Source organism: Clarias gariepinus, chromosome 5, assembly GCF_024256425.1.
Source record: "Clarias gariepinus isolate MV-2021 ecotype Netherlands chromosome 5, CGAR_prim_01v2, whole genome shotgun sequence".
Lineage (NCBI taxonomy): Eukaryota > Metazoa > Chordata > Actinopteri > Siluriformes > Clariidae > Clarias > Clarias gariepinus.
Window position 1 is genome coordinate 9,683,035 of NC_071104.1, and position 144,179 is coordinate 9,827,213.

Genomic DNA, 144,179 nt, shown 5'->3' on the forward strand with positions numbered 1-144,179 from the left:
AAAACAAGCCTGTATGGTGGAACATAATACACGTTATCATTATCTCCATGTTTTTGCCCTTATACAAGACATATTTGACTTTTACCCCAGATGCCCTTCCTAAAACAACCCTTTCATTAAATCTGTCGCTTAGGACCGGCACCAAGGATGCCTTGGATCCAGTAGCTGGGTTTGGGGCATTGCCTGAGAATCAAACCTGAGCTTTATGCATGGCATGTGAGAAGCCTACAACTTAGCAAGGAATGTGGTGGATGATCATTATCTCTATGTAACATAAACAGATGCTCTCTGGGATTAAAATATTTTGTACTTTAATTTTGGTTACTACCACAAAAAGGAAAAAAAAATACAACAGAATTACAACATTTTAGCCGCTTGTGTTTTTTTTAATATTTCAATAAAAACACATTTCACTATTAGATGTATTTGTTTTTGCCAGCGGAATTTATTTTATTACAGTTTTTACAGGTTTTTTTTTCTTTGCCATTTTAAAGCAGTGTTAACTAAATACCCAGTAGGTGTACTGGTAAATAATAATAATAATAATAATAATAATATCAATAAATAAATACATTGATAGAGTGTTGTAAAAATCTATAAATTACATAATCTTATTTTAATTTAAAAATAAATAGATACTATATATATATATATATATATATATATATATATATATATATATATATACATTTTGTCTTGTGCTGTTAAAAGAAAGAGTAAATTATTATTTAAATTATTAATAGCAAACATAATTAAATTTCAGAAACAATTTCTCAGGTAATATTTTTCTTTATTTAATTGGGAACATTAAAAAAATCCCTAATACAGTTGACATGAGGTTTCATTTTATACCAGTACCTTTTAAGGAATATAGAATATAAGTAATTCCATGAATTGGGTGGCATTTGTATGCTCCTTTTCTTTGTCCAAGTTCGCTAACAAAAAAATTAGGAAATTCCAGGCTGTATTGCTGTGGAACTGGAGGAAACCCATAAAGGAAAAGAATAATAATAATAATAATAATAATAATAATAAAAGATGGCATGGTGGCTTAGTGGTTAGCAATGTCGCCATATACCTCCACTGTCTGGGTTCCACCGGGTGCTCCGGTTTCCTCCCACAGTCCAAAGCCATGCAGATTAATTTAACCGATGTTCCCAAATTGCCCGTAATGTATGCGTGTGCCCCCTGTGATGGAATGGCACCCTGTCATTATAAGTATAGGATAGGATAGACTCCAGGCCCTCTGCAACCCTGTATACACTATAAGTGGTATTGATAATGAATGAATGAATGAATGAATAATAATGATAATAATAATATCTCATCATCTTATTATTAGTATTATTATATAATGTCTGTATAAATAGTATATTTTTTAAAGCACTCAAATCAGGAAATCAGTCGTATATTGACTGACAAGATTTGGTTCGATGTAATTTTTTCATGCGTGAATTTTTAGTTTTAATATGATAATCAGGAGAAAGAGAAGGAAAACGTGCTCGCTCACACTTCCTTCCTTTCGGACGTCTCTTGCCTGACGTCATCACGCACGCAACCGGCCACACGCACGCAAGCACGCACGTGCGCCAGTGGACGACGGGACATAGAGGAAGAGGTAAATATGAATTTAGAGCGTTGTCGTTAGCACGACTTTACCTTGTCGTTTTCTCATATTAGACACTGTATTGTAGAGAGTCGTCTCCGACTCCGTCTGTGAGCAGTTCTTTTGTAAATATTACTTCAGAAATGTGTGTGTGCGTAGTGTAGTGAACGGTAACTAGCCTTACGAGCTAATTTTAACGGTTTAACGTCAAACCTGTGGCTGAGTGACAGTGTGCGTGCGTGCGTGCGCGCGCTTGTTTAGAAATGCACTACAGTAAAGAACCTGCAGTAGCTCATACATGTTAAGGTGTGTGTGTATTGTATGTATGTATGTATGTATGTATGTGTGTGTGTATGTATGTATGTATGTATGTATGTGTGTGTGATATTTGCAGACATTCAGACTTGCTAAACAGGCAACTTTATATAACAAACAAACAATAAGGTCACCGTTTGCAAATATGCACACTGACGTCACCAGTTTTTTTATTTATTGTATATGTCAGTGGTGTGTAAACTTTTTCTCAAATGGGGAAAAAACCCGAGGGTGTAATATTTTATATTACAAGCAGCGTGTATAATTTCTATTTAAATTATATCATATTTTCTGAACTTTTGTAAATATTGCACATTTCCAGCACATTTCTTTTAATTATAGAAATAAAAAAAATCCTAATTTTTACATTTTTACAATAAAAGTTAAAACACTGTTAAAATGTAAATAAAATAAATATAATTTACAATGTTTACAGCCTAAATTGTAATTTCCATCCTATTTAAAAAATAATTTTTATAATTAATAAAAGTAGACAATATATAAAATAGAACAATTATAACAAGATAATGTAACAATATTTACAGGCTCATTAAAAATTTTTTTTTTTGAAAATCAGAAATTTGAAAAATGATATAAAATGTTTCTAACAATTATATTTATAACAATATAATATAAGAATTATAACTGCATTTTCCGCTTAAATAATTGTAAAAAAAAAATTATTCAAATTATATTATAATATTTACAGGATAAAAAAAATCATAATCCTAAAAATATTTTTTTTTAAAAAATTTTTAATTATAAAAATATTATTTTAAGATGTAAACACTATAAATTTCCAGCCAAATTTTTAAAACTTTTTTAAACTTTTTTTTAAAAACATTTTATTCTTATTTTAATTTTATTAAAAAATTATACTTTAATCCCACTTAAATTTTTTATTTGAATTGTACTCTCCAGTAAAATGTATTTAATTCTTTTATGTCACTCGCAGTCATATAAGCATTTTTAACTGCATATAATATTTTGTATGTTTGTGTATGTTACAAATAAAATTTAAATGTGATTTATAATTTTTATCAATACTTATAATATTTATGTTAGTAATGTTATATTTATAATAGACAAGCGTAGCCAGGTCCATAAATTTGTCTAGTAAAGTACAATCACTGAAAAGTATAGTACTCTAGTAAAGTATTATACTTTCCAAGAGTATAAAGATTATTTATTATTATTTATATTTATATAATATTTATTATATTATTTATTATTATGTATAATCACTGGAGGTGAATCAAAACGTGCTTTCGTTTAAAAGTATTTACACCCAAATCTGTTGAATGGTGTAAGAACACTTACACAGCACTTTGTACAGCACTTTGCACTTTTTTATATGTGGCCTGCCTGATTTTAAGGTCACATCCGATTCCTCCATTTGGGAATGTAGATTATAAAGATACTGAAACCAATAGAAAAGCCTGTGCTTGGCTAAAAGAGCAAAAATGTTCCATTCCTTAACTACAGTAGCATCAAGGAGCTCTCACACATGCTGAAACTCACTGTTCCTGTCCTGCAGTACTCACTCCTTACAACATGCAGCACATTTAACAAGGCCGCGTCTATGAATGACAAATCAAAACTCTGCACCAAGCATTTTTATATATAAACACACACACCAGTCACTTTGTATTTGGTGAACCAATCATGGCTAATTATTTGTAAGCAGTGAGGCTTAGTGTCTCTTTATAAATATAAGAATTTCTGCATTAAGAGACAGTTTATTCCTCCTATCATTAAGAACGTGTGCAGTCATGTTGAATAGTCCTCGCCATCAGCCAGCACGCAGGGAGCGGTAAGGTAAACCCAGGCTGCCTCGGCCACTATTATCTTTCTGCATTATAATGTTTGTGATTTTAGGGTTTTTACTGTCTGCAGAGTAAGGCTCAAGCTTTTCGAGGGCTTTTGCTATAAGTGGTTAAGTGAGGGTCGATTTACAAGGTTTAGCTGATGTCTTTGTGGATAACTTTTTATACTCAAATTATTCACGCTGCATTTGTTCTTAACCCACAAATAAACTTTTGGCAGATACCTCCCCCAACCACATTGATGTGGCTGTTGACTCATGCATTTTGCGTCACCACAATATTAGCCAAAAATAGTCAGTCGAGAAACAACTGATCTGTAAAAGTGACGATCGTTCGATTCCGATCGGTGGCCAATTGATCTGAGAACCTCTTGCTAAAATCAACTTGAACTTCTACGTAAAGTTTTTTTTTTTTTTTTTTAAATACACTGACACTGATCTGAGATAATGAATAAATAAACTTGGTAAGCTCTGTTCAAAAGAGCACTAAAAAGGCAGTTTTAATTTACTTTCATGCTTTGGATTGGCTCACATTTGATGTCAGTAAAGATTTATCCAATCAGAATAATTGTAACCAGTTGTAGTGCAGAGTGGATCTCTCTGTCATGATCATGAGAATTGGTTTGAATGAAGCTGTAAAGAGCGTATGACTGAAAGCTGGAAAATACCTGAAAAAGGCTTATGATTTGTTTTAAGTAATGCCTTATGATATTAAATTCTTTAATAAGTGCATCATTTTGTGTTTCTTATGGCTCAAAAAATATTTTTGTTTGGAAATAAGATTCTTCTGTTACATTTTTTTTTGTAGACATGAGTAAATATCATCTCTGTTCTCAAAGTAAAGTAGGCCTCTCCAAACCAGTACCAGCTACCAACTCTAATTCTCTCATATAATCCCGTCATAACTAAAAGGCTTTTACAATAAATTCTAGGAGTCAATCTAAATCGTCAAGGCACAATTCGGAAGTAGTCTTGGATGCTCTCTCTTGTCGTACACTCGAAAATTAACACTGTATTCTGCATTATGTAAATTGAAAGTGGGCACGGACCTGTGTACGTTTCTCACTGTTACTCATACTGTGATAAACAATGTGACCTGAAGGCTGGGGTGCATCAAAGGAAGCAACAGTCATCCAGACTGGCTCTTAAAAAAAAAAATGTGTTTGATCCGCAAGTTATTAAGCGTCATATTTCAGGTGCGTGGATTGTGCGCGCCTGGCTTGTAAAGTCTTTAAAAAACATTTGCACCATTCAAACGTTTTACTGTGGTTAAGAGTCTCATTACAATACTGTGTTTGAAGTCCGTAAATGTCAATCGGGTTTTACGCCTTCATTCATGAGAAGTTTCATCACTGTCCCTGGTTTGACTTGAAGGCACTTTAGGTGCATTAAAATATTTACGATCTGGATCTATGGAAGCATTTTTTTTTTTTTCTTTTTTGGACACCATTTTAAAAAAGGGGGAACACAAAAAAGTGCCTACAATATCAGTCAGCAATTAATAATAATTTTTGTTTTCCTAAATGGCTCGAATGTGTGTGAATGAGTGGATTAGGACAGTGCCCAAAATGTACCCTGCTCATTTCCCCAAGTCAGCTGGGATCGGCTCCAGGCTTCTAGTGACCTTGTACAGTCCTGCCTGTGTAGAGAGTGAATGATCATTGCATTGTCCTAACATATCAGGTACCCAAGTTGCAAGTTGTATACATAAATGACAGTACATTTTATGAGAACTTAATGACTAAACATTTACTCATGGCATGAACCACGTGCATGATTATGTGTTTGGCTATAGGGCAGCGTGAAAGAGTGATATCAAGAACCCATTCAGTGAAAGTCTGTTCAATGACGGAAACATAAGTAAATTCAGAGTAATTGAAGTTGATTCCAAGCACGAAAATCTAAAATTTGATTTGCGTACTGTAAGTACATGGCAAGTTTCATAAATTTAGCACAGAAAGATTTTATTTAGTGAATTAATCAGTGGATATTTACTGTATTTTGAGATATATTTGTCTGGTCAGAATTGAGCAATAAGGTTTAATATTGCAGGAAATTCCTTTGCAGATCGAGGATAAAACGTGCAGAATGTCGTCACTTCGTGTTAGTTCGAGTATCCGGTTCAGCATGAGCTGTAGTTTTTTTTTTTTTAACATAAAAAAACAAACAATGGATAACTTGATCGCAGTAGGGCTGAAACGATTCCTTAAGTATTTTGATTATAAAAAATGACCGAGGCATAATTAATTGCCTCAAGGCTTCTTTTAATTGTGGAAAGCCCCTTTAAATTAAATTAAATTAATTAAATTTAAAAGCTTGCATTATGTTTTTGCGCAATTATTTATTTTTCGTGACACAGCGCACTTCTGGATGCAAGCCGCCAGTCAACACAGACGAAGAAGAAGCGCTTGCGTCACTCAAAAAAGCGAAAGGGGACGCAAACAGTTAGCTATTTATTAATTTAAGGGAACGTTCTGTTGCAGGCTGCAAAATGGAAAGGGAGCGATAAAAATATCAGCGAGCCAAGAGAAGAAGAAAGCAGCAAGAGAAACTGACAGAACTTGTCAGTTAAGGCTTATGTTATGCCTGAGTTGTAAATTTAGAAACTTTTCGTTCTGAGGGTTAAATTTCACAGCAAAAACGATTTTTGTATAATGATTCATTTATTGTGCACCTTAGTTTTTTTATACTTAAAGTCATTTGAAATTCCTTTATTTTTTTTTAAGTTTTTGCATCTGAGAAAAGGCTTTAAAATAAGAATGTATGGCTCTGTAATCTCAGTCACGTTTAAGCTATTCCTTGTATTGTGAATATTGAAAATGTTTATTTTTGATAAAATGCTGTATGCATTTAAAAAATAAAAGTTGATATTTTTCTAAAAAGAAAACCAATTAATCTTTGTTTCTCTTATATATTTTACATTGCTGTTTAATTAAGCAAAACTAAATTTCATCCGATCACTCGATTAGTTGATGAAATTTTTGATCAATTAATCGAGTAGTAGAATTTAGTAGAATACGCGCTCAATTACTAAAATATTTGATAGCTACAGCTCTAGATACTAGTTACTCGTTAAATTTAATTAAGCATAGTTAAAAAAGAGGTGGTGTTGGTTTATGCTGCAAAAAATTTAATAATGTTAAAATATTTTTGTTTGGTATTTGATTGCGTAATTAAATTTTTTTTATCAACTGGTTAGCAAAATAATCTTTAAGTTGTACAATATGTTTGTAAACTTTCCAACAGTTACTGTAAAGCTTATGCTGTTTTTTTTGTTTTTAACAGTACTGTAAAATTCTTGAGCCACCCGTCATTTCTTCATATAAAATGTTTTTTTGCGACAAGCTGCAACATGTCTAAAGTTATATAAACAAACCAGTTTTTTAAATTGTATCAACCTCAGCAGCAACCTCATTTCCCCTCTTGGAAACCCACTTAAGCATGAAGTCATAATCTGCACCAGTGTTTTCCTGGTTCATGTCTTAAGTTAGATATTTTTTCTTTTTAATCTTTTTTAATGATTAAAATTTCTCTGGGTGGCTTAAGAAACAAAAAAACATTCATCTGAAACTGCTCAGAAAATAAAGAAAGCCTGGAGAACTATTCCTCAAGACTGCATTAAAAATACAAGAAAGTCTGGCTGTTTAGAAAGCAAAATATAAAGCAATGACTTTTGCTCGATACAGCATTAGCGCACTATGTAGGTTGTGAAGACGAGTCAGTGTATTAATACATGTACTGGAAGAAATGAACAAGACCGATAAATATCAGTAGCAAAACATTACTGTGGGATGGCTACACTTAACGTGTCATTAAATGGTGTTAAAAAATACTTTTCCTATTAAACATTTGAATTTCACAGATTAACTTGGTTTCAGATTATGTGGTCTACCTCCTTACCTTCCCTTTCTTGATAGAATGTTATTTTGAATGTAATATTATTATATTATTGTGCCTCAGTGCACAAAGTGTCCAAAGAGTTATGAACCAGTGGGTTGAGTAAAATCAGTGATAATGTGTCTTGGTGAAACTGTAGAAAAGGAAGTATGTGGTAAATACCAAATACAGTGGAACCTCGGATTACGAGCATAATTTGTTCCAGAAGCGGGCTTGTATTCCAAAACACTCGTAAACCAAATTTAATTTTCCCATAAGAAATAATGAAAACTCATTATTCGTTCCACAGCCTCTAAAAAATAAATACATAAAAATAATAAACACAAAATATAAAGTAAAAATAAAACAAATTAACCTGCACTTTACCTTTAAAAAAAGTTAAAATAAATCCCAACAGATATGTGTTTTCGTTTGTGTGCGCAGGCACTGTGTATGTGTGCGTGTGAAGCTAAAGTAAGGAGCCCCTCCCCTTTTCCCCCTTTCTCCACTCTTCTCACACACACAACGCACATGCGCACACACACAACGAAAACACTGGTTTAGCGGAAAAATAAACAAGAAATATCTCTAATGACACTTGATTGAGCGACACACTAACGGAATTACTGCTGTAAAGTAAAAATAAAACAAATTAACATGCACTTTACCTTTAAAAAGAATTGCGACAGAGCAGTGTTTCTGTGTAAAGCAAAGAGAGTGTGTGTTTGTGTTTGTGAAGGCGAAAGTACCACACCAGTTCCAACATGACTGCGCATCAGTACACAAAGCAAAGTCCAAAGACATTGATGAGCGACTTTGGTGTGGAAGAACTTGACTGGCCTGCACAGAGTCCTGACCTCAACCCAATAGAACATCTTTGGGATGAATTAGAGCGGAGAGCCAGGCCTTCTCGTCCAATATCAGTGTCTGACCTCACAAATGCGCTTTCGTAAGAACGGTCAAAAATTCCCAAAAAAACACTCCTAAACCCTGTGAAAAGCCGTCTCTGAAGAGTTGAAGCTATTATAGCTGAAACATCATATTAAACCCTATGGCTTAAGAATTGGATGTTACTCAAGTTTATTTGCATGTGCAGGCAGAAGAGTGAATACTTTTGGTAATATAGTGTTTGTTTGGCTTCGTAAGCCACCTTGACGAAAAGATACTGATCATAATACTTAAAGGGCATTTTGATGATGAATGTGGTTAAACAGAAAACAAAAAGCGGTCCTGTGTTTTTAATAATAAATATACAGAAATTAAATGATTTAATCTAAATCAGTGAACAAATAGGTAGAAACAGCAATTTGAACAATCAAAATACAGTTTTTAAGCTTCTTTAAAAATTAAGTGTAGCACATTAAGTTAATAAATTACTAACTAAATATAATATTATTTCTGTTTATGAATATATTAATATTTGTTTTTTCTAAATATATTAATAGTTCTGTTTTTATTTCCATATTTTTAAGATTTTACAAATTCAGCCCTTTTATAGAGATTAACTGGTTGTGTGTTTATTGTAGCACTGCTCTACAATTCACAGTTTTTCAACCTTCTTGTAGTTAACCACTACAATTAATATTAATTATGTAAGTTATCTCATCATGTTGTTTTGAGCAGTTAAATTTTGAAGAATCGCTGACACACCAGTTGTAGTGCTACGTGTCATTATTTCAGCAGGCTGTTGTTAAGGTCATGGGCATGCTCACTTTTTTGTTTCCTGTGACATTTACACTAAACAGCAAATGAACAACATGGCAACAATGCTGCACTGCAGACTCATGCATGCTGTTCATCTTGCGTTATTCCACTCATGGCGGTGCTTATGCTCAGTTGTTAGTGGTGCCTCGTTAATGCACAGCATTAATGCCTTTTTGGAGCTTGTGGAGTTTATAGAGTAATTGATTCCGGTTTGATAACATCGATCATAATACTTGCCATGCACAACATTACTGGTTGCTGTTTTAGATGATTTTTATGATTTAGCATGATTGCAAGATATGATAAAAAAAAAAAAAAAAAAAAAAAAAAAAAAATATATATATATATATATATATATATATATATGCAGTGTATATTATAAATTCTATAAATTTTGAGATAATCACTAAAGTTAGAGCTGATTGCTATGATGATGTATATGAAATTGTAACTGTTGTTAAATTTGGAATACAAGCTAATGACTTTCTATTTAAAATACAATTCAAGTCCAATACGTATATTTACTTTTAAAAATATGTTTATAATAACTAGACGTGCCTGTCCACTTAGTTTTCATGGAATTTAATCGCACACTCAAAAGTGCGTTAAACAAAATGTACAGCGGCATCTGTCGAATTTTGGAACGAACTAAACATTTTTGTGTTACCGTAAAGTGTTGCGGAATAAAGATGTGAGATCGCGTTTATTAAGCAGATTTTAACTGCACACTCATAAGCATGTATTAAAAAAGTACAGTACCATCTGTTGAATTTTGAGATGAACTAATGATTTTTTTCAAGGCTGATTTATTTTATTTATTTATTTTTATATATAAGAGGTTTTTCATTTAAAATATAAATGAGCATTTCTTCTCTTCCCGTGGGACGATTGCGATGAAACAAAGCCTATATGTTACCTTAAGCTCAGGCCAAATACACCTGTGAAAAAAAATTCCAAAAACCATCTTGACATCCACGTGAGTTTGCAGGTTCCCAGGATTGGTTAGGGTTGCTTTGATCGATGTGAGGGTGCTCGATTGGTATGAAACCGGCCTATATGTGAGGCGACTCGAATAGTCTGATGATTCTGGTCACCACTGATTGCTTGGTGCATCCTTAATTGATATTAATTGTTTAATTTTTCAACGTTTTTCATTTCACTGAAGCAGTTCTTGTAGTAGAGTTGGTGTTCATCATCAACAGATAGTGTAGGTCTTATGTTTCTCAGGAATTTTGTTTTTACTTCAAGTTAAAACCGAAGATAAAAGAAAAGAAAAACACTTCACTTTTGCAGAGAGCACTATTTTACTTAAGCTAGCTAGCTAGCTAGTTAGCCTGCTATCCAACATGCTTCATAGTAGAGATGGAGGAAAATTTATTCATCTGGATGTGTCTTGATTCTTAAGGACAATTCATGTATTCACACTGCATCCAAAATGATTTTTTTTAAAGTAATTATTGAATTTATATAGGTATGCATTTGAGGTGGTGAAATGATGCTGTTCCTCTACATGTTGTCAGGCATCACTACGTCCCATGAGGTTTGTAATTAATTGTAATGTTTGTTTAGATTTGTAGTGAAGTCTGGGAAGAAATGTGTAGAATCAGGATACATATACAGTTGTGATACTTACGGAATCGCAATACACATTGAATCCGTACCTACTGTAGGTATCGTGTGCCTGCATTACCCAAACAAAAAGTCTCCTTTTTGCAGGACTCTGCAGCAACCTTTGTTTCTGCAAATCCAGATTGAGAATGTGCGTAAACGATGTAAACACTGTCTACAGCACGGCGCCACACACACACTTCGAACACTTACATCACAAATCAAAGTAAATCAACACTATAATAGTGTGTGTTAGTTTCTTTTAGGTGAAATCAACTCACAGATGACAACCAGATGGTAATGTTCATCTTTTCATTTTAGTTCTGTATATTTTTTGCGTATAATGTAATATATAAAGCAGTAGCCGATATTATAATCATAACACGGTCCATGAAATGTCCTCTAGTAGGATAGGATATGATTATTTTATGATGTCACTGACCCTTTTGAGACCATGGCAACAGTAGCACCAATATTTAGGTGTTCATTTATTTAATTATTAGTGGTGTGTGTGTTTTTTTTTTCCCCTCCACATCAGTACAAGCGGCTTTTAGCTTAGAGGTTGTTTTGTGATTTGCCAATCGTAGTTATGACGCTTAGATATTTTAATGTGATCAAAAACAGATCGTTAGTGTTAGATTATTAGACATATTTGTGTTTTATGACCTTTTATATATATATATATATATATATATAGAGAGAGAGAGAGAGAGAGAGCAGCATTTTTCTCAGCCCATACTTTAGTGTGGTTTGATCAAATCAGATTGGATTTCCTGAATTTACCCGTCACTGCCGAACACGCCTGGCTTTCCCGCGAGTGTGTAGTGATTAGCACGTCCGCGTTAGTCTGTAATTACAGCTCCTCTCTCCTTCAATAGCTCCTCACTGATGATTAGCGTTCACACAAAGCCTCTGATGTAGCGAACTCGCGTCTTCTATTTAATGGACGAAAAGTCACTTTTCTCGGCACTCCGCTCCGTTCAAGAGCTTAATCCGTGGAAAATGTGAGCTTTTCCGTGCTCTTATAATGCGAGATCAAAAGAGTTTGGAAACGCACCGTGCGCCCTTCCTACAGCGTATTGAACCCGACAGAAATGTCAGCGTCAGTCTGAATGTGAGGGGTTTCAGGAACAAATTACTCAATGCTTTTTTTTCTTTCTTTTTTTCTTTTAAACCGGGTTTACAGTACTGTTTTAGCTGATTGAGATGCCACTCAACAGAGCTTGTGGTTGAAGGCATGACGTCTCAGCAGCATTCATTAAACCAGTGCATGTAACCTCACGTCACTGTCGTAGAAAAAGTTTTCATGACCTATTTATATCATCCTCTCAGAAGCATCGCGCATTCGCATATCGAGGATGAGGTGATGCCGAACAGTTTGACAGGAAGAGAGAAATGACTTTTGGTGAATGTAAATTATAAACCAAGGATTCGGAAAGATCACACGAAACCTTGTGAATGCTCTCGTTCTTCCACCAGGTTTGAGTAAAAAAAAAATTACCTAGACTCGTGTTTCCCCTTTCCATGCTTTTCTTTTCAGGGTCAAAAGTGTGCATAGCGTGATTCACTTGTGCACGTTACTACATAAAGAACGACAAAGTAAGACCTGAAACTGCGATGTCATGATGTCATGGATCGCAGTTTCAAGCCATGATACAAAACTTAGTGCAATGATTTGGAAAAATAACACCCTGAGAAAGCTTAATACTCAAAACAGGATTCGCAGATTTGTAAAGCAGCGCTTCTTCGCACATATACACGCATTTAGTCAGAAGTTAATCAGGTTCAACATTACACATAAAATAAATCGTTGAATGTTTGCACAGATTAGCCATAACTTTAGGACCACTTGCCTCAATTTGTGGAGGTTCTAGTTTTGTTGCTTAAACAGACCTGGAACATCAAGGCCTGGACACCACTAGATTTCTGAAGGTACGCTGTGATACCCGGGAAAAGGCAGACCCATTAAGTTGTGCAAGTTGAGGGGTAAGACCTTAATGGATCAGACTCAAGGTCTTGATTGCAGTGTAGCACAGAGCATTATCCTGCCAGCAGGGTATACTGTTTTAAATTAAGGGGTGTCCTTGGACAACAACAATGTTTAGGTAGGTGGTTCGTGTCAAATCAACACACCCTTCTTAAACAGTTTCTCTTTTAACAAAATGTTTAGCTTTTCATCATTTCCAGCAGCACAGAATAATTAGGGTAGCTCAGTGGTTAATGCGTTGGATTATGGCTCGGAAGACCCCAGGTTTAAATACCACAGCCACATAGTTGTCCCTGTTTGGCCCTGAGCAAGGCCCTTAACCCTCAACTGCTCAAGGCCCTTATTCACAAAGCCTCACAGAATTCTCTCAGAGAGCTCCTATCTTATCTTAAACAGTCCTAGCTGGGAGTCCTAGACTAAAAGGGATTTAGGAAACTTCTCACAGCAACCCTGTGGGAGGAAATTACAAAAACCTTTATCTTAGTGAGGAGGTGTGGCTGACCCTGTTGCTAGGGATGATGCAGCAATTCAAGGAATGTGATTGGTTGATAAAAAAAAAAAATCTTAAAATGCGCCCTTTGTGAAAATAGAATATATATGGTAATAGAATAGTCAATTAAATCATAATGTTTGTATATAAAAAAATCTATATTTCTGTTATAGGATAAATATCTTAGTTTATTTACCATACTGATTTTATTACTTTTAATCCATTTCAGCTTGATGGGTGCAAAATGGCTCAGCTTCTGCCAATTCACATGATTTCAGGACAGTCAATTATAGTTGCACTTTTGGATAGTTTGTAGCCAACAATTCAAGAGAGATGAAAAGAAGTAAAACAACAAGAAAACCAAATTGGACAGAAGAGCAGTGTTTATGTTAAGTGTTTGGAGAAAATTTTTTATGTTGTCCTCTGCTATAAAAACTCTTTAAAGCCTCTTAAACATCCTCTCTACTCTTAACAATTTTTACCTTAGGAGCTGTTTTTAGATCTAAAATGTTTTATGAACCATTTAAATTTTTCCCAAGATTTATTCCTAAATTTAAGGGGAAATTCTAAGAAAATGTCATAATTCTAAAAATTGTTTTAGAATATTATTCTTAGGGGCAACTTTTAGGCTTAAGAAAATTAAGACCCTGATGTGGTAAAAAAAGAGATTAAAAAAAGTCGCTCTGGATAAGGATCTGCCAAATGCTGAAATATAAATATAATTATGTGGGTTTCCAGAGTTGTAATCTAAAGTGTAAAGAGGGCTAGGCTTGACACTTTAACTGACAGGGTCACTGTCCACTAAGCTAGCTGACAAACTAATTCAACTGGTCTTCATCTTCAATCCCTATGAACTGGTGAATGACGTCACCGCCGCGCATGGCTATCACTGTGGAAATAGCAGTACTCAAGGTTTTCTAGAATGTTGCCCAGAGCACCACATTGCCATTGTCCCCTTCATAGTGCAACCTGCTGCCAATTCTTTTATAGGTAAGTGGCTCATATGCACCAGAATCCATATGAGTCAAAAGAAAATGTGATTCATCAGACCATGCCACCTTCTTTAGTTGCTTCCTGCTCCAGTTCTGATGCTCACGACTCCATTGTAGGCACTACGGGGAGTGGAAACGGGCCTGGATATCTGAATCCGTCTGCGGCTACACGACCACATATGTAACTTTAATACACCGTCTGCTCTGAACCCTTACTGTCTGACTTTTTCAACAATATGAAATACCAGTTGTGCCCATTACTTCGTTCTTATGGAATTGCTCACACAAAAATGTACAGTGCCATAAGTTGGATGTTGGAATTAACAAAAATTTGTACGTTACCGTGAAGTACCACGAAATGAAGGTGTGAGATCGCATTTATTAAGTAGATTTCAATCGCACACTCATAAGTGCATATTAAAAAAAATTGCAGCTCCATCTATTTAATATTTTTTTTGTTTTCCATGATAAAAGGGCATTTTCCATTTAAGTTTAAAATTTATTTATATTATCAAAGTATCTTTGTGAAATCCGTTCAGTAGTATTTACATGACGCGTAAACAAACAAACAAACAGATAGAGGAAAATACCAAAAACCATTCTGATGTTTTCTATTACTCATCTTATGCCCCCTCCCCAAGTATAGACACGGCAACTTTACAGTTTCATTATATGTGTATATATGTGTAGCAGAGAACATTTTTCATGTGCGTCCTGAATTATTTCACGCATAGATTTGTGAAAAAATAAACTTTGTTTTAATTCAGGACGTATTCCCACAAGAACTAAAGTACAGCTGGCAGTAACACAACTTCACCAGCTCTCTTATCTTCTTGAGCTTATTGTATTGACTTAAAACCTCAATAGTAACGGTATTTTTGATTGGTCAGTCTTGCAGTCTCCAGCCAATGAAATCGTTCCGTGCAAAGGATTATTTTTTGTTTACTTCCTCAGTTACCATCATGCCACCAAAAAAGAAATTGAAACCTAACACAAATCACCGAACAGTCACTGGTGCACTGATGCGCAGTCATGTTGAAACAGGAAGGGGCCATCCCCAAACTGTTCCCACAGTTTTTGCACAAAGAGATGAAAATAATAATTATTTGGATAATCTTCCCTGATGAAGGACATCTTTATGGACACTTGCTTTGTGCACTGGTAACTGTTCCTACAAAGTTGGGAGCATGAAATTGTCCAAAATGGTATGCTAAAGCATTAGGAGTTCCTTTCACCATTCCTATCATACTGTAGCTCTTGTATCAGGAAGCCTTGGCTGCCCATGGACCACTGTTGGTAGGTCCTGCCCACGGACCACTGTTAGTAGGTCCTGCCCGCAGCAGAGCGAGTGTTTTGAAATTGCTATGATTTAGTCATCTAGCCTTCACAATTTGGTCCGTTTCAAAGTCACTGTAATCTGTAAACTTGACCATGTTTTCTTTTTATCAGATTAACTTCACAGGTAGGTAAATATAATTAAATAATTAAAATAAATAATAATTACAAATATACTGCCTGGCCAAAATAAGCAAAATCACCTTTAGCTTTAATTACAGCACACAGTGTGATGGCCAGTTCATGTGTAAAAATTCCTCACACTCTCAGAGCCGCTGTTTCACAATTTGAGTCCTGGAATATACCTGTGCCATCAGAGAAGAAAAACTGTAAATGTATTCTCATATTGTTGCTATGTCTAGACCTGAGCTACTGAAGCAAATCCAGATCATAACACTGCCTTCAGTGGCCTGTACAGTGGCCACTATGTGTGATAGCTATGCACTCATAGAGTGCTTCCCCACTGGAATAGGGTCAATCTGGACTCATCAGACCCCAAGACCGTTTTCCATCGCTCCAAAGTCCAATTTTTATTCAAATCTTGATGCTCCCTAGCAAATTTAAGCATTTTTACTAATCAGTCTCACTAACAAGTGATTTTTCTCATGGCCGCACAGCTTTTTAGTCACAATCCTGTGAATTCTCTTCACATTGCGTGTGTAAGAAAAGGCTTTTACTTTTACTATTAAACATAGCTATGGTTTTTACTGTTGTTTTTTTTTTTTTTTTTTTTTGCATGCAACTTTACCAAGCGATCGCCATTCATTTTTTTCATTCGAGTTTTTTTTTTCTTCTTTTTTTTTTTCTTTCCCCCCGACGTCAATACTTTCAGAAAAGTTCTGTCCTGGTTTTGATAACTTGTGGAAGGGTTCTTAACCCAGTTTCAGTCATTTCAAAATCTCCTTAGTTGTTTTCTTTGCTTGGTACAGACCAATAATTTGACGCTTCTGAAATGGCAATTTTTTTTTGTTGTCCAGACAGTGTACATTTATTATTTAAAGAAAAAAAAGTGATGACTTGTATTTTATAAAATATATATATATTTTTTTACTGCTAGGTCGCACATATAACCATTATAGCAAATGTTTTACCTTTTATTAGAAAATAAATTAAACATGACAGTGTTGTTCTGTCCAAGAAAAATAATTATCAAGCTGAGAGTCGATTGTTTTCCTTAAATAAAACAGCCCAAAGTGTATTATTCCTCAAATATCGCAACAATTTAGCATCCAGAAAGTTTTTATATGTCGGAAATTTAAAAACTGGCGACATACACCCCTACAAAGTTGAATAGCATAAAATCATTCTCTCTGTATAAAAGCTCCAAACTTGTATCGATTTGTCACTCAAGTATTAGTAAATAGCATTCCTCCTGTTTAAAAGAGAATTTTCACTTTTTTTTGGTTGACCAGGCAACAACTTTAGGTCTTTTAGTCTTTCTCCACTCATTGTCTGAGCTTTCTAGCACTTGCGTCTGCAGTTACTGTCTCACCTACACTTTTATTAGAATGAGCATGTGAGAGCTGCTGTGATGGAAAATAAATCTCCCGATAACCAATCAGGAATTTAACAGTGCTGTGAAATAAAACCATTGACAATGAACTCATTATGTGAACGTGCCATACTGATATGCTCTAAACGGTTTTGGTTGTGTTTCTTGTTTTTGGTATGACCCTGATCTTTTCTTGGTTTAGCGTCACTAGTATTCAGTGTGATTTAACACATTATGTCAGAAATCTTATTATCCAGCACACAGAGGGCTTAAGAGATGTGTGTGTGTATGTGTGTGTGTATGTATGTGTGTGTGTGTATGTATGTGTGTGTGTGTGTGTGTGTGTGTGTGTGTTGTGTGTGTGCGCGCGCGCTGCTTCTCCTTATTCTTCAAGTGTAATTTTACATCTCTTCACGCAGTCTCCCTCTCCAATGCGGGGGCGTGTTTAATCAGGTCTATCGTTCAAGCTGGATTAACCCTCAAGAAAGACCATATCACTTCAGGCCTCCTCAAGCCTTATCACACTAAATTGTGGATGATGAGACACACACACAAAGAGTCCAGAAACATCTACGGATGGCTGGAGGCTGTTAAAGCGAGGTGTCAAGCGCTAGCTGGCATGCTCCAGTGCGGCATGTTTGTTATTTGACGCTCATCCCTGGTCGCCGTAATGCACACATGCTCCCGCCGAAAGGTTTAATCAGGAATGATCGGTGCAGATCATGTGATGTTCCAGGGTGTCTGTCTGCCCTGTACATTTGTGTCACCCGTGCTCTTTGTCTTGTGTTCTGGGAGTGAGATAAATTCTCTCGTTTCATTAGTGGATTAATGAGTCCTTCGTCTCCTGTCCTTCGTCTCCTTAACAAATGAAAATATGAAGAGAAGTTCTTTAGGTAGTCCTATATTCCCTCAGACCAGTTGCTCATATTTGATTTGTTTTAAAAAGATGATTGTCTAATAGTATGATAAAATAGCTCATTATCTGCTTATCACAGTCCAAGCAATTTCATCTATCCAGTCCATGTAGACATATGGCACATTTTTACAGGCGATTGTTCCTGTTTAAGGCTGTGTGACATGTTGGTGTGATGTTAATATCAGGATAAATAATGTCACAATGCATCTTTAAATTTTGACATATTCTAGATCAACTTTTTAATAGAACCGAATGAGGGTCAGGCACGTTTGCCCAAGGAGCAGTTTTTTTCCACCCCGAAACCCTTACACTACAGTATATCCTAAACCCAAACCCCCATGCTTCTATGTTTGTATTTTCTCAAATGCAGTTTTAAAAAAATTATCAAAGGTACTATTTATTAATTAAAACTGCTAATGCTGAGGCTGAACTGAAGAATGTGAGCATTATATGGTAAAAATTACAAGCTCTCCATTCATGTTTTAACTTTAAAGTAAAAATAAAAGGACGATGTGTGTTGGCATACCGATAGACTGTGAAGTGCTTTTAAATCAAGATTACTTGATCTAAAGGAAAGTACTCACCAGATCTAACACTGGAGACTTCTTCTAAAATTGTTAGACACTGTTAAACACTTTTAATAATCAAGTAATTACACAAACTGTTTGTGCTGTTTAAATGTTTAGGTTTTCACACTTTACAATGTACAGTTTGTTTGACTCATAAGAGTTTGATGTCTGATTATACTTCTTTGGGGCAACCAGAAATAACAAAAATGATCAGATCGTAATGGTTTTGGACTTTCCTACAATGTATAAATGGGTCAGAAATTCTGAGACCATGTTGAAATACTGGATACATTTTTTTTTTTGTATTTAAAATTGGAAATTAAAAAAATGATTTATAAATAAAAGCCTATAATTTTAATTATTTAATATTTATGTGATTAAGCATGTGTTCAGATGACAATCCAATGGATTTGATTATCAAGTTGTGCAAAAATCTCGAGACAATGCTTCAGGCTTGTGTGCACATTAAGGCAAAAAGTAGTCGACCCAACTACTGAGAACGTCTGAAATTTTACATTTCACTGATGTTGTGGTAGATAATTAATGATGAGAATTTTGTATTCAAAAAAGAAAAAAACATTAAAAATAAAAGCATTTTTAATAGCTCTTTCACACTTCTTGAGCTTACTGTTAATCAACAGCAAAACGGTAGTATTGTATATATAATTTTTTTATTATTAGTTTTTGGGAAAATTAAAATATGTGAAATTTATGGTTGCATGATTTGTAAAAAACTTAACTAACTAGTTAACTGATAGTTAACTATCAAATTTACAATTTTTTTTATTTAAATGTATTTATCTAGGCTAACGGCAAATACGGTACAGTTGATCTCGTTTAAGAGGATGTTAGCCAATATTAATCCCTCACTTTAAACTATGTGTATGTGAACTGTGAAAAAATATTGCTGCATTTACAGTAGCAATTTAATAATTGCATAAGTGCAACGGAAATTTCAATTTTTATGCAATTAATTGTGCAGTGTTAGGAGGAATCTGTATATACGGTAACACTTTACAAATTTAATGGAAACAGTAGAAGTTTATAAATTCTTCTTCCTGAGTTTGTAGTTATTATTAAAAACCAACAATCAAGCAAAACATAGGCTAAAACGTTAATAAGATAATATTATATAAATTGTTATAACATCTCAGGCCAGCAGGTAATAATAGAAAAGTATCATGATATCATTAATAATTTAACATATCATGTACATTAAAATTTTTATTTATATGTAACTAATTTAGTATTTTATAATTAATATGTAAGTGACATTACAAGAATTTATGGAAAGCTTATTGTTCATTAGAGAAGGGTGAAAAGGGAGTTCTAGGCAAATCACCTTTCTAGCCTATTGAATTATTTCAATTTAATACTATTTAAAAATAATTAAAACAAGTAAAACTTAAAAAATACTCGCTTTATGGTTGTTTCGTTAATTTATTTCATTGGTTTATAAATTGAATTGTTAGTCCAAATCGTTGCTTTGCCTAGTGTGTTAGCTGTTCCCATAAAATGTATGTAAACCCGCGGTTTGTTTTAGGCTGCTGATGTTGCAGATGATTAATACAGAACAAATCAACACTGTCTGCCCAGTCAGAGTCAACGGTTTTGTCCTGCTCTGATTTGTTGACCTTGTTTTTCATGTAATGTACTAACATTTTAATTATCGATTATTTCTGACGTATTGAAAGCTTCATTGGTGTGGGGGAAACTGTTCCTTGTAGTGCCAAATGTAAATATTGTGATATGTGAGAACTTTGGTCTATTGTTAAAGTACCTGTGGTATTTTTGCTTTTGTTATATTGCTCATCTTTCTTGGCCATTCAGCCCTTACGCTCTGTGTGAGGTTGAGTCAAATGAAAACCTTAAAATTACTGAAATTTGCAAATAAGAGTTCTAAAAGAGAAATGTTAAGCGCTGATACACAATTATGTAGAAAAATGATTCATGTTTGTGACACCTACACCGGTTTGCATTAAACAATGCTGGATTTAAAAAAAATAAAACAATTTAAGCTCATCTGACTCATTCTGCCATACAATATTCCATACACAGATACAGTGGCTCATTTCAAATGAATGTAAAATGCTATAGAGATGAGTCTCACAAGCGTGTTTAAATATTTAGTCTTTCTCTCCCCCTTGTGCTGTTAGACTTCGATCGAGAGTGCTTGTGTGTTAGGCAATCGTTAAAGAGAAGTTCAGAAATGATTCAGCAGCCATGGTGAGGCATGATGGTGCTGCTTTAGATCGCTTGAGTTCTGGTACCACGGGGTTTCCCTCTCGCATCACCGCGCGTGTGGGTAAGAGCTCTGACGTTAACCCCTCACTTTCCTCTCTCCATTTTGAGGTCTTAATGCTCGTTCTGTCCTACCTGTATAAGATGGAGGGCTCGAGTTTAAGGTAACTGTGTGGTTTAAGTGGGGAAAAGCCCACTAACTGCCTATCGAAATTTGGAAAACCCCGACGAATTTAGACAAAATTAAGATTTTATAATTATCCTTTTTTTTTCTGGTGTAAAGTTTTTGCTGTAGCAGACAACTCCATGAACGTTAAGTGCTGTTTATTTATAATTCTAGCTCTTTTTCTTTTCCCTAGGCTCATAGTTGTGCTTGTGTTTTTTCGGCAGACGAGAAGCATATACTTTTCTCTAAGAAAACTTTTTTTTGTTGCTTGTTTTAGGTTTAACAAGGCAAGGAAAAGTTTAAAAAAAATATTGTAGTATTTTTTTAAAATAATGTTATGTCTAGAAAATGGTATAATCATGACAATAAATTTTATATTATTTTAATTGTTTAAAAGAGAACTTTCCAGTTTTTAGTACATTTCTTAATAATCAAAATATTTACTTCTATTCCTAATAGTAATAAAACAACAACAGCAATAATAATAATAATAAAAATAATGATGGGTGAATGAGGTTCCACAGACATGAAGTCCTGGTCATACTGTTTCATTGCGCGACTGTGTATCGTCTTAATGGGCATAAATGTCACTTTTCCATGATTCATAGACTACATGTCTGTTTGTCTGATAAATATCACTGTGTCAGCATTTCATTTGCAGCTGTTGATATCATGTTTTTGACTATACACCTCATTCTGCTTTCCAGTTATGACTTAACCCTTCATTTTATATGAGCAGTAACAAGCTTCAGAAACGACTGGGAAAGTACTGCATGTAGGCGAATTCTTTTTTTTTTTCTTTTTTTTTTCTCAAATACAGAACTAAATGACATCCCACTTATTATTCCCTCATCACATTGCCTCATTACTCATTATGGTATTTCCATTAATATCAAATAAGAAGAATAATTCATTTTCCCATAATTGTTTTCCTTTTTAAATAAAAATATATATATATTGCTGATGTTCTGCTGTACTGATGCTACATCAACACGTTAGATATTAGTTTTATGATGTTTTTAATCCCCTGTCTCTGTCATCACAGGTTGAATTGGCCCCTCCGTCGCGCTGTAGATTTTAGGCATGAGCGTGCTGCTGGTCGACGCCTTTTATGGTGGCTCTCATAAGCAGCTGACGGACCTTCTTCAGGCCGGTGTAGCTGACTGTGCGGTTTATACGCTACCTGCTAAAAAGTGGCACTGGAGGGCCAGGACGGCAGCGCTGCATTTCATGCAGGCGATCCCAAGCAGCCCGCTGTACAGGTACGTAACAGGTAACAGTGAGGAAGAGTGAGGTTTCTTATTCTTTTTTTTTTTTTTTTCCTTTTTCTCATTTTATTTCTGCTCGTATTACTAAATCATGGCCATGGTTAATCATAACAGGCAAGGGGGAAAAAATTGTTGTGAATGCTTTATAGAGAGTGTAAGTAGCAGACTCGTCTCAATATCAGCTGTTAAAAGGAGATTATTGCATACAGTGAAACCTCGGAAACCTCTGAATTAGTAAATTTTGACTTAGAAAATGAACAAGTCTTGGTTTACGAGTACCGATTATCATGTATCATGGTTTTTCTCTCTCTTGTGCTGCGGAATTGTGGGTAATCTTCACCCCTGCTGGGTCTTAGTGCGCGTCTCTTACTGGTATAATCAACATCCGTGCACGCATGTACTGTTTACTATAACACTGTGACCACACAGACCCCTCCTACTTTCGCCTTCACAGACAGACAGACACACACACACACACACACACACACACACACACAGTCTTTCTTTTTGCTTTACACAGAAACACTGCTATTTTGCGATTCTTTTCAAAGGTAAAGTGCAAGATAATTTGTCTTACTGTATTTTTTCTTTACAGCAGTGATTTTGTCAGTGTCGCTTAATCAGTTGTCATTAGAAAGATTTCTTGTTTATTTTTTCGATAAAACAGTGTTTTCCTTGTGTGTGCATGTGTGTGAAAAGAGGGGAGGAAGGGTAACTGTGTAAGACGAGAAAGGGGAGAGGGGAGCTTACTTTAAATTCACACACACACATAAACAGCACCTGCGTGCACAAACAGAAACAGAAAACACTTATTTGTCAGCATTTTTTTTAAAGGTAATGTGCAGGGTAATTTGTTTTATTTTTAATGATAATATTAATAGTGATTTTTATTTATATATATCGCCTTTCCAGAGCTCAAGGACACTTTACAATGAGTAAAAAAACAGTCAACAAACTGTGACACGAAAAAAAAAAAACATGCAGAGGACAGGTGGATTCAAGTGTAACATTCGGAAAACAAGTGAGTTTAGAGTAAAGATTTAAATATGGAGATGTTGTTAACAGAACAGAGAGAGTGTGGTAGAGAGTTCCAAATTTGTGGAGTAATAACACTGAATGATCTGCCGCCCATTGAAGAGAGGCGGTACCGAGGACCAACACAGCAAAAAAAAAAAACAGAATCGGAGGAACGTAGTGAACGAGTCTTTTACTTAATATTTTGTGTTAATTATTTTTATGTATTTATTTTTTGGGCTGTGGAACAAAAAATTTGAGTTTCCATTATCTCTAATGGGAAAATTTGATTTTAAAATACAAGCCTGCTTCCAGAACGAATTATGCTCTTAATCCAAGATTCCACTGTATTTTGATGTCAGCATTGTTTTACAAAATTAAGAAAGAAAGAATAATGAGGAAAGCCTATGGAATTAGAAGGTGTGTCCAAACTTTTGACTGGCACAATTTTAGACATTTTAGCAAAATTTTGACATTTTACAAAATTTTCAGTAGTGAAAAAAAATTTAAAGAATATTTTTATATTCAATCATTATATTTGATTATGACATACATCATACATAATATTAATTATATAAATATTGCAAATTGTTAAGGACAGTAGTTTAGCTGAGGTAGAGGGAAACTTTGATCAGGACTAACGTGTGTGTGGGTGCACCCCACCTGTGGTATCATGGTCATGTTCTCAGTATTGGTCATGTTTCTGAGTTGATGCTTATTTAGTGTTGCAGCTGTGATTCACATCTTATCATGCGAGAACCTGGTGGAAACGTGTCCGGAAACTAGCAGTGCGTGCTGAGAAAGCAAACCGACAGAAAGTTACTATTGGAAACCTCGCTTTTTTACCTGGGTGAGATTATTGAAGGAAAGCAGTTCTGTAGAACTGGGTGAATTTCACGTCATTTGTGCTTCGTCTGCCCACTTGTGACACACATGTTTTTTTCTGATAATCTGTCTTTTTTTTAAATATTTTTTTAAGGAGGTGGGGCACAATCATGCTTGAAATTATGTTAAGACCCTTTCTAGGTGAAAGAAGGGTGACAGTATGAGTCATGGCCTCCGCCTAATGGTGTTGTGCACTTTGGTTGATTTCCTGTAACAGGTAAACCTTCCTGAACCTTCAATAACAATCAGTCATGCAGATATAGGACAGAATTTTGCTTTAATTGGCGATTAAAGACAATGTCACGTCACATGGTGCTGATCTTCAACTGTACAGTTTTGGTAAACCTTTGCCTTCGAGTTCTTAAATGACATGACTGGGGCCTGATGTGCTCTTCTGCCGATCTCCCAGAACGTTTACAGTACCTGTGGTTCAAGTTAGCCTGTTAATTTTGAGACGCTTTTCTGCTCAACACGGATGTGAAAAATGGTTCTTTAAGCTACATTGGATTTCCTGTTATCATTCTCCCCTAATCTCTCTCTCTCTCTCTCTCTCTCTCTCTCTCTCTCTCATGACCAAGGTGTTGAGGGATCAGCAATTTATGAAATACTCATACCAACATGTACAGTGCACCTGAAAAGCATTTACAACACTTCACTTTTTATGTTATGTTATAGCCTTATTCCAAAATAGATTGAATTCGTTATTTTCTCCCAAATTCAACACACAATACCCCATAATGACAACGTGAAAGAAGTTTGTTTAAAATATTTGCAAATTTATAATAAAAAAAAATGCTTTTGCCATGACACTTAAAATCGAGCTCAGGTGCTTCCTGTTTTCACTGATCATCCTTGAGATGTTTGTAAAACTCAATTGGAGTCCACCTGTGGTAAATTCAGTGGATTGGACATGATTTCAAAAGGCACACACATATCTATATAATGTTCCACAGTTTACAAGTCAGAGCACAAACCAAGCCATGAAGTCCAAGGAATTGTCTGTCTCTCTAAGACAGGCTTGTATCAATTCAGTTTAATTTAATTAAATTTTATTTGTGTAGCGCTTTTAACAGTTGTCTTTGTCACAAAGCAGCTTTACACAATTATAAGAAACTATGAAAGTTTGTATGATATGTGAATGTGTATGAATCAAAATAATAAGACTGTCCCTGATGAACAAGCCAAGGGCGATGGCAACGGAGGCAAGGAAAAACTCCCTGAGATGAAGAAACCTTGAGAGGAACCAGACTCAACAGGGAACCCATCCTCATTTGGGTGATAACGGAGAGCAGTGATTGATCTGCACTGTGTGTTAGTTGGCTGTAGGTTCGATATAACTGTTGATGTCTTAAAGTTAAAATGAAGTCCAGGTCATTATTGGAGCCTCAGGTAGAACTGTAGGAAATTCTTGCCCTGAACTATCAAGCGACCGTCCTCAGAGAACTTCTGTCTGCATCAGCAGAGGCCAGGACTGTCTTCATGTTAAAGTGGAACCGTCTCTAGTCACCACATGCATACCAGACAGGGCAGGGAAGAGGGAATAGAAAATTTTTTGCAGCGTTGATGGTCCAGATGAGCACAGTGGCTTCCATCATCTGTAAATGGAAGAAGTTTGGAACGACAAAGACTCTCTGTGAAGACAGGAGAACCTTCCAAAAGAACAGCTATCTTGTAGCATCATTCCACCATTACTGTCACAGAGACCTTGTTTTTCCCTCTTTCTCATGGTTTATAATTATCTGAGCTCCTTAGCCACAGTTCACAAAAAATGTAAAAAAAAAAATATGAGGATATTACTTTTAAAGAAAATACTTTCAAATATATCTTGGTATTGGCTAATACTCAAGGTTTTGGAATGGTTCATCCAAACCAGGGGAAAACAAACTTTTACCACCAGGGTCACTGCTTTTCCGGTTCTGTTATTATTTTACAGCTCAATATTAGAATTAAAATCAGTTTCATGTCAGGATCATAATATTGTTGGCTATAGAATATATACAGACCACAGATCATACTCAGATCATAAAAATTATTCACATTAAAACCAACTAGGTTTTAGTTTCCCCTTGTACCGCGTGGGCAGCTATGACCCCTCGGGTGTGGCTCCACAGGACCTCTGGCAGGGTGTTGGCAGCAGATCTTTTGGATGCTGCGAGGCCTCCGTGGGTGGGACTTGTTTGTCTTATGCTCCCATGGATGCTCGATCGGTTTGAGATCTGGGGAGTGTGGAGGCCGGATCAACAGCCTTGAACTCTTTGCCAGCTAAGCCCCATGTGTGGCAGGCCGTGAGGCAGTGGGTGTTCTGATACCTTTCTGTCATGGCCAGGGCTTACTTTTTCCCAAAAGGCATGGATGGGCCCTGGGTGCCCATGAGCTAATCAGTGTTATCCAGTTCACCTGGCTGTGGTGTTGGTGTTATGGATGATGGGTCACACTACTATATGATGAAAAATATATGAACATGTGATTAATCACACCCGCATAAACTTGAAACAAACGTGGCACACCATGTCTCATGGGGCTCACTTTGTGCACAGGGGCATTGTCATGTTAGAACAGGTTTGGGGATTTTAGGTCTAGCAAAGTTACTGTATGTACACAGCGGCTCAAAAGTTTGAAGGCCTCCAAAAGATGCAATAATGTCCTTTAAACAGTTGATATTGAGATGTATCTGCTTCTTATGCTCTGCAAAGCCTTCATAGCGACTCTAATCTGAGGTGCTGTTTGATAACTGGTGATCTGAAGCTGGTAACTCTAAATAAACTTCCCCTCTCCAGCAGAGGTAAGTTTTGGTTTTGCTTTCCTGGGAAGGTCTTTATGTGAGCCTCATGTGAGACAGAACAATGCTGTTCTTGCAAGTACTGTTCCAGGACAGCTGACCTTTGTGTATTAAAGTAACACCTGACTGTTGTTCCATACGTGTTATTTCATAGTTTTGAAATCCCCAGTATTGTTGTATAATGTAGAAAATAAATCAGTAAACAAAATACAAAGAAACTGGCTGGTGATCCCAATCTTATGACCGGTAGTGTAACTGTGTGCTCTCAAGGTGTGGCAACTCTTTAGGCAAGAACCAAACGTAGGTGAGACGATCAGGTTTCCATAAACATTTGTTGGCCATATATTATATTTATTTATTCATTAATTAGATTAGCTAAGGCTGCTGTTATCATCATCGTCATGCCTATATTGAGGATGTCATACCATACTGATTACTGCCATCAACGTGTATGTGGATATCAGTGGAAAGAATCTGAAAGAAAAGCTCTCTGTACAACACAATTACTATGATTGTATTTTCCATTTGATAAAAACAAAAACATACCAGTGATAATCAGTGGGAGAGTAGAGTACCTTTCAGATCTGTGGGAAATGTGGGTTTACATCAGTGCAGGGATAAGGTCACCGACTTCGTCTCAATGACTGATGTGTATATATATATATATATATATATATATATATATATATATATATATATATATATATATATTTTTTTTTTGTACACCATTGCTTGATCTTATCAGAATTTACAGTAATATCATTCTCGAGAAGGTTTATGTGGAGAGGTAAGTGCTCATGATGATTGTGTACACTTCGATTCTCTGCTTTTTGTCTTTTTGGAAAGTAGAGGGTAGATTCTTTCAAAGCATGACCGTTCCTGATAACAAATCAGGATGTTGTTTATGGCATCAGCGATTAGTTCTGGAAACAGGCAAATCTCACCTCTGTTTCCAGCAATTCCAACACTTTCACTTTTTTGTTTGTTTGATTTTTAGCATAAAGTATAAGGAAGATTATTAAATTTTTCCACAGATAAGTTTAAGGTCTGCTTAAGGTCTTTCATCGGTTCCGTTACATCAGTTAGAAAGTTGAGGTTTGCTTCCAATTCTGGACATGCATTAGACTTTTACCTTTTGTCTAAAGAAAAATATCGATCATGGGAAGCACCTTGTGGAAGACATTTCGGAATTCCACATTGACTTATTCACTTGACTCCCATGTGGTTCAGAACATCACAAGTCTAACTGGGAGACAATCTCAAAGTATTGAATCAAATATCAAATCTTCATCAAAATCTCATATATTTGTCAAATCTTTGACAAATATATTGTTTCTTTGTTGTACCTTAAACGCTTTGAGAAAACAACAACTGCACACCGCCTGTTCATAAAAAAACATTCATAAAAACTCCAAAGATGTGATTTCCTGGTCATTTAGTACATTCAGGTCGTCAGCTGACTTTATTTTCTTGCCACATAACGTTGCTAAAACTAGACCTGACCAACTGAAGCAACCTCAGATCATAACACTGCCTCCAGAGGCTTGTACAGTGAGCACTATGTGTCATGGGTGAATCTCTCCGATTTGGACTCATCAGACCACATGATGTGTTTTTCCATTGTCCAATCTCTCTAACAAGTTCAAGCCTATTTTTTTCTGATGAGTCTCACCAATATGTGTTTTTTTTTTTTTTTTTTTATGGCCGCACAGCTGTTTTGTCATAATCCTTTTCATCATACTGTGTGAGTATGGAAATGCTCTTACTTTCACTATTAAACATAGCGCTCTGGTTCTTACTGTTAATTTTTTGTTTTAACCATGCATCTTTAACAAGTGTTTAAGTGACCACATTTCTTTCACAAAGATGACAGCGCAGCATGATCCTTCCAGGTTTTGATAAAAGTGTTGAAGAGTTCTTAACCCAGTTCCAGTAAATTTCAAATCTCCTCAGTTGTTTTTTTTGCCTGATGCCAGCCAATAATTAGATCTTTCTGAAATGGTCATTTTTTCTTCGGCCAGGCAGTGTGTACAGTACGTGTGGGAACCTATCACATGTTTTTACTTCTGTCAAGTGTTGGCAAAAAAACAACAAACAAAAAAACAGGGCTTAAGTGTTTAACATTTGTTTAGTAGCTAGACCCAAAGGATTCTTTCCATTTCTTCAGCCCTTCTCGTGATTGTACTTGTGGACGGACCCACTGACAGCATCTTTCTTGTCAGCACAGACTTCTGCAAAGACCGCCAGCGATTTTATTTCTCCCCATCTGAGAGAGGTTTTCTGCTCCATGCTCTTACTTTGGCAACCTGAAACCTGGCCTGGATGCATGACTGGTTCAGTGGCGTTTGGCTTAAATGAATTCTGCTGTGTTTCCAGTCATTTATTTATTTATTTATTTTTTAGTTTCAGTATTTTGTCTGCTCACACAGGTTGTTGCATGCAGTCAAATTTTTCTTGATTCAAAATGACAGCTGACATCATATTCTTTGATGACGGACATTCCCTCCCAGCAGACCTTGCACCGAACAAAGAAGTAACCATTTGTGCGCCGCTTATTAAATATCCTTAATGCTAAATGGATTGTAATTTCACCATGTGTTGTTCGCCAACACTTTTTGGTGGTAACAATTGTGAAACATCTGTTGTCTAGCTATAATAAATTTTTGACTCAATGTTTGAGTCTGCCATGGCTCATTGAAAACAAGCATGTACTACCTTTAATGTAATTTATTCTAAGTTTGCAGGTCATTATTTTGAGGTTATTGTGTGTTTACTGTTGGTTTGTTATGTTTAAGTTTTTTTTAAGTAATTGGTCACTTTAAGGTAATTGTGCAACACAATAGGTGTGTTTACTCTGACTTTAATATTTCACTAATAAAGGGAATAATAGCCCAATCAGAAAAAAATAATAACTTATGTAAACAAAAGCATATTCTAATATAATGCATGTTTGCCCCACATACAGTAGGGTAACCCTAGGTGATGTAAGGAGTTTTTGGAAAGGACATTTTGCCTCAATACGCAGTGTCCAACGTTACTTTTTCTCCGCCTCAATTATGACGTTTAAAGACCCTTTCACATTTTCCACATTTTATGTTTTACACTAATCATAAAATGGATTTCGAAGTAAATGGAAGTAAAAAATGGGTGTATGGAGTGTTTTGCTAATTTATTAAGACCGACATATCTTATTTACATAAATATTCAGACTCTTTGTCATAACACATTAAATAGATTTTTGGTGCATCCTACGTCCATCAGCGGTCCAATTCGGCTGGAGTCCTAATTTTTTGCCTAATTAAATTTATTGCACATAATTAATAAAGGTACACAGTAAACGGTGTATGGCAGAGTGAAAACAAAGCCATGAGGTCATGAGAATTATCTGTACACCTACAAGACAGGATAGTGTCAAGGAAGTACACAAGAAAAATTCTGCAGCGTGTAAAGTTCCCAAATGGAAGAGATTTGGAAAAAACGAGTCTTCCAAGATCTGATTGATTGATTGAGGATGAACCTGCTTGGTCAGAGATTTAACAAAGAACCCAAGAGTCACTATAAATGAGATCCTGAGTTTCCTTGTAGAGACGAAAGGCTTTCAGAAGGAAAACCATCACTGCAGCAATCTAGTAGGCCTATAAGGAAGATCGGCCAGGCAAAAGCCATTCCTCATTAAAAAAGCACATGGCAGCCTGCTGGGATTTTAGCAACAAGGCATTTAAAGCCCTTTTAAACCATACATTTATACAAAAAAAGATAAACAAAGTATTTGAGTTGCAGTTGAGACAGGGAATTTTGAGAAAACAGTTTTTAAGTTTTGCCTTGTTTCTTTAATTATTATTATTATTATTATTATTATTATTAATATTATTATTATTATTATTATTGCTGATCCTGTGGGAATTCAAGCTTATTGTGCAGTATTTTCATCCTTTCTAAAAAACCCACTAACAACAAATTTACCTGCCTTTGGGGTGTACCTGTATTCATATTTGTTTAGGATGCATTATTTGAATATAGTTATAACTATTACACCTCTATACTCTAAACATATCTGAATGTATCTGGCACTTAGCGAACCTTAAAGGGCAGAGTGTATAAAAAAGACTGATAATAGGCTCATGTAAACAATTATTATTTTATCAGATGACATTATTTTATTATGTTAAAATATTTTATTGTATTTTGTTTGTAGTAGTTAGAATAAAAGACTCTCCTTAATAGTGGTAGTTACTGAAGTTTTGACAAAACGTCAGGCTGTGAAATTTTTATTAATTATTTTTTCAAACTACTAAAATAAGAGAAAATTAAATCACTAGAAGCAGCATAGCGCTGTTGAGGATGTGCTCGATGTGCAGCCTCAAGGGTATTAAAAATAGTCTGAAATATTTATGGTCGTGTTGGATCTAGACAGGAGTTTTGAAATATGCTAAAGATTTTGGGGATGACTATGAGGATCATGTTTTGTCAAAGGGGAAATCCACCGTCTATTTTGGTTAAGTCAAATTGGAAAGCAAAGCACATGACCTCTGGTGGTTTCAGAGCATCATCATCATCATCATCATCAGGGTTGTCCCAGCCCCCGTAATTGACAACCGTGATACCCTGTGTGTATAATTACGAAGCAGAGCAAATGGCATATCAACCACATTTTCCAGGGAAGAAGGACTGCATGTAATGCGATACAACACAGTATAACACACACACACTGGAACTGCGTGTCTCATCTGTTTACCCCTTGCAGGAAAGTGAAAGCTCTTGACTGTGGCTTGACATTTTATTTTATTTTTTTATTTTGCTTGATGATTAAAAAGGATCGATGCCTTTAGGCTGTGGAGCTTAAGTGGATCGTAGGTCAAAATTTAAGTAAATACTTAATAAAATTGCACATCATCAGCCCTGAGCTTCTTGAAAAGCTTGCACTAAACGTTGAGGAAGTAAGCTAACAAATGCAGACAGGGACTGACACACACTTACTCAGTCATTAGTAAAAAAGTAGATTCTCCTCTGTTGTTAGACATTTTGGTTTAGTGCGGCACTTTTAATAGCTACCGTTATTGTTATTATTATTGTTAAAACTCTACACAGACACGTACATATGTACACACACACACACACACACACAAGAAGACTTTCTCTTCCTTTCCTCTCAAACAGTAGGCGGGTGAAAACCCGGGGCAAACCCTGAAATGTCACTTCTTTTCTAATACGTGTTTAGAAGAAAAATCTAAAAATAATGTCGTCTTCCCCATAACCCCCCCCCCTAATTTTTTTTTAAATAAATATTGAAACAAAGATTAATTTGCCTTGATTTAATAATTTTAATACAAACATCTATACAACCTATACAAAATTTCTGCTCCCGGACACGGTTAATAAATAGCGCCAGGCCACAAATGAATAATTCATTATCTCGCTCTCGCAACCCCGTGTTAATTATAGGTGGGGAAATTCCTGCAGCCGTATTATGCCAGGAGCGGAGTCGGTCTTTCCAAAACGGCACCTTTCACTCAAAACACCCTTCAGCAGTTAGGAGGAGTATGACTAAGCAAACACGGCGAAATAAGCCACCCACCATGTCTGCTGTCCTACAGGTTACCTTATGGATCTAAAACATCTGCCTCGGTTTCGGTTAGCAGTCGGCAAGCGGTGGAAACAAGCGGTGGGCGACAGTTATGGGCCCGTGACGAGGAAAAAGAAAATCCCGCGTCCGCCAATAACAAAACAGCTTTCAAAGGATGGCATTTCGAGGGCTTTTAGAGTCGCGGCTGGTGAAATGCTTCCCAGCAAGTTGTGAACTGAAAAACCACACTTGTGTGATGTACTGTACTGTATAAGAGAATGAATGTGTTTTGAGTGGGCGTGAAAGGAAATACAGGGTTATGGGTCAGGAGTGTTGTTCGTGTTTAAAGCACACCCATATTGCGTTACAGCTCTGACGTGCTAGTTGTGATGCTTCCACGTTTGAGCAAAGGGCCAACATGTTAATTTAGGACCCGCCTTTATTCTACCGTTAAGTGACGATCGATTTAATGGAACCAAAGGGAAATTTTTGTGGTGGTGAAACAATACTTTCCAATAAATAACCGGTTTGAGTTCAGTATGGTGGGTGTAAGCAGCGTTCGCAGGTTGCCAAGCAACATGACGAGGCTATTGATGGACAAGAAATCCAAATAATTTCTCTTTGGAATATGACGATATTTAGGGATCAGAATTTAGCCCAGACTGTATACACACGGCTTGCCACAGCATGTCCTAGCAACCCCGCCGCGGCCCGACACTCCTCTGGCATGCGCCTTTAATAAGTCACCAACCAACATCCGTCCACCAAGACTATGCGAGCAGGCGTAGTCATCGTACCGGACGCCTCGGATTCCAGAGAGCTGACTCGGTAGTGGAATTTGACGACGGGAAGCATGTTTCACGTCGCTCGTTTTCTGCCTCTCATGGGATTTCAGCATTTTTTTTCTGCAGTCCGAATTCCTCAGGAGCAGTCATCTCTTTCTCTCTGAGCTTATGGGTGGAGTGGTATGAAAAATTCACGGAATGATAACCGCCCAACCTAATTTCAGTATGTCACGGTGTCTGCTTACCACACCATCTTTTTAAGAGGACCGCTTTTAAGTGGTACATAACAGTACATATGTAAATTTAATGTTTTAATGCACACTATTTAGCACAACATCCTGCAAAACTGCTGCATTATTGCACCATTACTATGGAGTTATAGTGTAGATGTAAAACTGTAAAAAACTTGTGGATGTAAAGATGTTTTCCTTTTTATCTGTTCCTCCGAGTCTTAGAATACCTGTGGACTTTTGGTGCATACAAAAGAATTAAAAACTTATAACACACGGATCCATCTTGTCTTAACCAACGGACAGCGTACATTTTTTTCATGAATTTCCCTTACTTTTATTTTTGCATTTTTTAGGCACAAATGCACGTATATGTGATTTAAACCAAACTAAAACATGCAAATGCAAAAGCTGCATCAAATTTCACTTATCCCTTTGAGTTCAAAGGCAGCAAAGATGCATGTCCCTGTTTTTTTTTTATTTAGTTTTATTAATTTTTTTTATTAGCACCATAACCGGGTGTGTTGCCTGGATATTTTCCAGCAGAAAAATGAACCAAAAATAGAGATCCCTCATCTGCTTCCGTTCTGCGTCTTGGTTTCTCTGGGCAGACTCCGTGCTGTGGACCGATGAATGCACGATAACAAAAACTTTTTTTTTTTCCCAGCAGTTTCAGAACACCCTCATGACTTGTGTGATATAATGATCGAGGTTAGGATTTGCGTAAGAGAAACCGTCCCCAGATCAGTGCGAGAATGCGAGTTTAACCCAGAGCGTGTCGTGGTCTCGAGGCCGCAGGCTCGCCACATCAAAGAAGCTGAGCTCGAAGCACAGCGAATAGGGGGTTGGGTTCATTTAGGGAGATGAATGACACAGCTTCAAAGCTTTTGCTCTCTCTCTCTCTCTCTCTCTCTCTCTGTCCCAAAGCTCTTAATGCAGACAGGGACACAGCCTCGAGTAGCACCCTTCACTTCACTTCACTTCACTTCATTTCACTTCACTTCACTTCACTGTGTGTCCCAGCACACTGATTATTGCCCCTCAGTAATGCACCTAAAACAGCAAATAGACACAAGCCCATTATTTCTTTCTTTTTTTCTTTATTTAGCTATATATAAATGTTCAAAAAGTTTTGAAACGAAGCAAAGATATATTGCTATTCTAGTTGTATTAATAGTAATAACCCTGTTTTTCTTCCAGGGTTTTATTTACGAGCTCTGTGCTTAACCTGGCCGAATTGGTGGCTCTGCGGCCGGACCTCGCGGGTCTAAAGAAGATTCTCTACTTTCACGAGAACCAGTTGATTTATCCGGTCCGCAAATGCCAAGAGAGGGACTTCCAGTACGGCTACAACCAGATCCTTTCATGGTAATTCATCGACAGTAAAATGCACTTCAGATGAATCCTGGTTTAATATTGTTGTATTTTTTTTTCTTTTTCCTTTTTTTTTTTTTTTTGAAGTAGTGCATTTCCTGTAAACCACAACCTCAGATGCATGCATAACAGTAAAGTAGAAGTTCCAGTGAAGGATATAATAGCAAAGCAGTCAGATGGACTGTGACTCTGCAGACATACTTTATCGTTAAAAGCCTTTGCTTAATTATGGCATCTTGTAATGCAGCTCTTGCTATGAATCCTGAATCACTGAATATCTTCATTAATCCCAGTGCAGCAATTACAACGGTCTTTTTTTAATTATTATTATTATTTGGGAAAGGCTGCTGTATAATTGTAATGCTTTATGCTTATAGTCTGGCCACTTTGCTTGCTCAGTGAACTTGTGTTTGTTTATAATTACGACAGTGTGCTGATATTTAAAAGGTTCGCCGCTCACGCTCTGCTAATTTGAATGCTAATTGAGTGCCGTGGCACAAGTCATTCCTTAATGGCTGTTAATTTGCAGAACAATTAAAAACAACTCGTCGCTGTTCGAGTTTTATGTTTTATTAGACAGAATTAAATCAACATTACTAGTCCGTGTGAATATCTAATCCACGCTTCTGAGCTTTAAATGATTGTGTTTGCTTTATTTTGATTGCCGCTATTTCTTTCATCTCATTGTAACGTCTTCCTCCAGCCTGGTGGCAGACGTGGTCCTTTTTAACTCGGCCTTCAACATGAACTCGTTCCTGTCCTCCATCTCCAGTTTCATGAAGACGATGCCCGATCACCGGCCCAAAGGCCTGGAGCAACTCATCCGGCCCAAGTGCCATGTCCTTTATTTCCCCGTCAGCTTTCCCGATGTCAAAAGGTCGGTTCTCTCACCCCAATCTTTAAATTCAAGGGATCACTGCTGCACTGGTTAAAAATTATATCTTTTTTCTTCCCTTTTTTTTTCTTTAAATCCACAGCTGATGAACTACACTAGTGTGCTTACTTGCAAATGGACAAGGTTATGTAAGAAGGTGATTAGTCAGGTTTAATATCCTGCACTTGACTGTTGAAACGCGACACGCACACAGACACACAACGTTGCAGCTCACCCTCTCACACTCTAGTTTGTCAACGTTATATGGGTCTAAATACTTATGCTTCATCAACATGCCTTATCTGTATTTAAATGTACGAGCGGCATTCAAGTTCAAGACTAGGACTTTTGATTGTGCAGAATAAACAACACAGTTGTTTATATAATCCCCTGCTACACTAATGCACTCACCCCAGAGTTTCACTAGTGCTTGGATACCCGCAAGGTAAAACGTTTTCTCAGAACTCCAGAGCCATGATCGGGCTGCCTGCTTCACATCTGAAGCGCTGGCCTCCCAGGAACTCCTTTATTTCAGTTTTAACCCAAACATGTGAAAATGCCTTGGAGTAAGGGTCAGGGCTGGATGGGGGGGATGAGCAGTGTTTTGATGTAACGGATAATCTAACGTGTTAGGTCCACCTTTTAGGTACTCAGTTGTTTAGTTGTTTTTTTTTTTATGTAATTAGTTTTTCAGACAATTTATGTAATCCGTGAGCCAGACAGCAGTGATTCCCAATCCGTTAGTGTGTAAAAGACATCCTACAAGCCCCGCCCAATAACCCCTGTTATTCCTGCTGTTATACCCTTATCTCAACTACGGAAAGCTGGAAACCTAATCACAGCACCAAAACTCGCGATGAATCATGATGAACCGTATTTACGGCTACTGCGCGAAACCGCGTAGGTAAGATATGGGTATTGGTAGTTAACAGATTGTGGGCCAAACTTAGCTGAGTGATGATGGTAGAATAATTACAGGATAAAGGTCTTGACTAAAACAACATGCATGAGGAATTACAAAGGACTTTTTATTTTCCGCAATGTAAAAGTACTTAAACTAGTTACTTTTGTCAGAAAGTAATGCTGTAATGTAATTTGTTCTTCTTCTTTGTCTTTCGGCTAATCCCTTTGAGGGGTCGCCACAGCGAATCATCTGCCTCCACCTAACCCTATTCTCTGCTTCCTCTTCTCTAACCCCAACCAACTTCATGTCCCCTCTCACTGCCTCCTTTCCTCTTCTCTTTCTGCCTACGAACACACCTTCCTCCTCTCCTTTTTCGACCAACAGTAGCCCAAGTTCCACCAGCACCCTGTACAGTAGATCAACAGCACTGGTGGCGTTGTTGTTAACGCGGACCATGACTTTTCCGGTATGGTAGTCCTCTTAGTGATTCGCATCATTTGATTTGGCAAATGTTTTACGTCGGATGCCCTTCCTGCCACAACCCTCTGCATTTATCCAGACTTGGGACTGGTACAAGACGACACTAGATTGTGCCCCCCTGTGGTTGCATTGCTGTAATGTAACTGATTACTTTTTAAAGACAGTAATTTTACATTGTAATTAGTTACTTTAAAAAGTAACGTCCCTCAACACTGGGGATAAGGCACCGAGTTCCTGCAAGTGGTTATGGTGAATCATTGCGTGTATAGTTCACACAGACAGATACGTCTCTTCTGCAAGTTGCCGACAAGTTATCCATTGATTTCTTTAATTTTTTTTTTTTTTCTAAGGACAGCCTTCTTTAAAACATTTGCACCATTTAAATGTTTAAGTGCGGATAAGAGTCTCTGAGCTCTTGATGTCTTTTTTTCATTGCTGACACTTGCTCCATTCTCTATTTTGGCCCAAAAACCCCACAAAGCTTTAGGGTGAAATGTACACTCTGCTTTGAGAGGTTGTTCTCATTCTTGAGCTATGAGTATTTCGTAGTCTGTTTGATGGCAGGAATTTTAAAACCTTTTTTTTCTTCCCCTTAAATGTAGATGTTAGATTTTCAGAGCCATTTTCTTTATGGCTGCGCTGATCTGACTCTCGGTATTGTTATTGACATGGGTGCTAAAATTTTTCATTCGTTCTGTGATATAAAGAGCATGCACGTAATGATCTTAAAACATGTCACCTCTAATGTTTTCATAGTACTTTGACGAGTTTTTCAGTATAGTCAGCTTACATACGGTAATATATTAATCATATACATAGTATGGCCATAAATATGTGGACACCCGACTTTCACACTCGTATGTTCTTTTCCCAAACTGTTTCCACATAGCTGAAAGTGCACATTTATACAGTACACTTTCCCTTTACTGGAACAACGAGACCCAAACCTGTTTCAGTGCACGCAACTCGAGCCCCATGAAGACGTGGTTTAGCCAAGGTTGGAGTGATGAAATTTGCCTGCGATGTAATTAATTAGCTGAGGATGTTGTGCAATGGTTTAAACAAAAATAACAAACATTAGAATTTGCCTCCTAAACACCAGGTATTTTAACAGCTATTATTTCTATTATCCGCTTTCCTGTTGTTCTAAACCAAAAACGATGCTGAAACGAAATGTGTGGACCGATCCAAGTCCATTTGAATGCGTTCCATCGGAACAAACAGAAATTCAATCTAATAATAAAAGATAAACTGTAGAAATATGTGCTGTTGTAACTGGTTCATTAAAATATCTTTTAACCATATACACTGATTAGCCAGAACACTAAAACATGACTCGCAGGTGAAATGAATAATAGTCAGTCATCTCGTTGCAGTGGCACCTTCCAAAGGGTGGGATATATTTGGCAGCAAATGAGCAAACTAATCATTTGTCGAAGTTGATGTGTTGGAAGAAGGAGAAATGAGCAAGCGGTAAGATCTGGGTCCATTGAAAAGGGCCAAATTGTGAGAGCAAAACAATTGAAACAAGACCAAGTACGGACAACCAGTAATCCAGTGACAGGGTCATGGCCATCCAGGGCACACTGATGTGCGTGGGGAGGGAAGGCTAGCTTGGCTAATAGCTTTAAGCGGGTTCTGATTATAAAACCTAAAAAAAGTGTCAGAACGCAAATTTGCAGTCTATGTAGTGCAGCCGTGTAACTGCAGACCAGTCAGTAGAGTTCCTATGCTGACCAGTGTCCACCAGCGAAAGTGCCTACACAGGGCACATGAGCATCAAATGTGCACCATGAAGTAATAGAATAAGGTGGCCTAGTTTGTTGAAGCATGGTTTCTTTTGCGCTATGCAGGCACAAGAGGATCAAAAGCAGGTGTTTTTTAACCTTATAGCTGGTCAGTGCATGTCTCAAATCTTCTCTTTAATAAATGTTCTTTTTCCTGAAAGTAACACCCAATTTTTATTAAAATTTATTAGTTTATAACCAAACAAACAAACCCAGAGTGCTCTTACATTACAGTAACTGATTTCGCTGATATACAGGTAATTGATGGAGATGAATAAACACATGGAGGTGAATGAACGTATACCATGCAAATGTTCTTCTCATATCACTACTTTAATGATGATACAGGATGTATGCTTAAATTGCTTAAATGTAGCTTTGTATGTACAAGTATGTGTGTGTGTGTGTGTGTGTGTCACAGCTAAGAGGCACTGTAAGTGAACTGACAGTAATGACGCAGGGATCTCGCCTACAGTGTTTCTCAGCTCATTTTCAGATGCTAATTTGGCCCATCCTCAGGAAAATCACAGAGTGTAAGAAAGTGATTATGTGCATGACCGGTCATCTGTCAGCATGCCCAAGGAATTCCAACCAACATTTGGTTAAGGATTTAGAAATTATATATAGGAAAATGCACCAACAGGGCAAGAGACAAACGCACGTTGAATTGAAACTTGCCTTTTAATTGGAATGTTTCTTCTGTTAAGACCTTTTGCAATAATGTAATAGCTAAGTATCCAATCGCTTAATGATGTCGAAAGTAATTAAGCTTTAAGGATGCTGTTTTTATAAAGTCTATTTCAAATTTAAGCCTCTGCAACAAAATAGTCCAAGACGTAAGGTTGTTTTTATAGTTAAAAACAAGAAATCTTGGTTTCCACATTTCCACGTACCGTATGAACAGATAGATCTATACCGCTGGACCATTATGGTCAATTTCCAATCATTTTCCAATCATTTTTCATTTCATTACATTTCCTCCTTCAGCTTTAAATGCCATTTTCATTTAAGTGGCATTAAATGTTTCCTGGAATGACCGTACCATTTGTCATTGAGGCACAAAATAGACAGTTAGTACCGTATTGATCTAAAAGACCATGATTTAACAATGACGCGGCCTCCCGTGTGACCGAAATCCCAGTACAATTAGCCTCCTCAAGAGAAAACACTACCTCACTGATCTCCTACCAGGATTCCATTGTCTGGAAAGACAGGTTTTCATTAGCTCATTTAACTCGATGCAGATAACTGAAGCTACGTTTTTTTTTTTTTTTTTTTTTTTTTAAGTTGTGGAGGGGAAAAGAGGGCTCTTTGGCTGGTTTTAAAAAGCCCTTCAAAGCCATTGATGTGACTCTCAGAGGAGTGGCCTGCCTCCAACGACTGACTCGTGGAATGATTGTGTTGCCGAAGCAGATGGCAGGATATCCTGCTGCAGAGATTCCTTCAACGAGATTCAAAAGGAAACGACTCCATATCAAAGTTTCACAATGGCAAAGTTGGAAAGTCAGATCAAAGCCACTGAGATGTGGAGTAAGTCTCATTCTGGGCCATGTAATTTCGCTGTTGAAAAAGCTTTCCTGGTTTAAGACTAGCGAAGACTGATCTCTAGATGGAAATCAGTGGCGCACAACTGGGAGGTTCGCATCGGGAGTGATGATCTGTATCTTTTCACAAATATAATGTACAGAAAATTCAGTGCCAGACATCAGTTCCAGGCAAGTGTGTTTCCTGTCTCACTGTGAATGTTTTTTTCACTGTGCTTTGAGGTGTAGTGATTGATGTATGTTAATTTAACACTGCCACAAAGATGGATTGGATTTTAAGACGATGTTGAATGCAGATATTTCTCAACTTTGTGGAGATATATTTAATTAAAGAAAAAAAAAAAACTAAAAATATCAAGCTCTGCCATGATTTTGCCAACGACACAACGGTCATCCTGACTTTTTCCATAAACAGATTATTCAGCACACTATTCAGCACTATTCTTTCTTAAGCTCAGACCTGGTGCTTGGCCCGATGGAGGTCAGAAATACTTATCAACATGCCACTAAAACTCAGAATCCTCATATGCCACATCACTCATCCCCACAAGAGTTTTCTTCCCCCCTCAATCTCTCTGAAGCCGTAATGCTGTCGGAACGAGGAGATGAAGAATCCGGGGCTTTCTTAATCAAACCGTCAAGCGTTTAATCTTGTCGGTGGAACATCTGGCAGGCACCTTTTTTCATTTGTTTCATTGAAGTTACATTGTACCTCGCTGTTCTTGTAGGATTGGTCTTTTTTTTTTTTTAAATGAAAAGGAAGAAAAGAAAGAAATAAATGATCTCCAGGCTCGGAGTCACGATGACTCCACAGCATGTCCCCTGTGAAAATAATCCAACGGTAAAACCCAAAGGTACAGCATGCTTCTGATGTGCGGATTGCATGTGCCAGGACTGAGCCACAATCGAGTCCATATGGTGCTTTGATGTGCTCGGAGCAAACCATGATAAATAGGGACGAAACACGGACGAGGACGGAAATAATATAACTTGAGATATTTGTCCTAAGTAATTGGGTTTAAAAATGGGTTAAAAAATTTGGAATCATACTAAATCTAATATAAAAAATTTAAAGTTTGATTTTTGTTTATATCTTTGGTTTAATGATGTGAAATACTGAACGACAATGTATTTGGTTTTCCCCATATACGAGAACTGAATGAGCTTAATGTGAATAAGATTCTACTTCTAAGGCTAGCAAACAAACGAACAAACAAAAAAACACTAGTACAATGTCATCTTGTAGCACTTTTCCTCTTTTCCAATTAATATTTGAACAGCTTAAACAGTCCTGCGCTTGTTTATGTTCTGCATTCCTTGGACACTGGAAACCCCCTAAGAAGCATCTGAACAATCTGTCAATAATGCAGAATATAATTTTGTTGCTCTGTTAAAGACCACTACTTTGTTGAGTTTTTTGTATTATTATTGATATATAAAAATAAAATTTAGGTCCATTGTATACAGGTCATTCTATAATTTGGGGTACATTTCACATAAGCACAAATGTACTTTTCCTTCACTTTAACATACTGTATCTTCTAGTTGCAAAGCGTAAATATTAATATTTGTTTATGACTGATTATGTACTTGACCCATAATTTCAGTGGTAGGACTTTCATGGCTGAGCACATCTCATTTTCATAAACAGTTTGACCTTAGATTTGAACAAATAATATAATTACAATAATAAACAATCTGGAAACCATAACCGAATGTAACATAGTGTCAGTGTGTTATCTTGTTTATGTATGTTTTATGTCTGTATTAGTACTTACACAAGCAGTAAATATTTACAAACATAATAAAGAAACATATTACATGACAGACCAGATCTCATATGGAAACAAAAAAAACCTACTGCATGAAAAAAGCAAGAACTACAGCATGTTCTCTCGGTAAAACATCCCGGCTGTTTTTTTTTTTTTTGAAACCGCACAAATCTTTATCTAATTATTATTATGAACAATTTCTTTCACTATTTCCAACATAACTTTAGTATAAAGTAAGATAAAGTGTAAGATTTAGTACATCATAATGCAGACATGGTAAACATATATAGCAAAATTTGTACCAAACATAATATGATACCAGAGACTTTTTGCACAATACTGTGGTTCAGTTAATTCAAATATTGACTGACAATGAGCTATTCCAGAATTAAAAACTAGAGAACATTTACCATAGTGTGTTTAACCCTTACATCTCAAGTAGCACAGATCTGTGCCAGCAACATACTTTAGCATAGGTCATCGACAATAAAAAAAAATCTGTATGTGCTTACTGTATGTGGGTGCCTTGTTGGCGTGTGTTAACGGGGAGGCTTCAGACATTGCATCAAACTGTGCATTTGGGTTTTCTGATAGTCAGGTAGAACGAAAGTTATTACTTTTATAACGTGTGAATTTACCAATACCGGAATATGAAAATAACGTTGCAAAATTGTACAACTCTAAAAATTAGCAATTTTTTTTATTATAGGAACCACCAAAACAACGATAAAAACACAAGATCATGTGCGTCTGTGGTAATTTATCTACAGTATTTCTTTGCTCAGTCATGCTTGTATGCCCTTTGTATGTTTATTTAAAAAAAACAGCAAAACAAAAAATAGCTAAAATGCTCTGGGATTTAAGAGGTAAAGTCTATGCCACAACGAAGAATGACATCATGTGATGCAGGCACTGGGATGATGATCTTGAAATTATTTTCAATTTGCATCTTTTTTTATCCCAAACCTGGATTTTGATTGGGTGATTGTGGAGGCAGGTCATCTGATGCAGCACCACATCACTGTCCTTCTCGGACAAATAGTTCTTACATAACCTAGAGATGTCTTGTTGGAAATAAAATGGTCAAATCAGATGGGACGGCACGCTCCTGCAAAAAGCTGTGGTAGCCATGCTGGTTAAGTGTGCCCTCAATTTTGACCAAAACACCAACAGTGTCACCAGCAAAGCGCCCCCACACCTTCACATCTCCCCACTACGAGCCTCACAGTGGAAACCACACATTCAGGTCCCATCCGTTCACCCCCTCTCTACGTCTTAGAAAAATACGACGGTTAGAACAAAAAAAATTGCTAATTTGTACTCATCTGACCAAAGGACTGTTTGAATGTCCATTCTCTGTGTTTATTTTTCCCAAGCAAGTCTTTTCTGCTTGTTGTTCTTCCAAAGTAATGGTTTCTTTATTGCAATTCAACCATGAAGGCCAGACTCAAGCAGTCTCCACTAAACAATGGATGTTTAAATATGTCTGCTGCTTGAACTCTGAGAAGCTTTTTTGTGAGCACTAATCTTGAGGTGCTGTGAATCTGTGGTTTCTGAGGCTGGTCATTCTAATAAACTTATCCTCTGCAGTAGAGGTAGCTCTTGGCCTTCCGTTTCTGAGAGATAGTTTTATCCTAGCAATTCATGGTTTTGGCAACTGCACTTGGGGATCAATTTAAAGTTCTTGAGATTTTTCATATTGACTGACCTTCTTTTTCTTAAAGTAATGATGAACTGTCTTTTCTGAGTGGTTTTTGGCATAATATGGATTTGTACAGTAGATGTAGTTTTAGTAGTAGGGCTGTTGACTCATTGACCCACCCTTCCTCTGCAAAAGACAACTGATGGTCTAAGGCACAAATTGACTCTTGACAAGACATACCTGTGAATTGAAAACCATTCTAGCTGTTTAACACTTTTTTTATTTACTGCCTAATTCCAGGTGTGTTCTTTCATAGTTTGTATGTCTTTAAGTATTAACGTACAATGTTGAAAATAATAAAAATAAAGAAAAAACACAACAGTAAGGGTTGTGTTCAAAATTTTGATAGGGTTTATGCTAACTTTTTAGTAATTATTTTTAAAACCAAGAGAAAATCCATGACAAAGTGAACAGAACAAAAAGGCTCAGTTTGGCCAGATTATGAAGTAGCATAGGATGCTACAGTACAACAATGTTTCTGTTACATTTAAACATGCTTTCCTTTAATTGGTAAAATATGAAATTTTTAAATAAAATATTTAGAATAAATATACATATCAGTGGACCTCAAATTATAGAATGACTCTTGTAGTACTTTGTAGAACTTTTTTTATCGATTCTTTTCTATAGAAGCTTGCACTACATTTCCAGTTCTTCCTTGCTTGCTCTCTTTGTACGTGGTAATACTTACTTATTCCTGGATTGCTGCTTTAACAATTGCATTTCATGTGGTTTCCTTTGTTTTGGTGTTTTTGCGAAGCTTGCATTTGACTCATCTTCAGTACCGCAAGCTTCACCATAAAAGTATCAGGGTCATTGAAAAGCACATCTGCTGGACCAGGAGAGAAAATGCATAAAAGCATCAGGCATTTTTATTTTCCCATAATGTTAGGACTTGCTCAAAAACAGCACTTTAATCATATTAAGCTACCAAAGGTGTTCAAGGTGGCCGTTGCTTTTTTTAGCAATGTTAACAGCCGGTTAAGTAATTAGTGGTGTCTATGTTCTCGCTTATTGAAGAGTTGATAAACATGTTTAGTTTGTAATACATCGCTGGCAAGTTTTGAACGAGGCAGCACATGCAGCCCCATGAGTCAGTTGCCCTGTTCATTCACTCCATACATTTCAGTGTGTTTAGTAAATGGAAATGTAATCATTAGTACATTATGTACTTTTCTTTGTGTGGGTGAGTGGGTCATTTCAAGATTTTTGACATTGTTTCTCCCCTCGTTTCTTGAGGTGCACGAATGCAAAGGCAAAAAGGCAAATAAAATGGGATAGTGGTAAACAAATGATAATCTTCATTTGAGCTGCATTACAAATTATTTTTGCAGCTATAATTGAGGGTCACAGTGTCCATATTGTATAAGTGAAGTCTTCTTATTGTTATTTCATAAGTTCAAGCAGGCTTGCGCAGACATGGTTACTGATCCACTCAAAGGCTTTATTTCCATTTCCCCTCAGTGACCTGCGCTTCTCTCGTATCAAGTCTTCGTCAGTGACTTCGCAGCGAAGCCCCTTTCTTTTCAGACTTTAGAGGTAGAGTTTTGTACTCCCGTCACATTTTAACAAGCCACAGTAAAGGCTATAAGCCAGATCCGTGGTGGGAGTCCTGCCGCCCCTGTGAGGTCAGTCCGAAGTGATGAATGTAGATATTAATGTGCAATAATGACCTTCTCGGACCACATTTCCGAAGCTCACTTCAGGTCTCCTGTGCCCGTAATGTTCAACCTCTGTCAGGCCACCGTGCAGGACGCCCGTAATGATGAGATTAATGATGCCTGTGGTACAGTCCCAGCTCTGCCCTTGCTCATGTTCAACCTCTGTGCGATCAGTCTATTTTGTTTAATGCACAGAGAGTGTTAAGTCATCCGGAGAGTTTTACTTTAGCCCTGTTGTGCAGCACTGCCCAAAATGTAGAGACCGAGTCTCATTTGCTTCTAGCTCTTTCAGTTTCTGAGCTATTGCATCGGCCAACCTCAAGATCAATGGCATTTTTCATTACCCCGGGAAAGCGGAACCGCTTGTGATTATTGCCAATAAAGGAAATTAGATCAAATGATTTTTGACTTTGATTTTTTCCCCCCACTCTCTCTTTTGCCCTGCCATCCTTTCACATTTAATCAAACGTGAGGTAAAGTCATCACTGAAATTGCCGTTGATTTATAAATAAGCTAATTGGCGGCATTCTCTTTAAGTACCTCTCCCTACGGTGGACATGGCCCTGTTTTTATTGCCTAGTCAAAACCTGCTTCATGTAATTTTCAAAATGGCTCTTGAAATGAAATTTTCCTCTGAGCTCGCAAAGCACCTCCATCGCTCACAGCTCACTCCGAGTACTTCTTTCCCTCTATTTGGTGCAGTGTTTCACAGGCCAGCTCTCTGTCCTTATTTGTTTGCAAAATCATCCATTCAGAACTTAAGCTTTGGCGCCAAGTTGTTCGAGGAAAGGCTGTTGAGTGGCCTCTGTTGATGTTTAGTCTTTTGAGGTTCGGTAGAGAATACAAGGTTTATCATTCACTTATGAGTACTGTACTAATTTGGAGACTGGCACAGTCTAAGAATGTTCTGTCTAAAATTAGCAAAAAAAAAATCTATACTTTTATAAGACATCGCTGCCAGTTTTTGTGCGTTTGGATCGGAGCATTTGCTTCTCCAGGTTATTTTTGTCAGGATAATTTCTCAGAACTTGAAGCTTAATCTTGTGTATGAATCTCGTGTGTGTGGTGTCTACCACCAAGAAGTTGGCAGTGGATCCTTTTGGGTACTGTGGGTTGCAGGGTGGTGCCTCCATGAATCAGACTTGTTTGTCCTTTGCATCCCATGGGTGCTTGATAGGTTGATTTGTATATGGGGAGTTTGGAGGCAGGTTTGCAACCTTGAACTGTTTGTCTGCTGGACCCTGTGTCGTGGCAGTCTGTGGTGCACTGGGTATTCTGTTGCCTTTCTTTCGTGGTCAGCATTGGCAATTTGTGCTGTATTGCTTTTTCGAATAGACAAGCTGGCCTTCCGTCCCCGCGGGCATGGGTGAGCATTGGGTGCCTGTGATCCTGTCAGCAATTTGCTGGTGTATAGCTGGTAATGACTGTTGTTCACTTCACTAGGCAGAGGTGTTAATGTCAAGTCAAGTAGGCTTTTATTGTCATTTCAACCATATACAGTTCAGTACACAGTGAAACGAAACGACATTCCTCCTGGACCAAAATGCTACGTACTGACTAAATTAACAGAAGCTAACTAGCTAGCTAGGACAACTAGTTAGCTGACTATCTAAGACAAACCAAATTTACATCATAAATGATCTACTACTGTGTACAAAAGACAACATAAAGTGCATGTGCAAATGTGCAAACATCAGCAGCAACATAACATAATGCAATATACTGTATATATTAATATAATATAATAGTGGGTTGGGGTAGTGCAAGTTAATGGCATGATGGATAAAAAAAAAAAAAACAGTAAAGAAATGTTATGGCGGATCGGGGGTATTACTACCCAATAAAAGAGGAGACAGACAGTCCACATCTGATTCTGGAATGAAAAGCCTAGGGTACTTTGAACTCGTAGATAGGAACAGAGACAACCTGGAGCCACACCCCTTTTTGAGTTTTTCAGCCAAATGAGAAAAGCTGATGGACATCCATCCATCCATCCGCCCTTCTATCCGTCCGTCCATCCAACCATCTATCCATCCATTGTCATAGGACCAGGGTACACCCTGGATGGGTTGCCAACACTTTACACAGGACCACACACACACACACACACACACACACACTTGTTTAAACACTGCGGGCAACTTGGAAAAAGACCAATTAGTTTACAACTCATGTCTTTGGACTTTGCGAAGAAAACCGGAGTGCCTAAAGGAATTTCACAAAGCACAGGAAGAATGTGCAAATTCCATGCACACGGACATAGTGATTTAAACACCCAGCCCTGGAGAAGTGAGGCAACCGTGCTAACCATTAAACCACCGCTGCCTTGGACCTTTGGACTTGTCAAATCTAAAACTTTACAAATAGTTTTAATGATAATTATAGAAAGTGGTAAACTACTTTGGAGGTTTTGTTGTTTTGACACATTCAACCCCTTTAAATTGGACATTAGACACACAATTACACTTTGAATGGGTTTTGCTATTACTGTATTTTTTAAAAGTATCATGTACAGTACTGTATATAAAAATTATCATGCTTCTGCTTTTTCTTCTTTAGAATCAATTAAATTTTATTTGTATAGCGCTTTTAACAATTGTCAATATCGCAAAGCTGCTTTACACAATCAAAAGTATGGAAATTTGTATGAAATGTGAAAAATGTGTATGAATCAAAAAGGTCAGATTGGCTCTGATGAGCAAGGTAAAAGTGACAGTGGCAGTGGGAAGAAACCTTGAGAGAGGAACCAGACTAAACAGGGAACCCATCCTCATTTGGGTGTTTTGGTGACAGAAGCTTCCAGACACATCAAAAACACACATAACACAAAACAAAGCAAAAAAAATAAATAAATACAATTCACAAGAAATGGAATAGGATGTGGGGCATTATTAAATAAATATCAGTGGTAGTGCACCTATTGCACATATTAATATTACATTTTAGTTTTTTTTTTTTGTGTGCCAAGCTGCAGAAATATTGAAAAATCCATCATTAATCTGCCAGCCAGCCGTTCCTGAGTGTATAGCTGTTATCATTACAACCTCCCGTACTCTCCTGAAATGGAAGAAATAGTTTTTTGGGGTTTTTCTAAAGTCACAAACTTGGTGCCATCCGTGCTTTATTTACCTGAATCCATTACATCCATATTAACCTACACCAGTAGGGGGTTGTTATTGTATTTAACATATTATTATTATTTGCATAACAGTAAAAATGTTTATGAAATTCTGTTCCAGAACACTAGAACAAGTCATGCCTGCCAGGCTGCGTTAGGCTAAGTCTTTCCGTGCTTGATATGAATTCCTCCGCCTTACTCCTGCCTCTCTGATGGTGATGCCCGAACACTGCAGGACACCAGATTATCACATAGAAAGTAAACAGTTTTGGACTGTGGCTTTGTGACTCCGCTTACGAGGAACGCATAAAGCGAAAAAGTGTTTCCACACCACAAAAGTCAAGTCGTTTGCGTGTACCTCAAAGAGAAGCTGTTTTTTTTACACTTCTGACTTTATAGCTCACTCCGGTTTTGAAGTAGATGAGATCTCCAGCAATTGGAACGTTCCTCCATGTATTGCAAACATATTGCGGGCCACTGTGCTAAATCGGTTAGTAGTTAGTCATCCCGCGCTGTCGCCCTCCACCACAAAGTTTTTGGCGCAGCAAAGGCACTACTTAGAGGATCCATTTCAGTCGGGCCAAAATAATGAACTTTCTTCCTTTGGGAAATGACTGCTGAAGGCATGGCACAGTCTACTAGAGATTATCTGAGAAACTAGGACTGTGTTTTGCTTGCCATGGTCCAAGGTTTCTGTGGTATTCATTTGTAGCTAGTGGGCAAGAGAGGAATTAAAGGCTCTGAAAGTAAAAAGTTGCGCCAGGGGCTCATCTGCATGAATCGAAGCATGCAAGCCAATGAAAAAAAAATAATAATAATAATAAAAAAGGCAACAAAAAAGAGCCTATGTGTACCGCCATTGTTTATTATGATTTATTTTGTGTGATGAGGATGCTGCTGTCGATGCCTTTCATTGTGCTCACTTCAAGCCATTGATGGCTTATTCTTCAACGATGAGTCTCAGACGTATTTCTGCTCCCTCGGTTCTGCTCCGCTGCAAAAAATAATAACGCGTCAGTACGCGACGGGAGGGAATCTTTGCTCTCGAATAGCTAATTGGCTGAAGTCCATTGCACAACCTGCAATTAGGCCTCCCAGTGCAACGAAGCAGCGCAGAAGGCAGTCTGAGGGAAGTCGGGAATGTCTCTACTGTGTTTTATAGATGTCTGTTGGCAGACAATAACACAAAATCCAGACTTGTCTTTTAACTACCTTGTAATAATCACGTACAGTGCACGTCACTCAAACTCCTACCTGGTTTTATTTCGGTTTGTGGAAAAAAAAAAGAAAAGGCAGTGCGACAGATTTCCTGGTGTAAGGGCAAAGGGAAAAAAAGGTGTGTTGATTTGTACTTAACATTGTTGTGTTCTCTCACTGGTGTGTTGCAGATTAATTACTTGTTCCTCAGCGAGAACAAAAGAATGCACACAAGGATTTTTAAGGGCCTTATGACTCAGAGACGTTTTGCATGTTACGGAAAAGTTAAATGTAGACTTCTTCATGCGTGGTTTTCAGCAAATGTTTATGCCATGTCCTTTTTTTTTTTTTTTTACTTTTCTAGTTTTCTGCCTGAACACAAGCTCCTGCTTAGGCAAAGCCAGTCTCAGAGTGATATCAGCTCACAAGATTCCCACAAGCAGCCTGAAACAGCAGCAGTCGGGTAAATGACACACTACTAACATATATGTATTATAAAATGTGACTGTATGAATGTTATACACTGCCTGGCCAAGAAAAAAAATCTGAGTCACGCACTCTAAGGTTTCATATTTTGATTAGCTTTGATTACAGCACACAGTTGTACAGGTGCCCAGTTCATGTGTGGAAGTGATTCCTCATGCTCCCAGAGCCGCTCTTTCACAATCTGAGTCCTGGAATATGCTCATGCCATCAAGGAAGAAAAACTCCATAGATGTGATAACCTGGTTCACTCGGTACATCCAGGTCGTCAGCTGACTTAATTTCATTTCCACATAACGTTGCTGAACCTAGACCTGAGCAACTGAAGCAACCCCAGATCATAAGACTGTCTCCAGACGCTTGTACAGTGGACGATGTGCATGATGGGTGCATGAATAGGGTCAATCTGGACTCATCTGACCATGTGACCTTTGCCCATTTCTCCAAAGTCATCCAATCCACTTGCTCTCTAGCAAACTGAAGCCTGTTTTCTCACACTGCTGTTTAACCCCAATCCTGAGAATCTTCATTACATTGTGTGTATGGAAATGCTGTTACTTTCGCTATTAAACATCGCTCTGCTTTTTAATGTTTTTTTTTTTTTTTTTTTAAACATGGAACTTCACCAAGTGCTTAAATGATCTAAGAATTTTTTTGACCGTCTTTCTTTCACATTTGAAGGTTCAGCATTGTCCTTTCAAATTATGATAATGTGTTGAAGCTTTCTTAACAAACTTCTTGTAATTTAAAATCTCCTTAGTTGTTTTCTTTGCTTGATGCAGCCCAATAAATTAGCCGTTACTCAAATGATGATGTTTTGGTTTGAAGAAGTTTTTTTTCTGAATCACATTAGCTCCACAACATCCCAAAATGTGAAGGAACAAAGACACAAGTATGATATAGAAGAGCTGGAGCGTCAAGCAGCATCCAAACCGTCTTCTAATCCAGAAGGAGCAACGCCTCGGCCCCTGCACATCATCTGGCCCCATCGATGGTAGGTATTTTGAAATTCCTGTCCAGCTCAACACATGCGGTTCGGTTCACTTCACAGTTGGCCGTACCTGCAAAACATAAATTCCTTTTTTTTTTTTTTTGCTTTTTTTTTTATTTATTTTAAATAAATCCTGTATGTCAATTGTCTTTCCAACTGTAACAAAGTTTTGTATATTATGGTGAATCATTATTTTACACTGGACCTTGCTTAACCTCCAAGGGAAATGTGGTACAAAGTGCAAATGGCAAATGTTTCTCATGGTAGATTTGAACGAAAGGCCGAATCCAAATGTTTGGCATCTCGAAATGTTCCCCTGTTTCTCCAAACAGAAATCGCTCAGGCAGTTGGATCAGTGTGTTATGTTTGACAGCGAGGCGGGGGCATGGAACACGGACAACCCACATGTTTTCCCTACAACATGAAGAAATCATTTTGGTGCAACAAAGAAGGACCATTGAGTCCATTCTAGGCATATAATCTTAAATCCGTTCTGCTCGGATCTTCTGTTGCCCCAGCAGTTTTATTTCCTCTTTTACTTCAGAGAGGAGATGCAGAGACAGAGAGCGAGAGAGAAAATAAAATAAACTCCACTGACAAGTGTGTGCAGTGACCAAATGTTTTTTTCTTTTTTTACATTTCTTCTATGGGAGTAATGAGGGCCGAAGCCCACCGTGATGCCACGTCCTCCCTACGACAATGTGGAAGCGCGCTGCCACCGAGCTGTGTTCGCAGAAAGAGCAGGGGAGGGATGAGAAAATATTTCACTGCCCACAGGACCGCTCTGTGGCTTTTGCTGAAACTTAAATGTCTTCCACTCCCCATATTTTAGAGCTTCTCTTGGCATTAATGGAAACCAAGCAGCGTTGTATCTCAGCCTCATCTACTCAGCCTACAGAGTGGGGAGAGAAAAAGGGTTCTGAGCTACATTTTTCTCCCATGACTCTGCTCTCATCTCTTGGCGGGGACAGTGTGTTTCCTGACTATAGCAAAAAAAAATGCTCGTAAATCAGGTTAGTGGACAAAAAAAAAAAAAAAAAAAAAGAGGACCACCGGTGCAGAAGTTTCTACACTGGCACTGGGATTCAGCCGTGTTTGTTTGTGTTGGGTCTCTGCATCTCACCTACTCTTGTATCAGTAATGAAAGCGGGCCGTTTTGTAATCTCCTGAAAAACCGAGCAAAACACAGATGGATTAAGGACTTGCAACATGCGCGTTTCATAAACGCTGGAGCCCAGCCCGAGTTAAATTAGGGTTTACATAGGGCCAGAGCAACCGGTTCGGGGGAAAAAAAAAGGGGAGGCTTGGATTATCTGTATGATTTAAGCCGTGACACAGTATGTGTGCAGTTTCACTCCTCTCTTTTTCACTAAGCTTCGTTTTTTCCCCCACTCTCTCTCCCTCTCTCTCTATCTCTCTCTCTTTATCTCGAGCTCTAGCTCTCTTCCCTTCTCATTACTTGCTTACAGATTGTTAATCTGTTTGTGGCCTGGTTAGGCGTTTATCCTGGGCCGGATTACAGCGCTGTCTAATTGCACGCGTTGCCTGGCTCCAATCAGGCCAGAGATCTGTGTGTGCAGGTGTTGATGACACGACTATTGAAATGAATCAAGGGCTGGGAAGGGATGAGCGATCATGATGTCAGGATTAACCTTCGAATTCTGTTTGTGGTAACAGAGACATTCTTAATACTCGATTGCGTGAAAGCGGCTTAGAAATCATTTTGACTTTCACAAGTTCACCATTAAAGAGTCAATGACATGTTATATAAGTTTCAAAACATATACTTTATTAAACATGTCATCTTGTATGACCCATGTCGTCAGTAGAAAGGTTGGCAAATTCGCCAAAACCAGCCTGATGTACAGTAATGTCCAGTCCATAAAATTACCTACCAGTAGCAAAGCCCAAGACAACATGTATATTTAGTCACCGGACAGCATTACCTAAATCTCCAAGTATTCAAATTCACTGATATGCATGTCCGGGTTTCACTCAGCAAATCGAACTTCACGTGTTCAAGCTTTACACTAATAAATAGCAGTTCTTAGCTGAAAGAGAGGGAAGTAAAAACCAAAGTAAAGCATGAGTTGCAGTTCTTAGTGCGTAGCAGGAGAGCGGATGTGTGCTGTCCAAGTTCGAAGATTAAAAGCAAAACAGTGCCTCTCGCACACACAGAAATGTGGCACAAAATGGAATAGAAACCGTAGCAAGCTTGACTGAAGTACTGAAACCTGTTTATGAACTTGTACACGTTTTGTGTTTGTAAATAGATAGAGGTTTACTTTATTGATCCTAAAGGAAATTCCAGAACGATGCCCGTATTTGTACGATCAAATGTATGCACCAGATTTATTAGCTATTTTTCAGATTGTTTTTTTTTCCTTTTAGATTGGAATATACCAATAATTAATTATGTTTAGAAATAAAAAGTCCATAGTGTGAACTGTCCTATAGACAGAAACAATGTATTAGTAGTTGAACCTTACTCTGCATACATTTTAGTATTAAACTATTTACTTCTTGCATTTTATGTACTAAAGCTACTCCGCATGCGTTCACAAATGTCCGTGTATTGTAGCCGTCCATGGGGCGTGTTTCTAAAACAAGTTTCAAGCTCATGCCTGGGTGTTTATTTGTTGCAGGCTCTGCTTTCGGACCATCTGTATTCAGTGTTTTCTCTCAGCAAAACTATTCAGTGGTGTAATAAAATTTCCTGAATACAAATTGCCAAATTTAATAAATTCGCCTGTACCAAATTGTATGCGTTGTATCCAAACAGACTTAAAGTAAATAGGGAATATATATATTCCCTTTTTATGTGTTTAATTTATATATATATATATATATATATAAATTAAACACATAACGTATTACAAGTATAAACAATTAAAGAGCAATTATTTTTCCTACTTGTGAACATGTTTCTCAGGCCTGTCCACGATGCTATATAAATAGTGTATGATAATTAATTATTTTAGATTTTAAGCGGGAAAAGAAAAACCTCCCAGACCTAGAGAACAGACTGGGAGGGAATATATATTATACTGTGTATATATATATATATATATATATATATATATATATATATACAGTATAATATATATATTATACTATATTATTTCTATATTATACTGTATATATATATATATATATATATATATATATATATAAATATATATATACAGTATAATAAATATTCCCTCCCAGTTTGTTCTCTAGGCGCTAATCAGCAAGTGTAAGAGACGCGGGCACTGACGCATCAGCGCACCACATTGGCGCTGCCCCTGAACGCTCCTCTGGCACCCCCCTTTCCCCCGAGCTCGCAGCCAAAACTCTGCCATTTCGGAGTGACTGTGCATTGAAGAGCATGACGCACGCCAGACTAGCTGCTTCAACAGCACATTCCCAAACCCAAATTAGAAAACATTTGCCATACCGCGTCCTGAAATATGCAACATATTAGAGAACGGGTTTCGGTCCAGCGTTCAAGGGATTAGAAAATAGTTGACATTCGGCGCCCAATTGGAAACATTTATTAGGATCACGTAGCCAAAATGAAAACCCTTTTTAAAACAATCTGTTGTTTACATTGTTATTTTATTAATTGAATATGTTTTACATCGAAGGCTTATAACGCATTGAGACAAATTCTCACTTTGAGGAACATTCTCTCCTCCTTTTTTTTTATTCCCTGCTATCATGTTCCTGAGATTTCAAACATCCTATTAATTTACCGCTTTTCACTTTCTCCTGATTTGAATCCTTTTAAATAAAGTCAGAGACCCTTTTTTTTCCCCTTCAAAATGCACCTCTTGGGTGCGACATAAAGGGGAATATTTAATCATAGCGCTCTGAACGAGAGGATGATAGTCTTTTAAGTGTTAAAGGACGCTTGCTAATGAGGGTCCCCACTGAACAAGCTTTTCTTGATTTCATTTTTATTTGCGCTCTGTCTTGTTAGCTGGTTTAATCACGTTGCCACGTTGAGGGGAACTGTTTACCGGAGTGGTCGAAAGGGGAATGCGTGTTTGGCTGAGTAAATAAGAAACAGAAACAATGGTGTGCAGAAATCACTTCCTTACATAATAATAATGATAATAATAATAAGAAGAAATCGATTTGCACTGCAATAGATATTTTCTTCTGCTTTCGGATTGAACGTTGCAAATTAAACTTGGTAAATAAACCCTGATCTGCAGGACCGACTGAGACATTCTGCCGACTCCCAGAGCGCGAGCAACACATCTTTGAGCCTCCTGCAATCCCAAAGCAGCATAGCTGACATATTAATTAACCCCAGGCTTCGGTGTCAGTAGGGAATAAGGCGTCATGCTGTGTACAGATTACGTTTTTATTTACTCCGCTGACAGGACGGGTAATAGGCGCCATGTCACCTCACCACGGGTCAGCCACGCTTAGACCGGAGGAGGGTTACATTCACATGTTCAATTCAAAGAAGATGTGAAATTAATGAGGGAATCAGCGCCGAGCCACAGGGGGACGTGGCGGCATAAAAGAAGCGGAAATGAGGATAAATAAGCTTTGTGCTAATACCTCGTCTAAAGAGCTTCGGCCCAGGCGGGGTGGCATCTTTTGTCAAGCGCTTCAGTAATCTTCCTTCGACCTTCAACAAACGTCACTTTTGGAGAGGAAGGCCCGTTTCTGTTTAAAGGCGCTCAAAGAAGGAAATGAGCTGCAAAATGAAAAGGCTTTGGCAGCACTCTCCAAGTGCCGAGCGAAGCCCGTGTGCCGAGCCTTTGGCTCACTTCTGGACTGTGTTACAGGCAGAGATGGAAGGACCATTTGATATTTATTTCCAGCTTATGCGTTTCGATTGAAATTTTTGGGCGTGTGGCCTTAGCAGGAGATGGTTTGAATTATTACTTTAAAGGACAGAGAGAGAGAAAGAGAGAGAGTGATGCACTGATCCATTAACAGAGCGCACTGTGTGTTGGTTGCTACAGTATTATTATTCATGACTTTCTAAAATCTACACCAAAAGCAGATTTTATTTAGGTTCTTTTTTGTTATAGATATTTCTAACTTTTGTATTAATTTTTGTACTTTAATATTGTAGAGATAATAAACCATATTCCTATTCTTATATCTTTCTTTGAAGGGAACATGACAAAGATCCTGAGCTGTTTTTCCAGACCTTGCTAAAGCTGACTGAGCGAGACCTGAGCTTTGAAGTTTCCGTCCTCGGGGAAACGTTTACCGACGTACCAGGTACGCTGAGAGCCATAAAGATCTGTATGGAAGAGCAAGGATAAAGGACATCAGAAGGAACGGGCGATGTTGATTCTTAACGTTATAGTGAGAACATGGCTAAAAAAAAGTGAAGGGAGAGAAAAGTGGAGTTGTTTTAGGTCACACCATGAAGAAAAGTACATTTTATGCATGTTGTTTATGTGCCTGTGTGCCTCGCCCTTCAGGCTTCTTCTGCACTGTCGTTAAGCACAGACTAATTTGTTAAATCCACTATTTATTAAGTTCAGAGATCATCCATTAGTCCTGTATGACTTGTACTCATATCATTTTCATTGGCGAAACATGCTTCCATTAGCAGATGATTATGCTTTAATGTCTTTTGAACAGACTCGGATATTTATAGTGCTTCCTTAAGTTAATTTCTACAAACACATCAGCTTTCAGGAATGTTGTGATTTTAAACTTTTATACTAGCATAAACAGTTTATGGCGGGTGGAAAAGGCACCGTAAAATGCTACTCATATTTCCAAACGTTGTTTACGGTTGCTCGCAAGGCAATCATGCTAAGAACTTTTCTAATCCATTTTGATTTCACTAATAGAATCACCATCGATTATTTTTGCCCTCTCTCGTTTTTTATAGGCGTCCGAACGTTACGCGTGTTTCTCATTCGCGAATAAAAACTAGCAGCCAAAGCAGAAACTTTTTGCCTTTCTCTGTTAATTGCCCTTGTGTTTAACCATGAGGTCTCGGACTTTCGCAGAGATCTTCTCCGAGGCTAAGGAACGGCTGGCTCGCCACATCCGCCACTGGGGTTTCATGCCCAGTAAGGAGGACTACCTCAGAACGCTGTGCCAAGCAGATGTTGTCGTTTCCACGGCCAAGCACGAGTTCTTCGGCGTAGCCATGTAAGTGTGTTAATAAAGGGCGTTTTCTCTTTTTCGTACGAACGAAGTTGCGAAGGGTGTTTAATTTGTTTTCTAAGATTTAAAAACAGGATTTCCTTAATGTGAATTTATACAGTTGATTAGGTCAGAAGATGCATCAGAATCAGCTTGGATATTTGGTCTGAATAGAAGACGATAAGGTGGAGCGCTGGGGTGGGTGTATACACAATGTTTGGAATGGGACGTGCTTTTGGCATAAGGTATTTTAAATCACTCTGGGGGGCAAGGTGTTTCACCGCTCCAAAAGTCATTAGTTCGAGTTCTTCTTGTGGATTTCTTCCAAGTTTCCAATTTTTCTTCCTACCTTCCTAATCACGCCATGATTTTGGAGGGGCTATTCTAACTTGGCCCTAGTCGCCCTGTAATGTACTGGCATCCACAGGATACTCTCCAAAATCCAACGTTACCAAGCCCCTGATAAAACCCCCACCGAATATGGATGAATGCATACACATTCAGACTGAGTTACAGTCCAGACTTCATGTAGAATGGTTATGACTTTCGTTACTCGTCTCTTCATGTTTTTCTCAGCCTTAAGCGGTGGTTAGAGAACTCTATATTTTATGAAAGTAGATCTGCAACATGATCATAGTCTAGTGTGTAAGAGTAAAGAAATGCATTGATCATTTTCAAAGGGACTAGAAAAAAAAAGTGTGTGCGTGCTTGTGATCAAACATGGTCAAAATATAGAAAAGGGAATAAACAAGCAGGCCCTTGAGCGTGTGTGCGTGTAAGTGTTTGGAAGCGTGTGGCTGTGTGTGCACTAAAAGGTCCTGCAATTAAGCACCTGCAGATTTTACCCACTTGAGCCCTCTTGTGATTTCGTATTTTTTACTATGTAGATCTGTACATTATGGTCATAAAGTTTATAAAAACCCTATATACAGTATGGTTTTTTTTTTTTTTTTTTATAGTGGATCCAGTATGTTATTAGGTGGATATACATTTGCCTATATTTCCTGGCAGCCCCGATTGGTTTCCGTGTAACTTTCCTGTGTGCCACACCACATGATGAAAAGCAGCAACGCCCACGCGAAGGGACTTTCTCTACCTCGCTCTGTCCTCGTTATTGTGGAAATTAGCCTAATCTAATTAATTGTCAGCAGACACCCATCCATGCCCGGCAGAAAAACAGCAAGGCCGCCAAGCAGAGTGATCGGCTAATTATATTTGAGATGAAAAGCCTGATAAGCATTTGTGCGCTCGCACATTAACTGCATTGACATGGAGCTGATCTTAATCAGTTTCATGAGACTGGAGCCAAGCGCCTACGAGTTTCCACACGACGGTAGATCAGCGAGGGAAACATTGTTGGTTTGCATTTGGTGGTTATATTTAGGGTAAAGTTCTGATTACTGTATAGCGTCTGATGGAAACGAGATCAGACACATTTTTTTTTTAAACAAAGACCTAAGTGCGTAGGTCGAAACACTTCCAAAAAGAGAACCGGTATTTTTTTTCCTTTTCATTTTTTGCGCGAAGACATGAGTCGCTTTAGCTTTTTTATCCTCTGTCAAGAGTCTGAGTGGCACGCTAAAACTCTTCATTATGATTGACATAAAAAAAAATATATAAAAATTCCCAGAAGGCTTGTCCCGTCGCTCAGTCAAATCTACCAAAATTCTGAGTTGGATGTCAGCGAACTAATCGGATATTAAAATATGCATGGCTTTAGCATGGGGAATGAGACGGCGATCTGATGGCGGGGGAGTGATGCATGGACTCGTGAAATATTAACGTTCATTCTACAAAATATTTAAACAGCCGGTCATTTTCCGCTGGCAGCTAATAGGCCGTGTTCGGGCGAGGCCAGTCATTTGGGAGCCAAGTTCGCCCCAGATTTAACTGTTCACTGAGGTTTTTTTTAGTTTTTAATATGAATTCTATCCATATCATCGGTTCGCCGAAACTTTGACCAAACAAAAAAAGTTTTTTCTCACCACAGTCACCAGCATCTTGTTCTTTATTGAATTCTGTAAAGGTGCCTTGTATCATAGTGTGGGAAAAAGTGGTGTCTACAAATGTTCTTTGTCATAATGTGAGTGGATTGCAGTAAATATTTTAATCAAGAATCTGGACATACCTTATTCAATTTTCATTTTATTTTATTTATTTATTTATTTTTTTACATTCAAAATTAACACTAAAGGCATTGAAATTATGACAGAACAAATTCTAAGTTATGGTGTGAACAAAACATGTTAAATAACACAGACTTTGATTTATATCCTTCAAAGTAGCAACCTTTTCCTTTGACGACAGTTTTACACACTCTTGGCGCTCCTTCAGTCAGCCTCATGGTTTTCCAACAATCTTGAAGGCTCTTCTAAAGGTGTTGAGTGCTTTTTGGCTGCTTTTCATTCATCCGCCTGTCCAACTCATCCCAAACCTGGATTTAGGGTGCCGGTCATCTGATGTAGCACTCCATCACTCTCTTTCTTGGAGAAATAGCTTTTACATAATGTTGAGATGTGTTGGGGGTCATTTTCCTGTTAGACATCAAATGATGGTCCCACAAAGTGCAAACCAGATAGGATGGTATGGTGTTGCAAGATACACGTCCTCCATGCTTCACAGTGATAACCACACATTCAGGAAAAGTCTGTTTTCTTTCTTTCTCTCTCTCTCTCTCTCTTTCTCTATCTACAGTACATCTAACAGAGACATATTGTGGTTAGAAAAATCCAAAAATTTGGACTCATCAGACCAAAGGATAGTGTTTTCCACTGATCTAATGTAAATTCCTTGTGTTTTTTGGCCCAGGCAAGTCTCTTCTGCTTGTTGTTCTTCCCTAATGTTTTCTTTGCCACAACTCAACCATGACGGCCTGACTCACGGAGTCTCCTCTGAACTGTAGATGTTGAAATATGTCTTCCGCTTAAACTCCGAGAAGCATTTATGCAAGCTCTAATCTGACCTGCTGTAAATCTGTGGTTTCTGAGGCTGGTCATTCTAATGAACCTATCCTCTGCAGCAGAGGTAGTTCTTGGCTCTCCTTTTCCAGGACAAAGACTGTTTGATGGTTATGGAGTTTTTGAGTTTTTTTTTTTTGGATTGACTGACCTATATGAATTTGTAGTAGCACTAATCGGTCTCAAACTGATGGTTACAAATTTACTCCTTACAAGGCACACCTTTAAACTGAAAACCATTTCAAGAGACCATCTCGTGAATCTGATGAGAAAAGCTACATGTAGCTAGTTACTTTGGACAATCTAAAATCTAAAACAAATTCTCACCTTAGTTTTATTTATAAAGCGCTTTTAACTATGGTCAGTGTCGCAAAGCAGCTTTACAGAATCAAAAGGATATGAGAGAAACTTGCCATGTAGATGATTTACTACTGGCTTGATTAAGAATTTTTTGTTCACTACATAATTCCATATATGATCTTTCACAGTGTGTATGTCTTCAGTATTAATGTACAAAAAAACAACAACAGGAAAAACACTGACTGGTAGTCCAAACTTTTGCTTGGTAGTATATACAGTATATCCAGTACTACTACTGTATATACACTACTTTATGTGTATGTGTGTGTGTATAAAATCCGACAGGTTGGAAGCAGTGCATTGTGGTTGCTACCCTCTATGCCCAAAGGCTCTCGTCTACCCAGAAATATTTCCTGGTAGGATTTTTTTCTTTCTTTCTTTCTTTCTTTCTTTCTTTCTTTCTTTCTTTCTTTTTATTTTTTACTTATTGAAGTATGTGACATTAAAGATAACACTGTGACAACACTATGCAGCCTTTCATGCACACAATACTAATTGTCATAGACGTGTCAAACTAATAAGTAATTCATCTTAAAGCTTAAAGCATTGGGCATAACTCAGTTCAGTGTTCTTTATATAAATAAAGAAAACCAAAGCCCAGCTGAATAATGTAAAACACAAAGCAGCATGGAGTCGGGTGCATTTTTAATGCTGGAAGTAGTTGGCCTGTGCTCTTGTGCTTTGATATTTTTTTTGTGTGTGAGCGTGTAATTAAAATTTTATTCCTTCCTCCCTTTTTTTTAACATAGGTTTATATCTGTACTCGACACCTGAGCAACTTTTTAAAAGACTTCAAGGTTTCTGTAAGCATCCGCATTTAGCAAGACAGCACCTTATTCAGGTACAGGTATAATCATTACTGTATGATGTATCATAATCTGCTCGATTCTAATCGTTACATGTCTTAATCATGATTTGATTGTTTCTTACCCTGGTTGTGTCCAATATAATATTTATAATAATATAAATATTATTATAATATATAATATTTCTGCTTTAGGTGGACACAAGGAGGATTTCCTGGGACGCTCTGGGACCGGAGTACATATCACTGTTAACTCACGTTTCCAGCAACAAATCATGACACTGTCAGTTAGGATTTAGAGACGTAATGTAAAAGGACAATTTTAGCAGCACTTTATAAACCAATTAACATGCTACTGTTTTCTAGCATATTTATAAAAATAAAAAAAACACTCAAAGCTCCACCAATTTTCAAAGCTCCACCGATTTTACTTTATTCTTTTATTAGAAATCGTAATTTTGAACTCGTATCTTTTTTTCACCCAGTCCTTATGAGCAACACTTAGCAGGTACTGTAAGTACCACAGGAAATGCTAAAGTACAAAAGCAGTACAAGAATAACCAGTCAAAATCCCCCAAACATGTCCTACAGGCAGCTAAAATAAAGCGTTACTCATGACTCTCATAACAGACACAGCCACAAACCTGCCTTGGCCTCACCACCTCTCTACTAAAACAACATCCACAGCACAAGGACTTCGACGCTGAGCGCCTTTTTTTTTTTTTTTTTTTTTTTAAACATGCATAGTTTTAAAAAAAAACAAGAAGTAAAAAATAAACAACCTAGAAACCTGCGACCGCCGTCCGTGTTTTCCGCTTAGGCGGTGCCACCTCACATTTCGGTTCAGGTCCATTTTTATCCTTTTTGTGCCGGAGCAGAGCTGCACAGCTGGAATCTTCGCTTCCCACTCGGGCTGAGTGGCAGCCAACGTTGTGGCTTGAAGCTCTTGTGGGCTCCACCTGGGGGTTGCCAGGTTGTGACAAAGTCTCCCTGGAGGCTCAGAAAAGGTTAATAGGAGGCCTTCGCTGTGCTGTGGTTGTGTCTAAATATGTCCGTAGTGTTTGAGTTCGGAAATGAACCGCCGTGTAATTAAGGGGGCCCAAGAACTAGGTATTTATAAGTAGTCAAGAAATGTAAAGGGGAAGATAAAATAACATACTTCTTTTCAAGAGTGTTTGCATGTCCGCTGTACTTGAGTGCTTGGACCCTTTGATTGCTTTCCTCCGTTTTAATCTGCGATTTTCAAATCGTTCAAGTCGGTCAGTGTAAAAAATGTTTGCAAGAATATTGTTTTAAACAACTTCCTCGTCTTTGTGACATGCGCTTGATGATGTATTGCTAATTCAGGTGCAGCAGATGTGAGATTGGACTTAAAGGCAGAAATGAAATCAGGTTTGTTATAACCTCTTATTCCCTGAGAGCAAAATGAGGCCCATCGTTCTTGCTTTTGGCCTAGGACCTATCCCACCTCTAGATGAAAAATGGTTCTCAATATCTTTTATCAGCATTCCTCATGCACAACAATGATTTGCCTTCCTCCCGAAGATGCAAAGATGACAGAAGCTTGATGTATGTGTTATTTCAGGAACATTCCCATTCACGGATTCATGTACAATAGTCTCGGTTTCATAATGGAGCCTGACCGGGATACTAGTACAGGGAGATAATGTAATTTCTCATGTTGCAGCTTGGCGAAAACTAACACCGCGTCTTGCCGAGGTTCGTTTGGTCTAAAGACAGAGTGTTTTGACCCCTCGGTGCTGTGACAGATTTGCTGTCGTTTGAGGATCCTCTCCTGTAGCGTCAGACGAGTCTGACCGACCTGAGGTCAGGACCTAATGACGCCGTAAAGCTTAAACCACTGCTGTTTCGGCACTTACAAAATGTCACCCCACATATAAAAAACTTAATAGCAAGCTCTGTAAAACATAGTAGGCATTAAGCCTCTTTTTCGCTGCCCTTTTTGATTCGTGCTCCTGCTTCTCCCTGACTGTATCAGAGGAACCGACGTGACGGAAGCAGACCAAATCTCAAAACCTGGTTGTGTGAAATGAACGTCTTTTTTTCTAAGAATAATTTATGGAATTTTTTTAAATAACTAGATCTAGATAATAGGACAACATAGGAAAATCAGTCTTTCATCAAAACAAAAAAAAATCCTGATAGGGCAAAAATCAAGGTCTTACAGAGGTGAGGGAAACAAAGACTCATAAAATGCTGTGATGTCTTCGTGCCAGACCCCCGCCCCCCCCCCGCCCCAAACCACACACACACACACACACACACACTTCACTGCATGTCTGTCAGTTTAATCCTACACCCACTTCACAGATTGTCCGTCTTAACAGAAGATTTGCAGCTGATGGTTAAAACTCTGTTTTATGCTCTGACATGCCATTCGACTTTTTCGCAAGACCCTGAATAAATAGTTTAATTTTAACATTTCTACAGCTCTGCATTCTGTAGTCTCTAATAAACTTGACTCCACAAAAAAAAAAAAAGCTGCCCCAAGTTGTACATAAAGGTGTTGATTATGGGTGGGAGGAGGTTTGGAGGTGTTTTTAAAGTGGATTATCAACAAGAAACAGTGGCATTAATTTCACGCCCCAGCAGTGATCCTGCTTCTGTTTGGCTGTTGTTCTAAACCTGAAAGGCAAAAATTAAATTCTTTAGTATGAAATTCTTTAAGCAATGAATACCTTTACTGTGTGTGTCTGGTAAGAAAAAAACATTAATGTTGCTTCAAGATAAAAAAAAAAAAAGAGTATCAAGGCCAGATTGTGCATAAAATAGGAATTAGCTGCAATTTTGTTTTTCAAAAGCCGTCTCTGACTTTGTTGCTCATTAGTTCTTGGGCAAATCAGTTAGTGTTTGTGTTACTAGACGTACCAGCAACATTATTAGGAGAATCTCGCTTATACTAGTTACAGTAGGACCTTCTTGGCTATCAGAGCAAACTCGGGTCATAACATGACATGGATTCCACTGGGTGTTAATATTTCTTTGAGATTCGGTTCTAAGTTGTGTTAATTGGTGGAGAGTCATGCCATGATAGTCATTTGCATTTATGGCATTTAACAGATGCTTTTATTCAGTGTGACATACATTTTTATCTCATTACACATAAAAGCCATAATGGATTAAAGGTCGTGATCAAGGGCTCAACAATGGCAGCAAGGTGGGCCTTACGTATGAACCCAGGACCTTCACAGATTACAACTCCAACACCTTAATCCCTATACACACTCTTCTTTTGTAAACATTCCCAAAGTGTGCAAAAGAATTAAAATTAAGTGCCCAGATTGTTGAAGTATCATGAAGTCGTTGTTATAGAAACGGACCATGTCTGAGTTGACTTGTGCTTTGTGACCTGGTCGATTAACATCCTGAAAGTAGCCTCTATAAGATGGTAGGATTGGTGCTAAGGCACCCACGAGATGGACCATGTCTGTTTATTCATATTGTTAAGAACAGATTACTGCATGTCTGCATGTTGCAAAAGAAGTAGACATTCATCAAACCAGGCTATATTTTTTTTCAAGCTCTAACTGTCTAGTCTTACGATCCGCCACGCCTACTTCGATCAAAGGATGCAGGCTGCTTGTCAGTACCGCGTATTATGAAAAATACAGCTGGGGGCAGAGCTTTTTCTTACAAAGCCCCAAAGTTATGGAATAGTCTTCCAAATAGTGTTCGGGACTCAGACACAGTCTCAGTGTTTAAGTCCAGGCTAAAAACCTATTTATTTAGCCGAGCATTTTTATAAATAGATTTGCCATAGGTAAAGGAGCAGATCTGGGGGACTCATGGACGTAGAGTATTATGGTAAACTGGTATGTTTGGATGCTGTCTTCCTCACTCTCATTGATCACTCAGGTTTGCTGACGGTGAGGTGATTGTTTGCTTTACATGTCAGGAAGCCCTCATGTTTGTGTTTCCTTCTGGCTCCTCCCTTTTAGTTATGCTGTCATAGTTAGTCCTGCCGGAGTCTCTGCTTGCACGCTACAGTTAATATACATTCACATTATACATTGTGTGACTGTGACCATACCTAACTGCCATCTCTCCTCTTCTTCTCTTTCCCCCCCTCTTTCTTTTTCCTCTCTCCTCCTGTCTCCCCCTTTCACTCTTTCTCTCTCTCTCTGTCGAGCTACACATGTCGTTCCTGAGCTGCCAGTGATCCAGACTCCCTCTGCCCTCCGGACCTGTCTGACCCATCCTGGTGCCCCGCTTCTGGCTGAAGATCTCGTCACATGGATGCCCCGTGTGTCTCTCTGGGATGCGTCTGGTGTCTGGGAATGATTCTCTCTACCTAGAAAATGGTTCTGGCCTTGACTGGTGTTGGCAACTGTTTCTCTGGGGACTTGACAGTTCGATAGTTCATGACTGGAACTTCTTACAAGTCTACCTGGGTCTTCAATAACTACCTGGACTCCATATTAACATCAATTAACATCAGCTATTATAGCTGAACTGCCTCCCACCCTACACACTGTATAAATGCAGATCATTTACTGCTTTTTGTTTCACCCAAATGAGGATGGGTTCCCTGTTGAGTCTGGTTCCTCTCAAGGTTTCTTCCTCTTACCATCTCAGGGAGTTTTTCCTTGCCACTGTCGCCCTCGGCTTGCTCACCAGGGACAAACTGACCATTTTGATTCATACAAATTCACATTTCATACAAACCTAAATAATTCTTTTGACTATGTAAAGCTGCTTTGCGGCAATGAAAATTGCTAAAAGCGCTATACAAATAAAATTGAATTGAAAATTGAATTGAATAGTGATAGTGACATATGTCATCTCAAGCCTCTGGCTCCTGTTTTTGGGATTTCATTTATTTATTAATCCAGATATCACAATAAAGCATTTAAAATAAATGCAACTCTGAAAATAAATGCAACTCTGAATGATGGGAAAACATATGTTCCAATGAACTTGTGCAGTTTCTCATGACTTGCTTTCTCAAGAAAGCAAGTCCAAAATTGACTTCTGCTGCAGAGGAGTTCATTTAGAGTTACCAGCCTTAGAAATCAATTAACAGCAACTCATATTTAAGCCTTTAAGAAGGCTTTACAAAGCATAAGTAGCAGACACAGCTCAATGTGTAACCTTGGATTGCAAGTAACTTGGTCTGCAAGCATTTTGCAAGATGAGCAAAATGTATTAATAAATTATAACTTGATAAACAAGCGAGCACTTGACATATGAGTAGTACGCATGTGCTCTCCATGATTTTCTTCCTACACTGTAAAAACAATGCTGCAGGCGGTCAAATTATTATAACAGCTCTAATCTGAGGTGCTGTTAATTGGTGATTATATATACTGTATGGGTGCTGTATACGTATGGTTCCTCAAACCTATAGCATTCAAACCCGTATTAGTACAGATTCGCTGGTTAAAAATTGAGACATAGAATAATGACAAACTCACACAGGTGGCATGAACAAAGACTTGTCATGTTCAGGAACAACTGCCTTTCCACCCACCTCACTACTCCCACTTGTTTTTTTTTTTAAATGTTGTTGTTTTTTTTTCCCATACAAAGTCTGTAAACTTGCAAGACTGTTGTGTGTGAAAATCATGGGTGATCAGCAGTTTCATAAATACTCGAAGCAGCCCATCTGGCACCAACAGCCATGCCGTGGTCAAAGTCATAGACGCAACATTTTCGTGATGCTTTATTCGAACATGAACTAAAGCTCTGCAGGACTCTTTGCATTTTATGCTGCTGTACCCCATCCAAATTGGGTGGATGCAAAACAAATTGGGGAGGGGGGGATCGGGGCGGGGGGGGAGGGGGGGTTTAGGTGTTCCTAATAAACTGACCAGTCGATATATGTAGTCAGACTTTTTTTATTATAATTATTATAAATATATTATTATAATTTGTTCATTCTACAAATCCTATAATGCATACTCGGTGTAAAGGCTTACGAGTAGTTAAGAACTAATGCTAACCGTGCCAGTGTTCCTAATGTAAAAGCAAGGCTGAGGCAGAGCGCTGTCCTTGTGTGACACAGTCATATGCTATCAATATGCTGCCATGTTCTCTTGGAACATGTTCCCCCTTTTAATGGGGCCTGGTGGTTAGAACATGGCAGGCAGTTCACAAGGACGCAGCATTGTTATGCTTTCATTTACTTTTTTCAGTTTTTTTTTTAAGCATTCAGTTCTTTTTTTTCATCCTCACAAAGACACCCATTTCCATGAAGCTCTGCCAAGAGGGATGGGGAAAACAAAAGTGTGTGTTGAGTGTGAGGTGGAGGGGCGGGTGTCCTCGAGAGCTCAGTGGTCTCCGGTTAGAACATGAAATCTTTAGACGTGAAGCGTCTTGGCTCGTCTAGGGAAAACACGAAGCCCACAGTCTCCATCTCGTCCTGAAGTCTGCATGGCGTCGACTGGTCTTTTACACGGCCCTGACGTTAACAGGACGCCATGATGAGATCGGTTTTCTTATTGCTTTTGGGTGTGCAAAAATTTATGTGCTGTTTTTTTTTTTTTTTTTTTGTGATGCGTGTACGTTTCGTGATTTGTAGTTTCAGGTCAGTATTTCTTTTGGACAGAAATGCGCCATGTCCAGCCAGGAAAATGTATAGAAGGTGTTTAAACAGGGTGTATAAATATTCTTTTTACGGGTTTCTTTTAACATCCTAGGAAAAAAAAGTACAGTATATTTTAATAGAAAGATTTGCATATTTATTAAAGCTCATTTTGAGGTCTATTCTCCACTTCTGAAGCTACAGTACTATAGTGGAACTGATCATATGTTGTATTTTTCCAACTCCACACGTGAGAGACATTATGCTTTTATTATGTTTAGATAGAATCAATGTTCTTCGACTGAAACCCGCAGTGCGTCACCAAATCTAAGCTACTCTACACACAGCAGCAGCTAACCTTGCTTTTGTTTTCCTTGTGGTGAGTGAGCAACATGCAGCAGTGGATGTCCCAGTGGCCTGACCATGCCGTTCCAGATCTAGAGATAACTGGCACTGCCAGGAAGCTCGCTCCCAGCATCTAGATCATTTCTCCTTCTTATGTTCACAATGGATTTTGAGAAACTTGCAAGCTAGCATATCTGGCTCGTGTCTCCCATCCCCCTTTTCTCTCCAGTCTCCCTTCATCATTACTCGACTCTGTGCCAAAAAAATGAAGAGTCTGATTTAGAGCACTGGCTCTCCGCGTAATTACAGACTCCGTCTTATCTCTGGGATGGAATAAAAAACACATTCATGCAGCGCGTCTCAGCATTGGCTTGCGGAGAGCGAATAAAAAGGCACCGCTGCTGGGGGAATTGGAGAGGACTTTTGGCAGTTTGATTAGAAACCGATGTGATTGTGGCCGTCGCGTTTTCGCTGTGGCAGTTCTGAAGAACACTGGATCTATTTTCACGACAGCATGCCGACTCAGAGGATGCATATAACTGGCTGAATAGCTAGTGGTGCTTTAACTCGGTTGACCAATATATGATTTCCAAACTCCAGCAAAAACATGTAATACGAATAGTTTAAAAAAAAAAGGGGGGGGGGGGGAGAGAAGTGTATCTATACACTTATATCATCAGTATATAAAATGTTTCTAAAATTGTTTAGCTTGACCCTACAGAAATATACAATATAGCTGGGATTGAATGTAAACGTAATTCAAATGACAAGCCAAAGAAATTATTATTTACATGAATACACAAGTCTTTATGACACAATGGTTAAAAAAACAAAGAGGAAACCATGTAACCATTTACACATCAAAAAGACTAAACTGCTTAGGAATCACCAGGGCTCAAAATGCTTTAAATGGATTAACCGTACCGTAAGTGACCTAAATGTTTATTTATCAGTCTAGAAAGTTATTTATTGCTATTACTGTACATTTTAATGTGACTATTATCAACTTATAGCCACTAAATTGTTTTATATTGTACAATCTTTGTGTGCGAAGACAAACCCAAGACAAAAGCTGCACAAAATCTACTTGGTTTAAAACTTCACTAAGAAATGCATTTGCTTCGAGGGCTAAAAAGTCCTGCAAGTGCCCTTTTTCTTTACATTGTTGTCTGATTTTCACATAAAAAACAAATGTACAAGTAGTCCTATCATAAAATGGCTCCTTTTACACCGATCAGCCATAACATTATAATGAAAAACATGATGGCCATTATTGTGTATATTCCCCTTGTGCCACTGGACAGCGCACGGCTCCACAACACCTCACCTTTTCTGTGGAGATCAGACCGGATGGGCTGACTTTTGTTTCCTGCGGGCATGGGTGAGCCTTGGGTGCCCATGATCATGTCACCAGTTCACTGGTTATAATTGATAATCAGTGTTAACGTGTTAATGTTTTGTTGTGTTAATGTTATGACTGATCGGTGTATATTTCAGCACTTGTTACTTGGATTCTGGTCCAAAGATCTCCACGCATTCAATGAGCATGAATTCCACTATCTGGTTCTGGTACAGCATGTTGACTGCCATGTTCCCTGCGTCAAGCTCAGGCCACATAAGAGTCGGTCCAAAAACAATGCTGACGCCTTGGCTTGACATGAGGTTTTGCCTTGACTTTGTCAAAACTCTGTGAAAAGAAATGTGAATGGGGAATGTTAAAGAATGCAACAGAATATTCCATCAATATATGAGCTTGTACCTTTAATAAAGGATTACTTGGTAGTACTGTACCAAACTGTTATTGGTCTTTTGCTAATGTGCTGTGCAGACAATTGAAAAATCTGCCTAGGGGCATCTAAGATGTGGCTGGAGGGCAAAGTTGATCTGAGGACTCGAGCTTAGTCTTTTGGAGGTATGTAAAGAGACTTAATGTATTATCCCTGAGAGCTGAGGTTTGGCTGGATCACTCAAACAATTGCTACTGGGGTACCAGAGGGCTCTTAGGATAAATCAAGACAGAGCCTACAACCTCTGTAATGGGATGAGGCCTGGAAAAGGAGGGTGGGACTGTGGCTGAAGGCTATACTCCAAGTTGTCAATGGGATCATGACTAAGAGCTCTGAGGTGGACTGTGGGTAGGCTTTAACGTCCTGTAAGAAAAGGGTCTTGTGGCTTTTCAGTGGCAAAAATGTTTTGTACTCTCTCTGGTTGCATATCGTTATTGTGATACTTTGGACGTTCAGGAGTACGAAAAAGGCCTGTCCCTAGAAGTGATAGGTGTTTCCACAGATACACCCATCAATCATCAATTAATGTTCCGCAAATAATGAGCCTAATGAGAGAGAGGACTAATGATGTGGCTGTTCATGACCTGTTTTGGTGTGTGTTCCTGCCCTATAGAGACCCATTTAATCGGAGCAACGTAACCTAAAAGGGCAGCCCAAGCACTTCCAATAATCCCCTTTTTAATGCGTATAATTAACCTCGGCCATTTCGTTTCCCTTGTACATCATAGCCAGACACTCGTCCTGCCACCAGCATTTTAACCTAATTAGCACAGTGTGATGTAAGGATCTTGGCTGCCATTGCTAATGGTGCGCTAATGATCTTAAAGAGGGAAAGACTTCATTTCCGAAGTGATTTTTTAAAAGGTTTAATATGAAGCTTTTTCCCCATCTTCCTAATCCTGTAGTATTTTTTTCTGTAATTATTTCATTAGGTTATCCCTGTACCTTCATTGTCCCCTACACAATTTACATTCATTGTAGCTGGACTGAATTAATAATAATGGTGACCGAGCTTTAATTAGTTCATTACTTTTAGATGAGCACTATAATAATTTACTGTACATGATGAAACACAAAACCACACAAGCAAGTACGAGTTGCTTGATCAAATAAAATATAGGCCACTGCAATATTCTATTGAAATTGTATACTTCTGCTAATTTTTCATTAAAATTAGCCATTTATGTGGGGTGTTCAAGTCAAACCGGGACTTGTGATGAAATTTCTCCTGAATTGAAGATGTAAAACTTGGCACTGTATGGTGATTAGAGTCCTAGTGACAATAAGACATTTGAATTGTGCAAGCATTTTAGAGAAGGTCGTACATCCATGAATGACGAACCTGGCTGAGGCCCACTGAACGAGTAGAACGCCTGAATGCTTGAAAATCGACAGAAAACTCGTCACTAACTTGTTTAAGACCTTGCTCCAAGCCATTTGCACATGAAGTATTTGGACCGTTAAAGGAGGTCCTTGGAGGCCAGTGTTTTAGACATGAAACAGAAAATCAGGATCTCGATCATGTCTTTGGCATACTGTGAAAACTTTCTACCTTGATGGTATCCACTAGTTAAATACTGGGATTAGTGCTGTAGTGTAGCACGGTATTATATAGAGAAATTAATTTTTAAAGTAGTTTTTTTACTTTAATAACCCTGTTGTGTTATTCTGCAGATTCAAAAATCAGTTTGACTTGAACGCTGCTCTTATATGATGGCTTAAAGACGATTGCCCTCATTAGACTGTTTCACTTGACTGAAGCATGGATACTGAGGACCAGCTTGACCGCGGGTGACTGTGCTGCGCTCGATCGAATCAGACAAATCATAGATACCCCGCATGAAAGGCAACAAGCGCTACTTAAGATGCCAATGGTTATTACTTAGCATCTTGTTTGTGAACAGTACTTGACATGAAATGGAGGACAGCATACAATTGCCCCTGTCCTTCCTCCCCCTCTCTAGGAAGCTCTTGCTAATTGGGTCAGCCTCGTTCAGTCCTTAAGGACGAGATGAATAATAAATTAGGGTTGGGATGGGGCACTGGAGAGGAGGCATTTCTCCAAGCTTTAAATTATGTCATTAGTAGAATATGGCCTTAACTTAAAAGAGAGAAGACAGACAGTACCACTGAGTAGACCTGTCTAGCTTATTTTAGATTTTATTGTTTAATGGTAAATTTGCTTCTTTTGTTCTCTGGATGCTATACTGTATGTACTACAGAATCATCTAATGAATGGTAAGATCTGAACTGCTTGGTTACTTCATTACAAACTCCATACTAATGTTGGGTAGGGTTCTTCTTTGTTGTACGTCTTGGAGAGATTTATTTCAGATTCTATTCCGTGTTGGGATGATTGCATGATATTATTCCTGGAGATTTGTCAGCAGCAAGTTCATATTGTGAATATCTCATTCTACCCCATCTCAGAGGTTCTGTACTGAAATCTGGTAACTGGAGAGGACCACTGACCTCATTGTTAGATTTGTGGTTAGAGACCAATTTTGTTTTGTGATGACATAAGGCTTTATCATGCCTGAAGTACAGTAGGCATTATTTGATTGAAAACCTGTGATCATAAAAGGATTCACATGGTCAGTAGTAATATGCGCATAGGCATTCAAAAGCGGCTCGATTGGTATAAAGCGGTCTAATGTGTGCCAAAAGAACATTCCACACACCATTACACCACCACCACAAGCCTGACCTTTTGACACAGGGCAGGTTGTCTCAACATTTATCCTTTCTGCCCCTACCTTCTGTGTGCCTCAGCAGAAATTAAGATTCATCATACCAGGTGGTGTTTTTCCATCCTCAGCTGTCCAGTCTTGTGTACCCTCTACATCCTGGTTAAGCCTGACAGGAAGGAGTTTGGTGTGGGTTGACATACTGTGCAGTCTGAGAAGCTTTTCAGCACACCACGGATATAAAGAGTGATTAAGAATAATTTGAACATACAGGAAGGTTGTAGAAATTTAAATAATTATGTCCTCTCAACCCTGTTATGCAATCGGAAAACGGATGTTCCCTGTACGTTTCCTTTGTCTTTCTTACCATTCTGTGTCAACTTAACAGGCTATTGTGCATGAAAATTCTAGGGGATCAGCACTTTCTGAAATCCTCCAACTAGCCCATCTGGCAGCAACAAGCATGCCACGATCAAAGTAACCAAGATCACATTTTTTCCTCTTTCTAATGTTTGATGTGCATATTAACTGAAGGTTTTGCCCTGTGTCTGCATGATGTACAGGTGCTCCTAATAAGGTGGTCAGTGAGTGTAGATCCATTTCTTTTCCTTCTATACACACGATGGATTGAATTTCATCTAAACGTCTTTGGTAAACATAGGTGATCCTTAAAAGACTTTGCCTCAGATCGAAGGAAAACGTAAATCTTGTGATGTGAACATGATTGAAGAAGAAAATTCAGGAATATACAAATCAACAAAGTGATTGAGAAACTGACTAAACCAACTTGTATCATTTGAGCTCTCGGATTGGGGACCTGACATATGCAACCCAGCAAACTATATCACTAAAGGCGAAAGGGCACGTTGCATTGGGAGAGACTTGAGGTAGGGGGAGGCTCATCAATCTGAGATGAGTCCTCCAGCCCTCCTGTGCAGGGTGGTAAATATGCAAAAGGGTAAAGTGGAATGAAACATTCCTTCTGGGAGATGGAGACTAACCATATGGCCTAGTGATTTTTATGTAATTTGCTTTCTGACTTTCTTTAATATTGTTTCAGCGTCTGCACTCGTGTCTAGTTAAAAATGCTGTGTAATATGTTTAGCATCCAGTGTGATTTTAAAATGTGTATCTTTCTCCATAAGATTGCGCTGCTTTTGGAGAAGTTGTAAAGTCTGTTAGTTGCAAACAAGGACATATGATCGCATGTATCCTCTGACAAATGTTGTTATTTTTCTGGACTATTCATTTGCTAACAACATTCCTTCTACTTTTGAGACATCAAAGCCAGATGAGAGACATCCTTTTTTTTTAAGGATCCTGATCAGCTTATTCTGGCCACAAAGGTCGATCCAGGTTTCTCCGGCACAAAAAGGAACCTTGAATTACCAACAAAAATGCCGAAACCTACCATCTTTTAAATCACTTGCGGCAAATGGGAAATATGAGTGGCGGTGACAAAAACACCCACAAGAAGAGACGTAAATAGCATGGCTGAGCGAATGCAAGCTCGAGAGAGCCGGTTGCCTTGACCACATCATCACAATGCGAATACACAACTGCTTTATTGAACACAGGCCCCAATGGGCCAGAGGAAAACGGGAACATTGGTTCCACACGGGCATACCACGCGCCCACAACAAAGGGCTCTCGACTTCATAAGGCTCTCCGCCACTCCTCGAACAAGCCGAGCCAAGGAGAAAATGTAGCCCACAACACAGGCATAGCTGCAAGGGATTCTGGGTCAAACTTAGATGCTGCATACCTGTTTCACTAAAGAAACACTTACTCAAAAACCTGTCCAACATGATGGACAAAGAAGAAAAAAGAGATAATTGGAAGAAGGTTGGTTAAGATCTGAGTTTTTCCTGTTGGCTTTAACTGGGCATGACAGGTTTTTGGTCAGAGCAGATTTGAAACTAGGCTCAAATTGCTATAACTTAGAGTGGCGTTTCCAGATTTATAGATTGAGGAGGCTGTTTTTGTTTGTGTGTTTGCAAATGCAGCCAAACCATGTAGCATTTAAGGCTTTACAAATGAAGGGAAATTTTGCATCGTTATTGACAGTTAGCCTTGGAATCGTGACATGCCAAGCAAATATCTACAATGAAAACATGCATTCAGGCTTCATTTGCTACCAAAAGTTTCCAAATAAGATTCAAAAGTTACTTATTTACGGAAATCATTCAATTAGCACTTATATTTCCCCAGAGCTTTGTTTGAAAGAACACCCATTATTCAGATTTATTGGTGGAGGGGGTGTTCAAGTCAAACCGGGATTTGTGATGAACTTTCTGGAGAATGAAGACATAAAACCAATTGAGATCTACAGAAGACTTCAAGCACGGTATAGTGATGAGACTTTCAGCCGCAGTAGAACATCTGAACAGTAGGAATGTTTTTTAGGAGGCTCAGGACTCAGGGTGGCTCTGAGCTCACTGCAGTCGTATCCATGAAAATCCAGTGAGTGGACGCCTAATTAGTGAAAATCAAGGGCCAACTTGCAGAAGAGATGCATCTGTCTGGTATTGTACACACAATCATTCACCAACACCGCTTGCACATTACAGTAACTAAACTGAAATATTGCCACATCCTCTGTATAGTCTTGACCTCTGCCCAAGCCCTTTCCACATTTTTGGACCATTTTCGACCATCGACATACTGAGAAGACTTTCTACCTTGATGGTATCCAAGCATTAGTGAAACGCTGGGATAAGTGCATTAGTGTAGCAGGGGATTATATAGAGAAATAAAGGAAGTCTTTAATCCTACTATATAACTGTGTTCTGTTATTCTGCACAATCAAAAGTTCTGCCTTGACTTGAACACTTCTCAATGTTATTGTGTGCTTATTGGCCATTGGATTATCTGTTCTGGAATAACAAAAGAAAAAATTCAGGCGAAAATGTCACTTAATGTAATTTAACCACACATTCTTTGGACTTTAGTGCATGAAGAGAGCTCTTCTCAGAGCGAGAGGTGGGGGAAAAGACAAGCAGTGAGAAAAATAAAAAGTCCAAAGTGAGAGTTATGTATGAACCACATCAGTCGCTCTGGGTGTAGCCCCACAATGCAGAGAAGCCTGAAGTTCCCCACGTACGCTAATGCTTCGCGAGACGTCTGGTAGTATACAGCTAAGGGGAAAGGACAGACTTGGTGGCACTGCAGGGATTTTCAGCACCGCCACAAGTTCCACTATAACAGCGAGTCAGTCAGCAAAATAAAAGTTCAACAGATTAAAGTCTCCTTTGAAAGAATTAATGGCTTTATGTGTGTGCCTGCATTAGCTTGGAACGTATATTGTATTGTCGACTTGTTAACTGTAGTCTTCTTGGTTCATTAACAAGTGAAATTTGGCTGCCGATACGGCGACTAACTGGACACGTGCTCTTGTGCCACAATCGTGAAGATTATGGGACAAATCTATTTTCATATTACACCGTCTCATCCGTCTGTTGTGTTATTCCGAGGCTCAATATGCTCATTAATATGCATAAAACGACAATAATAGTAGGCGAATATAATTAAGAAGTTGAGGAAAGCCAGTTATGAGAGGGTAAAAATTTACTCCTTATGTCACCTGCTCAACCTGATGTATACAACTCAAACTTTAGAGCAAAAAAAAAGAAGGTTTTTTTGTGAGGTTGGTGCGGGGGTTGTGGGGGGACTCATCACTTCGAGCCGAGTCCTCTAGCCCTCCTGTGCAGGGTGGTAAATGTGCAGAAGGGTAAAGTGGGATGGAACACCCCTTCTGGGAGATGGAGACTAGCCATATGGCCTAGTCAGTGTGCCAGCTATGTTAGCATGGACAGAGACTTGAGTGCTCCAGTTTGCACCCCCCCTGCGCATGGTGCTTCTTCTTTCCTGGTGTATATAACTACATACCAAAATGGATAGTTTCTATAGTCAGTCTCAAATGTAGTAGGAATGGATTGGGATTAGATTGCAAGCCTTCACTATTGTCCAGGATTTGAGTGAATTTAAAGTGTTTTGTTGTCTAACAAACCTCTGCAGGTGATAAAATAGCAACTTCATGGTGTTGTGGTTGGGTTTGGGGAGTTGATTGACAAGCTTCTTTAGCGCCTGGACCTTCTGCTTCTGCTCCTTTGATTCTGTTGAGAAAAAAAAGAGAAATGATGGAGTAGTCATATATTATTGATATGATAATAAATAGTTTTTTCTTTGTCTTTTTTTTTTTCATTGCTCCAAATGAAAGAAGTTTCTAAAAACGCTCAAATTTCTTCAACCCTGACCTCATGCTTAATTTCCCAGAGCACTTTATATTCAAAACCATATCTGAATATTGTATAACTTTTAAATATATTACAATATTTTTAATTAAATACATTAACTTTGGATCGACTTGTAAAAAATCTTTAATCTCTTTATTAATCAGCATGAAATAGTGATTATTATTATAGTCGTTCACCCGGAGATCGTTTCGTTGACTCTAACGGTTTTTAGGACCTGTGGTCCTTTTAAAAGCCTTCGCAATGTAATGTAACACTAGCATTAAATGATCACCTTTTGAACCTTCTACTCCCCCAGCATGTCAGATGGCTGTTCGCCTCATGAAACACTCCTGAGAAGCCAACCTGCATGTTGTCCAAAGTGCACAACAACCCTGTTGACCTTTAGAGGTCTTTTTCTCCCCCCTCCATCTGTCTCATGTCTGGCTGCTCTCCTGCACCTTGGGAGTGGTTATTGAATCTTTGGAAATCATTTAAAAAGGTGGACGTAAGTTAGTCAGCAGTTAATCAGGAGATACGTTTAACGCTAGGATCGATAACTGTATGTGCGTGTAATAATATCTGCTATTACTCCAGCATCCGTTTCGAGAACAGGCCATCTGATCCCTAAGCAGATGTTTGGGAACAGATTTTGCTTGCTGAGGAGCACCACCTGTGTACGTGTTTGTATATATGTGTGTGTGTGTGTGTGTGTGTGTGTGTGTGGTGTACACGGACATGCTGAGCCACTTATGGGCAGGTCAGATGCCTGCACCGCATTAGCTGTTTTCCAGCTTAGGTCAAGTCCTTTTCCGCAACAAGTGTTTATACACACGCACTGACACGAACTACAGATCAGAAAGTGCGTGTGAAGACATGGGTATTCACCAACATTTTTTGAATATAATTTTGGTGACTGTAGTGCTGGCTGTAATTTGATTTACAGGTTTATATTTAATGCACTCGCTCTAATACATTGTTGTTGCTATAGTAACAGATCATTCCTAGTGACTTTTATAGCATCCAGTCCACTTAAGTATAATGTAGTTTGTGTTATTGTTGGTATGGTAAAGCTTTCCGTAGAAAGATTTTTTTTATTCATTCATCTTTTGAGTCTTCTGTGTCCGTGCTTTTAAAATACCGTGACCTCAGGTTTGCACATTTGGAAATTATTATAATATTTTAAACTATATATACAGATATCCTTAAAACTGCTTTGCCATTTTATGAAGCCTTGTATAAGTAAATGTTTTTCTTCACATCACATGACAAACTGCATTTTATTTACTTTAAAAGAGAGACTAGTGAGGAAATGCCTGTTTATATCTGCTGTAACAGAACTAATAACAAGAACTTTCTACAAAGTTAAATAAGCGAATTAAAGATATCATTTTTTTTTTTAAATATGTTAAAAGTAAATTATGTCAAAGTGTTGTGCAGTGCCAGATTAAAACACTTCAAGATGTCCTGTTATTAGTAAAAGAGAAAAAAAAAATCAATGTAAGGGTGGTAACAGTAACACTGCTTTATGTCAGGCCACACTGTATCACACCACTGTGCCACTGATGTTTTTCAGCACACCTCATTGTGTTTCATGCTGTTATTATCAATAATAGTTTTAATAGCTGTGATAATTTTATTTTTTTTCCCCCCGATTGTGAGATGGAAAAGAGTTGGCAGTAATCACGCCCCTGGTCTACTGTACTGCCCGGGATGCCCCCTGGGCACTAATGGAGCAGATGTCTCCATGTATTCACCGTGCTGGCACGGCCCTGGCTAACAGATGCCCTTGTCAGATGCCAGGTTTTCCAATTAAGCACAGACAGGGAACAAGTTCTAGGCATGACAGAGAGGCTATGACCCACTGCTAGAAGTGCCAGTGTTTAGGTACAGATATAATGATGCGGCACACAAGCAGATGATTAAGAGGAAAAAAACAACTTTTGATTACTAAACTGTGGAGAAAGATGGGAGGGCCAGTTTATCATCATAATCCCTGTTAGATTTGTTCTGATTTTTTAATAACGTAAAAAAAAAAAAAAAAAAAGGTTTTAGACAAATGTTCTGCTTTTACCCAATCTGTGAAAGCCTCAACACTTATTTGGCTTTGACAACTCTGTGGCAGTCGGCCTGTGAAATATTTAATCTAGTCATTATTGCTGGCATTATTGCTGTCATTAATTACTTTGCCTTTGGTGGTGAGCATATTGGAGATGGTCCCTCGTTCTGCATTGTGGACAGATGGTGTGGACAGTGTCATTAATATATAACAGAGTAAAAATGCCTGTATCTAAACCAGGCTGCACTTATACATCATGTGATTCGTTAGTCCTTTCCCACAATCCTTTCTGGCTGACATTACAGGTGTACACCGAGCTATAGTTACTTTTTTCGTCTCATATTATAGCATTGTCTCATCATACGACATGAAAACTTTAGCATGCATGGACTAAATGTGTTTATGAAGCAATAATACGCTATATGATTTATAATATATATGTAAAATAGCATCCTTGGTTTGTTTTTCAGGATGCGGTAAACAGACCAAGTTCTAAACAACTGTACAAAGTAATCCAGTCACAAACACAGAGACCTACTTTGTTCAAATAAAGCTTGCTTCGGAGTTTAAGCTCATCTTGGGGCTTTTGTCTCTTGACTTCTGTAAGCCCTGTCAAAGCAAATATTAGCGCTCTGCAAATAGTCCTGCAGGTTATGATTAAGATTTTAAACATATCCCAATTGAATGCTTTGCTTTATGAATAACAAAGTCTTAGCGGATCAGCCGCTGTAATTTATTAAACATGAAAAACTCCTTGATGAAATATAGAGACTGGGAAGCATTTTATGCGCTTGAAAGTCTTTCTGCACGCCAACTTTGCATGCCAATGAGCTCACACCAGAGAAATTAGACAACCTTCATAGAAGGCATAGTTTTTTAAGACCGGCATGGTGAGTGAAAATCGGAATAATTCTACGACGTACCGCAGCCCCTACACAGAGGTGTAGGTTATACAGGAATGAGAAACGTATTAGCGCATTTGGCATCGAATACCATGAACCCCGTCACGTGAGCCGTCGGTAAGAATTTGTCATACTACAGGATTTCTGTAGTGTCTCCATGCTAACGTGAAACAAAGAAAACTCGGGAGTTGAAACACACTTTCAGTCAGATTCTCCGCGTGTCAACTCGAAGACAAAACCTCAATTTGTCAGCGAGCACGCATTCACTGGGAACAACAAGGCGCGCTTGTGTGGGAGACAGGTGGTGAGACAATGTCGCTAAGACACCAGGCAAGATGAATAATAGATTTGAGTCCATCATGAGCCAAGAACTGCTCGCTTGCCAACCTTTGCACTCCATGCACAGAATGAGGGAATGGAATATTAGGCCAAGTGGTCTACCTGAGGAAAGGAAAGTCTAAATCGTGGACCAGGCGTAGCAAATGAATAATTACATAAACGCGTGTGCAGTGGGGAGGGGGGGTGGTTGGGGGGGCGACGGGTGATGATGTTGATTGGAGGCGGGGGCGTATTCCCATCATAAGTGTGATGATACGTTGGTAAATAACTAAGTGAAATTGCGTTTAGGTCATTGTACAGGGGCGTTCCATGACTATACTAAGAAAGCTTTGCCGTGTAATGAGTAGGTCTATTATAGAGAACGTTGTAATAGTGCAAGAGCGCAACCACAGCCTGTTCCGATCACAGTGTGCTTTCGGGCATCGCTCCTAATTGAACAGACTATGATCCAAAGCGCTCTTCCAAAGACCTTTAGCTAATGCCACTCATTTAAAGGGCAGTCATGAGTAGGAGTGAGCTTTTTTTTAATGATGCACTTTGGCCAGTGTCACTATGAGAACCATAGCTTATGATGATCAGCTGCCAGGTGAAAAAATGTAATATCTATAAAAGATGCATCTGGAACAGAGAATGTTATGTGAGTGAGCTGAAGCCTGATCCAAACTTACTTGAAATGATAGTCTTATACAAACATTCTCTCGAATTAATTTTTGTTGTCTTTCTTCACAACTACCGCCTTCCCTGTTTCTTCCCCAAAAGCATTCGATAGTAAACCTCTTATTTATAACGAAGTGTATTGCAGGTTGAGCTGATTATCCTCCCAGCTGTAATAAGCTTTATACCATATTAATTAGTTGACTAAACATTATCTGTATGTGATTGGGCGTCTCTACTCATTAAGCCAGGGGAAGCGGTTTGCAGTATGCAGGGCTGCATGCAGCGTAAGTAAATATTTATGACCAAACAATCACGTCACCTCGGGCTTGTTCTCCGGCCAAAGGGGAATACAAAGATCAAGAGGAATTCTGTAACAGCGTATTTGGGTCAGAATAGAATTAGTTTTTTATTTATTTATTTATTCTTTATTTTGATTGATCAGGTCTGCTTACTGAATGTTTAATCTAATCTACTTTAGAAGAAGGAGATAATTGTTCAGGATTTGGGGTAAAGTTCCTTCTTCAAGAAAATGGGTGGACGGTGAATTAAACTCTGGACATATGTAAGAGACCAAAGGTTGTTTTTTTTTTTATCATAGAATTTGACTCAACTCCAGTTTTTAGGTCCAGGTCCAGCCGGTCTTTCTGTTAGGACACTTTTCCGTCAAGGAGGCAACAACCAACCAAGGGAGGGCGAAGACTAATACATGCATTCCCAAAGACATACGATGCTATTTGACTGCGTCTTTATGAACTGCTGCTCATGCAAACAATATTTGGTATGGTGTGACATAATTAAAGGAAGTCCTTATCCGTCTCTTTCACTTACAGTATGTGAGCTTGTAGATTGACTAGTGTCACCATAATTGAGGTGAGAACCTGGGCATGCCACTCCCCATCTGCTCTCTAGACTCCCAGCTGTGGTTGGCTGTAATATCATCGTGTTTATATTAATTTTTAGGAAAGTTGTGTGTGTTTAAAATGCATATTTGGTTACAGTCCATTTTCTGGAGATGCCTTTCAGATTACAAGTAGGTGTTTTGAATTGAGGGTTTTTTAGCAGCGGCTAGCTTTAGGGGTAGTTCAGTGGTTAAGGCATTGGACAACGGTTCGGAAGGTCCCAGGTTCAAACCAAACGGCCATCAACCTAACACTCAACTCAAATGTGTAATGAGTTAAAAAATGTAATGTAAGTGTCTCTGGATAAGAGCGTCTTCCAAATGCCTAAAATGTAAATGTAGAAAGAGCACACGACCAAAAGCACTTATACTTATATATATATATATATATATATATATATATATATATATATATATATACTCAACAAAAAAAGAAACGTCCTCTGACTTTCAACTGTTTTTAGTAAAATTAATGTGTAAATATTTGTATGAACACTAAAAGAGTCAACACCATAAGACATAAACTAAAAGTTTACATTTACATTTACATTTACATTTAGACATTTGGCAGACACTCTTATCCAGAGCGACTTACATTTTTATCTCATTACACATTTGAGCAGTTAAGGGTTAAGGGCCTTGCTGTTTTTGAGTCCAAAAATGTTTCCCAATGTGTCCCTGAATGAAGGGAGGCTCAAAATCAAAAGTACCAGTCAGTATCTGGTGTGTTCACCAGCTGCTTGAAGTACTGCAGTGCATCTCCTCCTCATGGACTGCCTATTGCGGACAGTCTGAGCACTGATGGAGGGATTGTGTGTTCCTGGTGTGACTCGGCCAGTTGTTGTGGCCATCCTGTACCTGTCACGCAGGTGTGATATTCGGATGTACCGATCCTGTGCGGGTGTTGTTACACGTGGTCTTCCACTGTGAGGATGATCAGCTGTCCTTCCTGTCTCCCTGTAGCGCCGTCTTAGGCGTCTCACAGTGCGGACATGACGATGTATCGCCCTAGCCACATCAGCAGTCCTCATGCCTCCCTGCAGCATGCCTAATGCACGTTCACGCAGATGAGCAGGGACCCTGGGCATCTTTCTTTGGGTGTTTTTCACAGTCGGTAGACAAGTCTCTTTAGTGTCCTGCGTTTTTAGAATTGTGAACTTAAATGCCTACTTTCTGTAAGCTGTTAAGGTCTTAACAAACATTCCACAGGTGCATGTTAAATAATTGATTATGGTTAATTGAACATGCATGGAAAACATTGTTTAAACCCTTTACAATGAAGATCTGTAAAGTTATTTGGATTTTTACAACATTATTGGTGAAATACACAGTCCTGAAAAAGGCGTGTTTTTTTTTTGCTGAGTATATATATATATATATATATATATATATATATATATATATATATATATATGTGTGTGTGAACCCATCCCTGCAAATCTGGGTTCATTAAACAGTGTGGCTTCAACAACTTGGTATTCAACAGCTTGTAAAGTAGCACTAGATCCAGTACATCATATAATTATGAAAGGTGAGGACAATTTTATAAAGCCACATGATACAAAACAGACATAATGATTTAATATTATGTGTGCGGCATATCATGCTTTTCACTAAGATCATTTAAGTCATCGAGATAAGCAGTGTGTATGATTAGATACTGTATATTACAAGACTTAATACTGTTTGATTCAAATTTCATCCATCATACGTGTTTTACTAATCCGTAACTGCATCTGAGGCCGGATTTTTATTAAATATTTGCGTACCTACAGACTACCATCATTATCAACGGATGCCTTTACACACTTTTAAGAATACTGCCAAGGAAATATTTTTAGGCAAACATGAATGGAAACTAGCTGCCACCAGTTATGTCATATAGTAAGTCATGGCTATATGATTTCATTTACTGTTAACACCATTGGCACTTTTAACTGGACTGTTTCTTTAAAGTGGAAAAAAAAATTCTATTATAAACGCTTAGAAGTCAGTAAGGCACGCTGACATAAGAACATGCCATCCTATGAGGTAGAGTGCCCCAGAGAACCAGCCTGGCGTCAGTTGGCCTGCTAATATGAGGCCCAGAGTTTGGGCTGCATTGGTGTTGGGGGGTTCCACGTGATATTAAAGCTGATCTGGTGACAGTTTCAGTCTGCACTGCAGGCTTTGGCTATGCCCTCTGGCCTAAGGAATTCCCCGCTCCCCAAACAAGGGAACAGCATGGTTTGGGAAAAACCAACCCCCCTGTCAAAGAGTGCCCCCTTTTGGCTGGCAGGTGTGTCAGGACAGCCATGAAGTTTATGAAGTACGGTCAGCTTAAAATATCCTATTTTTACATGGCTTTAAGCCAAAGCATTTAAGTGAAATGTTTCCAGAATCAGGCACTATTAGAAATGACAAAACGGTTCTCAGGTTACAGGAATTCACAGAACACTGGTCATTGTCTTAAGGTTTACTGTTGAACGTTTATTTTTAATGGCTACATGCATGGAATAAGGCGCCACAAGGAATTCATCCTAAATGTTTCAATATGTGTTTGTAGTTTCAGCAAGAGGATTGAAATATATGTTTTATAGGGAAAGCTTCCAGGGAAGTAATTATGCTCTTTTGAAAAAACTTCCAGAATGGTGACCAGATTTCCCCAAAATTGTTATTTAACAGAGCAGCACTGGTTTCCAGTGATGGAATAGAAATGTGATAGAATGCAGTGTCACTTACTTATGGCCTCCACGAACATTTCGAAAAAACGAAAGGGAAACAGAGGCTCTGGCAGTTCGCGGAAAAACATCTTTAGCGCACCGGTGATGACATGAATGTCCTCCCATTGGCTGTCGCCCAAATTCAGCTCCTCCTCTGTTGAGGGAAAGAACCAAACAGAAGGAGGAGGCATGGAACAATTACAACATCAGTCTTTTGATGAGCAAATTAGAGAATGCTAATCATGATGTCAGTGTTCTTTTGTTCCTGCAACGGGACATGAACCTGTTAATTTGCCCCTTGAGAAATAAGACATTGTTCTTCATGTCTTTCATATCCACTGAAAATATCTTTGAGTATATCACTGAGTGTGAAATACAATGAAAAATGAACCTTTGGCAGGAAGAACACTGTTTCAAATAGAAAAGATTTTGTATGTACTGTGAATTATGCTTAAGGACACTTAAAAAAAAAAAAAGGAACATTTTCTTTTATATTTTGAAAGTAAAAGTTACCTTGGTCAACTAGGAAGCGTAGTTTCTGAATAGTGGACAGGTTGCCACTCACCCTGTATATGCCATCAGCCTCAAGCCCTGTGAGAAAAATTATATTTTTATTATGGTGAGGTATTAATAATTGCGTCACTATAATGATTGACTTTTCTCCAAAATACATACATACCTCGTTTTTCCACTTCCTTGACACACAGCTGGACAAATTTGGGAACCGTGGTCCCTTCACGCTGACACAAAGTCAACATGTGACATCCAAAGACGCAATCTGCGAGAAGACTTTCCATTTTAATAATTTTGATTCAACTTGGCAAAAAAAAAAAAAAGTCAAACATTTAAAATAAAAAAACAGAAATTCATGGAATGTTGCTTAGTTTGAGTGCTTTTCTGAAGCCGCCATCGGACGGACGTATCCCTCAGTCCTGTGACACAGTTCTATCAAACTGCGACTGTCAATATGGAGTTACTCACAGTCTATTAACTTTCTCATCATTCTGCGTTTGAACTAATACTCGGCCAGCCAAGCGCTCCCTGAGGCTTATGGAACATCAAAGATGGCCTGCTCTCGTTTGAGCACTCAGCGAAGGATGGGGTGGGGGGAGTGTGGTGGTGGTGGTGGTGGTGGCGGCGGCGGGGAGGCTGAGGGGAGGCAGCGCTAAATGCATAAATGACTGCAAGCAAGCCACCTTTGCATATAAATTTCGATTCACACCGCTTACTGAAGAAATATATGGCAGTAGGATCTTTTTATTAAATAAATTACCCTTTAATGGTGTGCTTGTGATATGAAGGGGACAGAAGAGTAATATGGTAAGAAATATCCTCTTAACTAGCCTGCCTTGGAGCTTTGCCCAGGACCACCTGTGATGTATAGTTTATTTTATTTTTCACTACTTTTAATTATTTCTTTTGCACTGTACTTTTGGATCGTTGAAAAGGGCCATAAAGGGAATTACACAAATCATTAACTTCAGGTAAAAATGTTAATGACACTTATAATGCCTCCTGATGCTGAGCTTTAAAAATGTGTCTCTGCTGCCTTGATGAGTAAGTGTGCTGGTAAAAACGAATCCCAGGGAAAATCAATTAATTAATAACCAGGAAATAAATAAATAAAAATTATATACCACAAGCGTGCTATTGTGCTGGTAGAAAAATCCCAAGGAAAATCAAATAATTAATAACCAGGTAATAAAATATATATATATATTTCTATAGAGGCATTATAAGCATCATCAAAATTATATATATATATATATATATATATATATATACATACAGAGACTCCTTTCATAAATGTTAAATATCTTCAGATATAATTTTTAATCAGTTTATTACGCTATACAGTCAAAAGTATGTGGACACGCGCCCCATAAACAGTATGACTGTTAAACATTTTCTTCCATAACCCTGGAAATGAATATGAAGTCTTTCCTGCTTGCCTTTGGAGATTTGAGCATTAATGAGGTCAGGCACTGATTTTATTCAAGGAGACACTCCAGTTCATCCCAAAGTTGGTGGGTTGAGGTCAGGGCTCAGGGCAGGACACTCAAGTTCCATCCTTGGCGAATAATGTCTTCATGGAGCTGGCTTTGTGCACAGGGACACTGCCATGCTGGAAAAGGTCTGAGGTGCTTTCTCCCAGTGAATGGAAATCTTAATGCTTTAGCATACAAAGACATCCTGTACAGCTGTATGATTTCAGCTTCAGGAAAGAACAGATACGGATATGATAGTCAGGTGTCCATGTACTTTGCAGCCATATATTCTACGAGTCTAAGATTTATATAGACTGTGTGCCGCACATGTCCCTGTAAGTCATTACTATGCAAATGATAATGTGTTAAAATAATCATATTAAAATAAATCTGTGACTTGAATTGCAGCCGAAACTCTCGTCAGATTGAGCTGCTGTCATGGAATATTAATCAGCAGCCAGACCAATTATCGCTTCTGTATGAATAATGTTAGATGCGTTTGTGCTTCACCTTTAATGAGGCCTTTCTCCTGGAGCGTTTTCATGGAGGGCCGTCTGGAGATGAACTTCTTGAGGCGATTTTTGACCCCGTTCTTATCCGCGCTGTCTGAGGCACTGTAGTTCAGCTTGAATACTGTCCATTAAAGGAAAGCATAGATTTATTATTTGTGCCAGAATCTATGAAAGTTGTTTTTTTGTTATATTTTCAGTTTCTCATTGAGCATTAAAGCATTAAAAAATCAAAGTTTTAAGTTTTTTATCGTCATTAGAAAATGCAAATTATCTTTAATGAATATACTGAATATATAATGAATAATAAACATAATGAATATACTTTTTTAATATAAGGAATTTATTTAAGAAAACAAATTGGAACTGATTGGATGCATCAGATGCGACAAGTGCCTCATTGCTTTTCTTTTTGTTTTCAGGTAGACATTTTATCTGGTTCACTGGGTCATGTGTAGTTCAGTGGTTAAGGCATGGACTACGGTTTGGAAGGTCCCAGATTCAAACCCCACAACCACCAAGTTGCCCTTAAGCAAGGCCCTTAACCCACTGCTCAGATGTATATCGAGATATAAATGTAAGTCGCTAATGTATAAGTGCATCTGCCAAATGCTGTAAATGTATAATGAAGGGGCTTGTAAACAATAATGCTGACTAGTTTTTAAAGAAGTTTTTGAATTTTACACGGTTCTGTCATTGACACACATTACTCACTGAGAGAGCGTCTGTTCTCTGATTTCGGCTCTTTGGCTTTGGATTTTGTTGAGTCATTGGCTCGTCTGGGCAGACACTCTGTGCTGCTAGACCTTTGCAATGTGGCCTTTCCTCCGCCGGACCCTGCATCTGCACCGGGCTGTTAAAAGAAGGCAAGCAGTATCAATCAGATATGAATCAGCACTCTCCCAAAACGTCACGCTGTTGTATTGTTGGATTCTTCACTCATTTTAGTTTCTTAGATGGTTTAAGACATGGTTCAAGTCAGCTTGATTGCATCACTAATCCATATCAGGTTTTTTTTGTTTGTGCTAGATATAGTGCATCTGGAAACTATTCACATTTTGCTATGTCACAGCCTTATTCTAAAATGGATTAAATTCATTTTTTTCTCATTATTCTACACATTCTACACCTGAAAAAAAGTTTACTTGAGATTTTTGCAAATTTATTAAAAAAAAAAAATTTTAGTAAGCACATGTACCACCAATCAGACCTATATGGTAGAGTGGCCAGAAGGAAGCCACTCCTTAGTAAAAGACACATGGCAGCCCGCCTGGAGTTTGCCAAAAGGCCTTTGAAGGACACTCAGACCATGAGAAACAAAATTCTCCGGTCTGATGAGACTTTCTGGCCACTCTACCATATAGGCCTGATTGGTGGATTGCTGCAGAGATGGTTGTCCTCCTGGAAGGTTCTCCGCTCTTCACAGAGGAGCTCTGGAGCTCTGACAGAGTGACCATCGGGTTCTTGGTCACCTCCCTGACTAAGGCCCTTCTCCCCCGATCGCTCAGTTTAGATGGCCCGCCAGCTCTAGGAAGAGTCCTGGTGGTTTCGAACTTCTTCCACTTACGTATTATGGAGGCCACTGTGCTCATTGGGACCTTCAACGCAGAAGATTTTTTTCTGTAACCTTCCGCAGATTTGTGCCTTGAGACAATCCTGTCTCTGAGGTCTACAGACAATTCCTTTGACTTCGTGCTTGGTTTGTCCTCTGACATTGTCAACTGTGGGACCTTATATAGACAGGTGTGTGCCTTTCCAAATCATGTCCAATCAACTGAATTTACCACAAGTGGACTCCACTTAAGCTGCAGAAACATCTCAAGGATGATCAGGGCAAACAGGATGCGCCTGAGCTCAATTCTGCAAAGACTGTGAATACTTATGTACATGTGCTTTCTCAATTTTTTTTAATAAATTCGCAAAAATCTTAAGTAAACTTTTATCATGTTGTCATTATGGAGTGTTGTGTGTAGAATTATAAGAATTTTTTTTTTATCCATTTTAGAATAAGGCTGTGACATAAAATGTGGAAAAAGTGATGCGCTGTATATACTAAGTGGCCTCTTTAATAGAAACACATGTGCCCCTGGCGATCAGCCAATCATCTGGCAGCAGTACAATACGTAACATCATCCAGGTACAGCTTAAAAACCTCCAGTTATTGTTCACAGTAAGAAATGGGGGGAGAAAAAGATTTCAGTGACGTTGACCACGGCACGGTGGTTGGTGTCAGATGGGCTGGTTTAAATCTTTCAGAAGCTGTTTACCTCCTTGGATTTTCTCACACAACATTCCCCAGAGTTTACACATAATGGTGGGAATAATATCCAGCAAGAGGCATTTTTCTGGGAAGACTTGTTAATGAGAGAGAAAAATGGCCAGCTGACACAAAGTCTCTACATATATGGTGATCAGAAATGCATTTCAGAATACACAACCAGGGTGAACCTTAAGGCGGCCGTGCTACAACATCAGAACATGACATCGGATTTGTCTCCAGTCAGCCCAGGAATCTGAGACTATAACGGGCAAAACTGGGAGGATTAAAAATATATAGCTGCCTTAAGGTTCTTTTCTTTTTTTTACCCTGGTTGTAGGGAGATTATATCCTGTAAGCTGGTGCCAGATTGGCTTTTCTCCTCTGACCTCTTGTCGTTTACATCTTTAGAACTGCCACATCCTGGATGTTTTTTTGGACCATTCTTAAATCTCAGATCAGCAGTTTCTGAAATATCTCAAGTCAGAATTTTAAAGAGGGATCTCTAGGAGAGTAAGCTCTACATGCATCTGTCAACAAGTTCATGGATGTGTACACGTCTTAATCACATACTTGCATTGACTTAGAGCTTGCTAAACGAATCGAGGAATTTTTTGTAACCGGTTGTATTAAGTCAGGAATTACGTCACACAGGTTAGTTTCGTGCTATGGTCAGTAGATTTCAATTTAAAAATTTTTTTTTTTGCTATAAAGCTATGCTCCTGGTGGTTATTTTTAGTGTTAGCAGAGAAGTCCTGGTGGCAAAATGAAATGGGCATTCCCTCTTTTCTAGCTACTTGACAGAATGCTCATTTAAATAATCCATTAATTTTTTTTTTTTAATAATAATGTAGGTACAGTTTCCTGCACTAAAATCGAGTACTGACATCAGCTTGAATTTTCTGAGCTGCGCTGTAATAAAATGACTTACCGATCTGTCCGCTGTTCTTTTGATGGCATCATGCCATTTACTTATTGTTGGGTAATCGTCTGCCTGCAGGAGCAGCTCCTCACCAGACCTTGTTGTTATCTGTGGATAATAAGATCAAATATTTGATATATCAAATATTAGGCATGATTATCTAGCACTAGAACATCAAAAAGGAATGAGTCTGTTTTCAGGTTATGGTTGACTGTTGTTATTGTGTTGAGGTGTGAATTGGCATCCCAGCGCCAGGGTAAAGGTGTTAAGTAGCTGATAATTCAGGTCACAGGCTCTGAGGCTTCAGTACAGTTGAGGTTTTTAGTTTATGGAAAAGTGGCGAGGCTGAACCCCAGGAATCAGTTCTGTTAGGTTGGGTTGTGTGTTTACAGAAAATTTGCACAAGCTAGTATACATGATGGTACACTTTTGCACTTGCCATGAATTTTCTCCCTAATTTAGTCATATCCAATTCTCACTCATCTCTAGGGGTCTTCCACATTACGGTTACTCCATCACCCGGGAATTGAACGAGCGATCCCGCCTGGATGATAGGGCGAGCACTTTAACACTCCACCACTAGGGGGCCCAATGAAAGACAGCTTTCAGATTTTGAATTGTGTCTGTGTGTTCATTCAGCCAGTTTATCTTATTTATGTTAAAGGGAAATAATTTTTTTAGCAAAAGTTTTTTTTTTTTTTTGCCCAGGATGATCAGGTGTCTACAAACTCTTGGCCATAAACTCTAGAGTTAACTGACTTAGAAAACTGCTTTTTTCTGTTTTTAGTTAGAATTACAGGAGCCTTTATGTAAAGTGGACTATTAAGGAATGCTTGACTGCACTGGTTGTTGATTTCAAAGTGCATCTGCTCTGTGCCGACACGGTAAAGGCTGAATGGGATGTGAAAAACAAGTATCCTCCCTGGGGCTCATCGCTGTTCGCATGATACCTTGCTAAATGCTGCCCTTGTTTTCTCTGAGAGCTGTAACTGCACATGGCACCGTCACACAGCATAACCGCCTTTCACGGAAAATCCTTCCAAACACCCCTGCTAAGGTCAGCGTTGTCACATACCCTTGGAATTTCCTGATGCTCGCTGTTTGACACTGCATTCGTACAAAAGCGAGAATTGTTTTAACATCGCTAGCATCTAAAAATACCAGATGGTATCACAGGGCATCTTGTTCTCTCCTAGTCACTCTACATCGCCATCCAAAGTTTGTGCCTTTTGGAAGAGAGTCTTTTCTGACTTTGAGAGAGAATGGCAGATGGGATCGGAGCGGTCTCTTTGGGGAGAGTGGGCATGTACGGGGACTGATTTGGGGCAGAATGTCAGAATGGGTTTGCTAGAGCTCCATTTTTAGATGCAGAACATGTGAGTGAGAGGGTTTGTTTTAAATCTCAGTCTGCCTATGGACATGAACATTATAGCTTGTGCAACTGAGGACTATGAAGGGTTGGAATCAAATACTTGCACTAGAGAAGCGTGTACAAAAAAACACTTTTTTTTCTCCTTTTTTTTAGGAAAATAAGACTAATTAATAAGACTTATATTAAATAATACTTAGTTATTATGAATTCAATATGAATTCAATAAAATTTTATTTATATAACGCTTTTAAAAATGGTCATTCTCTCAAAGCAGCTTCACAAAAGAAGTGTTTATGTGTGACAAAAATGTGTCTAGATAATAATGAGATTGTCCCTGATGAGCAAGCCAAAGGTAACGGCAAATCCAAAAAACCTGTTACTAGTAAAAGCATAAGAAAGCACTGTATAAAATGACAATTAAGCATGTAAACCATGCCGACATGAGCTTTTATTTATTGTTAGCATTTTGTTTAAACGATTCCATTAACAAATTTAAAGCTTACTTTCATTTAACTTTCTTAAATAACCAGTCAGCACCCTGGCAATAAACTTCCCCCCCCGAGGTTTAAAGGAAAAGGAGAAATTTTTTTTAAAAACATAAAAGCGTCTCATTTTAGTATCCTGACCTCAGGCAGATTATTAGAGAAACAGAAATATAAAGCAGTCATTTCTCACAGAAAGGTCCGCACGTTTTCCAGTCTGATTTTAATCTTCCAACTATTCAGATACATGCTCATATCTTATCCTTCGGCTACCATCATAATCCTGTTCCCTAATGCTTTTAGAAATGTCTGTTTGCAATTTGTCTCTGGTTTGGCCCGTGTTAACACAAACCATAATACGACCGAGACGACAACTCTAGTTTGAGCCGTAGCTGGACGTTCAGACCAAAAGAGGTGAACAGAACAGATTATCACAGTTTGAAACATTTTGGGACAAATCGCCACATTTTATTTATGCTCCAACAGAACATCATAACCTCTGCATACTGAGCCAGAGGAAGAGGAATATTTAGCTGTAGATTTCCTACATCTGCCTCATAAACGGAATGTTCAGTACAAAAATGAGTATACTGTACTTGCTGGGTTTACAATGTATACCAGTCATCAACTTAGCTTGAAAAAAAAATTGTGACTAGATAATGTTAACATTAAATATTATAAGATTTTAGCTAACCACACGAATGTGCACGGTAAAGCTTTTAAGGTGTGTTCATATGGTTGCACAGAAAGATGTTGTTAAATGTACTATAGAATTTCAGGATGTTTAATAGGAACAACTTGTACTCTAAAGTAGAAGATCCTAAATCATAATGTATTTATCATTACATTTAGTCATTGTGTAGGCATGATTGATTTCTGAGAAACTGAACAGTACTTTAACGGATTATATGGAATTTTTAAAATAGTATAATTTATAATTAAATCATACAACTTTTAAGTTTGTATGATTTAATTATAAAGTCGAGTTATAAATTCAGATTACAGAACAATACAGTAGGATTTCATTAGCTAGGAGTTTGATATAAGACTAAGTACCCAGAAAGCTTTTTTTTTTTTTTTGTATACAGGGTGGCCCAAAAGTCTGCATCCATAGGCATTTTTCATTATATATAATATTTTTTTGTCTATTTCATACCCACAATGGCTTTGGAACTAACACAGACCTAACAACGCATGACTTTTTATTTTAGTAATCAGTATCAAAATTGACCCGATCATATCTATCACAGTCACAATTGTATCTGCATGTAATGTAACAATATAAATTCTATTACATTAGGAAATGTTTACTGTTCTTGTGGTCAAGGTACACACAAATGCCGAAGGCGTCAGAGGCTGTCAAGATTCATTTACATTTAAATCTATTCAAGGAATTGTTTTTTGAAACTGGTCCCACATGTTACTAGATGTGCCCGCGACCTCCTTCACGTGGAATTTAATTGCACACTCATAAGCACTTTTTTAAAAATGTATTATGGAATAAATTGACATTTGTACATATTACCGTGAAGTGCGTGGAATGAAGGTGTGAGATCGTGTTTATTAAGTAGATTTCAAATGCACACTCATGAGCCTGTATTAAAAAATGTACAGCGCTATCTGTTGAATTTTGAGGTGAACTAATGATTTTTTAAGGGATTCATTTTTTTGTTGTTGTTGTTTATCATATAACGAGGTTTTCCATTTAAATTTCAAATTATCTTCTAATTTTCTTCCTGTGGGCTGATTGCGATGAAAAACAAAGCCTTGTCTCAAGCTCAGCCATTAAAATGGGTTCAATAGTTTTTACTTGACGCGTGCACAAACAGACAAAAATTCCAAAAAAAACATCTGGATGTGTTCTATTACTCATCTTGCATCCCAAATAATCTTTATTATATGCATAGAAGATAAGAGTTAAGGTAAGTACAAATATAATTATTAGTTGCAAGTAGAAAAGAAGAAAATCTCTTTCCTTAAGTGGTTGCAAAACTCTCCTGAAGTTCTGAGTTTTGTGAGGAAATAAAAAGCAGCATGACATGAATGTAATGCCTTTTAATGTCTAAGTTTAATGAGGAGTAATTTTAATATCCAAAGCTCACACTTGGACCGTTGATTAATGTTTAATAAGGCAAAGCAGTACAAAGAGCAGAATGCCATTTGCAACTTCATGTTTTTGTTTTTCTATTAAATTACCCATTCGTTTGAGTGCTTCATAAAGACTCAACTTTGAAGCACTTTAGACTGTGGGATTAATTATCTCCAGTTTTACACTGAACTTGGAATAAGCCAGATGTAGAAGACCATCAACTTTAATTAAGCCAGAAAACAAAATGATAAGCAGGGGTAAGGTGTTTCCCCCTCACTGGATGATTGAATAATACTTCACACGTAAATATCACACTTTAAAAAAAAATAAAAAATTGGGTTATATTCATTCACTTCAAACATGGGGATTCCCGAACAGCACGACTAGCTTAGGTTTCATCTCAGTGGCTAGAGATTGGATACAGTTACAGTTTATACAAGATGGATTGGATACAGGAGTTTAAAAAGTGTAACTACTCGCTGGGTGGTAAGAAAAGACTTTGTGGTTCGACTGTGTATCTGAGCAATAGTCCACCTCTAAAGATCAAAGATCGCTTGAGTGACAGTTTAAAAAGATGCAACAGCTTCACATGTCAGAGGAAGTTACTGTTGTTCATGGTTAATAACTATTTTAAGACACAGGATACATAGCTTGTGTTAGGACTTTCTCATGGTAGAAATTATGACAAAGAAAGACAAACTGAGTCGATCGATCCTTTGAATCTCCCGTCTACAGCAGTATCTACACATAACAACCTGCTAACATTTTTACACTGATAATTCTTCAAACACAGAATGGGTATCAGTGTTTAATGGTGTCCGTATCAGTATTAGAGATGTTTGTCAATGATCCGTTCTTAAGTGTTGTTGAGAGGTTTAATGCACAAGGGTACTTCATACTTGTAATTGTTTTGCACTGAAATCTCTCGACTGAGGCTGAAATGCATGTGTGCATAAGACCAGATCGACCACATGTAATAATCTTTTTTTATACAGAGTAAATCTGTAGGAATTGTATTTAAACTCAATTTCAAGAATGTTTAAGAACAGCTATTCCCTCTTTCTATGTTCTTTAAGACTTAAATGTCCCTTTAAAATTACAATTGTCAATAATTATTATTAAATTATATGTTTCAAGTTGATGATTTTTATATGCTAGTGAGTTTTTTACGGGTTTAGTTGAAAACCATATTTTTTCATATTCCATATGTATGATCTGTGTTGATGGATTGAATAATCAAATATTTTTTTTCTTATTTTTTCATTTCAAGATAATTATCCTGATATTATTTCCGTAAGTAAGTGTATTGTCTTGACAGTCATCAATATGATTTCTATAATAGATGACAGCCTGAAAAGCATTTCATAATTACTTAAGACACAGATCACAGCACTAGCACATATTGATAAATAATTCTCTCCACTTTGGACTAGTTTGCTAACCCATCAGGCAGAGTAGCTTGGGCTTCCATCCAGTCTCTCTGTGCACGCCTGGAAGTGTGAGAATGAAACGGTTTAAGTCGACACTTAGGTTGTTAATAGCCTCCAAGGTGCCATATGAGGAATTACTGCATGCTGTACATCACTGATGGTCATCTTTGTGGCCGATCTGGGATAATAATGAGTCTGATTTCAGTTCTAAAGTGATAGATTTTGACTCATTTTGGATGTTTTTACTTTTTTTAATGGAAAATTATTCTTCTGTACTTTTACAGTGTAGAGTTCTTGAATAAAATACGTCTTACACAGTAAAATGCATCCAACACGATTATCATGGTTTTATACATTTTAAATCAGCGAGTCATCTTTACAGAACTAATGTATACAACCGAAACCTAAATAATACATTTGTTTGCCTTGTCACATTACGAAGACAGGTACAGTAAAAAAAAGTAGTGCCTTGCTTTATCATGGTGGAACTAACTAGCATCGTTTTAAGAGACGTCGTGCACGTTCATGAAATTTGGCACGTGATCCTGCCCAGCTGACGTCTTTTAGTATCAGGAGTAAAGAAAACATTCTGATTGTCCATTTTCTCTTCACACTGTCATGCCCCGTTTAGACAATTCGGAACGCTTCGGCTTGGTGCAACACAAGCCGACGTCGCCAGACAGTTTGGAGTTGCCAGGAGTTTCTAAGCTGTGGAACAGATCCTGAACAACTGGTTCCACTGTTTATCGCCCTAGAAGTCTGGAAGTCCATGAGCGACGATGCCAAGACAAGACAGACTAATATGATGGCGTCATTTGTTAAATACTACAGCAAACGCTGCCAATACTGCTGCTGGTATTCCAGAGTTACATACGATAAGTCATCAAACTATTCGATGACGGTTGGCTGCAGCTGGACCTCCTGGCGAATGCTGATTCTGCGTCATTGTCAGCGCCTTCTTGGTTTTTTTTTTCTGGTACTGATGGATGTATTTTGGATTTTTATACAAAATCTAACTATTTATTTGACAGAAATACTTTTATTAAGAAATTTATATCTGAACCATGTTTATAGACCACATTGCTTTGACATTGTGAATTAGAAAAAATTATTCTTGCCTGTCAGGGTAAATTAAACCACTCCCAAATTAGAGCTTTGTTCAGTATTGAATTTGGGATATTATACCTGAGCATGTGCACTAGTAAAAGAGGTCTAATGACACCTATGGTATTTAAAAATTATTAGAACACCTGCGAAGTGGAAGGATGCATAGTGGCAAATGTGCCAGTGCTGTTGTACTTCTATATCAGCTTCTTGTCCTACCACATTTCTGTTGTTTAAAACACTTTGAAATGCTTCAGTGATGTTTCTCGATAAGTCGATTATTTTATAATAATAGAGACAGAAACAGCACATTTTATCTTTAAGCATGATTTTATCCGTGTTTCCTGATCAGAACTGTTCAAAAACTACATTTGCGAGAAAACGTATTAAAACTTTGGTACAGTACAGTATCTGATGCTGCGAGACAAAAACAATCTCCTTTCTCCTGAATTCCGCTCAAATTTCTGCGCTGTCTCATTTCCGCGTAAACTGATACCGCTGTCAGGATGCACATTTCTCAGTGAAAAGTGCTTAATGACAACTGAACAAACTTGGAAGGCGAGAAAGGCGCTCAGGGGTTTAACTCCGCATCGAACAACTCCCATCACTTCTATGTTTACTGTATGATACTGTATGATGAGTGTGATTCACTCATTCCGAGCGCCATCATCAGATTTTCGCCGTCAGATAGTCAAAGCGTTGTGTTATGAAACGATGAGTCAAATGATCCGCGTAAAGGCAGGCGTTAACCTTAATACCAGCTGCTGTGTTGTTTCAGTGGTAGGACAAGCCTTCCTGTAGGAAAAGTGTGCTGTTGCTTCAACTTCTAATGTTACTTACGGCCATGTGGGAAAACAGGTTGGGATTTTGACAAGGCTTTGAAAGTGATACCTGAATGCGGTTCCCTGCGCCACGACCTCGGGTTTATCCATTAAGCCTGTATGGGTTGGACGGCTAAGAGCAATTGTGGTGAAAGTCTTCCTCAGCTGAACACACGGGGGGCTGCTGACTTTAACACTGAGGTTCATATTTCATTTCACTTCCCAGTCGCGAGAACGGGCTAGGATTCAATATCCCGACTATGTCATAAGTATAACTCATGGCAAGTTTTTTGATGCTTTCTAATTTCTTTTTTTTTTTTTTTTTTTTGATGTGTCATTTGCAAAGTGACAAAATGATCAAGCCTTATATTACAGCTTAACGAGGAACGCTATTAGGGTAATCCTTGAAAAAGCAAGGGAGTACAAATTCAATCCAGACCGTGAAACGAGAATATCGAAAACAGTGAAAGGAACTAAAACGCAGCTCTGAAATGCATAAAAAGTGATCATGACTTATTTTTATTTTTAACTTATCCTAAATCTGATAATACAATATTTCATCTGACAGAAATCGTAATTGTCCTCTAAGCTGACCAGAAGTTTCCACACTCCTTTCTAGTTGATTGACGGTGTTTTTTCGGACCACAAATTATTGGTACAAGCGCTCGTTTTTTACGGTATATATCAAGTTTAGGATTACTTAAGCTTCCAGTTTAATGCCTTTCTAATCTCCCGTGGAGAAAAAGATGTCTGGCTAGCGACGAAGCTCTCGGCTTTGATAAGATGAGATGAGATGAGATCGGGAATCTGTGCTTCGTTTTTTTTCCCTTTTGCTTCTTTATGTATTTCATCGTATCTGTCCGTGTATTGATAAACATTCAAGTTTCTTCAGGCACTTGTACAAAGATAAGCTCTCTCTTTAGATGGTGCTTAAACGCCGTGTCAGTGCACACTTAACACCCCGAGTATTACTTGGTTGTGTGCGAAGTCTAAATCTCCGGTTGAACAAATCGTTGATTAATTGCTTCACCAGGCATGATTCGGAAAAATACCTGCCTTAAACCACAGCACAGCACTGTTACATTCTCAACTCTCATTGATCAGAAAGTGTTGGTTTAATTATCTTTTTTTTCCTACAAACATGCAACTGCAAGGTGTATATATTCATTCACTTGAACTAATACGTTATTATTTATTTATGTGTGTGAAGGCAGTGCTATGGTTTATGAACAGCCTGGCGACCGGGTGCGAGGGATGAGCACATACTGTACCTCTGGGTGATATTCTGTATTTCCTTAAGCAGTGGTGAGTAGATAAAAGCAGGAAGTGCCATGGAACCCAGAGAGCTAGGGTATGTTAATGTTTGTGGTTGTGTATTTCTCTCCGTGTGCAGAAAGTGCTGACAAATATCCAGAAAATCAAGAGTTGTTTAAGTTGTCCTGAGTTGTACTGATTTTTAATTTCCTATTTTAGTCACACATGTAATTACTGAAGCTTTCTGTGATGATGTGTTTGTCTACCCTTTTTTTTTTTCAAAAGAAGGAGTCTCCAGTGTCAGTGGCTTTGTATCAGTCAGAGATGTAAGAAGAAGCTGGGACATTTGATGGAGGGATTTACACTTTGTGGTTTCTTTGTAAAGACAAATAATTATACCAAAAGTAATAGAGCTGGACCGTCTGATCGGTCTGCGTAGAACCATAAGCCATAAACACCACAACTGACAGAAGATTTACCGCTAGCTTATCATTACGATTACATGAAGGTTGTTCGAGTCAAACCAAGACTTTTGATTGCGCAGAATAACAGAACACAGTTATGAGAGTAAAAACGTTGACCCTTTATTTCTCTATATCATCCCCTGCTACACTAATGCAATCATCCCTGTGTTTCACTAGTGCTTGGATACCATCAAGGTAGAAAGTGTTCTCAGTAAGTAAAGAAAGTAAGAAAGTATTTGGGCTGCTTTAGAAGGTGCTGACCTGAATGACGTTCTTCCGACTTGACTTTTCTGTCGTCCAGTCCACGATGGCGCCGCAGAGGTCTACTCCTTCTGGTTTTGTTCCTGGTTTCTGTGGATAACAGATTCCTTAAACGTGAAATACCTGAACAACAAATAACAAATGCTTCATGTTTACTTGTTTATTCAGGCCAGATCAGATCAAATATCAAGTGGAGGCTGGTGATAAAAGAAGCAAAGAACCGGGGGAACATGAGATGGTTGTCTCTGAATTAAGGAATGTGTAACTAACCACCTTAAACATCTGTTTTATTAACCTTTATTCATTCCTTCCTTTCTATCTTTTTGTTGTTGGTTCGCTGTTTCTATTCATGTACAACATTAGTGTTATATGGAAGTATACATTGATGACTATTTACCCCCCCCCCCCCCCAATAGCTGAGACAGAATAAGGTAAAAATAAGCGATTTGTCAGTACCAGAGCCAGTAAGGTAATGTGAACAGAACAGTGAGTGTGGGTGAGAGATTCCATGTGGGTGAACAGAGTGGGTTCTGTTTTAAATCACCCATTTTATCCAACATTCACAGTAACTTTTAGATCTATATGAAGAGACAAGCTTTCTGGCAAGACTTACGGCTCTACTCTGAGCGCCGAAACACAAAACACACACGAGAACATGTGCATAAAAACTAAATTATTCAGCTCTACTTCATCACTTCAGTTTCTGTTGTATTTACTAAGGGGAGCAGCGGTGCCATGTGTGTAGGTGTGGAGACATTTGCTGTGCATATGTCAGGATGCAGATACCTTACCAAACTGGCCACTGCTTCGTGCTTGCTCTCCTTGTAAAAATGCAGCTCATTCGATGAAAGTACAACCCAGGTTAATGTCCAGCTTTTCCTGTAGAGGAAATTAGTAAGAATGAGTGCTCATTATTGAACAAAAGTTTTAAACGAGGGTGTATGAAATTAAAAAAAAGTTTGACAAGTCACAAGAGAAAATTAGTGTCGTAACACCGGGTTATATTCCATGCACATTTACAATTAAAACATTAAAGAACACCTATGATGATTTTTTTTTTTGTCATCTTGATGTGTATCCAATGTGCATCTACTAACAAAAATGGTGAGGGGGGGGACATCATTTTCCCATTTTTCAAGGAAGGGTTTAAACAAGCCGATTATATTTTCCCATAATGTGTGACATCATATAAGAGAATACCCTCCCCGCTGGCTTGTTGCTCAGCTCTGTTATTCTCTGATATATATTTGGCTCAGCAGTAGCTCATTAAGGCCTTGTTCACACGGGCGTTAAATTTTTGGATAAACTAATGTGCTCTGAACGTCCTAGACGTTTACGTTGTGTTTTGTAGTGGCGCTTGATTGACTTCTACACCGGCGTTCGTTTGTCTCTGTCTAACGTCAGCCTGCAGCCCAAATTGTAGTTTGTGTGTTAACCTGTATCTGTAACCTGGATATGAAAGCCCGCCGCTACCGGGTTCACTCTCTGACTGCACATCGTCAAATTAAAGGTCGTTTTTTTTGTGGTTTATGAAGAAATGCGAAAATTACTGTGTTGAAAAGTTTTGCAACAATAAATTCTTTTTATTTTGCCCTTTTCCGCATTTTCCTATGTATAGCATGTATGATCATGGGATATATCCGGTCCTCCAAAGCGTAAAATGAACGCGAAGAAAACGCACTAGAAGCGGTTTAGTTGCGTTCGTTGCCAAGAAAAAGCTGCATGCAACGTTTTTTTAATGCCGTATAAACGCGCAGCCGGACAACCACACGTCACGTCGTCGCCGCTTGATCCGCGCTCACCGGACGCTACAAACGCAAGAAAAACGCTCGATTTTAGCGCCTGTGTAAACAAGGCCTTACCCTGAAATGGCACATTCAGAAAAGTGGATTAAAATATGGAGTTTGAGGTATATAAAATGCTGGAGCATTAATTGAATTTAATTAAATTTTATTTATATAGCGCTTTAACAATTGTCACTGTCGCAAAGCAGCTTTACACAATCAAAAGAATGAAATGTAAATGTGTATTAATTAAAATAATAAGATTGCATTGACACAATTTGGGGGAGGTCTGAGTCCTGTGTTAACCTGTTTAAGAAATGGTAAAATATGGAGCCTTTAAGTTTGGTCCTATATGATAGAATGTGCTGAACCATGTGCTATGTTATATGAGTCATTCTGTAATTTGGGGAACATTCCATGTCTGTTAATGATAAGTGTAATTGCTCTAAATGTTTTCTTTAAAAATAGAATATTTTCCATATCTAAAAAAAAAAGCATGTTACACCACACAAACATTATTTGCATCTTATGCTTCACTTTGCTTGAAAACGTTCCTTACGTTGACCATCTGTGCCCTGTATACTTTTCCAAGGTTTCTTGGTTTCAAAATAATAAATAAAGATCATTAGAATGAGCAACAGCTATTTTTAAAAATATATATATTTTAAAAGCCTAGATACAAAAAATAATAGTTTAAATATATTTTTCAATTTAAATCATTTAAATATATAAATGTCAGCAAAAGTTTTGTCATCCAGGTGACCAACAGAACTCCATTCTGTAATTCAAAAATGATTCGTCCTCTCTGTGGCATACATCAAAAAGATAAAAACAAGATAAAGGGGATGGATCATTGGGATGTTGATCCTGCAAGGGTGGGAGTATATTTAGAGAATATAAGAGAAGCACAGCACAAGTATGATCAAAACGTATGCCACAGAACAAACCCATAACAATAAAAAGTTCTGTTAGTGACATAGTTCACAATATGAGTAGTAAAACCATGCTTTACAATACATAAAGTGTTAATGTTTAAGCTTTGGAACTATATGACAAAGAAAAGGATTTTGGCTCCAAAGCTTTGTAATCATGGAAGGATATTGTTTAATTCAACCCGAATTTGAAGTGATAATTAAAACTAGGACATTGTATACTTACAGTAACTACATGGTAAATGAAAAATTTATTTTATCCTAGTTCATGCTATACATCAAGTGATATTAAATTATACTTATATATTATTTATATATAATATATTATATTATTATTTTGAGGACGCATTTTCTTCCCTTGACCGTTTTTAGGCCAAACGGTAAGTTTGTATGTTTAAAATTTCCTTCTCAATTATGCTTCCATTCAAGAAGGATATAGTAACCACAGAGGTGTCACCTAAACAGGCCGTTTTATTAATCTGAATATTCTGCTTAGAATATCAACTTCTCAGAATATCAGTTTTAGTCATTTTTTCAATATTGACTAAAATCTCCAACCCATAGAGTGTATATATATAATTGCATGCGAGTTTTCATAACATTAGAATGAATAAGCGTGAAGAATTAAATATTTACATACTTGAGTTTCTTTCCTCCTTCAGAGATCTTGGCTTTGTTCAGATAAACCCCGTGTAACTGAGGCTGGAGCTGTGATAAGATGCAGGTAACAATAAATCAGTAGGTATTACAAAAACGGTACCGTAATAATTATTTACTGTATATATTAAAATTCTGCTTTGATTCAGTCCATGTTGAGTTCACTGCTTAGCATTTTTTGAAAGCTAGTTAGGAGACACACCTGCTGTAGTCCATGACTGGTGTTGTGTTGGGACTGATTCCTGCGATGGCGGTTAAGCTGCAGAAAAAAAAAGAGAAATTGGGGAATTTCAAATACAAATGGTTTAATACTTTTAATAAAAACAAAATAAATACGTTAGAGAAATTCACCACACATGGGATGGGCTTTGTTTAAAAACAAGATTGCTGTAATGCTGCTGTAATTCCTTAACTCACCAAAGATGCCAATTTGACCAAAGTTCATTAAATAGTTTTAACAAAAATGTCTAATATAATACAATGAACATTTTGTGGAAATATGAGGATCTAAGGTCAAGTCTGTGTAGTTTCATTTTGTCATTTGGTTGAGCTTGGTTTACATTTTCATACTAGCAAAGCCGTCTCTTGGCAGGCAGTAAATGATATTAATGTCTTGTGAAAGCGGTAGTCAGTGCAGGTTTTGTAAACCAGTGCACGTCTGCCCTCTACTGTCTATTCTCGATGTGTTTATCACATTGCTTAGAGTCAGAACATATTCATGAATTTCCTGTACATTTTTACGAATGGAACCAGACGGTCTGTATTAACCAACCCAAATATCTCTACTTGTCTGGAACTCCAGATTTGATTAGAAGTATACACTGACCAGGAATCTAGAAATATCTACTTTACATATGATGTAATTTCCAAGATGGTTTCAAAAGTCCACCTGTACAGCCTATTGTGTTGTATATCAAATCATCCTCCTGTTTTACCATCATTTCATGCAACAGAAGGATGGTGGTGTGTGTACGGTTACCACACAGGGAATTTGCGTAACAATCCACACAGCAGATGGGCAAGAAAGCTGCCTCGGTGTAGTCTATTACTAGAAGTAATTTTTGGGTTGGAACATTTTCAAAAATGTATTTATGCAAATATCTAATTACTCATGCACAGACTCACATGAGGTTAGAATGAAAATATTTATTTAGCTTTAAAGCTCTTTATACTGTATTATACGTATAACCTGATTATGTCAAGTGAGCAGAGCTTTAACCTTCTTGAGTTAGATTTTTCAGTTTAACTAGAGAAAAACATCATTGCTTTTTTTTAAAACATATATATTTATAACAGTTTAGTATTACACCTTGAGAAGAATTCTCATAGATAAAATGCATTCAATTTTATTTTTACTGGTTGCTGTGACAAGATACCATTTCTAATTGTAGCATCCTGCTTCAATTTCCTCTATTTGATAAGCAGAGGGACACAGAAGACCTTTTTTAATACCACAACTGCCCACCTCTGAGGTAATGTGCCCCGAGGTTATTTTTAATTGCACTTTAAAGCTGAGTAAAATTAAAGTAAGGTAAGAGGGCTGTTCAAGTCAAACCGGGACTGGGTGATGAAATTTCTCATTTAGACTTCAAGCAGGTTACTTGTGATGGAATGATAATCAATTACAGGATCATCGATAACTGTGCATTTCAAGTGTATAGTTAAAAAAAAAAGGGCTACCAATATTAGTTGGCAAAGTGGAAAAGAAACTACTTAATTTTAGACTAAATGCTCCATAATTTTAAAATCTACTAACTCGATTTTGCCCAGTGAAACTGCAAAAGCTTCATTCAAGTCTCAGATGAACTTTGGAATGCAATTATTATTATTATTATTATTATTATTATTATTATTATTATTAATTGCACAGAATGACAGTTGAGGAATTGATGAACTTCCTGGTTGGTGTGCAGCACAGGAAACTAACGATGATCAAGATATGTGATAATGTACCTACAGTATATTATTATCTCAATTTAGATTTCAGAAGAATTGTACTGTAAGGTCAAACTGATTATTAATCGTTGATCAATTTAAACCATCAAGGCTCAAAGCTCACTGCATTCGTTCCAGTGAACATTTAAAGAGTGTATACCTGATTCTTAAAAATTGACAGATAACCTGTCACCAACCTGCAGAAGAGACGCATCTGTCTGTGGGAACTGTACACACAACCATTCACCAGTACCACTTGCAGATTACAGAAAATCGGCCCGGCGTTACTACCACATCCCCCATACAGTCCTGACCTCGCTCCAAGCCATTTGTCTGGGCCATTATAGGAGTTCCTGGGAGGCCAGCGTTTCAGACGTGAATCGGGCAGTCTAATCATTGCTCCGGTGTACTGAGAAAACTTTCACCTTAGTGGAACGCTGGGATAAGTGCATTAGTGTAGCAGGGGATTATATCCTTAGAGAAATAATGGAAGTTTTTAATTCTCATAAATGTTCTGTACAATCAAAAGTCCTGGTTTGACTTGAATCCCCTTGTAATTCTACATGCTGACCAAAGACCATCCCCCCCCCCCCCCATACAGAAAAATTCACCATTTCTATGATTTTTCTTTATTGCTTTTTTATTTCCCATGCAAAGAACAAAGACTTTAATATACTTACAATTTTAAATTACAGCGCTTATGTCAGAGCTGATATTTAACAATATTCAGAGATAAATATGTGAAGGTTAAGGTGAAGTTGCAGTTAGAAGGTATTTAAGGTATTCTTGTGTGTGTGCGTGTGTGTGTGTGTGTGTATAAGAAGGAGAATATCTTACCGGTTTCTGTGCCGTGTCGAGGTCAGGTATGACCATGGATTTGGTTTGACTCAGACGTTCGCCGGTGCCAGTCGAGCTTTTGATCCTCATGGCTACGGCTCCTGGAGGCAGCACCAGTGGAGGAGGCGGCTTCGATACATTCTGCATGGCTCTAGTGCTGTGAGAGTGGACAAGCACAGGTAAGGTCAGACGTTTAAGACATAGTAGAATGGTAAAGTTAGCATGTCAGCATGTGTTCCTGGATCTTTTTTATGCACACTTCCGTTATTAAATATAGCTCTGAAGACTTCATTGTCAAAAGTCGAGACAGTCTTATTTTAGAGTGTATTCTAAAACGATGTGTAGTGAGACAATGTGTTTATACTGTACGTGTCTTAAAACACAAACATCTCACAATAGCTACATATTTGGATTTAGATCTAATCATGTGAGCTTGACGTATGAATGAGCTTTATGTAGTTTCTAAACCCACTCTCTTCCCTCACAGCATGATCGGCAAGGCTATAGGGAAAACAACATACTGTACAGTACTGTGAAAAAGTCTTCCGCCATCCCTTATTTCTTCATATTCTTCATATAATTAAATTATATAGAGGAAATTAAAGTACTTGGAACAGATGTTTTACTGTGACAGGCTGCCTAAATGTACAATTGAAAAGAAATTACAAAGAAATAAAAGAATACAAGAAAGTTTGAAGCTCTTTATGGGTAAATTATATGAAGATGAGGAGAGTACTTTTGCACAGTACCGTATACTCATTGTATGATATATAAATGCATAATTTAAACACTAAATCATAAAAAATTAAAATGACAGTACCTTCAGTCACTATCCATAAACAAAAGACCTAATCTAAAACCTTCAGCTGTACAGTCTGTTTCATTGAGCTTGTCACTGTGAACACACTATAGTGTGTGTGTGTGTGTGTGTCATATTTATGAAATATTATAGCAACATAGTGTCAGTCTTTTATTACAGTATAAAGTGATTTTGTATGTATGTGTGTTTTTTTTATTGCCTTCACTTGATTTAATCTCTCAAAACAGGACGGTGTTTCTATGTGTCACAATGTTAGTTTGTAAATGAAGCCTCCAGTTAGTCGAAAACATGCTGTCGCAAAGTTGTGTCGTGGTGGGATTGTGGATATCTGTCAAGAGGGCAGTTGTTAAGATCGCTTCCCTGTTTGGTTCGTTCCTGTTACACCCACAGTTTACCCCCCACCCCCCAAACAAAAAAATAATGTATATCAGCGGTGAGCTACTGTAGAATAACACGATGCTTCAGTGATGCTGGATGCTTAATGGCTAAAATATATGTATACAGTTAATATCATTACTTAAAGAAATGAAGAATTTGACCGCGTGAAGTGTCTTGCAAGAAAAAAACATGCCAGCTGCTTTACAAGTGTCTCCACCCTGATAGTGATTACAGGAAGTGGCCCAATTTTATTAGTGAATGTGCAGCCAATAAAACTATACAGCATTCTCATGGGGCTAATCCAAAAATATCAGTCATTCTAAGTTTCCGGCTCATTTTCATAAAGGGTGCCAGTATTTCTGGAGTTGACTCTTTACAGCGTAGTACATTGATTCTAGAGAAACAGAGTGTTTCAGGCTGTGTCAGCAATGTGCTACTCTTTGTGTCGTTTTTTTTTCGACATGGTGAAAATGTAGATTAGTAGGTCTTGACTCACTTCCCAGTGTCGTGTTTACGGTGTCAAGCGAGCTTCCTGAAATGAAGGCTTGCATCATTGCGACATCAGGCCATGAAGTAAAAGTTCATGAAAACGTTCTTAGTAATCTAAGCTAGCCTTTAGTTGACACAAAGTGTTTGTCACCAGCCTGGACACTTTAATATAATAGGGATTGGCAAAAATATCAGTACTGAGAATGCACCTTATTTGTAGCATTAGTTTAATTTTTTTTTTTTTTTGCATTTATACACCATAAAAACAAACATTTACAAAATAATCAGCATTTTAAACTAATGCATTATGATGCATCCTGTTGCATTATATGTCCTCACTTTAGGAAGTTGCAGTTACCACTCTTCCAAACTACAGCAATAACCTTTCTCCTACCGGCAAAACTAGAGTATAATAAAGCGCTTTCCTTAGTCAAACTGCAGAAAGACAATGGTGACATGTTCTCATGCAGCTAATGTGTTGCACAAAGTAATATGCACATGCTTTGTTAAGTGTTTGCTATAATAGATTTTGATTATGCAGTTTGCTTTGGTATAATTTTACATATTTACGTACAGTAAGCATACAAATGTTGAGGTCACTCATCTAGGAAAAGCACCTTGCTGAAAATAGTTGATTAGCTAGCTAGAATTTAACTCTATAATAATAACAACAACTTAAGCGGATAGGAAATGGCCACTGATGTTGATTTCCTCCACCCCCTCCCTTAAGGTTTTACATGTCAGAATTTTTCTTTCCACTTTAAATCTAGAAGCTATAAAACTAGAAAAAGAAGCTTTTATTTTCCACTTAGCAAAGTAAGCCCTGATACAGCACCCCTGAAGCATCGACGGTTAAGGACCTAATAGTGGCTGCTTGAACCATCAAAGTCCTGATCGGTAAAGCCTGATTTATGCGTCTACATCAAGTCTACACTGCAGTAAGCACGTAACCCACCTGAAGGGCACCTTTCCAAAAATGTAACTACACCTTGCATTGATGCAGACCGCACCAAATCTGATTGATCCACCTAGTAAAAGTATTTGAAAGTTGAAGGAACATGGGGCACATCAAGGCCACCCCAAGTTTGTAAAGAAATACATTTGTAGGATTCGCCTTTGCCACATTACAAAGACTGCAGGATGACACTGTTGTTTATAGTACACCAAAAAAAAAACTCACTGGAGAGAATATAAATGCCTGCAATACCGTGTGCCACTTGCATTGCCTGCAGGTATAGGCTCTGCATAGGCATGGCACAGCAGCATAAACCAGGCTTTACCTTTACCTCTTTTTTTCAGAGCTGTAACCACTGAGCTATCGCTGCCACCAAACTTGCATCTGCAATAAAATAAAGGTGTCTAGGTGCATGAATAAGGAGCTTAAGATCCACATATATATACATTATATAATATATATCTAAAAAGTTTTTTTGCTGTCTGAATTGCTTGTTTGTGATTGGATGGGCCACTTGCCAGCCCTTATATAGTCAATCCTCAAAATCCTTTCATGCCACCTTCATCTCAGTCCTTTCAGAAAGAATGCTTCACTTATTTATAGGATTAAACTTCGGCTTTCATGCCGAATGAAAGTGAAGCCAAAGCTCTTTTTGCTAACAGTACATCCAGTAAGCATGCTAACTCTACAATGAAAATAAGGCTCACTGAGTTTACTTCATTCAGACGTCCATGGAATTAAACTGGGGTGCACTAACACCATTTTGTCTGGATTTCCAACATGAATAGATTGTGTATTTCCAAACCATGAGCGAAATCACAACGTCACATGAGTTGAGGTTTAAAGCTGGGTATCTAGGTATTGTGCCAGAGCAACTTTTCTCACTTGGCAGTGAACATTTACACCTTGCAAGCGTGTGTGTTTTCCTGTTAGTTTTACAGCAGTGACTGTGTAATTCATATTAGCCGATTAATAATATGCTTAAGATGAGTAACATGCCATAGCTTTAAAGGGTTAAAGTATTGATTACTTATATACTGTATTAATGATAAAGGTAATTGCTTTTCACTAAGGACATTTCATAAAGACAATATAAATATCAGTTAGCAGTGGTTGATTAGGAACAATTGATCAGTAGATTTGACTGCAAATAAGCAAAATCTGTCAGTTTCTTTCAGATGGTCACATTGGTCTAAATGCAGCATAAGGCATGTTTACTGCTAACTCTAGTGACGGAAAGTGCTGTTTAAAATGTGAGGAAACCCTGACACTTACACCCACCAAGCACACACACATGAATCCAGCCCTGTCGCTACATAGCAACTGTTTGAAACAACAGGAAATAAATAAATCACTTTAAAAAATGGGGTAACGGAAATCAAGTGCCAACTGATCACAGAGTCATGTTTCTACTTAAGTGAAAGTTTCCAGGACAGAAGATGCTTTGCAACGTTTTTTACTTTTAATATATTTGTGTCACATTTTAAGATGAAATACAGTGACAAATCCTAGCAAGATGTAATTAGGTTATAAGTCTTTACAATTTTTATTGTTTGCTTATTGCACTTGCCTCAGTGTTATATTAAATTGAATAGATATTTTAGTATATTTTAGTAAAACTAAATAATATACAGTACAGGTGTATTTTTAACCCTAAGCATTCAAAAGGGTCAGCTGAAAAAAACAATAAAATCAAATTCAAACTCAAACCGCAACTCGTCCGCCCTCTCTATCACGAGAGATTTCTCCATTTTTCATGTTTTTCGTGCTAATGAGGGCCATTAAAATAAAATGCGTCCTTACCTGCTCATCTGATGGTACGGTTGCGGTGCTGTCTTTAGCTGATCCCACGGTTAGAGATGGTGGGACAGTCAAAGAGAAGAATGTATATGAGAGAGAAGGAAAGAAAGAGAGGGTAACATTTAGAGGAAGTGCGATTAGCTCACGTGGTAGATGCAGACTTTACACTGCTTGTACGTCTCAGTGCAGACATGATGCTTCACCACTTCCTGAGGCCTGCAACAGCTTTTTTATCTTCTCTCAAGATGGCTGCATGCAGAGATCCAGCAACAGAGTTGTTTTATTATTAAGAGAGTTTTTTTTTTTTTTTTACCTTGTTTGTTTTTGGTGATATTGATTCAACTTAGGTTTGATGAATTAATTATGAATGGAAAGTATTTAAAGAAGGGAATAGTTTTTTCTAGAACATTACTTTAACTAAGAGTGAGTATTGGACTAAGATATAGTAATACACAGATATATTATACTAAATATAGTTAATTTCTTATTTCAGTTTCACTATGCTAGGGACTTCCTGGTTCCTGGTTCCCTTTCAAAAGCTACACTCGATGCTGCGTGAAAACGCTATGGGAACATCACATTGTTCTACCGGTTGTAAGGCATGTGTGTATCAAACACGGCGAATTTTGGCCAGTATAACCTCGGTCAGGTGACGTCATCTGAGAAGGTGCACCTGCAGGTTATAAATAGGAGTGAACCGGAAACATCCTCAGATCTTTTTATCTTCAGGACTGTGCAATGTGGTTGCGTGTGTGTGTGTGCAAGCGAGTTTGTAAGTATTTACTCACCGATATGGCGGAGTTTGATAGGAGATGCATGCCTCCGTGTAATAGATCTCTTTCGGAGGGCGATCTCCACACTTTTTCTTTCGAGTGTTTGGGGGAAGAGCACGCTCTCCTCGGTCTCCTCGGTCTTCAGGGAGAGTGTGAGCACTGTGATCTCCTCTCTATTAAGGTGCTTTGGCACATTCCTGGCTTTCACGTGCAGATCTGGAAGATGCGCACGAGACGGAATTTCCCTTTTCTGTCGCGCTCTTCCCGGCTGCATCAAATTTTAGATCTTCGCGGGGTGAACCGCTACCTCAGAAAATACAGGTTCAAAATGTTGAGTGTCAAAATGATTGTTTCTCAAATCCAACCAGAGGATTGGTTTGTCACAATCGACCTGAAGGACACATATTTTCATATAGAAATCGCTTTCGGGGATGAAGCTTACCAGTATCGGGTTTCCATTTGGCCTAGCTCTGTCACCCCACACATATACAAAATGCATGGATTCAGTCCTGACTCCAGGGCATCCGTATTTTGAATTACATAGACTACTGGCTGATTCTAGCTCAGTCTCAAGAGCTAGCGCTTTGACATCGGGATGTCGTCCTAGCTCATCTCGATTCCTTAGGATAGAGACTTAACGCCACGAAAAGCGGTCTCTTTCCTGCTCAGAACAAAACATATTTGGGTGTTACATGGGACTCGATCACAATGCGGGCACAGCTGTCTCCCGCGCGTGTTGAATCCATTCTCAACACCCTGAAGGAAATCAAGCTAGGCCAGAAAGTGACTGTTCATCATCGAAACAGCACAATGTCCCCTTTACTACTCTCTGATTCCTCCAGCCCCCCTGGGTTTGGATGCGATGGCCCATACATGGCCCAGATTACGTCTTTATGCATTTTCCTGATAGCTCTGCTCCCGGGGGTCCTGGCGAGGGTCTCTTGGCCGACCAGAGTGTGGTTCTCGGACCTAATATCTCTCCTCGGCAGCTCACCTTGGGTGATCTCAGTGAGGAGGTATCTTCTGTCTCAGGAGCAGGGGATAATATTTCATCCCCTGCCCGTACTCTGGAACCTTCACTCGGAATCAGAGCTCATTTGATTAGGGGGACTGCCTCGTCAATTCCGCTGGCAAGAGGTGTCCCCTTGCAGCAAGTGTGTGATGTGGCAGGTTGGTCCTCCCCGCATACATTTGTCAGATTTTATAGTTCGGATGTCCATGCTACTCCAGGCTCATGTGTCCTCGAGTCAGCATCCCAAAGTTATGTCTGAGACCTCCTTGGCTATAGTGCGCACACGCAACACAACCTGGGGGTCCAGACACTTGCAGTGCGGCGGCGTTGGTATTCTCGTTTCCATAGCGTTTTCACGCAGCATCGAATGTAGCTTTTGAAAGGGAACATCTTTGGTTACTTTGCTGTAACCCTGTTCCCTAAAAAAGCGGGAACGAGATGCTGTGCTCCAATGCCGCACTGCTTGTGTGACTGGATGTCCTTTCAGACAAAATTGACCTGAGGATGTTCCCAGTTCACTATAATTTATAACCTGCAGGTGCACCTTATTAGATGACGTCACCTGACCGAGGTTATACTGGCCAAAATTTGGCGTGTTTGATACACACATGCTTTACAACCGGTAGAACAAAGAGATGTTCCCATAGCATTTTCACGCAGTTCCTGCTTTTTCAGGGAACAGGGTGACAGTAAAGTAACCCGAGACGTCCTTATGCATACAGTACTTTATCAATCAGGAGATAGGTAACTAACACTTTGCTTGAAAGTTAAACATTACCATGAGCTGCTCTGACATAAAGGTAAATTTTATAAACATTTGAGCTGTCATACTTTTTAAAATAAAAATATATTCTAATAATAAAAACAATGACAAACAGGATTAACGAAATGTTAAAGTTGACAGCCTGTCATGATCATAAATTTATTTTTTAACCTGTAAATAGCAAACTAGGCTGTAGTAATTTAGAAACACATTAAAAAGGCCATGCTGTTATAAAAAAAAAATAGTCTAAAATGAAGTGGTGCAATGCTGCTCAGAAATGTTCTAGTTTATTCAACAGCAATTTCCCACTAATTTTATTTAGTAATGCATTTTGTTCATTTAAATAAAAAAGCCAATAATAATAAAAAATGTGTATATAATATAAAAATATATATTAAAATATATCATGAGTGAATGTGATCCAAGGAGCAACCTCCAGTTCTGATAAATAAGTCTGACGTGGAAATGCAAAAACATGCAGTTCTTCAAATGACCACTAAGAGCTGAGCAAAAGTAATTTAGTTTCTTACAGACACTCACGTTAATATATCCAAGTTTTAGCTAGATTTTACATTCACGGTGTGAATTTTCCTGGGAAATATGCAAAAGTTATGCCGAGTCCAGATCAGGGTAAGAACTGATGTGCAGGAAGCAGTGCACCCATCATACAAAGTGCCTAATGACAGGCCTCAGAATACATATTCTTTGGTTCTGGGAGCATGAGGAATCATTTTCACACATGATTTGCAGTAATTTAAGCTAAAGGTGGTCAGTCATCAGTCATATATATATACAGTGAGGTCAATAAGTATTTGATTTTACAAGTTTTTTTACTTAGAAATCATGGAGGGGTCTACAATTTTCAGCATAGGTGTAATTCACATTCCACTGTGAGAGACAGAATCTAAAATCTCATTGTATGATTTTTTTAACAATTTATTTGTGAATTACTGTGTCAAATAAGTATTTGATCACTTGCTTATCAGCCAGATTTCTGACCCTCAAAGACCTGTTATTTTGCTTTTAAATAGTCCAGCTACACTCTGCTCATGATTCTAAATTAGTAGCACCTGTTTGAGGTCATTAGCTGTCATAAAGACACCTGTGCACCCCACAATCACCCCACAAAGTCTAAGTAGATACATGGGGAATCAATGATGCTAAGAATGGTGAAGAATCAGCCCAGAACTACACAGGAGGAGCTGGTCAATGCTGTGAAGAGAGCTGGGACCATCGTTTTTAAGGCTACTATTAGTAATACACTAAGACATCATGGTTTAAAATCCTGCATCACACGGAAGGTTCCCCTGCTTAAGTCAGCCCATGTCCAGGCCCGTCTGAAGTTTGCCAGGGAAGTTTGAATCTGGATGATCCAGAGGTCAAAGTCCTGTGGTCAGATGAGACCAAAGTAGAATTTTTTGGTCTTAACTCCATTTGCCGTGTTTGGAGAAAGAAGAATGATGAGTATCATCCCAATAATACCATATCTACAGTGAAGCATGGGGCTGGAAGCATCATCTGGGTTGTTTTTCTGCACAGGGGACAGGACGACTGCACTGTATTAAGGAGAGGATGAACCGGGCCATGTATTGTAACATGTTGGGCAAAAACCTCCTTTCCTTAGTGAGAGCATTAAAGATGGTTCGTGGCTGGGTCTTTTCAACATGACAATGACCCAAAGCACACAGCCAGGAAAACTAAGGAGTGGCTCCGTTAGAAGCATACGGACTACTTAAAAGCAAAATAACAGGTCTTAAATGGTCAGAAATCTGGCTGATAAGCAAGTGATCAAATACTTATTTGACACAGTAATTCACAAATAAATTGTTAAAAATTGTTTGTTAAAATTGTATCATTTGGAGAACTTAAAGAAACAGCTTTATTCCCGGCTGTTGCAGAAGCACTAAAAATGCCTTTTTAAAAATGCCTGTCCGGTTAATTACTGGTAATGCTAACATGACATAGGTTTACATAACGTGCTCAATGCTATTTTTATGACACATTTCAAGGTTCAAGTAAAGTCTAAGTCCGACCTAATACCATATTCCACTGATATTCATTTACATTGTTGGTTTAAATTTTATTTTTTCATATTTTCTGTCTAGGATTATTGGAATTGTTATTCGAACCAAGACATATAGCATATAGCACCTAGGAAATCTTTTAAAGTTTCTAGCTTGATTTTACGTTTGAAACTCAGCAACCTGTGGTGTGCAGGAAGGGTAGAAAGTCATATTTTCATTATTAAACATTGTTAAAAATATTGAAGCGTGAAACTTCTATCTTCTATTGACAGAGGAAACAGTGGTCGAGTTGCCTTGATTAGAAATTACTTCATTTTCACCTTGCGGGGGAAGCTCACGCTCTTTTAGTAACCACTTGATGTAGAAGTCTAGCTATAGCTTATTGGAAGTGTTTTGCATTATGTAAAGTTTAACATAGTATTTGCATACCCTTGTTTAAAATAGGCAAAAACTTTGTTTCAGTTCTTCCTTCTATTTTAATTTTTTAAATATTTTTCCCAAACCAACTTTTTCATTATCCCTCCTCCTTACTTTTCATTTATTTTTATTTATAAAGACACGGTGGATATAAATGAACACATAAAAAAATAATGTATGCTCTTTTTACAATATGATAAATGATAAAAACATACAATGACCTGGTTGTCTGAGGGCCGTTCAGGTTAAAACAGGGCATTTCATAAGATTTTTTATAAAATAAGGCATAAAACAAATTGACATTTACAGATGACTTCATGGACAGTCCAGTGATTTGAATTATGCAATTGCTTTAAAGAAAGCCGTAAATAACGATCCCACAAGAGGTGGTTCTGAGTCCACTGCAATCATTCCTGTGAACATTCAGCTAGTGGAAGAACTGATGCTTGAAAATTGACTGATAACTTGTCACCAACTTGTGGAAGAGACAAATCTGTCTGTGGGAACTGTTACCACAATCATTCACCAACACCACTTGCACATTACAAGAACTAGACTGGGAGTTATTGCCACATCCCTCATGTGGTCCTGACCTTTCCACGTGTTTGGGCTATTAAGGAAGTTCCTGGGAAGCCAGTATTTCAGACGTGAAGCAGGCAGTCCTATCATGGCTTCGGCATACTGAGAAAACTTTTTTTTACTTTGATGGTATCAAAGCACTAGTAAGACGCTGGGATATATATATATATATATATATATATATATATATATTTTTTTTTTTTTTACTTATAATTGTACTTTGTTTTTTCTGTACAGTCAAAAATCCCAATTTGACTTGAATGTCCCTTGTATGAATGTGTAAATCTTTATTTAACGGGACATGTGCCTGGCTCAAAATGAACATATCATATTCTAACTCTTTATTAGATCATATTATAACTCAGTTATTTCTGTGATTTTCTTAACATCATCTTCGTTTCATTACACTGATAAAGCCACGATCCACAAAGAGGTTACAAAGCATGTGAATGTGATTCAACTGTTGAAAGCTACTGATCAGGTGAGGGGACAAAATAATTTCAAACACATGGTGGAGGCTGTTATCAATAAGTCTGGAAAATTTGGTATCATTGACATCACAAAGAGTAGTATTGCCCTTAAGAGACAAAAGAAGCAATATTAAAGGAGCTGGTCACTCCTTTATATATACAGTGGGTACGGAAAGTATTCAGACCCCCTTAAATTTTTTACTCATTGTTATATTACAGCCATTTGCTAAAATCATTTCAGTTCATTTTTTCCACATTAATGTACACACAGCACCCCATATTGACAGAAAAACACAGAATTGTTGACATTTTTGCAGATTTGTTAAAAAATAAAAACTTAAATATCACATGGTCCTAAGTATTCAGACCCTTTGCTCAGTATTTAGTAGAAGCACCCTTTTGATCTAATACAGCACTGAGTCTTTTTGGGAACGATGCAACAAGTTTTTCACACCTGGATTTAGGGATCCTCTGCCATTCCTACTTGCAGATCCTCTCCAGTTCTGTCAGGTTGGATGATAAACATTGGTGAACAGCCATTTTTAAGTCTCTCAAGATATGCTCAATTTTTTAAGTCAGGGCTCTGGTTGGGCCATTCAAGGACATTCACAGAGTTGTTGTGAAGCCACTCTTTTGTTATTTTAGCTGTGTGCTTAGGGTCATTGTCTTGTTGGAAGGTGAATTACTGATCAGAAGATCGGCGGTTCGATCCTGAGCTCCACCAGGTTGCCACTGTTGGGCCCTTGAGCAAGGTCCTTAACCCTAACTGCTCCAGGGGCGCCGTAACATGGCTGACCTTGCGCTCTAACCCCAGTTACGCTGAAATATGCGAAGAAGCAATTTCCCTCTAGGATTAATAAAGTTCTAATTACATTATATTATTATAATATTATATTAAACCTTCTGCTCAGTCTGAAGTCCTGTGCACTCTGGAGAAGGTTTTTTTCCAGGATATCCCTGTACTTGGCCGCATTCATCTTTCCCACGATTGCAACCAGTCCTGTCCCTGCAGCTGAAAAACACCCCCACAGCATGATGCTGCCACCACCATCCTTCACTGTTGGGACTGTATTGGACAGTTGATGAGCAGTGCCTGGTTTTCTCCATACATACTAAGGTCAAAAAGTTCTATCTTGGTCTCATCATACCAGAAAATCTTATTTCTGACCAACTTGGAGTCCTTCAGGTGTTTTTGAATATGTCTTGCACTGAGGAGAGGCTTCTGTCTAGCCACTCTGCCATAAAGGCCCTGACTGGTGGAGGCCTGCAGTGATGGTTGACTTTCTACAACTTTCTCTCATCTCCCGACTGCATCTCTAAAGCGCAGCCACAGTGATCTTTGGGTTCTTTTTTACCTCTCTCACCAAGGCTCTTCTTCCCCGATAGCTCAGCTTGGCCAGGCGGCCAGCTCTAGGAAGGGTTCTGGTCGTCCCAAATGTCCTTTATTTAAGGATTTTGGAGGCCACTGTGCGCTTAGGAACCTTAAGTGCAGCAGAAGTTTTTTTTTGTAGCCTTGGCCAGATCTGTGCCTTGCCACAGTTCCTTTGACCTCATGATTCTTATTTGCTCTGACATGCATTGTGAGCTGTTGAGGTGTGTTGCTTTCCTAATCAAGTCCAATCAGTATAATAAAACACAGCTGGACACAAATGAAGGTATATAACCATTTCAAGGATGATCAGAAGAAATGCACAGCACCTGAGTTAAATATATGAGTGCCACAGCAAAGGGTCTGAATACTTAGGGTAATGTGATATTTCAGTTTTTATTTTTTTAATAAATCTGCAAGAATGTCAACAATTCTGTGTTTTTCTGTTAATATGCTGTGTGTACATTAATGAGAAAAAAAATTAACTTGAATGATTTTAGCAAATGACTGCAATATAATAAAAAGTGAAAAATTTAAGGGGGTCTGAATCCTTTTTGTACCCACTGTATAAAATCTAAGCCTGCCTAAATTTCTACAAACCACCATGCAAAATGTCTCATGGTCTGATGTGACCCATATATAACTTTTTGGGCATAAAAGCTATGTTTGGTACAAAATCAAAAGGATCAACCATTAAATATCATACACACAGTGAAGCATGGTGATGGTAGCATCAGATGGGTCGTGGGCTTTATACGTATTGTTTAAGGCTGTGCACAGGAGAGTTCCTTGTGATCAGATACCTGTAGATCTGAAGCTTTTTTTTATGCCAAGTAAGTATGGAATAAAAAAGCCAAATTAAGGTGTGCTAAGTTAATACTTACCAAACTGTAAGACTCTTATAAAAAAAAGATTGAGTGCTGTATTACACAACCCCCTTTATGTTTAACCCCAGTGATGTTACATCACCATTTATGTTAACACTTTTTTAAGCACTAAAAGCACCAGTTGGTCAAGTTTAGCTAGCGAGATGTTCTCCATTCTTACATCATGCAGGCCTTCGGTTGTATAATTGTACAATATGCAATGAAGATTTCTTTGACAGAGCAAGTTCCAACCAATGTACAGACAAAACCTTTCTTTTATTTATATAGATGTTTGCTCAGCTTTTACTTTGCCATGAAAAGCCTTAAGTTACAAGAATATTGTAAATGAATAAAGGGTCAGCTGTGTTTCCAAGCCAACATCACGATATCCGTTATAGACACATGACTGCTTTTAAGAGCGTGATATCTGATGGATGGGAGATTAGACACGCATATTTAGAAGTGGTTTTCTGACCTTTACGCATCGAGGTTTCCTTCCTCACTAGTTTCCTTATGGTATTATATACTGTCGAGTGTGCAATACCCCAAATCCCTCCAAGGTTTGTTTGGGGAACATTAGCTTGAATACACTGGATATCCTCTGGTGTATCTGTTGGCAGATCAATGACCCTTGACACATCCTTGCTCTGGAAGAATTTGGGCTTTCTTATAAATTCTTGATTTACTACAACATGTTGAACAACACCTCTTTCTCATCACCTTGTAATCTTTACTTGTAATGTTATTAGTTCCAGATATGAACTGAGTGCATATTTTAAACAAACAGTTAAAGTCACATGAAATAATGTGGTGGTGTAATATTTTTAATACAAAGTGAAAAGCCTCTTTTTCTTGTTTGTTTGTTTTTATTGCCAATTTCCAGGTTGACCCAATCTTTTTTTGGAGTTGGAGTGGTAAGAAAAATAAGTTTTACTTAGTGTGCATACTTACGCTTAGATGTATAACGGACAAATACATGTACATGCTTAATTAGAAGATCAGGTTGATCTGGTCCAGGCTCTTTAACAGTGCAGATGTCACAAGAGAGGATGTCTGCACCTGCTGTTCTCTCCATTGAGCACAAAGTCAAAAAAATCTGTGGATATGGAGTCAGAAATAACAAAGTGTGTTAAAGCCAAATCTTGCAAGGCCAGAGTTTAGTGTCTTGGCCTCCACTGTTTACCCCAGCCATGCACACAATAAGACTAATTATTTAAAATATTTTTTAATTAACATTATTTTCATATTACTCTTAATCCAACACCCAAATATTCCTATGTTTTTCCCACCTAAATCTCATCTAATGAAGGAAGACTAAGCTATTTAAAAAAGAAAAACAGGGAGAAGGAATAAAAGCTAGAGAAATGCAGTGCCAAAAGGGGAGAAGAGAAGAAAAGACATGAAAATAACATTTGAGAAAAGGGCAAAAAAAAGATAGAAAGAGAGAGAGAGAGAGAGAGACATCCAAATCAAATAAAATCAATAAAGGAACAGGAGAGAAATGCAAAGACAAAATACAAAAAAAGAGGAAATAAATATAGTGATGACGAAGAGAAACAGTAAAATGCATTCAAAGGATTGAAAGAAGAAAAAAAAAGCAGTCAAGTAGCAGGAGAAATACATAAAATTAAAAGCATTAAAGGAACAGAAGAAGAAGACGGACAGAGTGAAGAAAAGTAAGACAAAGACGGCTTTAATAAGTATTTAATACTTAAGTATTTTTTGGTATTATTTGTGTCACTCCACTGACCTGTCATGGGTTTTCTTACTTTAGTGAAACAGCATAGAAGACAGAGGCCAATCGTCAACTATTAATCTGCTGATCAGGTTGAAATACAAAGCTATCTGTATTAGATATGTAAACTGACAATGAGTTACATTCTAATTGTAGAAAATTGTTTGTGCATTGGTTAACCTGTTAATGTTTTGTTGTTTTTTGTTTTCTACAGTGCTGTTCTAGACAGCTGGATAAGATCGCTGTGGGATGATGAGTAAATAGAAGTTTAAGGTAAGACTTTTTAAAAAAGCTCTGAATGCAGAGGGCCCATATCCATGACCGCCTTCAGCCCCCAAATTGCTAAATCTACCGCTGACAACAGTCATACAATACAAGAAAAAAGGCAAAGATCAACAGTGGTTGGTCTACAGAGGTTCCTAGATGGATGGATGGAAACCTGATTATCATTTTAATATTTTCTCATTCTATTTATTGCTTTCCTATTTAACCCACAATGCCATTTGGGATTATATTTGTCTCTTTATCTAACAGGAGCAATGCGGTCCTGAAACAGCACTTATCTCCTATCTGCTTCCAAACAAAGCTTCGACTTCCATTACGTTTAATTTGTGACATTGATTGACATTGTTAAATAGTGAGTAAATGAGTGTTATATGTTATAAATAACAGCATGTTAATAGTCAATTAAACAAACCAGAATGACCCGAGATCTAATGAATGTAGCAGAAGTCCGTTCTCAGCCTCCTGAGACCGGTGTGTGCATGTGGTCTACATGGCATGACCGTTTAACTGAATCTATCCATTTACCATTTTACAGCAGTAGCAATTTATGATCCTTGGTATTGTTAATTAAGTGTTAATTAGGCGAGAGCTCTGGTAACAGCTGCTGCTGCTGCTGCTGCACAGAACCTGCACGCGCTATCACCTTTATTTAAAATGCAGTTTATGATCTGACCACCAGATGGCGCCAAAGACTAAGCATGCATTTCTGGGCGTGTTGATGGACGACGCAATACCACACACGTCCACAAGGTGGAGACAAACACCTGGATAAAGCAGGCACATATTACTTTTTTTTTTTTTTTTTTTATCCTTACAGTGGACAGTGTGTTGTTTTTTATTTAGATAATTTTTTTACCCCCACAACTCATGTCAAGTGCATTTCAGTTTGCTAGTAAAGTAAGTTTGCAAGACGAACCAAATATGATTAAAATCAACAGGTTGCATTTACTGTAGATGCGAAATAGTTTTTATGACCTTGATGTTAAGGAAGGCAGAATGTTGACTTAGCGGTTAGTGCCTTTGCCTCACACCTGAGTCTGTGCACAAGTTCTCCCAGTGCTTAGTGTGTTTCCTCATATTACTCCACAGTCAAACGACCACAGTCCACCCTGTCTGCCTTGTAGATTGGCCAGAATTGGTAGATTCTGGCTTGCCTTTAGTGTAAGTCTGGGTGTCTGTAGGTTGCTAGAAGGTTGGCGTCCTCAGCATCATTGCTTCCACTTATAGTGATGAGGAATGGCGTGAGGTCATAGGTCAGTGCAGCCAACCAAAGTTTGTGTTGATGGGTAGAGGAATGGCTGGATGTTACAGGGTTGAATGAAATATTATAATGCATTTTGCAACTGGAAGTCACACTGATGGAGTTTATTACTATTATATGACCTGGCGTTATAGTGAAGAAATAAAACAGTTTTAATTCAGTTAACCCAGCATTAACGAGTTATCAAGAGAATTAACTTGTTAATCTGAAAACCCAACAGTCTCGAATTCTGTAAACTAAGAATAGATGCTGAACGTCCATGAAAGCATTGCAGTCATTAGCCTGGCTTTCTACCATATAAAGCTCGTGTATTACAGCTCTCGCTCCTGCAAGTGTCTAAAATGGGCACAAATGTTCAAATTAGTCCATTTACAAGCTTTGTGCCCTTTTACAGTAATGACATGATGTCAGTTTTTCGCTATTTTAGAAACTGAAATCTGGTTAGCTTGAAACCCAAAGCAGCCTGTCGTTAATGAACAACTCGAAAATGTTATATTTAGAGAAAATGATACCGTCTCAGGCGTCCCCAGATATCTTCTAAAGATATTCCATAGTAGCTTGGATATTTTACAGTGCGACGTGCAGCGTACTGTAAATATGGTTCACTGGATTTATTATGCATGCTTCTATAAATCTTAAAAGTGTTTCAGGAGATAACCTTTAACTCAAGATAAAACATACAGGTACAGTATGGTATATTTAGGTATGTAGTGCAGGGCTATATGTTAATATGCTACCCCCCCAAAAAAACAGGCCACAGAGAATTAAAGTCAGTGAGAGAGAGAGAGAGAGAGAGAGCGAGAGAGGAATGCTACCTTAAACAGTGTCAGCTTCTATTACTCTCGAAGTGTGTCATGCAGGGTGGTGTGTGTGTATAAGTGTGTGCCTGTGGTTAATCCAATGTTTATGAAACACACAGTGTGAATAGCCGACTCTGCCAATGCCACTACCTCTCGGCCACGTGATGAGGTATGTTTGCGCTGTCACTCTGCCTCAGAGGGGTCGAGCGGAATGAAAAGATGAGAGTGAGAGAGGAGGTGAAGTCGGGGGGGAGGAGGGGGATTTTTTTTTTCTCTCATCCTCTCTGATTGAGAGAGGTGAACAGAGGCTCTGAGCCGCAAGATAAACAATCTACTACAGAGAGAAAGACTTGGGCAAACAGAGAAAAAGAGCTTCCGGAGAAACACACACACACACACACACACCTTTTAGCCTTTCCCCTTTATGTAGGCCCAACTTTCTTTTGTCCCCAGGCCCCTTGCTCTTGGTTCCCATGTCTCGGAAGAGGTTAAATTCTGAACCCGAGGTGTGTTAATCTCAAACGGCACCTCTGCGCTGACAGACCAGAGACTGCCTTTGATCAGAGAGAAAGAGAGACAGCATAGTTTAGTGCAGCCTGTCACTTACAGTTAAAACACTGGAACACTATTGGTGTGGAAGAATGTATGTTTATAGACTGGGAAAGGTGTGTGTCTCGTAATTCTTCCCCCCCAGAGATACACACTCCTCTGTTTCCTCATATCACAGTTGCACTGTTTTCATTTTTCTTTATTTTCTACTGTATATATATATATATATATATATATATATATATATATATATATATATATTCTATTTATTTATTTAAAACAATTAGTGTTGTTCTGTTAGTGTAACTAGTGTAATTATTGCATGGACCAATAAAGATCTATTTATCTATCTATCTATCTAAAACTTTATTTTATGTATTTTCTCAAATTAAATGGGAAATTATCAAATTATGAGATAAAGATTTTTTTCTTTAACTAAATAATAAAGCATTTATTTTTAATTGCCACAGACATTTCCCTGTCCTTAGATTTTTTTTATATATATTTTTTATTATTTTAATGTTTTTTATGCTCATCAATTACTTAAGAAAACATTTAATTTCTGTCAAGTCGCCTTTATTTATACATAGTGCTGTCCAATAAATGGCAATGGTACATACAGAATAACACAAAGTGCTAAATGAAAAATAAAGGAGCTATATAAAACCAATAAAAGACAGAAATTAAAATGAAAATGTGAGACAAACAAAAGAGAAGACTCCATACTACAATCCTGGTACAGACGTGCAATCTCAGAGCTGTGACAGAAAAAAAAAACATACACAAACAAAAAAAATTCCTTCATAAACCCACTTTAGTGCAGAGATGCATAATGCTTCAGTATATATCTTGTCAGTAAGTGTTCCAAACAAAGGTATTTAAAAATGTTGCTTCTAGAAATTTAGCATAAAGTACAGATTTTTGTTGCTAAAATTAAAAAATAAACTTACAAAAACAAAATGTAAAAAATAAACTTAGAAATATTTTTTTTCTTTGTTACTTTATCTACCATTACACATCATTATACATCATAATACAACACTATACCCTTAAAATAAACACTTCTTTTTCTTTCTCTGCTTTTTAGTTATATATCAAATTATTATTATAACTCTTATTATTATTATTATATTATTATTATTAATATTATAACGTATTATTATTATTATTATTATAACTATTATTATTATTATAACTATTATTATTATTATTATAAATATAATTATTATTATTATAAATATTATTATTATTATTATTATTATTATAAGTTTCTTTGGATACAAACATTTTAAAACAATTTTAAGTATAGTACATAAAGTAAGCATTGGCAAGTGTAATAGTGAGTGTGTTTACGTGCGTGTGTGTGTGTGTTCATCTCTTTACATAGACAAAAAGCCCCCACTAGAATAAAAATATTTGACAGTAGTTGATAGATGTATTTGACGGTTTGGGCCTTGGGGGGCTGCTCTGCTGGAAAAACTGCAGCAATTATTTCAGAATTCCAAAAACAAAAAAGGGTTAAAAATGTGAAAGAGACGAAATGATTCTTATCACTGAGGTTATGTTTGAGGTTAGAATAAGACATCGCACTAATGATCTGAATCATAGGTTCTAGGAATATCTGACAGTTTTGTGGGGACATTAGGCTGGTCCTCATGAGGAAAAGGAATGTAGCTACTATTTTAAAAATGAAAAACCAAAAGAAAGAAGAAGAGTCAAAATGTTTCCTTTTTTTTTTATTAGGTGACAACGTATCAATAATAATCTACATTAACAATGCCATGATGTCAGTGGAAGGTCCTCACAATGACAGTAAAACAGGTGTGTGTGTGTGTGTGTGTGTGTGTGTGTGTGTGTGTGTGTGTGTGTGTGTTGTGTGCGCGCACAAGATGGGTAGATAAGGTAATGGGGAGGGGGACAGAGATTGTTATTTCAATAGCAGGAAACTGAGCTCACGGTGAACAGAGACATGACCGTGGCTGCGGCGTGAGAAACAGGCAACACAATACAACACACACACACACACACACACACACACACACACACACAACCTCCCAGACTGCACACTATAAAACCATGCCCACATGTGTACTAGAGCTGTTTGTTCTTACTTTGTGAAACAGGAACAGCGATTTGCATTAGTGAGTCAGCAGGCTGCAGATGATCTGACACTTTGAAAAACGTCGAGCGTTCAGACTCGCTTTATAATCGCTTTTGTTGTTATTATGTTGTCAGTATGGTATAGAAGTGTTACTGATGTTAGAAAGTACAGGCTAAGAGACAACAAGACGTATCTTGTTACGTAGATTGTGACGTATCTTGCTGTCCATGAATATGAATCAAAGTTCGTTGTAGCTTAACGCTGTTTAATATAAACTTAAGCTTTAGTGTGCAACATGAACGGATGATTGCGTGACATAGGGAGTGATTGTGCTCATGTGAAATGCATGTCTCTCTCCACTAGAGGACAGAACAACCTGATAACTCACACCTCTCTCTCTCTCTCCCTCTCTCTCGCTCTGTCTCTGTCTCTCTCTGTCTCTCTCTCTCTGTCTCTCTCTCTCTCTGTCTCTCTCTCTCTCTGTCTCTCTCTGTCTCTCTCTCTCTCTCTGTCTCTAAACCCTAATATTCAGCTTTCAGGAGGATTGTAAGTCACAATAGAAGGCTCAAACCTTTCCATTTGTGTGCGTATTGATGTGAAGGTAGCGATAATATCCTCCTGCTGGTCTGTCGACTCGAGTTTCACACCTCTACTGTCCCTCTTTCTTTATTTCTTCTGCTTTCTTTCGCTGCTCGAGACTCTATTAAAGTTCCTCTATAAGCCACGGAGTGTGACGGTGGAGTTGACGGGGGAGGTCTGTGTGTCACCGGGTCAAACGTCCTGCCTTCGCTCCCCCCCGAGCTTCACCTTCGACCCCTGTGCGAGAAGAGCAACACTCTCTCTCTCTCTCTCTCTCTCTCACACACTCTCTCCTTTTTAGCCGAGAGACAAACAGAGTCATGTGCCTGCCTGCTGTGATCTCATGACAGAAGAAGAATGATTTTATTTATTCAGTGGAGTAGTTCATAGCGGGTAACGATAGACTGTATTAGCAAATGTATGATACCGCATGCTGTCCTTGTGCTTTGTCTAATTCAAGTGGTGTGCTTTATTATTGTTGTAGCGTTAGTAAGTCTATTAGAGTAGACATGTTAATGCTTCATATAGTCTGTGTATACGCTCTAGACGGCCGCGTGAATTGACCCCAGTGTGTTTAACTGCTCTTCAGGATTGGCCTGGGAAAGTTATACACACAGCAATCGCTCTCGGGTTGTGTATTTTTTATGTTAAAAACCAAAATGACTAGCGTGTCAGAGACAAGATCTACTCTCTGCTTTTATGTTAAAACTTATCTCAGTGAGAATGTGATTCAGCTCAACTGCAGCAAATAAACCAAACCTGCTGATAAACGAGACGCGGAGAGTGCCAGAGCACAGAGCTGGAGCGTAGCTGGCGAGTACTGCGCATTCCTCATAACTGGGCTGATGAACCGGAAAAAACGGAAAGATAAGCCTGATACAGCTCGCGAAAATAATAATAATAATAATAATAATAATTATTATTATTATTATTAGAGATGGCGTGTTTTGTGTTTTTCATGTTTGCTCAGTTCTACACAAGCTTGGAAACAAGTTTGGTTACATAATCATTACCATAAATCACACGCAATTAATCAAAAATCATTCTAAGGATTTATCCATTCATTTCAATAAGTCAAATTAAACATTATGTTGCATAACTGAAAAGGAATCCTAAATATGAAATCAGTCTGAAAAGTTGCATCCATGCCAGTTTGTCCTATTTTATGTTTTGATCTGATTCACTGTTTTAAGTTTTTTCTTTCTTCTCCTTTTTTTGTTTTAAACAGATGAACATTTGCGACATGATGCCTCTAGACAGCTTCCTTATATTTATTTACATTTACATTTACATTTAGGCATTTGGCAGACGCTCTTATCCAGAGCGACTTACATTTTTATCTCATTACACATCTGAGCAGTTGAGGGTTAAGGGCCTTGCTCAAGGGCCCTACAGTGGCAACTTGGTGGTTGTGGGGGTTTTGAACCTGGGATCTTCCGAACCGTAGTCCAATGCCTTAACCACTGAGCTACCCCTGGCCTGGATTTATACAAGGTTAATATGGTATTTTATTTCAGATCTTAAATTAGGTTCAGTCTTACATTCAGTTTAATAGCAGAAAGAAAATTGGATACTTTAAATGTCTTGGTGGGAGAAGGATCTACTGATAATTAATATTATTAATAAACCTAAGACTAAAGACACTAAAGATATTCACCAGCACTTTTTTTTTTTTTTTAAATAAAGATATTGGGGTGCAGTCAAATGTCAAAAAAGCTAATCAAACACAAGTTTCTACATTATAGAACAATATTGGGGATTTCAAAACTATGAAATAAAACATATAGAATTAAGTCATTAAATAACAACGACCACAAAACAACAGTCAGTAGTTATTTTAAGACATGAAGGTCAACAGTTTTGGAACTGTTCTTGCAGGAACAGTATTGTCGAGTGCATTTGCAAAACCCATCAAACTCCATGATGAAACTGTCTCTCATGAAGACCTTCCCAGGAAAGCAAGACCAAAACCTATCTCTGCTGCAGAGGAGAAGTTCATTTAGAGTCACCAGCCTCAAAAATCACCAAGCAACAAACAGCACCTCGGATTACAGCCGTTATAAAGGATTTACAAAGCATAAGTAGCAGATATATCTTAATATCAACTGTTCAGATGATTTTGGATGCCTTCAGCATTGTTTTACAGTGTAGAAAGAAATAATAATCAGGAACGACTATTTAGCTTTGACTTACTCCTGACTCCTTACTACTGACTATAAACACCACTTTATCCTGTATAGAGGGTCGCAGTGGGGCCGGAGCCTATCCCAGGAGACTTGGGGCACAAGGCCAGGTACACCCTGGATGGGGTGCCAATCTATCGCAGGGCACACACACGCACTCATTCACACACTACAGGCAATTTGGAAACGCCAGTCAACCTAACCTACATGTCTTTGGACTGTAGGAGGAAACCGGAGCACCCGGATGAAACCCACCAAGCACAGGGACACACATGTAAACTTCATGTACAGAAACCTGAGGCGAACCTGGAACCAGGAGGTGCAAGGCGATTTATTTTTGCTAAGAATAGTGTTACTTTTTGCTATGCATATTATTTCATTATGTTGTAATAATGCCACATAATTGTATTCTGTTAAAAAGCATTGCGGTAGATAAATGTGACAAAAAAAAAAAAAGCTAAAACATAATGGGAATTATGGGGCATTATAATTGGACAGTCCAGTTCTGTCCCATGTTCTTGCCTCCAAGGCTATTTGATCCCAAAAGCTCAGTGTTTGTCATGTTAGACTGAGACCCATTTTGCTGTTTGTTTGCTAATGACTAAGATCCGTGGTAAGAACTGGCATCCCATCTAGGATGTATTCTCCCATGACACTACCGCCCAAATGTTCCCGGGATAAGCTACAGATTCACCATCAATAAATTGGATTATGAAGTCAGCTTTTCTGAATCAAAATAACTCCTGCGCTACTCTCAGAGAAATATATCAAGATGTAATAGATAAGATGATTGATGTATCTACATGTTATTATGTAGCAAAATCATTTCATCTCTATGTTGGATGTCTCTAACCTGAAACCTGGTTGGATGTGCAGTTGAATACTCACACAGTCCTATGCATGCAAATTTGTGAGGGTCTGAGTTTAAAATTGATTTAAAATATGGACTAGAGGTTAATGGTCGGGGCTTAGCAATCATGCCTCCTTGTGTATTTCCTTGATGGTACAGTGAGGAAAGGTTTTGCTCGAAGGGCTTTACAAGCCTCAGAGTTTAAAGGCTAAACGACTTCAACTGTCTTAGATGATGAATGACTGAATTCCTCACAGAGGTGGCAGTATGTTGCTTAGGTTTGGAAACAGGATGACCAGGTGTACGTGTGTGCGTGCATGTGTGTATGTGGGGGATGGAGAACCTTACGAACCCCACCTGCATCCTCTAGACCACCTGAGGCAGTGGAGAGTTGTTACTCTTTCTTTAATCTTCAACAAGTCAAACAAATTGAAATGCAGGCTGCAGTAACAGCGGTATCACTTACACAACTGCTTCTGCAAGTCCCGTTTCACTCGGTTTACCAGAAAGATAAACTCCCTGACAACGTGGCATTAAAAAGTAATATTAAAAAGGCACAAAGGACCCTTCTTAAAAAAATAATAAACTTGTGGCAGGATATTTGTAGGGATTTACACTGATGGAAACGATGAGTAGATTTACATGTTGAAAAAGAACCTATAAAATACAAATGATGAAAGTCATAAAGATGGCGAATGCTAAATGGTTTTAAAAGGAGTTTCTTCTTCTACCTTTTTTTTTTAATAGCAAGTTAAACCCAATTTATTTCAGCCCCAACTTACGAATGAGTTTCACTCCAGGAGCATGTTCATAAGTCGCATTTGTTCTTAAGTCCGACAAAGTAAGTCTTATACATCTTTGACAAAGATGTACAATGTAAAGCATACCAGATCGCTAGTCTAAATCTGTCCCCTTTTCCCACATTGCCGTTCATGTGGCCAAAAACCAAAATCTAAGAAAATAAATCTCACATGTCAAATGTAACAATGTTGTCTCTGAAAAGTTAAATCGCAAAGGGAATTTTATTTAGAGCTGTTTCCCACTGTATTGGACTGTAAACTCTGGTTTGTTGAGGATTTTTCAAAATGAGGATTACTCACCATTGAAACAGCTTTACAGGACAGACATTTTCTATCATTGTGCATTGAAACCAGTAAGGACAACTCATTTCTCCTCCAAACATACAATATACCAGACATTTTATATATTTACTTACACACTGAAAATATTTTATATAAGTATAAATATTGGTATCTGGTGCACTTCCGTGTTTATTTTTTGTACATTATACATCAGCTACTGCCGCGATTTGTTTGCATCTATGAATGTTCGTAGAACTGGTCTGTTCATATCTGGGAAAATTCGTAACTCAAATGTTCATAAGTCTGGGACTACCAAGTATACACATTGTCAAAATGTACTATGCGAAAGTCTTGAGATGTGCCTTATTTCTTACTGTTTGCTTCCAAAGAGCCAGACTTTGTTGTACAGTATTTTTAATATAGTCTTGGGGAAGAGATCTCAAAACTTTCTAAATCAATTTTTGGCTCGAATTTCAAGTCTAGTCCCTGTACCTAGCAGTTTGAGAAACATTTTTACATTCACGGTATTTGGCAGTTGCCCTTATGCAGAGGGACTTACATTTTACACCTTGGACATTCCATAGTCTGATGCCTTAACCAAAACCAACTGACCAACAAACAGTGTCTTTTGTTTGTTAGGCCACACAGTGACCCATAAACCATTCAAGCATAACAGCCTCATCTAACTTAAGGCATGAACCAGTTTCTGTGATACACGGTTGCAGATGATGACAGATGTACAAGCCGGTGATTAGTATCATGGTAATGCTTAACGCTGAAAACAGATGAGAGGGGAAACGAGGTCGCTGCTGATGTTGTTACATAAACAAACAATTTTAAAATTGTATCTTTAGGCACTTTGCAGCCTGTCGCATTCAAACTCCGACTCATTTAATTTAATCTACAGTACATTAGGTAAATAAATTTAATATCAGGCATTCAGTGGTGGCTCAAGACTGTTGCACAGTAAACATACAGTAAACATTGTGTATCACCTAAAAGCTAATAACATTTTTGTGCAGTATTGAAATCCAACCACCAGAGAAATTTGACACACACAGAAAACTGCCTACACTGTAAAGTAGAAGTGCTGATTTTTCAGCTATCTGGTCGATATTTACTGTGACGAGCTGTAACGTCTTCAATCACTTAGATTAACTAAGATTCATTCTGTTCTGTTAGACGCAAGTGATAAAAACAGTTTAAGCTGAGTTTGTATTGGGGTCTTTTTGTATAAAATGCCCTCAAGTGCTGTGTGTGGGTGTGTGAGAGAGATCGAGACGTGACAAAGAGATTTACGAGCTGGATGGTGTGTGTGAGTTCAACGAAGCCATACTTTTAGCCTCAGAGACATGACAGCTCTTCGACAGATTAATGACAGCCATTTGATGGTCATCTCTCTCTCTCTCTCTCTCTCTCTCTCTCTCTCTCTTTCTATCATTCTCTGTCTTACCCCATTATAAAGCAGGTGTATGATGTAGTAAATGTCTAACACCTTAGTTCTTAAACAAGCACAGACAGATAACATTGTCTTCCCTGCACTGATTCCGATCAAGTTAAAGATTATCCGCTGAACCTCAGCTTCCACTCACTGTCTATTGATCGTTCTTCTTCCTCCAAATTTACTTTCCTCTCATAGTCTTACACACACATAGCAGACAATATCACAGTGCCAGACTAGATAACGAAGGAATTTGTATTGAAAAGTGACTTAAAACCCGAAGCTGAGTGTGTAGTGTGAAGCACACAGTAATAATGTGGATCGTTACTGTGAAGTTAACAGAGCAAATAAAGACGTAATGAAGAGCACTGAGAAGCTTAGAAGCTGCTCTGAAGGTGAAACATTCATCACAGCAGGGGTGTAATTATCTTTGTATGCAGGTAGCCTGGCATTAATCTCTGTATGTGTGTGTTTCTCTAATAAATGTGTCTTTATTTTTACCACGCTGCTATTTGTTGATGTTAACTCCTTATTATTAGTGTGTTACTCCTGCAATCTGCTTTGCTGTGTTAAAGTCTGTCAATCATAGTGACCAGAGTGTGCGTGTGTGTATCTCGTCGTGAGTACTAGCACTTCATGTACACAACCTTTATGTTTTAAGTTTTCTTAGATTGGTTTGAGAATGCATTTCCCCCTTTTTGATTGATTCTGATTTAAAACTTTCTATAATAAACAACTGTGCATCACGAAACAAGCAAAAAAAAAAAAAAATGTATATGATAACCTGCTCATTCAGAAATTCATGTGGTCAGCTGACTTCATTTTATTGCCACAATGTTACGGAGCCTGGACCTGACCAACTGAAGCAACCCCAGATCATAACACTGCCTCCATAGGCAGTGGACAGTGAAAACTATGCATGATGGATTTCTCGCGTCACGTGCTTCCATTCTTGGAATTCCTGACGTACCGATCGCTCTGGAATAGAGTCAATCTGGACTTTTTCCTGGTCAGTCTCACTAAAGACTGGTTTTCCTATGGCCACACAGTTGTTTAGACCCAGTCATGTGAGTTCTCCTCACAGTGTGTATTGTAATGCTCTTATTTTCACTATTAAACATAGCTCTGTTGGGCTCCTGTTGATTTTTTTATAGTGCAACTTTACACAGTGTTTGTTAGTGGTTCTCAACCCAGGTCCTAATCTGTGTTTTCTCATCAGATTTCATCAAATAAACAGCCTTTCCCAATTTGAAAGGAGCATGGAAAATCCTCAAATGTGCAGACAGATGGTCTTCCAGGACCAAGCTTAAGAACCATGGGTTTAAATCATCTTCAATCATGGTCAATCACAATTTCTCTCCATTCTCATTTCTCCTGTGAAGTTGATGCTTCAGCACTCTGTTTATCAGGTTTTAATAATGCATTTCTTTGTTAGTTTATACAGGCCAATAATTGAACTCTTGTGTTTCAGTTTTTCCCCTTTGACTGTGACCTAGTGTGCTTGACTCCTTTACTCTGAAGGCTGGTTTGAAAGTGAATGTGGTTAAAATTTAACCAACCTACTTGACTCCTATTTGGCTTTGTTACAACCCAAATTCCAGAACAGTTGGGACATTTTTAATATTTGAATAAAATAAAAACTGAACGATTTTCAAATCACGTAATCCTATATTTTATTCAGAATAGAACATAGAGAACATAAAAAGTTTTAAACTACAAAATTGTACAAGCTTATGCACAAAATGAGCTCATTTTAAATTGCATGCCTACTACTACAGGTCTTCAAAAAGTTGGAACAGGGGTATGTTTACCATGGTATAAAATCTCCTCTTCTTTTCAAAACAGTTTGAAGATGTCTGGGCATTGAAATTATGAGTTTCTGAAGTTTTTGATGTTGGAATTTGGTCCCATTTTTGCCTGATATAGGTTTCCAGCTGCTGAAGACACTGTGGTTGTCTTTGACGTATTTTTCATTTAATGATGCACCATATGTTCTCAGTAGGTGGAACATCTGGACTACAGGCAGGCCAGTTCAGCACCCGTACTCTTCTACTACGAAGCTAGGCTTTAGTAATAGCTACAGTATGTGGTTTTGCATTTTCCTGCTGAAACACACAAGACCTTCCCTGAAATAAAGTGTCGTCTTAAACCTTTATATACTGTACCTTTTAGTATTTATATTGCCTTCCAAAACATGAAAGCTCTCAACACACCGTATAGACTTATGCACTCCTATACCATCAGAGATGCTGGCTTTTGAACTGAACACTGATAATATGCTACAAGTTGACACTGCTCTTTAGCCCAGAGCACATGGCGTCCATGATTTCCAACAAGAATGTCAATTTTGGACTCGTCTGACCATAGACCACTTTTCCACTTTGAGACAGTCCATTTTAAATGAGCCTTGGCCTACAGGACACAATGGCGCTTCTGGACCATGTTCACATATGGCTTCTCATTTTGCATGATAGAGCTTTAGTTGGCATCTGCATATGGCACTGCAGATTGTGTTTACTAATAGTGGTTTCTGGAAGTATTCCTGGGCCCGATTAGTAATCTCAATGACACAATCATGCGGATGAGTGACGCAGTGTCGTCTGAGGGCCCGGGCATCCAACAAAGGTCTTCCACCTTGTCCTTTATGCACAGAGATTTCTCCAGATTCTCTAAATCTTTTGAAAATGTTATGCACTGTAGATGGTGAGAAATGCAAAGCCTTAGCAATTGGCTATGGAAGAGCGTGTTTTTAAAGTATTCCACAATCCTTTTACACACTCTTGCGCAGATTGGAAAGCCACTGCCCATCTTTGCTTCTGAGATACTCTGCCTTTTTAATCCCTTTTTATAGTTAATCATGTTACAGACCTGAAGCTAGATGTTCTCCCAGCTCTCCCAGTATCTTTTCAAATGTTTTGCTTTTTTATCCCTTTATTACTCCCGTCCAAACTGTTTTCAAAACCTATAGCAGGCATCAAATTCAAATAGAGCTCATTTAGTGGATAAAAGTTTAAAGTTTCTCTGTTTAAACATTGATGATGTTCTCTATGTTCTATTTTGAATAAAATATTGGCTCATGTAATTTGAAAGTCTTTTAGTTTTGATTTTATTCAAAATTTAAAAACGTCCCAACTTTTAAACTACCTGTTTCTCCACTGTTGAATTTAATTACCATTTTTACAAAAATTGTGCTATCCATTGACTGATAACAGGGGCACTTATGTCCTGATGGAGGTGTCTGGCTTCAAAATGCTCTTTAATCCACATGAGATTCTTCATCAGAAGGTAGGCATGTGTTAGAATTGCTTTCCATTTAATGGAGCTTCATTGTTTAAACACCAGAGCTCTTCAGTAGAACACAACCACAGCTTCAATACAGTGCCTGACAAAGAGACGGCCAAGTCGGGGCATTTTAGACAACATTGAACTGAATGGAATTGGGACAAGAGTGTATAGTTACACACTTCTTTGCAAGCTAATCTGCCAAATGCTCACTCTTATTAATTAAGAGTGCTTTCTGGCCAGTTTAAGAGATAACAAAAGACCATGTCGGGTTCCACTTCTGTCAGCCAAGAACAGAAATCTGATGCGGCAGAGGACACAGCATCACCAAAGCTTCGCAGTTGTAGACTGGAAAAACGTAGTCTAGTCTGATGATTCTTGAATTCTTCTCAGGTATACAGATCGTGGAGTATTTGGTGCCAGCTGCATGAATTCATGGACTCAGAGTGCCTCGTGTCAACAGTCCAGGCTGGTGGAGGTGGTGTAACAGTGTGCGGTGTGTTTTCTTGCCACACTTTGGGCTCGTCAATACCAATCAATCATCGCTTGAATGTCACAGCCTGTTTGAGTAGGGTTGCTCACCATGTGCATCCCTTTATGGCTGCAATTTACCCGTCTTCTAACGGCTCCTTCCTGCAGGACAATGCGCCATGTCACAAAGCCGGAGTCATGTCAAACTGGATTCATGATGACAATGAGTCCAGTGTTCTTCAGTGGCCTTCCCAGCTACTGGATCTAAATCCAGTAGAACACCTTGGGGAGATGGTATAACAAGGCATTCATGGCCTAAAAGTACAGGAAATATGATGCAATCATGTCAACATGGACACGAATCTCAAAATGAATTGTTCTGACATCTCATGGAATCCATGCAATGAAGAATTAAGGTTGAGCGCGGAGGGACGCCCTAGTATTAGTATCTATAGGTAGTTTGCACAAGTGTTTTGCACGAAAACACTTGACTGCAAAGTCAGATTCATGTTGATCAATGAGAACATAATCGCTCCATGTTAGAAAATCGAATGAAAAAACGTGGAAGTTCAGACGTGACGTCATCAGTGCCATCCATGTCCCCCGAAATCTTAATGTCTGCGTGGGCCAATCTCATCATCTGACATAAACACCCAGAGGTGATGAAGTAGAAAGCCATGTGAGAACATTGCTCATGACATTTTTTATCCCAAATATCAATAATATCAGAATTAGCGCAAAGGATAACTTACTTTTTCTCTTGTGTTTAATGGTGGCTCACAAAGCAAGTAGATGCATACTGCCACCTGCTGCTTTGGAGGATGTAAATACGCAAGCATACCAAAAAACATAGAGAAACCTTGTGAGTGCTGGCCAGCGGGTGGGTGGAGAGGCTAGAGAAATCGTTCCTGAGCACCATACAAATCAATCAGTGTGTAAAGTTAGTCTTCCTAATAAAGTGTTCACTGAGCGAATGCATGTTATGTTTTAATGTTTTAACATCATGTCATTTTTATTAGATGAAATGCACACCTATGGAGTGTGATCATCTGTATTGTAAAGCTGTTGGTACAGTGGTCTCCTTCAGTGAGCCCCTCACCAGGAAACCGGACACTGTGTAACATGATGTGAGCATGTGAATTACAGTGCAGACAGAAACACACACTCAACAGACCCTGCATTAACAACATTCCAGGCTCTTATCACCAAATACAAGCACGCGATATAAGATTATATGTGTGCGTGTGTGTATGCACGCTACAAAGGAAAGGACAGCCAGACTAGCATATTAGAATTGTTTACGTCTGTGTGTGTATGTGTGTGTTGTGAGAAAAGTGAAAAGGAAATTTTGCTTGGCGTTAAGGTCAGGTAAAATAAAGTGTATGTGAGTGTGTGAGCGTGCGATGAAGGTCAGCCCTGAGAACCAGCCTGGAAGACTTTATCACAAACACTCGAAACAGCGCTAAGTAACAGGAGAGAGAGAGAGTGTGTGTGTGTGAGAGAGAGAGAAAGAATGTCCTTGTTTATTGTGATTTAGGTGGAGAGCTGGCAGTGAGAAGTAAGTGTGTGTGTGTGTGTGTGTGTGTGTGTGTGTGTGTGTGTGTGTGTGTGTGTGTGTGTGTGTGTCCACTTTTGGAGCTCCTTATCTCAAATAGCAGGATTGGCTTTCACACCTGCCACCCACTGGTGTGTGTGTGTGTGTATTTGTTTAATACAGTATCCCCAATAATGTCATCTCTTCAGATGTGTGTGTGTGTGTTGCTGAACACAGGATCTCTTATAATGTCATGCCCTTAAAATGTTTTGTGGGTGCGTGTGTGTGTTTGTTTAATACAGTGTCCCCTATAATGTCATTTCATCAGGTGTGTGTATAATAAAGAGAGAGAGAGAGATATGTGTGTGTTGCTGAACATAATGTCATCCCTTTAGAAACATTTACATTTGAACATTTGGCAGACGCCCTTATCCCGACCAACTTGGCGGTGCTGGGCTTTGAACCCTAAAACTTACGATCTGTAGCCCAATGTCTTAAGCACAGAGAACCACCCCAGTTTTGTTTTTTTTGTCTCTCTGTGTGTGTTGAATAAATTATCCCCAATAATGTTAGTATACTAAGTGTGTGTACTGTGTGTACCGTGTGCTGCGGAATACAATATCCCTAATAATGTCATCATGTCCGGTATGTGTGTGTTGCTGAACACAGCCTTCCCTATCATGTAATCCTATCAAGTACAACGTTGTCCTGTGTGTGTTGCTGAACACACTTTTATATCCTTTAATATCATCCCATCAGGTGTGTGTGTGTGTGCGTGTGATCCCCTTCCAGCACCATGGCCTTTGGTGATAATCACACCCTGTCCTCCTCATCAGAGCGTCCCCTCCCTCTCTCATTCTAAAGAAAAGGACCGCTTGCCGTTAGACGTCCCCCCGTCATTACACCTCTTCCACACGGGCCTCATCTCGAACAAAGAATGCCGCCTCATCAGCAGGAGCGTTCAGGAATGTGTGTGCGCAGGAGGAATGAGAGGAATTAAAAGAAAAAGAAGCCCCGAAAGTGTGGGCTCCTGTCTTTCTGCCCTCCTCTGCCCCCCACCCACCGCTTCAATGAAGGTGAGAGCGAGGGAAGGAGAAAGGGAGGACTCCACGGGCTGCTTGTCCCAGCGTGAGAAAAGCGCCGGCCCCCGGCTAGCATCGCTAATCACAGGAATGAGAGGAATGACTCAGAGAGGAAAAGAACACAACCTTCTGAGAGAAACGATTAAACAATGGGGGAGCGTCTCGGCGTCTCCGGCTAACAGCTGACCAACACACTCCTGCTTCTCACACACTCTGAGTAAAAAGACTTCATGCTGAAAAAAAGAATCATCATAGGAAACATTCACACACAATACACTGATAACCGAATATGGGAAAGATTAGAATGAAGAAATGTATAATTAATTATTAATAATTAATAATGAGTTATAATCAATTATTCAGCATTTTCAATTTAAAATGAATTCTCTTTCATAATGAAAAAAAAAAAAATGTGTGTGTGTGTATATATACATGCTCACACACAGAGTCAGCCAAAAAATGTATACACACTTCAGAAAAAGAAAAACTTGTATACATATTTTAATACTACATTTATTGCTATACCTTATATATTGATATATAATATACATCATGCTATTTTTCTTTTCCTGAAGTGTGTATACATTTTTTGGCTGACGATTAATATATATTTTAATGTAGATTTCTTCATAAGTGCCCTGCTGAAATACTATGTTTTCTAATTATGAAAGTCTTAATTTTATGCATTCAGTTCTGGAAATATCTTTTAAATGAAAAAAATTACTGTATGAATGACCACAATATTTAAAAAATAAATAAATATATATATCAAGTTGCCCATTTATATATGCATAAACTTATAATGCATAACTGTTATGTCTGTCTGTCTGTTTATCTATCTATTTATCTATTTATCTATCTATCATATGTACACCTTTATATGTTAAACTTTTAGTTAATATCTTACGTTCTTTTCTTCATCCCGACTGGTGTTTTTCTTCATCTTTATTGACAGTTGCAGGAATTAAATAACTCCATGGAGTTCCTAAGCAGCGAAGACTCTCATAATACTGAGGTTCTGCATCATAAAGGTAAAGCCATAATGAAAAAATCATCTGAGCTTAAATAATTAAAATAGGTAATAGTTAGCTATAAATTAACCAATTGAACAACCTCAGAACAAAAGTAAAACCTTTAATTTTTTCCTGGAAAAAAAAAGTTAAGTTAAGCTGTTAAAGATGATGAGGAAAAACATTAAGAGCAGTATGTGTGTGTGTGAGTGTGTTTGTTTGTTTCATCTTTGTGCCAGATGCGGTTAGCTTTCTGAAAAAACACCAGGTTTGTATGGTCACCCACATTGTTTTCCAGGCTGTCAGTTTATGTGTGTCTTTTGAAAGACAAATTACTTTGCCATCCACAGATTTAAATCATTAAGATGATAATACGTAGCAATTATAAAGATTTAAAGTAAAACAGTTTAAGAAATTAGGTTTACACAACTATATGTTTGCATTTGAGGTGGTAAAATGTTGCCGTTTCTGCTGCTGTGAATAATTAGTTAAGTTTATTTAGAATTTCAATAATTTTTTTTTTTTTTATTTGGATAAATAAAGTCAAGATACTTACATAATCATAGTACAAATGGAATCAGCACCTAGTGATAATATCGTATCAGGAGAGTTCTGGTGATACCCGTCCCTGATGTTTACATTCGAATGTCTCTTTAAGGGCTGAGAGGTACGGTGATAGAATTAATAATGATTTTTATATTATGTCTCCATACCTCAATCTGAGAAATATGGCTTTTGTGATATTTTTGTATAATATTTGTAATGTTTTATTTGTAGTTTTTATTTATTTTTTTAGCAACAAAAATTACAAACTCTTTTTTTCCAGTTTTCCAGTGTTAACAGGCAGTGTTTTATCACATTTGGAATGGCACTTAACCAATCAAATTAGTGAGTTTGTAAATGTGATTGGTCAGAGGTTCATTAAAATTAATTAATTCTTTGTATCAAAAGCTCTTACAGCAGTGGATAGAAACTAAAAATCAATCAGAGGTATATTATCTTATTAAAAACAGCTGCTCTTTACAGCTGCTACAATGTACTGTAAGTGATAACTAATTGTTCTCTTTTTGTCCAGGAATCATTAAGTGTAATAATAATGTCTGAAATCAGGTGAAATAATGATGTCATTCATTAACTAATGAAACATTTACAATTAGCATCATTGCAGCAAGCATCAGTAATTATTTTCCTTGAACAGCATACAATAATGAATTTTTCATTGATTAAATAAACTGTTTACATATTGTTGAACAGTTAAAAGCTTAAAAGGAGAGTTTGTTTTTTAGTCCAGCAGTATTTAAAAGTAATAATAATAATAATAATAATAATAATAATGGTGTTTTTAATTGATCTAAAAAGCCTAAATTTGCACCTGGCTGTAATTAATAATAGACTTCTATCTGCTCACAAACAGGAACATTTCAGAGTCTCAATATTACAACCAGACAGACAGTAGGCACCTAAAACTCCTTCATCATACCACAGTGATTTAATTTAAATCATGCATTCATTGGTGCAGTCAAATATTTATAATGGCACAATGGAAAAAATAAGTGCTTATCTATCTTTCTGTTTGCGTGGACGCGCTGAACAATCTTGTTTTACTCGGAACATTCCAACTCTAGATAAAGAACCTGTTTCAATTTTACGCCCCATCAATTTCTTTTTTATTAAAATTTTATAATATGGTTCATTGATGATTACTCGAAGTCGGTGATGAATAAATATGCCTTGTTTTTATAATCAAATCCTAATTCAGATAAAACTGACGTGTACTGTTAGTTTTGAGTGCGAGCAGAAGCAGCACTGAGACAAAATGTTGAAATTGTTCAGTTCAAACAAACCAAAAAACAATCAGGTGTGGATTATATACTGGGAAGGTTATTGCTCAGTTGGATTTATTTTTTATTTTAACCTGGAAGAAACTGCAAAATTGTAGACGAGTCATTTTAATTGATTCTATTGAAATTCTATTGAATTCTATTAATTGATTCACCAATTAATAATGATTTAACCGATTCTAATTGAACAGTTAAGAATTTTACACGTTCTCTGAGGGAGGTTTCTAACAGGTCCTGTAAGAGAGAGGGAGGAAAGGAGAGAGAATGATGATTTCTCTCGGACTTGAAACGTTAGAATAATAACAGAGTAAGAGTGTAATAACAGGAGGCAGGAGGCCTTTTAGACCGAACACAATTCATCATGTAGGACAAACTAAACATAGAGCTAATGAGCTGAACACCCACCCCCATCTCTCTTTCTTCCTCTCTTTCTCTGGGATGGACAGATATAGTTACACACCTACATATTGATTTATAGCATTGCCAATATGCACCATATGTCAAAAGTATATGCACGCACTATAGTTGTTTAAGTAATCTTAGATATATTTATTTGATTATCAGTAGATATCACAAATCTAGAAAATAGTATAACTTCTAAAATCGAATCAGTTATTTCTTGAATGAGTTTATTCCTTCCATGTGTGCCTGCTTTTAAAATAACACTTATTTAGAATCCTGTTAGAGTCCTCTAGAGTTTGACCACATACATTTTACCTTTCTTATTTAATTGCCGTTTTTTTTTTTGGTCTGTTGCAATAGTAAGTGTTATATAAGGAATACCAGATGATAAGGCTGTGTAGTTAAACGGGAGCAAGTCCAAGGCAGGGTGGCATAATGCATCATGAAGTTCAATTAATTTTCTCATGTTGTGATCTTAGGTGTAGTGGCTTAGTGGTTAGCACTGTCACCCTGCATCTCCAGGGTCCAGGTTCGATCCCCGCCTCGGGACTGTGTGCATAAAGTTGGCTCTAAACCAGACCTTAGTGGGTTTCCGCCAAGTGCTCCGGTTTCCTCCCACAGTCCAAAGACATGCAGGTCAGGCTAATTGGCGTTCCCAAATTGCTTGTGACGAATTGTCACCCTGTACACAGGATAAAGCAGTATAGATGATAAATGAGTGTATTCTGATCATAAAACTTATGAGAGAGATTTTATTGATCCTAAAGTAAATTTCAAACATCCAGTAGCAATAAGGGGGAAAAAAATAACAGATTTGGAGTTGCGATTGCACACCGTAGCAATCAGTAGACAATATTATTTTAAAAATCAGGTTTTTATTAGACCTTAGATTGTCTACATTGTCCGAGATATGAGTCCCTCTTACTATAGAGACCATAACAGAATGAGGGCATTAATATTAGAGTATTAATATGTAACAGCCATGTGGCCAATCAGAATCAAGAGTTTACTTAACAATTTAGATAAACCTAAAAGACTGCAGGTCTTCAAATTCTTTTTACTCATGGGTTTAACTAGGATTATAACAGCTTACGGGAAAAAAAAACGTGGAACAGAGAAAGAAAAATGAATTTGCTTCTGTTTTTTTTGTATCATTATTAATTATTGTTATTATTCTTCAATTTCCTTTTGCTTGTTTAGTGCACCCCCAGGCCGTGTGTGATTAGGAGCAGCTGGGGGGGGCGTGTTGGGGGGGGGCGTGTTGGGGGGACGTTTACGGAATAAGAAAAGGATGAACGAGCACAGGATGGGAGGGAAAGGTTGGATTTGGAGGAGGTGAACATAATTTGTGTGGACCGCGCGTTTCAAAGTAATGATGAATTTGCATCAGGTTTGATTAAAAAAAAATATATATATATATATATATATATATAAATGAATAAAACATAGCGGATGGTCGGGAAGTTTCGAGCGTGACGAGTGGAAGAGAAAAAGAGGAAGGCTAGAGGATTGGAGCTGAAGACTGGATTGAAGGAGCTGATCTGAGATTAGGCCATGTCGTACCCATTATATAGAAAAAGAGATGAACAGAAAGAGAAGAAAGGCTTGAGCAGACACTCAGGGGTTAATCCAGGAGTTAGGGAACAAGAGAGAAAAAGAGAGAGACACAGAGGATTAACTGATTAGGGTGTTGTGGAGTTTTGTTAAAATTTTAAAAAGGGAAAAAATGAAAACAAAGTCTGCTCATTACGTAATCCTCATCAGTGCGCTCGGATGAATGTGTGTGTGTGCAACCGGGTGTGTTTGAGTAGGTGAAGCGTGTGTGCTCAAGTGAAAGCTGACAGTAGCAACACTGAGGTTCTGACCTGTTCCGAGATAACGAGTCCAGCAGATAACACGCGCACACACCGAACCAGATAGCATCACTGGTGGAATTAGGCACAATGGGGCAGATTTGGAGGTTAGAAGCGAGGTCGAGGGGCAACATGGGAAGGAGGTGTGTTATCTTTGAGTGTGGGGGGAGGAACACTGTTTATCTTTGGATAAAAATACCCCCTTTTTTTGACTGGGGACACTTTAGAATGACACACAATCAGTGTTTAGATGGGGCCCATATATCATTAAAACACACACGAGCACACGGGAGCGCTTCTGAAACGAGAAAAGTCTTGTGTGGAATTCTAGAATTCTATTTAGGCCTGAGGGCGGAATTTTCTCATGCGTAAAAATTTCCAGCTCATTTTCAGAGAGACAAGGCTGTCCAAGTGTGAAGTATAAAAAATGACCCATAAGGTATTGGGACCTGTGCACAAGTGTGTGTGTGTGTGTGTGTGTGTGTGTGTGTGTGTGTGTGTGTGTGTGTGTGTGCCATGCTTTTGTGCCCGCCTGAGAAGAGATACTACCTCAGATCCCTCACTGATAAGAGAAAGACAGACATTCATAACGTCAGACGCACAGACAGACAGGGAAACGAACATATGTTTTTTATTGCTTTGTTCAGCTGATCTAACTCATAACCATTTTATTACTTCTTTCCAAATTCCTTTTGGGCAAAGCTGTACTCTCCAACAATGTGAGGAGAAGCTCAGAGACATAGAGAGAGAGATGAGACCTGTTCGTTCTCTTTGTAAGCACAAAATCAATACCTCAATTTGACGGTTAAGAGAGGGACGTGTGGGAAAGAACTTTTGAGAAAGCCAAAAAAAAAAGGGAAAGATACAAGTTGTTTTGCACTCTCTTTCAGAGTCTGACACGACCCCCAGATCCGGACGTACAAAAAACGGGGCAGATTCGGCACGAATCCCTGGCAAAGGTTTCAGTCTGATAAAAACTAATGAGCACATTTGAATCCCAAAAAGTGTTCACCAGAAAGGGAGGAGTGAAAGAGAGGAAAGTCCCGCGGTGAAGGAACCAAAGAGAGGGGCTCCCCCCTACGGCTAGCGCCATTCTCCCTC

The 144,179-nt window shown here is 38.1% G+C and overlaps 2 protein-coding genes across 4 annotated transcripts; one reads left to right on the top strand and one right to left on the bottom strand.

The window, feature by feature from the left end:
• Positions 1–1,573: 1,573 nt before the first annotated feature.
• Positions 1,574–62,173, top strand: gtdc1 (glycosyltransferase-like domain containing 1). 3 transcript variants are annotated; one of them, XM_053495751.1, is made up of 11 exons: positions 1,574–1,618; positions 22,168–22,384; positions 34,847–35,014; positions 35,724–35,897; positions 50,424–50,522; positions 51,396–51,536; positions 56,656–56,765; positions 57,512–57,656; positions 61,253–61,323; positions 61,717–61,808; positions 61,968–62,173. In XM_053495751.1, the coding sequence occupies exons 2-11, from the start codon at positions 22,206–22,208 to the stop codon at positions 62,049–62,051; spliced, it is 1,263 nt and encodes a 420-aa protein (XP_053351726.1). In that variant the 5' UTR covers positions 1,574–1,618; positions 22,168–22,205; the 3' UTR covers positions 62,052–62,173. The 3 variants fall into 3 exon arrangements, with proteins under 3 accessions (XP_053351726.1, XP_053351727.1, XP_053351725.1); XM_053495750.1 differs by lacking the exon at positions 1,574–1,618 and adding an exon at positions 21,833–21,897; XM_053495752.1 differs by lacking the exons at positions 1,574–1,618; positions 35,724–35,897 and adding an exon at positions 21,831–21,897.
• Positions 62,174–69,441: 7,268 nt separating this feature from the next.
• Positions 69,442–110,621, bottom strand: arhgap15 (Rho GTPase activating protein 15). Its single transcript, XM_053496397.1, has 14 exons — positions 110,468–110,621; positions 106,023–106,179; positions 103,453–103,509; positions 103,234–103,301; positions 100,669–100,756; positions 99,878–99,967; positions 90,610–90,708; positions 88,136–88,274; positions 87,423–87,545; positions 85,604–85,702; positions 85,438–85,515; positions 84,944–85,078; positions 77,145–77,250; positions 69,442–70,348 (listed from the first exon to the last, which is right to left on the bottom strand). The coding sequence occupies exons 1-14, from the start codon at positions 110,473–110,475 to the stop codon at positions 70,165–70,167; spliced, it is 1,431 nt and encodes a 476-aa protein (XP_053352372.1). The 5' UTR covers positions 110,476–110,621; the 3' UTR covers positions 69,442–70,164.
• Between the last annotated feature and the right edge of the window lie 33,558 nt (positions 110,622–144,179).

What these genes read in the sequence shown, in the direction of transcription:
- arhgap15 (XM_053496397.1), bottom strand. An exon ending in GTCGGAAGAACGTCATTCAG is followed by an intron (nt 90,709 to 99,877) that starts GTCAGCACCTTC and finishes TATTATCCACAG; the next exon opens with ATAACAACAAGGTCTGGTGA. An exon ending in CAAGGAAGTGGAAAAACGAG is followed by an intron (nt 85,516 to 85,603) that starts GTATGTATGTAT and finishes TTTTTCTCACAG; the next exon opens with GGCTTGAGGCTGATGGCATA.
- gtdc1 (XM_053495751.1), top strand. Translation starts at nt 22,206, where the DNA reads ATGAGCGTGCTGCTGGTCGACGCCTTTTATGGTGGCTCTCATAAGCAG. An exon ending in AGCTTTCCCGATGTCAAAAG is followed by an intron (nt 35,898 to 50,423) that starts GTCGGTTCTCTC and finishes TTACTTTTCTAG; the next exon opens with TTTTCTGCCTGAACACAAGC. An exon ending in CTACCCAGAAATATTTCCTG is followed by an intron (nt 61,324 to 61,716) that starts GTAGGATTTTTT and finishes TTTTTAACATAG; the next exon opens with GTTTATATCTGTACTCGACA.